This window comes from Callospermophilus lateralis, chromosome 19 (genome assembly GCF_048772815.1).
Source record: "Callospermophilus lateralis isolate mCalLat2 chromosome 19, mCalLat2.hap1, whole genome shotgun sequence".
NCBI lineage: Eukaryota > Metazoa > Chordata > Mammalia > Rodentia > Sciuridae > Callospermophilus > Callospermophilus lateralis.
The window spans coordinates 37,444,937-37,582,081 of NC_135323.1; the positions used below are offsets into that span (position 1 = coordinate 37,444,937).

Here is a 137,145-nt window from a genome sequence, read left to right on the forward strand (position 1 = left end):
AAGAGGCAGCAGCCTGGACAGAGGGAAGGGCCAGAGGAGGACAGACTGGTCACTGGAACCCTCGGTGAACCTGTGACACAGGCATCGCCACCCACCCTCGCCCTGAGCAGCGAGTTGCAGTGGACACATAACTCAATCCGTGGCCAAAACAAATGGGCACAGATGGCAGCAACGCTAAGGCCCAGGCCTGTGGGCAGGAGGGAGGAGCAGGTGGATGGGACAGGAGCAGATGGCTGGTCCCAGATTCTGGGCTGGGGGTGGCCCCGGGTGTGGCCCCAGCAGGGTGTGGCCCAGCAGAGGCTGCTCAGGCAGGTAGGGCCAGCCAGGCTGGGAGGAGCTTGGGCGCTGAGAGGCCAGTGATAGGGACCCGTGCTGTCCGGCTGCTGTGAGGAGGGTGTCAGACACTGGGGGACACCCCTTCAGCCACCCTGCAGGCCTGGGGCATTTCTTGTCTGGGAAACCAAAGCTGCAGACCTGCCCCACGGGCCCTGCCGGGCTAGGAGCCAGGGGAGGTGAGTGGGTGAGGGGTGTGGGGGGTGTGAGTGTGGGGATGGGGGTGAGTGGGTGTGGGGCCGCTCAGCGGGGCTGGGTTCAGGCCGGGGCCTCGGGGTGGGGGCACCTAGAGAAAACCCCCCTCCTGAGATTCTGAGGATAGGCCTCTGCTCCGGCTTCAGCTCTCCCCCAGAGTCTGGCTCCTCACTAGTCCCAGGAAGTCACCTGATAAAAAGAGGGTGTAGGGCCATGCCCCGCTCCAGATGCAAGGGCCCTTCAGTCACACCCAGGCTGGCAGCTCACCTTGAGGCAGTGGCGGGCCCAGGCAAGCCCTGGCAGGCACTCTCTGGGGACTGATGCTGAAGGCCAGGGGTGGAAGTGGGCACAGGTGTAGGGAGGGGCGGGCCAGCTGGCAGAATGAGGTCGGAGGCCCTTGTGGGGTCCCCAAGATGCTACCCCCTGAGATTTTGGGCCAATGGGCACAGACAGAGACAAGTCTGTGGCTTGGCTGGGAGCAAGAGGCCACCCCCACCTCACCTGGCTGTGAACACCGAGCCAGGGGGCCAACAGAGCCCTGGGTCCCTGCTGGCCTGGCAGGCACTCCTTCAAGAATCTGTGGTCACCACAAGGAGTCCACACTTTGAGCGCACTGGCCATTCAGGGGGGTTCAGATTGCCAGGGGAAACTGAGGCTCAGGTTGCCCCTGAGTTCACTCAATTTCTCAGACACCAAGAATAGCCAGGCCCTGGTCGAATAGCCAGTCCTGACTCCGGGGGCTGCTCTGTCTCAGGTGAGGAACAGCTTCTTAGCCACCAGGAGGCAGAGCTGCTTGCGTGTTGAGGACGAGGGGAAAGGTGTGCTGGGGTCGCAGGGTCCCAGGACGAGACTTGGGAGGAGACCCAGAGAGAGGGAAGAGGTGGCTCCAGAGTCCCCAGGTTGGAGGGCAGCCAGACTGAGCTCCTCCTCCAGTCCTTTCAATCAGAGGCCCCCTACCTCTGACCCCCAGGCCTGGCCACCTGGAGCCCTTGACTAACAAGGAGCCCTTGACTGCCACCATCCTGCCTCACCCTGGGTGGGCGTTAGGTTGGTCATTGCCCTGGCACTACTGAAACAAAAAGCCCAGGGCAAATGCTGGTGGCCACCTCCCTGGACATCCAGAACAGGATGGTGGCAGGCGGGAAGCCCGAGGACCTGTGGTCTAGCCTGGGAGAACTGATGTGTAGGGATGAGTCCCGCTGCCCCACCCCCAGGCCCCAGGGCGGTAGGGGTAGACACTAATTAGCAGGCCCAGGGCCCAGGACTTGGGGACTCCGGGACTCACTCCCTGGCTGCTGGAAGTGGCCTTGGAGCCTTAGGGCAACTTGGTGCAGAGAGAGGGAGGTAAGGCAGGATCTGAGCCTCCCCTGGAGGGAAACATGGGGAGGGGGTAGGTCGCAGACCAGCCTGCAACAGGAGCCGGGGCATCGGGCAAAGGGCAGGCAGCTCTGCCAGGGCCAAGACAGAAGGGACAAGAGCAAGGCACGGACAGGCCCAGCAGCTTCTCAGCCTCCCTGCAACCGCCCCGGGCACAGGGCTTGCCAGGTCAGCCAGGTCTCGTGATCACAGTAAACAGTGGTTAGAGGTCTGTCCTGCCACTGGCTTGGTCAGTGTCCAGCTCCCTGACAGGGAAATCAGGCCTGGCCTGCCCAGCGCCTCTCCTGAGTGGTGTGGGCTAACACTGGCCTCAGGGCAGAGCCTCACCCAGCCGGAGAGCGGGTGAGAGAGCAGGCAAGACAGTGGGCCTCTCACCACCTGCTCCTGCTCAGATACCTACCTGGGGACAGGCCACACCCTGCATGTCGTCTTCTGCTGGGGGTCTGGACCCAGGGAGAGCCTTGTGGTTAGGAGCCCTCCCCTGATCCCAGAGCCAGGCCAAGGAGGGTTGTCTCAGGCCCTGCCTAGCAGGGACACGCAGGCCAAAGCCCCCAGTCCCAGGCTCCTCTGCTGCTTCCCTTCATTACAGCCAGATGTCACCAGCCCAAGAGGCAGGGGCAGGTGAGCACCCAACAAGATCACCCTCCCCCGCAGCCTCAGTCCTCAGGGCAGTGAAGTGGGGTCAACCCACCTGTTTATGGGACAGAGTGGAGCCTCAGGGACATGAAGGTTCTGGCTATGGCCCTTCCCCTCCAGGCCCCAGGCAAACACCTACTACTGGACGTGGGGTGAAGTCCTGGCCAGGAGGGGCACAGGGTTGTGGGCTCTAGGCTGTCACCACCCCTGCCTTCTGGGGACTAAGGCAGTCCTTGCCCATGGGACAGCAAGCCTGCCGTTGTGCGAGACTATGCATGCCCACCATAGTCTAGTCCCGGTCAGCCCCCATGGAGATGAGCAGGGGTGAGGGAAAGGCCTAGGCCTTGGACTCAGAGGCAGGAGTAGGGGACAGGTCTGCACTCTGGAGACCCCTCCCCACTCATCCCCCTTCTAGGCTTATGACCTTTTCAAGGAAGCAACTCCCTTGAGCCTTGGTTTTCTCATCTGTGAAGTGGGGCTAACAGATTCATGTTCTCCATAGGGTCCCTGTGTGGTGCTGCCCACTGCTCAAAGGTGCCCAGCCACAGCCTGAGGGCTCCATCCCCTGGTCTGGCCACATCTCAGTATGAAGCAGTCACCAGTGTGTGCTGCCTGCCCGGAGGTTGCACAGGGCAAGGAGGGCCCCAGCTAGGCTCCGCACACTCCCTGGGGCCGTGAGACTAGCATCCTCCTAGGGGATATGGGGCCGGGCTGAACACCCCGATCCTTCCCACTCTGGGCATCTTTCGGTTTGCACAAGATGGGGCCAGCTCAGGGGGAGGAGGGGCTGCAGTCCAGGCTGTGGAGAGCTTGGAATCCTGCCGCCAGGAAGACCCTGTAGTCCCCCAGATGCCCAGCAGGGGACAGCACCAGCTCAGGGAGAGGAAGGGCAGCCGGCCTTCCCTGATGGAAGGTGCGTTGGAGCCGGGTACCTAAGGGTGCTTTGTATCCCGCTGTGTCCTCCTGGGGCAGAGCCGCCACGCACAACCTGGACCCCAGGTGTGGTCTGCTGGATGGTCAGGAGTCAGTTGGGCAAGAGTTGGGTGCCTGGGCCCTGCTTGGAGTTGGGGACCACAGAGGTGTGTCGATGGGAACTGCCTGGGCAGGTGAGGCAGCAGGTGTGGGTGCCGCCCGAGGAGCGGCAGGCAGGCTGGTATTCACCCAGTTCCCACCTTGACCGAGCCTTGGACGATACCCACTTCACAGAGAGGCAAAGGGCAGGACAAGGGCTGAGGGCTCAGGCTGTGTCTGGAAGTGCTTCTGTCAGGAGGCCAGAGAGGAAGGCTGGGTAGAGGACGAAGAAGGCCCAGGCCTGGGTGGAAGGGAGGCTATCTCACGAGCAAAGCCGCTTCCCAGAGTGTGCAAGAGGTTCTGGAGTGGACGGGCTCCAAAGCCAGGCCGGGGCTCTCTGGGCCTGCCCAGAGGAGTGGCCAAACCAGAGCACATCAGGTAGGGCAGCCGCGAGGACGACCTGAAAGGGTCACTGCACCTGGCCTCCACCATCAGAGAGGGGGCAGCCATGACTGAAGGGCTTCCCAAGGACGGTGACCCTCAGGGCCAGGAGCATCTCAGGCTGATGCCTTGCAGCCGGCAGAGCTGTGTCCTGGAGATCACCAGACCTCCCTTTCCCCAGAGTGGGATCTGCCTCTGAGGAAAGAGTAGAGGTTTGGAAGTTCCTGGCCTGGCTAGAGTCCAGGCCTTAAAACCAGGGCTCTTCGGAGTCCTGGCTGTCTGACTCCAGCCAGGAAAGTGCTTCTGCTATCTGACCACAGTGCTTCCTGCTGTATACTCAGTCTTTCCCACTGTTAGCCTAGAGAAGGAACTGAGGCCTCATCTCATGCTGGGCTCTGTAAACAAAACAGGAAGGGCCCAGAGCCTCAGTTTCCACCCACTGAAGCACGAGTGGGCCGGACAAGCCCTTACCGTATCCCGACATCAATCTTTATGCTTCAAAGCCCCTGGACCATTACCACTGACCGGAAGTGAGGGCCACCTCCATGGCAGGACCAGCTAGGGGCCGAGGCACCACCCTACGAGAGAAGGTCTGGGACAGAGGGACACTTTCCAGAGGTGATACCTGAGACGCAGGACACCGAGAAGGAGTCAGTGCAGAAGGTCCCAGGCAGGGGCAGGCGGGGCTCAGAGGAGCCCTGGGCAGGAGTGGGCCCTGGGCCAGCTCGGCAGGAGCAGGGGCTGTCGGGGCCGGGCCAACGTGGGGAGAGAGAGGGAAACTGAGTGGGGTTCTCAGGGCTTGGTGGGCCTCAGCCCCAAGCCCTGGACACTCGGATGAGCCCCTCGAGTCCCAGGTCCCACCTGCAAAGGGGTACAGTCTACAGTCCTATCTGCCAGGGTATCAGGGAAGGTCAGAAGCACCAAGCACAGGCAGAGTGGCCGCTTTATCACAGACCTGCCTGCATCTCCAAAGGAGTCCTAGAGATGGAATGAGGAACCGGCCCTCCGGCCCCACTGACAGACCCCAGCAAGGACCAGTGACCTGTGTACCGTTCCCTGCCCCTCCCCCAAAGCCAGAAGGTTAGCCATGTGTGGGGTGGGGGGAACCTTGATCCCAGCACATGGAGGCTGAGGCAGGAGGATGGCACGTTCCAGGCCAGCCTCAGCAATTTAGTGAGACCTTGAGTCAAAATAAACCATGAAAAGGGCTGGGGTGTGGCTCAGTGGTAAAGTGTCCCTGGGTTCTGTCCCCACCACCAAAAGGAGGGGACGGTGTCAGGATGTGGCTCAGTGGTAGAGCACCCCTAGGGTGAATCCCCAGTGCCACCCAACAACACAAAGCACCCACAACTCATGGAATATGATGATATGATTCACCCATTTTTTACATGAATAGTTCAGCGCTGTCTCTGTCTAGTTCCAGAACTTTATCACCCAAAAGGAAGCCTGTGACATGAGTCCCCCACTCCTTCCCTCCCCTGCCAGGGCCACTCACTGCACCTGGGCCCACTGCAGCGCCTCCCGCCTGCCTCTGGCACAGGCAGGTGAGGGCACCCGGTGGCCAGCGGGTGGGTTCCTGGAAGCCAGCTGCCCTGAGAAAACCAGGAAGGATAGAGTGTCCACAGGGGAGGGGACAGGCCTGGCTCCTCCCCCTCCTGGCCCCTCCCCTGGCTGGGAGACCAGGTGGGCCACTGGGCAGGTGAAGCCTCACCTGCCAGGCCAGGCCTGGTACACACTCCGGATAGCGGCCTTGCCCCGTCCCTGCAAGGCTGCCAGAGGGGCCCACATGGCACACAAATGACCAGCCAGGCTTCCCCAGAGGCCAGGCCTCCCGGGGCCGGGCCGAAGAGCTTCCTGCCCGCGGAGGTAAGCTCTGGGCCCTGTGACCGCCAGCCAGAGGGTGGGGAGGAGGCCACACGGGGCTGCCAGGTGGAAAGAGGGAGGTTCCAGGTGCCCTGAAGCCTGTTGGAGACTGAGGAACAGGGCATCAGGGCCAGAGAGCAGGCAGGGGGTGGCCAGGGGCACCTGGTCATGCTGGCACCTGGACATGTTCCAGCAGGTCGCAGGGACCTGGAGGGCAGGGGCAAGGGCTGGCATACTCCCCACTGCTGGACACAGGGCCCTCTGGGCCTCTCCCAGGACCACCCGGGGCAGGCAGGAGAGGGGGTCCCCCTTCCACACCTGAGTGGAGTAGTGTTTGGCCCCTCAAGTGTGGGCTCCCGGAAAGCCCAGGCCTCCGGGTGGAAAACTTTCCCACCAAGGGAAACTGAAGGGGGCTCAGGGCAGCGAAGCTGAGCCCTGCGCAGGAAGGAACTGCAAGCCCCATGCAGCGAGGTGCCAAGGGCGGCCAGGGTCCGGGTCATGGTTGGACGGTCAGACCCAAATTCCCAGAGAGCACAGGTGGCCATAGGTGGCCCTTCCACCCAGGAAGCCAGGAATGTACAGGGCACGGTGGCCAGGCAGAGACTGACACCCTGCTATGCCAGGGCTGAGGCTCGGTGGGGCACAGCCTGGCAGAGCCGCCCCGCCCCCTGCCCTCCTGGCCCGACTGCCACTGGAGGCTGCCCTTGGCCTTCTCCCCGCCTCCTCCCGCCTGTGCAGATGAGTGGCGCCTCAGGACTGCTGGGAACAGCCGGAGTCCCCCTGGCGTCCCTGACCTGGCCGCTGCCCAGCCCCGAGCTGGCTATGCCCGTGCTGCCAGCCGGGCCACAGATGGACCCCGTGGGGAATGGCTCCCAGGAGGCCCCCCGGCTCTTTCTCACCACGGCGCTGGCCCGAGGCATCTCCGGCATCTTCGTGTGGGCTGCCCTGTTCATCACCTGCCACCAGGTAAGCCTGCTCCACCTTCAAGCCTCCCCGGGGGACCTCAGTCTCCATGGGACATGGGCACAGCCCAGACTGGCCTCCTGGTTGACTCCAGGATCATGGGATCTCAAGGGTTGGCCCTCAGGACTAGAGATGGAGGCCCAGCTGGACCAGAGGGACAGTGCCCAGGGACCTTCAGGGAATGTCACACCCAGGCTCAGGAGAAGGGGTGGACAGGAGCCTTCGAGGACTGAAACCAGGGGCAGGGTACGGCCGGGCACCACCGGCCGTCTCCTTGGCCCCTGCCCTGCCCACGGAGGCACAGCCTGGCAGAGCCGCCCCGTGGAACAGTGTCACTTCCCATTCAGGAACATGGAGGCTCTGAGAGGAGCAAAGGCCTTCTCTCTCCAGAGTCTTGGCGCCCCCAGAAGGCTGCAGATGGTTTGGACTTTGCTCTATAGGGAGCCTCAGGAGGAAGCAAGGATCTGGGAGGGGACAGGGGACTGGGAAGCCAGACTGGGGGGTGGGAAGCAGGCCCCCACCTGACTGGGGGGTGCAGGCTTCCTGGAGGGGCCACTCCCGCTCAGTCTCGGCTGCGGGAACCTGGAAAGGCAACACTCCCACACTGTGTCCCACGCACCACCCCTAGCCTGTCACCAAGGGGGGAGACAGGACCGTCCCTGGGAGGGGGCACTGGGAGGGCCTATCAGCCAGGAAGGATCAGGGAGTCACTGGGCAGGAAGTGGTGCCCGAGCTGGGGCTGGGCATGGGGGGGTGGCAGTTGGGGACAGGGGTCCTGGGCACTCTCTGATACACAAGGAGGTGCAGAAATCAGAGCAGAGGCAACGTGGGTAGGAGGAGCCCCTGTGTGGCCTGGGGGGGCTGCCTGGGCTGGGGTGAGTGTGGAGGGCCTGACCGCCAGGTGAGGGCTGGGCTGGTCAGGGGAGGGGAGCTGGGGGTCCCCAGCACTGGGCGGGAGTGGATGGGCAGGGTTGCCCAGGAGCCTCCAAGGCAGGAGGGACACGCAGATGTGCTTTCTGTGACCCCCACCTGCTGGTGGGGAGTTTCTAGGTGTGGTCTCACTACCAACATACTAGGGGGCAGTGCAGAGTCTGGAGCCACAGAGGAGGGCCACCAGAGAGGGCTTCCAGGAGGGGACAGCGGCTGAGCTATCAGTGTGTGGCTATCACCAGTGTCCTGGGGCCACACAGCCTGTGCAGGACTCACGAGGGCATAAGCCTCAGCCAGGCCCACCTAACTCCCTTTAGACCTGACTGGACAGAGAAGGACTTGACCCCTCACTTTACAGACAGGGAAACCAAGGCCAAGGAGGACAGCAGCTTGCCAAGGTCACAGGCAGTGCCAGCGCGGAGAGGTCTCCTGGTAGCTGGTCATGCCGGGTCCTCCCACTGCACCAGCAGGGGACAGGGTGCCAGATAAGGAGCTGGGCCTGATACCAGCCAGGCCTCACTCCCCGCACCTGACCCTGTGGCCCCGCACACACTGCCCCCTCCACAAAGCACGCCCTGCACACGCTCCCGCAGGGCACCTCCCCAGGAAGTCCCTGTGCGCCCTGGAAGGGGGCCATGCACTGGGCACCCCACTTCCTCTTCAAGACCCAGTCCCTGTCTTGTCACGTCCTCAGAGAAGACATGGAAAATCCAGGAAGATTTAAAAGTAGAAACCACACTCACCACAGTTTCTACCGGGATAAGAAACTGGGTGAATTTCCTTCTACTTTTACCAGGCATTCGTGACGCCGTGAGGTCCCATGAGTCTTGTCATTTGGGTTCTTAGGTATCACATCCTGTCATAGTGCTCCACCTTGGGATGCCGTTCTGAGCATATTTTTTAAAATATGTTTTTAGTTGTAGATGGACACACAGTGTCTCTTTATTTTTGTGTGGTGCTGAGGATCGAACCCAGTGCCTCACACATGTGAGGCGAGTGCTTTGCCCCTGAGCATATTTATACTGCCTGTATAATATTCCTTCCCAGACTTGTTCCACTGTGTGGGAAGCCCAGCCCTCCTTTGTGGGTTCCCAGTAGTTGTTTCTTATGTGTTGCTATGGTGAATGTCCTTGTGCACAGATATTTTTATTTTTGAGTAGATTTGCTCCTAGGGACAGATTCCTAGAGGAGTCAAAAGGTATAAATCCTTCCAATGTCAGGGCCTAGGGCTTGTTCCCTCCCCTTCCCCAGGATCTGACACTTAGCCGGGCTCAAGAAATTCTTGCAGAATGAATGAATGGGTGTCTCCACTGCCAAAGTTTCACCAAGAACAGGCTTAGCTTGTGCCCAAGCTGATGGTTGTAAATGTGCTGCATGCTTAAGAACTGTAAAATATTTTAAACTTCCTCGCCACAAAAAATGATAGGTATGTGAGGTAAGGAATATGTCAATGGGCTTGATTTTTGCTTCTACAATGTATGTGTCTGTTAAAATAGGTTGAGCAACACAAGTATTATGTACTTTTTTTTTTTTTTTTTTTTGGTCCTGGGATTGAACCCAGGGCCTCTACCACTGGGCTATATTCCCAGTCCAAAATCTTTGTGAATTAAAAATAACATATTTAGCCAGGCACGGTGGCACATGCCTGTAATCCCAGCAGCTCGGGAAGCTGAGACAGGAGGATCACAAGTTCAAAGCCAGCCTCAGCAATTTAGCAAGGCCCTAAGCAACTCAGTGAGACCCCGTCTCAAAATAAAATATAAAAAGGGGCTGGGGATGCAGCTCAGTGGCTGGGTTCAATCCCCAGTACAAAAAAATAAATTAATAATATGTTTAAAAATCTGTATGGTTTTGTCTGGGCGCAGTGGTATACATGCCTGTAATCCCAGTGACTGAGGAGGCTGAGGAAGGAGGATCACAAGTTCAAGTTCAACCTTGGCAACTTAGTGAGACACTGTCTCAAAATAAAAAATAAAAGGGCTGGGATGTAGTTCAGTGGTAGAGTGACCCTGGATTCAGTAGCACTGTGTGTGTGGGTGTTGTGATTAGAAATTTAATGTACGCCTATGTATAAGGTGCATATTTGATTGGTAGAGTTGATAGATTTTGGATCTGATTACGACAGAGCAATATTGACCTTCTCCCGTCCTAAGAATGCTCCTGGTAGAAGTCCAGGGATCTGGGAAGGTACAGGGGCCGGTGGTGCCCAGGGGAGCTCTACCACTGCTCGCACCTCCTTCAGGGCACCTGGGTGGCAGGGGTGACGGGGGCAGCCCACCACCCAACCCTCCCGCTCCGGCCCAGATCTACCTGCACCTGCGCTCCTACACGGTGCCCCAGGAGCAGCGCTACATCATCCGCCTGCTGCTCATCGTGCCCATCTATGCCTTCGACTCCTGGCTCAGCCTGCTCCTCCTGGGAGGCCATGAGTACTACGTCTACTTCGACTCTGTGCGGGACTGCTACGAAGGTGACGCTCAGGACTCAAGTCTGGGCCGGGGCACCAGGGCTCTGTGGCCAGCCCCCAGGGCACCCTGGTCCTTCTGGCCCTGGCGAGGGAGCCCTGATGGAGGGTGGTGGGCTGGTGGGCCTGGAACAGCAAGGTGCAGGCCCCGGGGGCGAGGGGTTGAGCCACTGCTGCTCAGGGGACAGTCTGGACCAGGCCCGAGAGGGCCCATCACGGGCCCACGGACTATGGGGCTGGCCGGAGCCCATGTGGGCAGGGCTCCTGTGGGCTGGGCTCACACCGGCCCCTCCGTCTGCCCTGCAGCCTTTGCTATTTACAGCTTCCTGAGCCTCTGCTTCCAGTACCTGGGCGGCGAGAGTGCCATCATGGCCGAGATCCGGGGCAAGCCCATCAAGTAAGCCCACCTCCACCTGAGGCCCAGCACAGGGCAGCCCCAGCTGCTGCTGGGGACGTGTCCTCCCAGTGCTTCTGACCTCCTCTCCACAGGTCCAGCTGCGTCTACGGCACCTGCTGCCTGAGGGGCATGGCCTACTCCATCGGGTTCCTGCGCTTCTGCAAGCAGGTAGGTGGGATCCGACTCTGGGCTCCTCCTGCCCCTCAGCCCACTCCCTGGCCGTCCAGCCGGAGCGATGGCCAGGTTCAGGCCGCCCTGCCATTGATTTGGTATCGTTTATATATTTTGGATCTGATTATGACAGAGCGATATTGACCTTCCCTCTAGAGACTTCTGCTCCTGGTAGAAGTCAAGGGACCATGGGAAGGTACAGGTGGCTGGTGGAGCCCCAGGGGAACCCTGCCATTATGTTGGGGGCTAGCTCATGGCCAGCTGCTGTCCCCCACCAGTGCCCCTTGCCCACCCCAGGCCACGCTGCAGTTCTGCATGGTGAAGCCCATCATGGCCTTGGCCACCATCATCCTCCAAGCCTTCGGCAGATACCGTGATGGGGACTTCAGGTAGGGCAGGTGCAGGAGCCAGAGCCCAGGGGCCTTTGGGGGTGGGGCTCAGCACAGCTCAGGAAGGGCCCTGTCCTCGCCACCTGCCCCCTCCTCATGGAGACCGCCAGGGAGGAGCTGGCCTTGTCACACATGGGGACCCCAGGCGGCCCCCGACTCCCTCTCTGCAGTGGATCCAAGGAGGACAAGGGTTGGGTGTGAGGACTCACAGGCCAGGAGCCAAACGCACCTACTGCTGTTGAGCAGAGCACAGGCTGGCCACCACGGCGTGCTCGGGAAGGAGCCCCGGCCCGGCTCACACCAGCCACCCACCAACACACTCACCCTCACACGCACACATGGGTACTCAAGCACACACATGCACACTTCCGTGTCCACAGCAGAAGGACTCACTCCTAAGGCTGTGGCCAGATAGCTGACGGTCATGGAGGTGGCTTTCTGACAGGGAGTGGGGACATGGACTTGCAGGAGGGGCAGGAAGAAGGGGCCACTACTTTGCCCACCCTGCAGGAGGCCCCCCGGAGGCCTGTACCCCTCAGTGCTGTCTGCGAGCCCTGGAGGGAGGACCCAGGTGGGGGGCCAGGATCAGGGGTGGGCAGCACAGCTGAGCAGTGGCTCTCTGCGCAGTGTCCGCAGCGGCTACCTGTACGTGACCCTGGTCTATAACGCCTCCGTCAGCCTGGCCCTCTACGCCCTGTTCCTCTTCTACTTCGCCACCCGGGAGCTGCTGCGGCCCTTCGAGCCGGTCCTCAAGTTCCTCACCATCAAGGCTGTCATCTTCCTGTCCTTCTGGCAGGGTGTGTGGACCGCGGGTGGCAGTGCCCAGGCCAGGCTGCAGTCCCATGAACTGGGTTCCAACCGCACCTCTGTCCCAGGCCTCTGTGCCCTGTCCTCCCACTTGTAGCTCAGAGCAGTGACTGAGCTGCCCGTGCTGAGCTGGCAGAGCCCAGGCACGGGACGTGAGAGGTCCGCCTGCAGGTCTGTCCTGGGCACTGGTGGAGGGAAGCCCCAGGGGCTGCAGGTGGAGGCCACAGAGAGGCTTCCTGGGCCCTGTGGGGTGCCTGGGCAGGCCCCCTGTGGGTACTTGGTCCCTGTTTTGGAGGAGGATGGCCATGGGGTCTCCAGCAGCTGCACACCGTAGGAGCTGGGGGGACGCCAGGCCTGGGGCTGGACATGGTAGGGCATGCACTCAGGAACCCCGACCTTCAGGGTGCTCAGTCCCTCTCCACTCAGCCATTCCCAGTGGAAGGGATGCCTGACACCCCCAAAACCCTGTCAAACCCAAACTGGTCCCTCAGGACCCTTGGCCAGTCACCAGTGGGAACCTTGGCTAGTGTCAGCCGTGCCCAGTCTCCTGACCAGGGCTGGTGCCTGAGTGGCTACCTTCACCCCCAGGAATGCTGCTGGCCATCCTAGAGAGGTGTGGAGCTATCCCTGAGGTCCAGGCCATCGATGGCACCAGGGTGGGGGCTGGCACGCTGGCCGCTGGCTACCAGAACTTCCTCATCTGCATTGAGATGCTCTTCGCCTCCCTCGCACTGCGGTACGCCTTCACCTGCCAGGTGTACTCAGAGAAGAAGGACTCGCCAGGTAAGCCAGGCCCTGCCGGACGGGCCCGGGAACACCACAGCCACAGTCCACTGGCTAGACAGGGCGATGTCCCTTGCTGGCTGAGCCAGGCAGGCAACCGCTTCCAGTTCTCAGGGAAATGGGGCTGGACTAGGACCCTGGCCTGCGGATCCTTTGGTGTTGGGGGTGTGCCTCCTGAGGGGTGGGGCTGGCTCCCACTGGTCAGTGAAAAGCAGAGTGTGAGGGACTCCCACCAGGCCAGCCCAAAGCATCCCCCAGAGCCCCTCAGAAACTACAGGGACTGGGACCCTGGCAGGAGGGTCTCTACAGGGACAGGCCCCAGCACCAAGACTTGAGGAGGAGCTGGGCTGGCCTCAGGAGTCCTGGGGTCACCCTCTGCTGAACAAGGCCAGGCAGGATCCCAGGGCTGAGCATACAATGGGGGATCTGGCAGGGGCCCCTTGCCCCAGCCCACATGCTGTGTCCCCCCAGCTCCCCCAGCGCCCATGCAGAGCATCTCCAGTGGCCTCAAGGAGACCATCAGCCCTCAGGACATCGTCCAGGATGCTATCCACAACTTCTCCCCTGCCTACCAACAGTACATACAGCAGGCCACACAGGAGGCCCCGGGGCCTGGCCAAGGTGGACACCCCTCTCCTGGCACCCACCCCTGCTCTGCTAGTGGCTCTGACAGGGGTAGGAAGAGCCGAAACCTGGAGAAGCGCATGCTGATCCCTTCAGAAGACCTGTAGAGGCACTCGGGGTCTCCAGGGCCTGACTGGGGACCCAGGCTGCTCAGGCCTCAGGGAAAGGACAGAGGCCCCCCACCCATCGACCTTCTTGCCAAAGGTGCAGCCTCCACACTCAGCCCAAGGATCAACGTGAGGGGTGGGCTCTCTTCCCTGGGAGAAGACACCTGGACAAATTGGACAAGCCTGAGGACCCACTGGGATAACCTGGACATCACCTGCAGGGTGGCCAATGTGGGGCAGGATACTAATGTGACCACTGAGGCTTTGGCTACAGAGGTCCCAGGGGAGCTGCAAGTTGGCTGCTCCTTCCACGTGACAGGCAGATAGATGGATGGTCAGATGCCCCCAGGCAGCTATAGGAAGAGATGGCCAGGGGACAGCTGGGCAGCCTGGGACAGCAGAGGAGACAGAGCTGAGGGCCTGTGCCTGCTGTGGCTATCTTGAGCCCACGAGGAAGGCTCATGCTGCCCTCCACACTGCAGCCACGGGGAGCTCCTGCAAGGTCCCCATACGAGGGCACTCCAGCCATCGACGGAACCACCAGGACTTGCCAGTGACTCGCCTTTATTTATAGATAAATGCCGTGGATTTGTAATGGCCTGTTTGCCTTCTGTTCCTGCAGTCAGTACCCTGAGTGGTCCAACGAGGGGTGGGGTGGTCCAACGGGGCCCATTGTCCTGGGCTGGGTGTCAGGAAGGGTCTTGGTTTTTATTGCCCAGGGTGGCCACCCAAGGCGTCACTCAGAGCGGTGCAGGCCAGAGAGCTCGGCTTCTGAGATGGAACCCAGTTCTAGGGAGCCAGGGCGGTCCCCTCCCTCAGAGCCTTACTGTCCTCCATAAAATGGAGCTCCTGCTGGCCCCACCCTGTAACAGCCCAGAGCACTAGGCATGGGGACTCAGGCCTGGGACGTCCTCTCCCTTCCTCTTTCCCACCTGCCCAGGACCCACAGAGCCGAGCCTGACAGGCCTTGCCTCAGCTGGAGGGCTCCGAGGCCTTGGAAACATGGAGAAAGCAAAGTAGGGGACTAGGGGGAACCTTGTGGAGGGCCTGCACTGGGCCTTGGCAGGAGGGATGTCTTCCCATGAGGCATTGCAGGCAGAGGAGACCCACAGGGGCAAAAATCTGGATCCTGCAGTACTGGGGGGCAAAGCCAAGGAGGCTCAGGAATGGGTATGGGGATCCAGGGCCACTGGCCAGGCAGAGGCCACAGCTACCCAGAGGCCACAGCTCCTGCCACCTAATGTGACCACTGAGTGACCAGTCACCTGGCTGCCCACTCCCACAGTCATGGGAAGAAGAGGGCAATGTGCCCAGGATCTTGGAGACCAGCTGTGCAGAGCAGTGTCAGAGTCAAGGGCCACTCCCCTGCCTTCTTGATCCCTGGGCCTAGGGACAAGGGAACTCAAGGCCAGTGGCTTCTGGGCTCAGCAGGACTGCTGATAAGATAGGCCAGGCTCCTCCTTGCAGCCAGCTGGGAAGAACCACCCTCACCCGCCACCTTATCATGCCCTCTGCAGCTGGCACACCCACCAGGAGGCCCTCAGCACTCCACTCCATCTACGAGGTTGGGAGGGGGCTCAGCTCTCCCCAGAGGCCTGCCAACCAAAGAGACCCTGGCAAGCTTGATGCCAGGCCCGGCAGGTGCCTGGTCAGCAGGGGGCTGGCTCACGCCAACCCTGCCTCAGAGAGGCGTCCTCTGGTCTGAGGTACCTGGAGCCATGTGCAGAGGAAAAGTGGGCAATGGTTCCCTCCTGCAAGCCCAGAACCATGTGGCTCGGGGCACAATCTTTCTCTGGACAGTACCCACACGTGCCAGGAACCCACATAGACAACCCTCGTGACAGCCAGGGACGGTAAGCCCAGAGAGGTCCCTCAAGTTACCTGAGGTCACAGCTGGCGAGGGGTGACTACACGGAAGTCCACTCTCCCTGCTCCTCCACCTGCGAAGGGCCCGCCTTCCTTCCAACAAGACAGCAAATAAGGCCATGCGGTTGAACAGGCGCCCGACTCACGCCACAGGCAGGTAGAACACTGCTGTGAGTGACTTAAAAGGAGCCCTCAGGCTGAGCTCCACTCGTCTCCTGAGGGAAGGGAGGCGAGCAGCTGAGTGGCTTCAGTTTCATTAGGGCTGATGAAGAGGGAGCCCCAGTTATAGCTCCCATGGGGCAGAGGGAGCGGCTGCTTGGCAGGCAGGAACTGGCTTGCCTGCCCAGTGCTCTGCCAAGTTACCTAACTTGCCTTGGCCTCAGTACTCCCATCTGTGAAATGGCCCAGCTGAAAGTCCCCAGGGACCACAGGAGAGGGAAGGGAGGCCTGGTCTGGGCTGGGTGGCTTCCTTTCTGGCTCTGCGTGGCTGCCCTGCCTGGGGGGAGTCTCCTTTCTTGGAAAGGCTGGCCTGGTGTGGGCTGGGGACAGTGTCTACTTTTATAGCTTCCCTGTCCGCCTGCTGCCTCCAAGAGCCTGGGCCATAATTCTGGGCCCCCAGCTAGGGTCAGGGTCCCCAGAGCCACTGCAATGAAGTCCATTATTGCCATTCCTGGTATCGAAACCTCACTGTGGTCCCTCCCACAGACACAACCCCCACTGGATCAGACACGCTCTGAAGTTCTAACGTCCACTCCTGGTCAGCACAGGCCAGAGGAAGACATACTGGTGGTTGGAATCTCTGGGAAGCAGGACTTACTGCAAGCCCAACCCTCTGGAGCTGCGGATAAGCACCGCCCCGTTGGCCCCCCTGAGGATGGCCAGGTGGGGCTGCTCACCATTAATCGGGTCAGAGGGGCAGCGTCTGCTAAGGACAGCCTGGCTGCCCTTGGCTTTCGAAAGCCACCTGCTTGCTTTAGGCCAGTGCAGGGGCTTTACTCTCTGCCCTCAGCAGACCCAGACCCCCTCCCAACTTCCCACAGGCTTATCTCAGAGAAAACCCCAGCAAAGCTGGGCAGCAGCCTGGCTTGGAGGGTGCCCGCCCTGTGGGGAAGGAAGCTCAGACCTGTGACCCCCAGCTCTAAAGCAGAGGTTGCACTGACTGCCAGAGGCATGTGGCCAGAGTGGGACAGGGCACTCGGGAAGTCTCCCCCCAGCCAGCAAGTGAGCCTGGAGCAGAGGCAGAAGCTTCCATCCCAGGACTGCCCCTTGTCCAGAGGGTGGGCCCAGGTCCTGACTGGACTCCCCAGGGGGGAAAAACGAGGGTATGGGAGGGGGCACCCCAACAGCCCAGGATGCCAGGTCCTTGACCCAGAGAACCAGCTACACACGAGGATGTAAAACCAGGAGTTTCTTTATTGCAAAGGTACAAAAGCAGTCAGAGCAGCGATGTGTACAGCAATAAATTAGGTGGTGGCCGTGAGATGGGGCGGGGTGGGCACGGGGCACAGGTGCGGGTCCACAGCATGTGATCTCCTCTCAATAATTTATATCATGGGGAAAGCAGCAAAAAAATAAATATTGAAATGAACTGCGGCTGGGAGGCCAGGACGCGCTGTGCGTGGCGTGTCGAGGGAGCGCCTGGCCACCCAGGAAAGGCAGAGCCCACCCTCTTTGGGAGGTCTGAGCCACGGGACAGAAAACAAACCCACGACAAAGAGGTCCTTGTCTTTTTCTTAAATTAAAAAAAAAAAAATCATATATTAAATCGTGACAATAAAATTTCAGTGATCTCAAAGGAAAAGCAGAATGTGCCACTTCCTTCCCTGGCCCTGTGCCCGTGAGCATCCTGGACGGAGGCTCCCTGGGTGGTGATGGCAGTTCTGTCCACCCTGGAGGCCGAGTATGGGGAGCTCCTTCTCTAGCATAGCACCACAGGCCAAGAGCGGGAAGCCACTCAGAGCCAGAAGCCTGCCACATCCCAGAGATGTGACAGACCCCAGGGCTAGACAGAACTTGCAGCTGTGTGGCCTTCCCTGGGGGCCACCCACCAAGCATGGTGCCTGCTGGGGCTAGGCCTTGTCCCCAGGCCCAGCACACACCAGAGCGGGCAGCACACTCTCACCCCATCCAACACAACTCTGCACTAATGAAGATCTACAGTATCAAACTGGAAAAAACTTATGAAAAACCTGTACGATAAAATGTGTATATAATTATATATATATATATATTCTTTTTCTCTTTAAATATCTCCCATGGCCCTTACTGATATCCAATATGGATTACCTACCATGGCTATGGTATCGACAGCTTCAAGTGCCCAGCAGAGCCTCCTGCTCTGAGGCTCCAGTGTGACCCCGCGTAGCTGGGCTGCAGCTTGGCCAACCCTCAGCACTGCACTGGACCCAGAAGAGGACCAGCCGCATGGTGGTGCCACCAGAAAAGCCCTGACGCTTTCTATTCACTTCTGACAGCAGACTCAGAACCATGTTGCAGCCCTCGGACCGCCCGTCCTCGGCCCTCCCTGCACACAGTGCGGCAGCTTGCTGGGGTACAGGGCAGGCCAGGAGGGAACTGGGAGTGAGGGGCGCAACCCCCTCACTGCCTGTCACGCACAGTGGCTTCCAGTTGGCAGCAGGACACAGGGCTCATGCTCTACCGGCTCACCCCAGACAGGGGTGTCCAAGCCAACTCCTCTTGCCAAGACCCCAGTCAGAGGAGGGTGCCCTGCAGCAGTGCTCTGGGAAAGGAAGTCCCGGAAGGATCCCCAAGATCATGAGCAGTTCAGAGTTCCATGAAGAACGAGCAGGTGAAGGCTCTGGGTGACGGTCAAGCACCAGGACGCAGGGACCCACCTCTGCCCCAAGCCCCTCTAGGGGCACCTGGCTGACCTCAACACAGAGGTAGGCCCGGGAGGAGTTCCTTGCAGTGCCCTCACCCCCATGCTGTGCTCTCAGGCCTCCTTCATGTCCCGGGGTCCCATCTCAGAGCCTCTGCTCCATCCTCACCCCCCCACTGCTCCACCCCACCCAGCAGCAGGAAGCACAGTGGTCTGTGGGATACTCCACCCAGGACATCAACTGACACGTCCATGTCCACCGACATCCCTGAGGCCTCCACTCCTCTCCAAACCACACAACCCTTCCCTACAGGCCTCGAGATCTCCACCTTCCCCACCTCGTTGAGCACAGCCAGCCAGAGGCAGCTCTAGGGAAACCAAGATCTGCTTTCCAGCAGCTGATGGGACGCTCCTGCCCTCATCTTGTGAAATCCAGGGATGGCCAGCAGGCTGGCAGAAAGCCAGCTGGCTCTGCCGGCTGGGCCTTGCTGGGCAACCACCTTGGGTCACAGAGCACAAGGGAAACTTCACAACATACGCACAACTCTCTGCACACATACTGGACAGGCCTTCCTGACATGACCCCGGTGCTTCTGGTGTACAGGCCCTGTGACAGCAGGCCCGTGGGGCACAGACACTAGCACACAGCCTCTCCCGTCTCTGCTTCCCAGGGCACGGGCTGGGTGTAAGGGCTAAAGCTCATTGTAGCACGCTTCAGTGGGACAACGGAAGACCAGAGCTGCCTTCGAGCTCCCTCACTCCCCCCAGGGGCATCCAGAGCTCGGGGAGGTCAGCACAGGGTGCCTGGCCCAGTTGGGAGCCATGGCAGGACAGTGTTAAAGGCTGCTTGCAAGAGGAGTGGAAGATGAGCCCCACATCCAGCCACAGGGGCCCCTCCTGCTGGCAGATCCTGCAGGGGACTGTGGGGTCATCTCCCACTGACTTCTGAAACAGACCCATATGGAGAGGAGAGACAGGGCGTGAGGGTGGCGTGCACCTGTGTGTGCATGAGCGGTGTGCAGTGCCTGGCTCACAAGAGCCTACTCTTCATCTGGCACCTTGCTTGTCCCCACTCTCAGCCCCGAGGGGACTGCAACGACTGGTGTTTCGAGTCTGCGCCAGGACCCTGGGCAGGCACGAGGGAAGTGCTGCCTCACGGCCCAAGCAGGCACTAGGACGCGGCTGAGAAGGGTACAGAGGTGGAGGAGATCTCTGTGGACTTGACGATGGTGATGACGCTGGTGGTGGCCACCTTGGTGGGTGTGACGGGTCCGCGGGCCACAGTGCGGGCGAAGGTCTGCAGGGCCTCGTATTTGGAGCGCAGGGCGTCCAGCTCTAGACGCATGCTGCTGTTCTCGCGGGCCAGCTTCTCCACCTCCTGCTGTAGCTCCACCCGCTGCCGCTCCAGCTCTTCCTTCTGCGTCACCCGCTTGATGCGGCAGCTGGCTGCGTAGCCGCGGTTCTTGAGCGTGCGCCGGCGCTGCTTCAGGCGGGTGACCTCCTCCTTAGTGAGCCCCCGGAGGTGCTGGTTCAACTCCCGCACTGACATGGACACCAGCTCATCATCACTGAGCACGGGGGCGTTCTCGCCCGCCTCCTTCTTGACCTGCAAGGCCACAGTGGGTCAGCACCAAGCCCCTGCAGTATCCACACCTCAGCCTGCCCTGTAGCAGCCCGCAGCTGATTTGGGGCAGCAGAAAGACCAGCAGTAGCAGCCACCTGCCCTTTATCTGGGGCTAGTCCCCCTGCTACAACAGGGACATTGTGCACAGGACGCAGCACCACGAAGCCACATCAGACAGTCCTACGACAGCTGCTGCTGTCACTTAGATCCTTTTGAACAGGGAGGACCTGACAGCTGTTCCCTCAGGAAGGCCACAGGTGACATCACCCTTACCACTGTAAGCCTCCCAAGTTCCATAGGACATATGGATGTCCAACTCATGGGATGCTCCAACGCTGGGGACTGATTCAGGAAGGATCTCAACCAACCCTTCCAGGATGAGGCTGGGTGGCTCACTCTTCCCCTACCACCTGCACATCGGCCTCCCAGAGTGACACTGGGGTCTGGCCAGGCAGGACCACCTCAAGGGAACAGGAACCCCAGAAGTGGAATGGAGTGCAGGGTACACACAATCTCAGTTCTGCATATGGTTCCCAAGAGCCCCAAACATGAAAGCCGACCCAAGGGCAGCCTGTCACAGAAGCTGAGGGCCCAGGAGGCACAGCAAGCACCAGCAGAGATGGAGCCCGGTCACTGGAGCCGAAGCACCCCACCCACTGGAGGCCACTCTGCCCAAGCCTGGTACTGGGAATTCAATTCAGGTAGGAACAGAACCCGCGAACAAAGCCCCAGTTGGCAGGCATCTACCCCTACATCCCCAGTGTGTCACCCACCTCTGTTGAGAATGTTCTCCCACCCTGTGGTCCCCACCTATTCCCAGGGACAGGGACTCCCTCACACCCTAAGGGCAAATCTGAGAAAGGGGGAGCTTCCAGGTCAGGAGAATCTTTCTTGTGTAGTGCCCAGGACAGGGATGGCTGCCCAGGGCTGCCACCTGCCATACCTTTAACGCCTTGTTGGGCTTGGGATTAGTCGTCATAACCCGGGCACAATCACCAGGACGGAAGTGCTGGGAAACTGCAACTGCAGAAACACAGAAGAACACAGAGGGCGAGTGGGTTAGCTAGTGAGCTCAGGACTGCACACTGTCTCCCTGCAGGAGGCTCCCAGAAGACAGCCTGTCACAGTGCCCCAAGAACATCCCAAGGGGCTGCCCCAGCCCGTCTGCCCAGGAGGTTCCAGTAAGACCCAGCTCGGCTGACACTCTAGCCCAGCTCTCAGAACAGCCAGCACTCTCAGCCCCAGGCCCAAAAGCTGTGTGGCCCCCTTACTGCCCCCCAAACCTGGCAGGTGCTGGAGCCCCCAGGACTGGGGGTGAAGCCTGGCATTGGCAGTTGTTGCTTCCTACCCCCTCTCCCCTCCCACCTCACAAGATGTTGGCACCAGTGAAGTACAAGATGCTACAGCCAACAGAACACAGACCAGTCGCAAAGCTACCCCCAAGAATGGCCATGCCTGGACAGTGTCCCTGCCTGGCAAGAGCTCTGGCTGATTCAGACCCGCAGGGAGAGAAAGGGCCCTTTCAGAGAGCCCCTGCCAATACTGAACCCCATCCTCAAAAGTGGACAGAGTAGAGCACTTGCCACCTCTCCCCAGCCCCACCCAGCCCGCCTGTCCCCGGCACCTACCGCGGGGAAGGGAACTGTAGCTGTGACATCACCACCTCAGCCTGGCTGCCCCTAGTCTGCTCAGGTGACTCTGGGGCCCCAAGGATGGGTGGGGGCTCCTGGTGGGCATCAGTTTAGAGAGAAGGGCCAGAGATAGGAGGTGAGGAGTCATGGCTGCCTCGCAGAACTAATCAACTGTCTGGTGAGACTTGTCCCCGCCAACCGCCCTTCTCATTTTAGAGTCTGCATTGTGTCACACATTCTAATCATTCATGAAAAACCCAGCCAAAGCATCCCAAGCATGATTCCCCTCTGATAGTTGCCATGACGACCTTGGGAAGTAGCCAACCCCTGATGGTTGCCATAGAAACAGAGAAGCCCAAAAGCAATCATGACTTCAGGTCAGGCCTGTGCGAAGACATCATGAGGTTGTCAGACAGTAAACAAACTCATTCATTCTAACCCCAGAAGAAAGGGGAGAAACACAGGGTGGCCACTGGATGGGCCACACCCCCACATCCACATTCTAGGGATGAGTCGAAGAAAAAGCAGAGAAACACATGGAAAAGGGGTACAGAGGATAGACTAGGGCTGGATGGTGGGCGACCGCCACTGCCCCTCTCCCTGCAGACCTGGGTCTTGCCACCTTCTAAACGAGAATCCACGCTCTGCACTACAGACACCAGCAGCCTGGTGACTCCAGCTGCTCCCATGGAAACTGAAGTGGACAGCAGGGGCCAGCTGGGGAGCCTCAGGTAGGCTTGGGGCTCCTCTCGAGGGAGGGACGGAGGGAGCACCCTGACCCCTTATAGGCCCAGGCCTGAAATGGACAAGCAGCAGCTCAGGGTGAACATGGAGGTAAGAGCTGCTCTCCAACATGACTTGACCCATGATGTGAGGGGGCCCGAGGCATGCCACCCCCACCACCCTGAGCTGGGTGACAGAGACACCGGAGAAGCCCTGGGCTCTGGCCACCCTGTAGGGCCCTGCAGGACCCAGGCGCCTGGGAGCTCCATGACTCCATGAGAAACTTTTCCATGCGAGGGAGGAGGGACCAGGCACCTCTTCCAGCAACTACAAGTCAGTGACATAACTATGCGGTGAGTCACCAGCTGTTTACAGAGCTGCTCACATTCCCACACAAGGACGCCCCTCCCACCCGTATGGCACTAGCTGGGGCCCCTGAGGCCAGTGAAAAAGGAAGGTGCTAGGGAAGGGGCCTCTGGTCAGACCCACAGGTGACAGTGCTGTGCTCCGCGGGGAGCTGAGGGACAGACCTTAACCCTAAGGAACTGCCTCCCATGACCACAGAGGTGGGACACCGAGGGACTAGGATGTGCAAGACTCAGTCTCCAGGGGACCACACTCAGAGAAGTCAAGCCCTTCCATGATTTGAGGACCCTTGGGTGGCCAGATAGGTCGCTCCGACTCCATCTGCCAGCTCTGAGCCTACCACAACCACCTCGCTTGCCTCTGGGGACCCAAGACCACTGAGAGAAAGCAACCAACATGGGTCCCGGCTCAGGCCCTAGGGAGGGACGCAGGAAGGGGGCTCTGAATTCCAGAATCCCTTAGTCCTCAGACCTGCCATCTTAAACAGCACTGAGGACGGAGGAGATGCAGACAAACCCACCCTCTTCCCAAGAGGCCTCTTCCCCACAGAACAAACCTCGGCTCTTCATGGGTCACTTCCTCAGAAAAATGAAGGAAGGAAACAAAGGGCCCAGGCTGGGCCCAGCAGGGGACATTAGACCCCACCTGGGTTCTCCCCCACCACCACACCTGCACCCATTCCTGAGCACCAGGCCCCTCCCAGGAGGGCAGCCCAGCAGTCCAGGCCAGGGGATAGGCTGGGGGTGGGGTGAAGGCAGGAGAAGCCCCCCACCCTGCACCGGGCACCACACCCACACCTTTTCCCTCAGGCAGATGAGGTCTCTGCCTGAGAGGCTTCTGCCCCAGGAACTTGGTTCTGCTGGGGAAACCTGGATCCTCTGTTGGGATGGTTCGGCCAATGTCTGCCCACATGAAAGGTGAGGACAGATGGGCTGCAGGTCAAGGTTCTGCCCTTCAGTCCGGCGCCAGGCACAGGGGCAGCCCAGGCATGGTGCTTCTCATGAACCCAGTCCACGGGTAGGCTGGTGCCTCTGCCCAGCACTCACAAAGTACACCCGTGCAGTACTGACCTTGAGTTGCTTTAAACATCAAAGGCAAGAAAAATGACAACTGGCCTTTGGAATGAGGTTCAAGGGAGAGTTTTACTTTGTTTTGGTTTTTTGCAGTGCTGGGGATGGAACCCAAGGCCTTGTACAGATCAGGCAAGAGCTCCACCCCTGAGCTGCACCTCCAGTCCCAGGAGAGTGGTGTACATGTAAAAGAGTTTGCAAAACAAGTGACTTAAAAATGCTCTGAAGGGGCTCTGTAAGCCACCGACCTGAGAGCCACAGGGCACATCTCGTGAGAAGACTCCTTTCTGAGCCTGGGCTAAGACTGTAGGCAGAAGGGTGTGCGGAGCCCACAGGAAGCCCCAGAGAAGCAGTCTTCCTGGCACTGGGGCCCAAGGCAGGCCTCTCTTGGGCAACTTCTGGTGAGGGTGCTCTGGGCCTTCCATCAGCCAACAGCATACAAGACCCCATGCCCTGAGCTACTTGGAATTCTAGAAAAGTCACCTGAGAAGTTCAACAGTCAAATACTGGGCCTGGGGGTGGGGTTTCTCCATAAAGTCTCCATTCCCCCTGTATGCAACCACTTTCCAATCTAGGTGGGCGGGGAGTGCTCCCGGGCCACATCCCAGGACAGGCAGCTGGTCAAGAAGGCTCACGTGGTGGAGCGCTTACCTACCACACACAAAGTCCAGGGTGGATTCCAGCACCGCAAACAAATACAGGTGCACATGCAGCACCTTCCAGGTGACTACTAACATTTAAAGAGTTATCCAACTGTACCCATCTATATTCCCTGAGGGCATGCCAGCCACCCCTGATAGTGTCCAGGCCACAGAATTAGGGAGCCAGGGTGGGGAGCCCTCCTATTTCAGGATAGATCCAGGCAGGAGGCCGGAAGGAATGCTACAGAGGATCCAATCCCGGCCTGGGCGTCCTGGGGGGCAGGGTGGGGTGGCTTGGTTCAATAGCTCAGGAAGGGACCTTTCAGAAGCAGATCATCTCACATTCCAGGGATCATTCTTTACTGTTCAACTTCTAGCTGCTGTCCCTGGTGCCCCACTGCTCTGACTGTACCTGGGGACATTTACATCTTCAGACTTCTCAGCACACAGGGAGAAGGACTGGCCTGGGCCTGAGAGTGGGGTTTTCTCCATCAAGTCAGGTGGCTGATCAGCCCCAGGGAGGCTCCATACAGTTACCAAGGGTCCTGATGCTTAAGGAGATAAATGACTAGCCAGGACCCTCTATGTCACCCTCTGCTGGAGCTCAGATGTGAAGCTGGGTGGGCTCTAGGTAAGACACTTGTTCTTTAGGGGTGATGTGACTACAAGGCCAGGCCCCTCCACTTTCAGCTGACCCGAGAAGGAGGGGTAAGCCTTTCCTTTCCTACTCTCCAGAGTGGGAAGGAGGTGCAGTGGCCCGCTGTCTGAGGAGAGCAGATTCAAACTCTAGCTGGACACAGCAATAGCCCTCACTCTCCAACCCAGGCCCTGATGGGTACAAGTCCACAAAACCTGAAGCCACCAAGGCCAAAACTACCCCCTCGCAGGAGCTGGAAACACTTCTACAAGCACCCAAAGCACGTGCCCTTCCTAGGAGCCACAAGGGAGGCAGGGCCTACATTGCACCAGCACCCAGTGGGTGCTTGTCAATAGTGTCAACCAATGGTAACCCAGCTGGTGCCACAGAAGAGCTAGTAATGGCCCAGCCCACTGAAGACCAGGAAGCCTCCACTGGCCCCTCCTGCCCTAGACATAGCCCCCTCGGTGTGTAGTACTGTCCTGCAGCCTGGCCCTGGCTGGCCGCCCTCCGGCAAGCCACAACTGTCTGCCCAGCTCAGAGGACGTCTGGTCACCTTGTGCCTGCAGTCACAGGAAGCTGTGTCATCCTAGCTACATCCAGAGGTGACTAAAGCCAGGGCTGCAGAGGCTGCGGCTACATAACACGCCCCCTCAAGCAGCCCCCACCATTATGCCCCTCACCCCAGCTCACTGAGTAGTCCCTCTGCCACCAGCTCCCCTTAAGGGTTCTATTCTGTACCCAGTCATTCTAAGGCTTCAGCCAACTCCAGGCTGGGCCAGGGATGTCCCCTGGGAAAAACCAAGGGCAAAGACCTGCCTTTCCTCTCCCCAAACCCCTCCTCCTGGGTCTCTAGCTTAGGTGATGACAGTGCCCCCACATCATTAGGTGAAATCATCCCAAGTCCCTCTGCTCTGTCTGCTCTGTGACCAGGGCTTGAGGACTAGTCCTCAAGTTCTTCTGCCCATACCCTGCCTCAGCTCAGACCCTGGCTTCTACCTGAACACAGAGCTAGTTCAACAGAACCCCCGACTTTGATCCTGGTGCCTCAAACACAGTCTCCCAGGCAGGTGGAGACCTTGAAGTCCTTCTTGAGCAGCTAATCCCTATCTGTCACCATCTCAGCCCTCCTCTTCTGGCTCCCAATAGACCCTGGCTGTGCTGACCACAGCTCACTCCCCAACACACTTCTTCCAGAAAGTCCTCCTAGCTGTGTTCTTTGGGGCAAGCAATCACCTTGGAACAAGAGCTGGTTCTAGACCTTTCTGTTGACAGGCAGACCTCCTCAGTGCACGGAGAGCTCCTGGCAAGCAGGGAACAGGTCTTACCTATTTTAGCTCCCCAAAGGGCACCCAGCCATTAAGAAAGGTCTGCTGCATATGCAGCAGGTAGGCTCCAGCAGGGAGTCTGGGTAAGGTGTTCATCCGAACCACCCGCAGGGCACCAGAAAGCAGCACTGAAGAGCAGACAAGCACCTGACCGGGCTGATTCTGACCAGGACCAGAGAGCGATGCCTGGTAGTTGCAGTCCCCTCACCTACAGTGGGAGATGCGATGGACCATGTGCGACCACTCAGGTTCATTCCTACCTGCTCTGAAATTCTACAATTTTCAGATAACACTTTCAGTTTCCTTAAACCATAAGAAAGAGGAAACACGGGGTCTGTGACTTATGAAAAGCAAAAGTGAATACGGAGCAACACATCTCCCATTAGCTGGGACAGGGAGGGTGGGGAACACAGTGTGAGTCACTGTTTACTGCTCTCAGGAGCAGCCACACAGAATTCTCCCAGCTGGCCGGATTTCCATTTCCCGTGTGGACAGGACCTGAAATCCAGAAAGCCCAATGCAGAAGACTCCCGCCTCAGCAAAGTCCAGGGCAGAAACAGGCACAACTTCTTCTCTTCTAGACGGGGACTGTAAACAAACCCTGGAGCCATCCCACAGCCCCAAGAGTGAAAGCTGCTAGTTGTGGACAAAGAATGGTTGGTAAACAGTCTTCCTCCACAGCAGCATCTAGGGCGCTAGGGAAAAGGCGACCCCTGGAAAAGTTGGCTTCCCAGGGACCCTCTATACAACTCCCATTTCAGCAACCACCTGGAAAGTACGCAACACTGGACTTGGAACTAGTCCTTCTGACCTTGCTGGTCCAAATATAAAAGTAAATGTGCTCCATAGGAAAGCCGAGTTTGCTTTTTGCCTTATTAAATATTCTGCTTTGGAATAAAGAGAAGGCTAGTTTTAAGTCATAAAAGCAGGTCCCCCTCTGCCAAGGCCAGACTAATTGAGCTGTCTAAGGAGGGAGTTCTCATGAATGGTGCTGGCGACCCATAGTGCACAGCCCCCCTACCTCTCTGATCCCACTCACCTGATACGACTACTACCTTAAAAAACAACAACAACAACAACAACAAAAACGCCCTGCAACAGCTTAGGAGGCTGAAGCAGGAGGATCTCAAGTTCAAAGCCAGTCCCAACAACTTAGTGAAGCCCTAAGCAATTTAGCAAGACCCTATCTCAAAATACAAACCTTTAAAAAAGATTAGGGATGTGGCTCAGTGGTTAAGCACCCCTGGATTCAATACCTGGTACCAAAACAAAAATAAAAAACTCCCGGCCCTGAAAACACCAGGCTTGAAGAAGTCTAGCTCCAGGGTGCATCAGATCTTGCACATACATTTCACCAAGATGCCCTGTGCAATCCCAATGTCACTCATCAATGCTAATAAAGGGGTCCTAGAGCCCATCCTGGTGGGTAAAGGGGAAAGATCTAGCCACAGACTTCTACCAGGCCACGTGGAAGGATTAGGGTCTGCTGCTTCCTGGAGCTAGACACCTGTCAACTGAATGAATGGTTAGGTGCATCCAATTTCTGCCTATGCTACCAGCTTTATGAAAAGCAACCCAGGGCACAATCTCTAACACAAGATCCAAGAGCAGGGAGCTAGCTGCCAGCCTTCCTAGACACAGGCTGCTACCCCAATAGGGCAACTTGTACGGAGCCAAAGTGCCTGCACAGGGTGAGGATGCCAGGGAGTATGGGGCCGGACAACTGGCTCTTCCTAAGGCAGACCTAAGACAGGCCCCAGAGACCAGAAGGCTTTCTGTGACCTGTGGTTTGCTAGACTTGCCTCATTTCTTGCCCCTGCTCCCAGAAGTGCGCCCAGGTCAGCCACAGAGTAGACCATACCTATTGACTAACCCCACAGGAGCAGAGAAGAACGCCCACGAGGAGTTGGAGGAGACCTTGGCCCCTGACCACACCTGAGGAAAGTGACGGAAGCAACACGCGGGCCAAGACTGTCACCTGCCGCCCTCCCCACCCATAGCTTCCACATCGCGGCCTTCCTTCCGGCACCCCTGGCAGGTCAGCTGATTAGCAAGTGACACCAGCCACCAAGGCCGCCGGAGACCGGCTGGCCCCTACCCACTCAGGGGGCACGTGCACCCTGCCCTGGGCGCGAGTCGCGCCACTCAGGAAGTGTCTGAGCGCGGGCTTCCCCGCCGCGCGACAGCTGCAGGTGAGCGGCGGCCGCCGCCGCGCTCCTACACGTGCCGGTAGCGCCCGGGTGCGGGTCTCGGGTGCCTCGGTACTGCGGAGCCCGGGTCCCGCCGACGGTCGGGCGCCACGGTCGGGCGCCAAGGCCGGGCGCCACGGCCGGGCTCGGTCCGGCGGCACGTGCGCGGGGACGGAGGGCGGTCGTCGGGCAGGTGTGCCCGCGGGTCTCGGCCCGTCCCGGCGGCCCCGGTGCCCGGCGGCCGTGACTCAGCGCCAGGCCGCCCGCCGCCCCGCGGAGCCGCGCGTCCCGCCCGCCCCGTCGCGTCCCGTCCCGCGGCCCGGCCGCCACCCCTCACCTGGCCTCGCGGCCGGGGCGCGGCGGCTCCTCGCGGGCACGCGCTCTCCTCGCCGCTTCTCGCTCTCGTGCTCCCCGGGTCGCCGCCTCCGGTAGCGCTCGGGCTCGGACTTCGCGAAGAACAACAAGTACCCAACGCCCGCCGCCGCCGCCGCCGCCGCCCGCCGCCGGCTCCAGCTCTGACACCGCTTCCGGGATCGCGCGTCGGCGCGCGTCAGCGTCCGCCCCGCCCCCAGGCCCAGCCCCGCCCGCAGAGGCTCCGCCCCTCTCCGGCGCCCGGCCTCCGCCCATGCCCATCGGGCTCCGCCCATGCCCATCGGGCTCCGCCCATGCCCATCGGGCTCCGCCCATGCCCATCGGGCTCCGCCCATGCCCATCGGGCTCCGCCCATGCCCATCGGGCTCCGCCCATGCCCATCGGGCTCCGCCCCCGCCTGCTGCCGGGCGGCCCCTGTGCGCTGTAGTCACCCGCCAGGATTCGCCCTGGGACCGGCACCTGTGCCCACCTGTGTCTTCGTGGTGACCCCTCCCGTCTCCAGGCGCGCCCTGACTCTGCGCCCCTACCAGGCTGGAGGATGACAGGCGAGCTCCAGGGACCCCAGGGTGTCTACACCCCACAGTTCGCAGGTACACACAACCTGGGCATCATGTCGTGCCCCGTATCTAAGAGATACACACACCCCTGCCACCCACTATAGTTCTAAGGACAAACCACGCGGAGCTGCGGCTGCTGAGGGTTCCTAGGAGCCTCGCACAGGGAGTGGAGAAGAGTTTGCTTATGCCCAGGTCATAGGTCAAGGGGGAAGTGGTCTGGGCGCTAGGAATGGGTCCAGGATCCCAGTACCCACTCTGCAGGGCAGGTGAGTCCCACAGAGAAGGAAGAGATGCCTAGTGTCCCTCACTGACCAATACCCCCATCTGTCTTTTGATTTCTCACTTGACCAAACAATGCATAAAGGAAACTATTTCTTTTTGTGTGTGTGTGAAAGACAATACTGTAAAGATATGATTGTAAATGATTATTGACCAACCCCCACAGTTTTCAGGAGCAGGAGAAACCCAGGCCCACCTGAAACCCCAGCACAGGGAGACCCAAGGTGGGCAAGTGCCTCCAGCCCTAGGAATCCTGAGAGGGACGCTCAGATGGCATGAGCCCCCAGAGGGGAACTGCTCCTCTTCCTGCCCCAGATGGGCAGAGCTGGAGGATGGCCATTCTGAGTCATTGGGATGAGCATGCCAGCCCCTGCTTAAAAACTCAACTGTGTTTCTGGGTCCCTCCCTGAGAACCAGGAGCTGCCTAATGAGGCCTTCCTGGTCTGAGCTGAAGAAGAGGAAGCATGCCCAGACTCCCGCAGGCATAGGCTGCATCTGCCCAGGACCTTTAGAAGGCTGCTTTCCCAGGTATGAGGTGCTGCCCACACATCCTGGGGGTCAAAAAGAGCAGCTGCCAAGGAGCCTGTGAGTCTCCTCAAGTGATGAGCACCACCCAAGACCCTACTTTAGGAAGTGCCATGGCCTCATGCTACAGAGAATACCAGCCTCCTGCTTTTACTCCCAAAGACTCCTCTGGCCCTGGACGGTCGGGCAGTCCTTCACACTGGATGCACTCAGCCATCGAGACTTGCTTGTGAAGACTCTCAAATACTGGCTGCTATTACAGATCAACAGCAGCAGAGGTGACAATGGTTCCCCTCTGCAGAATGTGTTCAGAGTGGCTCGCCTGGGATCTAAAAGGTGTTTCCCAAGTGGGGACACAGGTCACATGTGGAAATGACCTTTTTAGGGCAAGGGTTGAATCTTTGAGTCAGTTTCCTGGACTTCAAAGTAGGCTTAAAGCCAAGCATGGTGGTGCATACCTGTCATCCCAGCAACTTGAGAGGCTGAGGCAGGAGGATTGCAAGTTTTAGGCCAGCCTCAGCAATTTAGCAAGACCCTCAGCAACTTAGTGAGACCCCTTCTCAAAATTAAAAAAAAATAAAAAAGTTGCTCAGTGGTAGAGCAATCCTGGGTTCAATCCCCAGAACCACTACCACCAAAAAAAAAAAAAAAAAGTGAGTTGGATGTGGGCTTTTTAAAAAAATTTTTGTAGTTGTAGTTGGACACAATACCCTTACTTTTATTTGTTTTTATTTTTATGTGGTGCTGAGGATGGAACCCAGTGCCTCAAACATGCTAGGCAAGCACTTTACTGCTGAGCCACAACTCAGCCCCTGGATGTGGACTCTTTAAACAAATGATGCGGTATTAGAAAACTTAGAAAAAGATAAAGTTGGGTCCCAGTTTGCCCACACCGTATATCACTATATATTTTAAATGGACCCAGAATTATAAATTTTTAAAAAGAAACCATTACATGGTGAAAAAGTTTTTGAGATGGGTGGAGGTGATGCTTTGTCCAGGAGTTCAAATTTTTTTTACATTTTTAAAAAATAAAAGAAAATCATTGTTAAAAATCCAGATGTCATAAAAAAAGATTTAAGGCAAAAATTGTTACAAGTGAACTCATAGCGCAAACTACATCCTAGGGAAAAACACTTGCAACTCTGAGCACTAAGGGTAGTCTCCCTACCATGAAAAAGACTCCATAGCTCTGGAGGCTGAAGAAGTGAGGCTCGTGAGTCCAAAGCCAAACTCGGCAACTTATCGAAGCAACTTAGTGAGACCCTGTCTCAAAATAAAATATAAAAAGGGCTGGGGATGTGGCTCAGTGGTTAAGTCCCCTGGATGCAATTTCTAGTACAAAAAATAAATAAATGAATAAAAGACTTCTAAAAATGTGTGTGTGCATGCGTGTGTGAATATAGTTATTTGTTTATTTAATTATTTTCTTGGTATCAGGAATTGAGCCCAGGGCCACATCTCCAGAATTTTTAATTCTTATTTTGCGAGAGGTTTTCACTAAGCTGCCCAGAGCCTCACTAAGTGGCGGAGGCTGGCCTTGAACTTGCCATCCTGCCTCAGCCTCCTGAGTTACTGGGATTACAGACACGCGTCACTGCAGCCAGTTTCTTTTAGATCATTCTTGTGACTGTCAGATTGGGTGACTTACCTATTAAAAACTTTAAAAGAAAGCTAAAATGCAGGGAACCATTGTTTCCAAGCCGCTGAGAAGCTCCAGCAGCGTCCCTGGCACCTGATGATCCTCGATAACACTGCCTTTGGCACTCTGGCTTTATGGCAGAGTTGGTGTTGGTTGTGGCTCGATGAACCGCCCCTCTTTGCCCTTGCCCCAGCTAAGCAGAGCTGGCACCCCCCGGAAGGGGCAGGATCCATCCCACCCTTCCTTCTCCTGGAGAGTTGGAGTGGACTCCATTGACCGTGGCTGAGGTTAGGGAAAGGGGACGACAGGGAGGCCACCCCCAATCACCCTGTGACAGGAAGACAGGCCGGACTGAGCCAGTGCTAGCCCTGAGGGGAGTGGGGATTCCAGCAGTCCACCCCTCAGGACCTCTGTAAATACTCCCCCAGGGACCCAGACCCCAGAATCGGGGTGTTGGGCTCTGGGAGAGGCTGGACTTCAGGAACCCTGCAGCGCCACCTTTGGTAGCCAAGCATGGCTCTCCGGGAGCTGAGATGGGGCCCAATATTTGCGCCTCATGCCTGCAAAGGAGCAGCTGTTGCGGGCGGATGTTTGCTGACCATACAATGCATGACTCATGCGTCAGCGCATGGTTACAGTGCACAGCGCGGCCCTGACAGAGTCCAGTGCGTGGACACTGGCCAGGCGGGACTGCTGGCTCACCCGGGTGGAGGGGCAATCTGCCTGAGGGAAGGACCTACAGCCGCAGGTTGCGCTGGTCAGCAGGATGGGCTGGTCAGCCGCAGGATGGGCTGGGAACCCTGCTACCTTGTCCCCTGGCTTGGTGGAAGGAGATGGCCAGGTTTTGTCTTGGGGAGGAGGGATCTTGAAGTGGTTTTGTAGCAGAGAGGGGAGCAAAGGATTCCCCGGAAAAGAAAGAGGCAGAGGTCATCATGCGCCTTGGCCAAGGGGCAGCTGCAGACTTGGGTGCATCCACCACCATCTCTGAGCCTGTTTCCTCATCCCTAAAATGGGAACAGCATTGATTGGAGGAGCAAGTGCACGGGGTTCCTTGTGAACAGTGTGGAAAGACCGCCATTGTCACCGTCGCTGTCATCATTATTGTTGTGAGCTTGTTTATCACCAGGGGATACAGTAGCTTTGTGCTCTCATCTCCAGCGCAATTCCTCAAACTTTCAGAGAAAAAATAAATTTGTCCCCAGTCCCTTGCATGCACAGCTCTCCTCTCCCCAGGCAGGTGAGGGGCAGGTATCTCAGTAGGGCGTGTTGGAGAGGGCAGTCCCTGTCCCAAGCTGCTGAGACAGGTACAGGGGCAAGGGGAAAGTCTGGGCTCAGTTTCAACTGCCATAATGACAAAGTCATTTGCTCAAGGCCACCTATGTCTCAGTGGCTGGGCTCGGAGTGCTCAGATTCATTCCTCAAAGACAGAGTGGCCAAACCCCATGAATCACAGAGACAGCGGCCAGCAGTGACCACAGCCCTGAAAACAGCGCCGCTGTCACCTGGACATCTCACCAGGCGCCTCTGGGGCAGGGCCTGAGAGCCACCTCCCTCCACCACCAGGAGCCACAGCAGCCACTGATGGACCTGGGTCTGCAAAGGGCTGAGGAACCTAGAGAGCGAAGGGACAGTGGTTCCCACCCAGGGGTGATACAGGCCTGGGGGCCCTGGGACAAACCCAGAGACATCTCTGCATCCTCAGTTGTCCTGAACTGAGTGAGTGTCCCCCTCCCTGAGGAGAGCCCAGGGCTGCTGTGTCCAACCAGACTTTAGGGCTTCCGAGTTCATGTCACCATTGCCTGCCACTCGGGTCTGACCAGAACCCCACACCTTGGATATCTGATGGGGTCGCCATCTATACTGCTCTGGCCTGAATGTGGATCCCCACGTCTCATTCACATGCTGAGTTATTGATGACAGTTATTGCTGTCATCGTTATTGGTCTCAGGGTGGCAGTAAGCTCTGGGGCCTTTGAAAGGTTGTTGGGGATTCAAGGCCTCATGATCCAAGCCTGGGAGGATCCCAGAGGAGAAGTCCCAAGGCCACCCTGCAGAAAGAGCGGGAGGGACGGGGGTTATGGCTTCAGTCATCTCTGGAAAAAGGCCTCGTGTTACGGTCCTGAGCTGGGGACACAGCTGCTGGCGGTGCTGTGGTCTGTAAGCGTCCACTAGTGAGCCGCACCTGCCCACAAGAGACACAGGGTTGTTTGGGTTGGGGATGACTTCCGGCAAGGTCACGGTCAGCACTCACAGGTCTCTCATCCAAACCTGGCTGTCCCTGCACCCACACGCGCAGGACAACGTCCTCACGGCATCCTCCTTACCTTCCTGGTGACAAGGCTGAGCTGCTGGGGTGCTTCGGAGGAGATCCCAGTCCCAGGCTGAAGGACTGAGACCTGGGGAAGGAAAGAGGCTGGCGTAGGTCCTGGAGGGCCAAGGGCTGGGACCCAGATGTCCTCTGATGTCCCAGGGCGGGAGACGACGGCCCAGCTCAGGGAGAGAGAGTTCACACTCCCTCCGTCTTCCTTCGGTTTGGCCTCCCGGACGGGACGGTGCTGCCCACGTGGGGACAGCACGTCTTCTCTACTCCACCCCCAATTCAAAGGCCGATCTGGGAGCCCTTTGCCAGTCACGCTGACACCAAATGGTCACAGCAACCGATCCTCCAAACCTCTGATACCAGCCGGCTGGCCTACAATTCAGTTAGCAGAGCCCACGGGGACTCGGTCCCACAACACAGTTCCTGTATCAGATGCCAGCCACAAATGGGGTCCCCGTGCTCCTCAGGAGGTGGCCCCCGACAGCTTCAGCATGGGGGCTGGCCCCTGTGGCCTGACTCTGCAGGCTCTGTCACTAGGAGAGAACAGGTCCCCACCCGCCGAGTCTGTGTCGCGGTCTCTTCCTCAGGCCTGATGGATCCAGCCATCGGCCCCTGGTGACTGAGCTCTGTCCACTCCCCGAGGTGAGCAGGGTGGTGGGTGGGGTGGTTCCTCAGGTGACCATCCTGGGCTAGGTGACCTAGGGCCCCTCCAGTCACCTGAGGAGCGCAGACTCCAATGAATACAGAGATGTGAATGCCACTTGGGGAGCTGCCATGGAGACCAGGCAGATTTGCTTTTGTACATTGTATTGCAGGGGGACACGGGGACCGCCTGGCTTTCTGTTTCTCAAGTCTCCTGCTCATGGTGGCCCCGGTGACACGTTGTAAGGAAGTGTGAGCTGTGTGAAGCCATGTCTCCATCACAGCCCAGCCTGTAGGAAGCCTGTGAGAGGCCACCAGTCCCACGGACAGGAGTCTGCAGCTGCACAACATAACTGTCGGGCGTGGTGGCGCACATCTCTAATCCCAGTGGATGGGGAGGCTGAGGCAGGAGGACCTCGAGTTCAAAGCCAGCCTCAGCCACAGCGAGATTCGCACTGCATGTCAATCGCCTGGAGACTAAGCTCTTTCTCCATAGGCCTCTCTCCAGCTCAGGTTGTCACCGAGGGACATCCCCACCAGCAAAATGTGACTCTGACTGTAACTTCTGAGCCCAGAGGTCAGGACTCATGACCTGGCGAGTTCGTGGTGGCACCCCAGGGAGGTGGAGGCGCTTGGTCAGCGGAAGGCAGATGGGACCCTTCCGGCCCAGCCCCCTTTCAGACCCATCTGATGATATCTGTGACCTCAGGCCCACCCAGCTCCCTGAGCCTGACCTCTGTCCTCCCTTTCTCCATCACAGCTGACCCTAGGGATTCCCACAGGCCACCAAAACAAAAACAAAAACAAAAACAAAAACAAAAATAAGGCTCTGTTGCCCCATGGCCTTAGCCTGTCCAGGGAGGGTGGGGATTTGGGTGAGGTGGGAATGGGCTCGGGATTCCCTACTCCTCAGCGCCTCCCTCACCCCCACCTGGTTCTCAAGCTGTGCCCCCCAGAACCCAGTGTTCTATGGAACAGAGACGAGTCCTCCAATCTAGGCACCTGTTTTTTGGGGGGCGGGGCAGGTACTGGGAATTGCACTCAGGGGCACTTGACCCCTGAGCTCCATCCCCAGCCCTATTTTGCATTTTATTTAGAGACAGGGTCTCCCCGAGTTGCTTAGCACCTCGCTTTTGCTGAGGCTGGCTTTAAACTCGCCATCCTCCTGCCTCAGCCTCCTGAGCGGCTGGGATACAGAACGCGCCACTGCACCCCGCTAGGCACCTGTTTTGACCTCCCCTGAGCTCTGTGGTTGACAAGAGCATTCTGTACCTTCGTGGTTTACCAAAGGTAAGGAAACCACAGCCATGTTAGAGTAGGGCTGAGCACATTCTCCTCCCCTGGGACCCCTGTCGGCCTCCACATACTGGATGGGCACAAAGGCTGCGTCTGGGGTCTGTAGAGAGGCAGCTGCTGGGTCCTGGGACATTGGACCTTCCTGTAGCGACTTGCCTGACCCTCACTGAACAGAAGGGGAAACTGAGGCTTGGGGAAGGGCGGGGACTCTGCCAAGAAGGGCATAGTTGGCAGGTAGGGCCTGATGGCTCCCTGCAACCCGGGGAGAAGGCCCTCTTCCCGAACCCCAGCTTTCCCTCCTGGGCACAAGCTGGGGGGTGGCAGCCTGGCCCCGCTCTCAGCTGCCTTTTCAGGTATTGGGGTGCAGAGGTTGAGAAACGGATGGGCCTGGGGTCTCTCAGTGTCAGAAAGCCTGGGATCCTCCCTCCCAACTAAGCAGCTTTCCTGTCACCGCAGTCTGTCCCCGTGACGGGGGACTCATTTCCTCGTGAGCCTGCCCAGGCTATTTTCGGACAATTGTTGGAAAGCACAGCCCAGCTCGGCCAGAGGCTGCTCCCTGGGCTTCCGCTCACCACCAGGTTTGCCCAGGGGAGGAGGCTCACTGCCCATCGGGTCTCAAATATCAGCCACAGAGGCTTCTGAGGATGGCGGCCCCTGGGGGAGCCGTGGTCTCCCCGATCCCCTGAGCTGCCAATAGGTTCACTGCAGACTTTTGTGAATCTCTGTGCAGGGAAGTTCTTCTCCTTCTCCTTCTTTTTTCAATACCAGAGATGGTACCCACTAAGAGACCTCTCCAGCCCTTTGGATTTGATTTTGAGACAGGGTCTCACTAGGTTGCCCAGGCTGGTCTTGAACTTGGGATCCTCCTGCCTCAGCCTCCCGAGGAGCTGGCATTTCGGGTGTGCACCTGCATGCCCGTGTAGGCTTAGGAATGTTCTCAAGCAGGGGACATTCTGCCCAGGCAGCTGCCTGCGGAGGCTTCTTAGCAACCTCAGGAGGGCAGGCCCCCTGTGTGTCCATCTGCCAGGTAGGTAAACCGAGGCTCAGCAGGGAGCCACATCGTATCACACAGCCAATTCATGGTGAGCCAGAACCCAGCCCTAGATATGCCAGGGCCTGGCGCTCCGTGTGGCCTGGCCCCCAAGTCCAGCCCTCTCCTGGTTGGGTCCTGGTGCTGGGAGCCACGGGGAGAGGCCCATGCTGCACCCTGGAAGTCCCCACCGTCTGTGGTGGCCGCTGTGCCCGACGGGGAGAATCCTCCTGGGGCTTCACACTCTGAACCTGGCTTGGCTTGCCTGGCGCCCGTGGGAGCATGAAGTGGAGGTTCACCCCGCAGGCTTTGGGGGTTGTTCGTTACCCAGCAGCCAGTGGGAGCAGCTGCCTCATGGGAACCGGAGACACCAGGCCCTGGAGCATCCTGTGGCTTTTGACAGTCGGTTCTTGAGGCAGAGCCCGTGGGGCGTCCACAGCCCCTGGCCTGGGGCTGGGTGGCGCCCATGCACTTGGGGGGGGGGTGCCCAGGAGTGTGCCAGGACAGTGAGAGGACAGGACTCGGGGGTTTGTGGTGGGGACCCTGCTGAGCCTGGAGGCCCAGAGCGGGGTGTGGACAGGGGGCGGATCTGCTTCAGCAGGAGCTACTCCAACTTAACTGGGGGAGTCAGGGGGGGGTCCCCGCAGAGGCCACTGGAGAGGGGAGACAGAAGTGTGAGGGCTGAGGAGGCAGCCCCAGGACAGGGCAGTGGCCCTGACACAGGAGCAGCAGCTGTCCAGGCCCTCCTGGCCTCCTTCCTCAATCACACCTACTGTCCCCTGACTCCCAGCAGCTGGGTCACCAGGTGGCAGGCAGGACTAGGTGGGCCTCTGCTCCTGCAGCTCAGGTGTCCCTGTGTGGTGGCCGGGGCCTCAGCTGGGGGTCTGCCTTAGGTCCTTGCCCACAGAGCCCCAGGAGGATGAGGCTTTCCCGCACGGGGGAGGGCGGGAGGCTTCCCCAGGAGCCCGGGCTCTCAGGGAGGACTCAGGAAGTGCCAGCCTGGTCTGAGCCGGGGCTCTGGGCTGGGTACGGAGCCAGGAGCCCCAGGTTCGCTGCCCCCCACCAAGCTGGGCGCTGAGACCCACAGTGCAGACGGTAGCAGCTGCTTCCTGGCACCAGGGCAGTTAGACCACACGCAGCTGCAGGCCAGCAGTGGCCGCCCCTTCCTGCCCATCCACCGGCTGCCCCTGCCCCTGGCCCTGGTGGATTCTGGGGGCTGCTTCAGTCTCCCCCAGAAGTGCCTCAGTGGGGCCCCGAGGCTGAGCTGTGCCACACAGGGGTTCCTGGGTGGGTGGGTGAGTGGGGTGTAGTGTCTCTTCACCGCAGCTCTGGGTCACAGCAAAGGGGACCCTTGACGGTGGGCAGTGCAGGCCTGCCTGACAGCGGAAGCCCAGCTCTCCAGCTGACCTCATTCTATGCCAGGCTGTTAAGCCAATCCTTCATGCAACCTGTGGCGCAGGTGTGCAGCCCCTGGTGGCTGGTGGCAGGGAGGCAGGACAGAAAGGAGACCAAAGAGATACAGCCTTTTTTTGTCCCTTGTCACTAATCCCTAAACGACACAGTATGGTAGCTCTCTAGTTAGTGTTGGCATCGTATCAGGCATTAAAAGTAATCCAGAGACGACTTAAAGAACAAGGGAAGCCGGGTGCTGTGGCGCACGCCTGTGATCCCAGCGGGTTAGGAGGCTGAGGCAGGAGGATCACGAGTTCAAAGCCAGCCTCAGCAACTTAGCGAGAACTTGTCTCAAAGCAAAAATAAGGAAGTAAATAAATAAGGGCTGGGGACATGGCTTAGAGGTTAAGTGTCCTTGGGTTCAATCCCTGGCACCAAAAAATAAATAAATAAAATAAAAAATAGAACAAGAGAGGAAGGGGGGGTACGTAAGTCCTCTGCAATATACTATGCCATTCTGCATGGGGGGACACAAGAGTGTCTCAGATTTTGGTGTCCTCAGGTCCTGGAATCAAACCCTGTGGATACCCAAAGGCACCTGTAAGGGGATTTCAGGAGCCAACGAGTGTCACAAAGAAAGACACAGAGGTGACACTCGGTTCAGTGGGGGTTGGGCATCGGTGGCAGGGGAGGGAAGGAGGACACGGTTTGCAGAGGTGAAGGGGAGACCATGGGAAAAGGCAGGTGCAAGGCCCCCCCCACCCTTAGCAGAGCCTGAAGCAGGAAGAGGGGGCTGGTTGGTCACCCAGACCTGGTCCTCGGCGTGGAGTGGCAGTGGGTAAATGGTGTCCCCCGAATACACACCCACCCAACCTCCAAACGGGAGCTTACTGGAAATTGGATCCTCACCGATGAAGGGAAGGATCTTGAGATGAGACCATCCTGGATTCAGGTGGCCCTGGAGCCCTTGGGCAGGTGTCCTTGTAAGAGACACAGAGGAGCGGCCAGCACCCAGAGACACAGAGAGGACAGCGGGTGTGCGGGCGGAGGATGAGAAGGTGAGGTGTTTCCCACCAAGGAGTCCCCAGAGCTGGAGGGGCAGGAGTCCCCTAGGGCCTGTCCACACGGCGATGTTGGACTTCTGGTCTCCAGAACTGCCAGAGAAGAAATCTCTGTGGCTTCAGGCCACCAGGTTTGTGGTGACTTGTCACAAAAGCCACAGGAAATGGGTGCAGAACACTGCTTTGACTTCAAGGAGCGGGGGGGGGGGGGGGGGGGGGCAGGGGACAATCTCCTGGACAGCTTTTTTGCGGGGTGAGCTGCTGAGGACCTGCAGGCCGCAGAGCTGGCGGTGAGAAGCGCTCGGGGACCCGGGGCATACTTTGACATTGCGTCCCTTAGGAAGCCGTTAGATTGACTAGATGCGGAAGAGGGGACAGGGAAGAACTCAAACATAAGGAGAAGCTCCAGTAAAACATGAACACGGGAATCGGACACGGTGGGCCACGCCTGTGATCCCAGTGGCTCAGGAGGCTCAGGCAGGAGGATCGAGAGTTCAAAGCCAGCCTCAGCCATTTAGTGAGGCCCTAAGCAACTTAGGGAAGCCCTGTCTCTAAATAAAATACAAAAAGGGCTGGGGAGGTGGCTCTGTGGTGACGTGCCCCTGGGTTCAATACAAAAAAAAAGCGCACAGGATTTGAAGGCCAAATTTGGAGACTGCTCACCAAAGACCTGCGGAAGGTGGAAGAGCATGTGATCCCGTGTCATGAGACACCCCTGCAGGCACAAGACATGCATTCCATCCCTTCCGCGGGTGGATGATGTGGCCATCACTGAGGTGGGGGGGGGGATCCCCGCACAGCAAAGAGAGGGAGAGAGCTGGGCGCAGTGGGGCACACCTGTAATCCCAGTAGCTCCGGAGGCTGAGGCAGGAGGATGGGAAGTTCGAGGCCAGCTTCAGCAACTTTGCAAGACCCTAAGCAACTCAGTGAGACCGTGACTCAAAATAAAAAATAAAAAGGAGGACTGGGGTGGTGGCTCAGTGGTAGAGCGCTTGCCTAGCATGCGTGAGGCACTGGGTTCGAGCCTCAGCAGCACATAAATGTAAAACAAAGACATTGTGTCCACCTAAAACTAAAAAAAAAAAAAAAATATTAAAAAAAATATAAAATAAAAAGGGCTGGAGCTGGGCGTGGTGGTGCACGCCTGCAATCTCAGCAGTTTGGGAGGCTGAAGCAGGAGGATCAAAAGTTTGAGGCTAGCTTCAGCAACTTATCAAGACCCTAAACAAAAAGACCTGAACAAAAAAGGGCTGAGGATGTGGCTCAGTGGTTAAGCGTCCCTGGGTTCCATCCCTGGTAGCACTGCCACCAGCCCCCGCCACAAAAAAAAATTCTATCTTCCAAATCCCTGCACACATACAGATTGAGACCGGTCGGACTCAGGGGCCATCTCCACTCCCAGGTTCTGTGGCACCTGTCGGGGTCGAGGTTGCCACCTTTCGGTCTCCATTCTCAGCAGAAGAGATTTGCTCTTGGTTTCGGGGTGAGCTCCCAGGGACAGCCAGAGCTGCGGGCCACCTTCTCCCTCAGCACTCAGAGGAGGGGGAGCGCACCTGTGGTTGCTGGTGTGTGTAGAATGTGCTGGAAGGGGGCGAGCTAAGGAGAGGCAGGAGCCAACTCTGGGCAGGACACTGGCTTGTGGTCACAGGTGCGAGGGGGACTATTTTTTTTTTTTTTTTTTTTGGTAGTTGTAGATGGACAGATGCCTTAATTTTATTTGTTTATTTTTCTGTGGTGCTGAGGATGGAACCCAGTGCCTCATGCATGCCAGGCCAGCGCTCAGCCACTGAGCCAGCCTCTGCCCCGCCCCTCTTTAATCTCTTGATCCCTTAGGGTTTTGCCACTATGGGGTTTTGCCTATTAAAAAAAATGGAGATCTTCAGTGAAAAACGGATCCTCCCTAGGGCTAGGGCTGGGGCTGGGGCTGGAGCTCCGTGGTGGAGCACTGGCCTGGCATGTGTGAGGCACTGGGTTCGAGTCTCAGTGTTACCGCTATTGACCCGTGACGAGTCCTTGCTTCCCCAATGTTGAAGTATAACCCCAGAGAAGCACACGGAGGCGAGGTCAGAGTGGAAAATTAGAAGTTTATGAAAGAACAGCAGAAAAGACTTCTTCCGGAGGAAGAAGGGGACCCAAGAGGTGGAATCCGTGGAAGTGCGGTTGTCTCTCCATTTTATAGTTTTCGGTGATGGAATGTAGGTGGGAAGGCCCGAGGGGTGGGACACAGGTGGGCCAAAGAAGTAATCAGCATCTTCAAGTTTGCTGTTCATTAACATTTCTTTGGGATGGGCTATCTTCAAATCTGTTGGGGCTGTTTCCTGGACTTCATTAACATTCCGAGAGTTGCTCAACTTTTCCTGGAATTCATTCTCCACAGGGCCTCCATATTAGACCCGGTTTACCTAATTACACTGACTACCTAACTTTAAATCTGGCTTCACCAGCACTGCATATAAATAAAGGTCCATTGACAACTAAAAAAAATATTTTAAAAGAAGTGGGGCTGGGGATACAGCTCAGTTGGTAGAGTGCCTGCCTCACATGCACAAGGCCCTGGGTTCCATCCCCAGCACCACACATACACACTCACACACACACACACTCACACACACACACACTCACACACACACTCACACATTGAATCCTCCCTCCTCTGCCGGGTACCCAGCTGCCTGCTTGGAGTGGGTGGGGCGTGGTAGGTGGGGCTGGTGGCATTATCTATCACAGGGCACTCAGGACTGGGACATTGACCCCATGGATCGACCTGGAGCTTCACACTGCCCAGTGGCTGGGTTCCTTTGCCTGGGTTCCACACATTCCCCACCAGGTGGACAATCTGGTTCTGTCCTGCGGGCAGCCTGCCGGCGGAAGGCCAGTGTAGGCAGCACCTAGGCAGAGGGAGACCAGGTGGCCGGCTGGTTACAGAGAAACGCAGTTGGTGCCCAGTCAGTGGAAAAGCAGTGATCTGACTCCTGCTGCCACCCTTCCTAGCAGTGTCCCTGAGCGTGTCACTTAACATATCAGCTTCTTTGGCAAGAATAAAGCGTCAGCCCGCAAGGTTCGGCATCAGCCATCCCTGCCTCCAGAGGGCGCTACAGATTTTGCGCACTCGCCGTGGGCACTGGCTCCCTCTCCTTCCCTTCCGGTCGCCGTGCTATTTTGTTTCCGGTTTTCCCGGAAGGTTGGTTTCTGGTTCCGGAGCGGCAGTGGCGGCGGGGAGCCCGAGTGGTGGGCTGTAAGCCACAGGTCGCGACTCTGGGCGGCCTTGCGGGCCGGCGGCGCCTGCGGCGTGAGGGGCGACGACGAGCGATCCAGCGACTTCCAGCCGAAAGGAGCGAGGGCGGCGTGATGAACCGGGCCAAGCCCACCACCGTGCGGCGGCCCAGCGCCGCGGCCAAGCCCTCAGGTGCGTCCCCTCCGCGGCCAGGGGGCGGAGGTCCGGGTCTCCGCGGGCCTCGGTGGGCGACTTCCCGGGGACGCGTTGGGTCGGCGAGCCCGCGGCGTGCAGAGGCACAGGCCCTGGGACCTGACGGCCACCGTGGCCGGGTTGCCGCGCCTCAGTTCCTGTTGCAGGGATGGGATTTGGATCGGGCAGTCACAGGGGGAAGCCGGATGTGTGGATGGCCCTGGGACTGACACCGTGGCCGCCCACCCCTGCCAGTCTCGGCTCTGCTGCGCCAGCGGAGGCTCTGGGCCGGCCTCTTGCTGCCCCGTCCTCCGCCGGCCTCCCCGCGCACCCTGGCTGACCGTCGCGCCTTTCCCTCCCCTCCCCGCAGGCCACCCGCCGCCCGGAGACTTCATCGCTCTGGGCTCCAAGGGTCAGGCCAGCGAGGCCAAAGCCGCGTCCACCCTGCTGAAGCCCGCACCGTCCGGCCTGCCCTCGGAGCGCAAGCGGGACGCGGCAGCGGCTCTGTCGGGCGCCTCGGCGCTGACCGGCCTCACCAAGCGCCCCAAGCTGTCCTCCACGCCCCCGCTGAGCGCCCTGGGGCGCCTGGCCGAGGCCGCGGTGGCGGAGAAGCGCGCCATCTCTCCTTCCATTAAAGAGCCATCGGTGGTACCAATTGAAGGTAAGGCCAGGCGACAGGTTTCTGCAGAGTGATCCTCCAGGTGTCCAGGGAAGGCCACCTCCATCGTCCATAACGCGCGGGGTCCTCTGGAGACGCACCAGACAGCCACCCCGGAGGACCTGGCTCACTGTGGGGACCCTTGGCTCATTGGGGACCCCTGGATCACTGTAGGGACCCCTGGCTCACTGTGGGCACCCCTGGCTCCCTTTGGACTTGTTCTTCAGAGCAGCTCCTGCGGGGGCAGTCAGTCTGCACCTGTGGGACCTGGGTGTTTCCTTGTCCTTCTGACATCTGTTGAACATTCTTTGTGACAGGCCCTGTCCTGAGCTCTGGTAGGGGGAGATGGACCTTAGGTAGTGACACTCCAGGCAACCTTCTGGCTCCTCTGACCCGGGAGCCCTTGATCTGCCCTCTGCTGGCCTTTCCTCCAGCTGCAGACGGGGGGAGAGCCTGTCCCTCCCTTTGTCCAGCAGAAAGGCAGCAGATGGCCTCCCTGAAGACAGAAGTCAGTGAGGACTTCACCCAGGCCTTTGCCCTCACAGGCACTTCTAACCTGGTTCACATCTAACGTCACCCCGCTTTTCTGCGTCACTTTCCCAGTGATCATTTTTTTGGGGGGCTGTTACTAGGGATTGAACTCAGGGGCACTGACCACTGAGCCACATCCCCAGCCCTGTTTTGTATTCTATTTAGAGACAGGGTCTCACTGAGTCGCTTAGTACCTCAGCATTGCTGAGGCTGGCTTTGAACTTGGGATCCTCCTGCCTCAGCCTCCCAAGCAGCTGGGATGACAGGCATGTACCACATGTACCACAGCACCGGCTCCCCCAGGGATAATTTTTATTGGCTCTATAGAGAAGAGCTGCGAACACCAGACCAATCCACGTCACTGAGCATGTAGCAGCCCATGGCCGACCTTGCTCTCTGTGTGTTTTTGTTCCTGTTGGGGATCTTTTTATCTTTCTTTCCTATGTTTTTTTTTTTTTTTTATGTTGGTATAGAATATTGAACCTGGGTGTGCTCTACTGCTGAACTACATTCCCAGCCCTTTTTTAAAATTTTACTTTGAGACAGAGTCTCATTAAGTTGCTTAGGTTGACCTTGAACTTGTGATCCTCCTGCCTCAGCCTCCTGAATTGCTGGGATCATAGGTGTGCACCACTATGCCTGGCTAGAGCATTTCTTTAGTATGTTTTTGTAGATTTTAAAAAGAACAAGTGTCCTATTAGCTGTAGTGGTGACATTTTTTTTGCAGCTCAGCCACCATTTACTATTGGTGTTGTGTGTAAGGTCCTGAGAGTTAGTGGTCTGTGGCCTTTGCCCTTAGAGGGCTTAGAGGCTCCAAGGGAGTTCTGAGGGGGAGCCAGCTTACAACAGTGTGGGGGAGCCCCGAGCAGGTCCTGGGGGAGGGTCGATTGAAGTGGAGGGTGTGAGCTTGGCAGAGCAGAGAGTGGAGCTGCACCAGGGAGCAGGGCTGGGCTGGTGTGGCTGTCACACAATGGTGAGAGCCCAGATGACATTGTGGGTGGTGTCTGTGCCGGACAGGTGGGGCCTAAAGTGGGTGGGCAGGATGACACTGGAGCTGTGGTGGGACAGGAGTGAGGGGCAGTTGCTTCAGACTCCAGCATGGTGGGTGTGGTGAAGATGAGGTGGTAGCAGGTGGAGGCCCTGACTTGGCTGCAGGTCACTCTTGCCAGCTGCGCTTTGTCATTAGTGTTGCCTGTGTGATTCTGGGGATTAAGTAAGATAACTGTGAAAAGCGTGTTCCACAGGATAAAGCTCTCTGTGGTATCAGATGGCGTCAGCAGGCCACAGACAGCTATTTCTGGGTCTGTATTGGAGCCCCTCCAAGGCCAGACCCTGTAGGATCTGCAGACCATCTGTCTGTCCTGCCACGTGCTGATCAGGTGTCAGTAAATGTTGCTGCACCTGGATGTAGACAAGTGCTAAACCTGCAGCAGTACCTGCCTCTGGGGGGTTAAAAACATGATCCTAAAAACCCTTGGGCTGAAATCACAGTGAAAACCAGGGGACACCCAGAACTGACTGATAATGAGCGTCAGAGAAGAGAACACGGGCCAGGCGCTCCTGAGAGGAACAGCCCAGGGACCCACGTGAGAGCATGCATGAGCCACAGGAGATGGGGAGGAGCCCCAGGAGCAGTGGCCAGGGACACAGGAGGTCAGCTGAGTGAGGATCAACACAGGCATCCTGCGGGGAGGTGGGGTGGGGTGCAGCAAGGACTGTGGGAAGGAACCGGAGGTGGAACCACTATCAAGGGAAGAGCTAGGCCAGGCACAGCGGATGCCAGTAAGCTCGGGGTTCTGGAGGCTGAGACGGGGAGATCAAAAGTTCGAGGCTGGCCTCAGCAAGTTAGAGCCTAAGCAACTTAGCAAGAACCTGTCTTTGGGGGCTGGGGATGTGGCTCAAGCGGTAGCGTGCTCGCCTGGCATGCGTGCGGCCCGGGTTCGATCCTCAGCACCACATACAAACAAAGATGTTGTAACCACCAAAAACTTAAAAAATAAATAAATATTTTAAAAAAAAAGAACCTGTCTTTGTTCAATTTTATTTATTTTTTTGGTAACAGGGATTGAAGCCAGGGATGCTTAGCCACCGAGCCGCATCCCCAGCTATTTCTATATTTTACGTAGAGACAGAGTCTTGCTAAGTTGCTCAGGGCCTTGTTGAGGTGCTGAGGCTGGCTTTGAATTGGTGATCCTTCTTATCAGCCTATCGAGCTACTGGGATTACAGGTGTGCACCACCAAAAAGGAGAGAGCAGAGCCAGGCTGCAAAGCCATTAATTTGTAGAAAAACTACCATGTCTGGTGAGCAGAGACTTTGTAGTCGTGTGGGGCACTGTGGATGGAGGCCTGCAGCAACTTTGGGTCCCAACCTGAGCCTTGCTGTGTGGCCTTGGTTGGCTGACAGGACCTCCGCCCCGCGCCCTCAGGATGGCTGTTGTACCAAGGTGGGGAGCTGCTCAGAAGGGATAGGGCTCTGGGCTGACTGTCTACTGGACTTTGATGCTTTGCCGGGTCCCCGTGGCTCTGAGGGTGACTTCTGCCCCTGGCCACCTGCTCTAACCAGACCCTCCGACTGTCCAGTGCTGCCCACAGTGCTGCTGGATGAGATCGAAGCTGCCGAGCTGGAGGGCAACGATGACCGGATCGAGGGGGTGCTGTGTGGGGCAGTAAAGCAGCTGAAGGTGACGCGTGCCAAGCCTGATAGCACCCTGTACCTGAGCCTCATGTACCTGGCCAAGATCAAGCCCAACATCTTTGCCACTGAGGGCGTCATCGAGGTGAGGACTGGCCGGCATCTCCTCCCTGGACCCCCATTGCCTCCACCTGGGCACTGAGGACTCAATGTGGGCACCAGGACCTGTGCCTCCTCTGAGGCCCAGGTGGGCACCCTGACCTGAGCCTCCCTATAGGCCCTGTGCAGCCTTCTGCGGCGAGATGCCTCCATCAACTTCAAGGCCAAGGGGAACAGCCTGGTATCTGTGCTGGCCTGTAACCTCCTCATGGCCGCCTATGAGGAGGATGAGAACTGGCCTGAAATCTTTGTCAAGGTCAGTCACCTTCACTGGGGTCTCAGAGAAGCTACTTTGGTGGTAGGGAGGCCTGGGAGGGAGCAGGGGAGGCCCAGCAGAGACATGAGCAGGAGAGAAGCAAACGGAGGGAATTCCCTGGAAGAGGCGTGTCGGATGGCCCCGGGAGTCTCGCCTTGTCCCTCCTGCACTGAGAAGCCTTGTGAGGGCACCCACTGGCCAGCCGTGGGGCCTTCAGGGAAGTGCATGTTAGCAGTGGGGGCAGGTGGGGCCCCGTGGTGGGCTGGGCCTGAGAGTGGTTCTCTGCAGGTGTACATCGAAGATTCCCTGGGAGAGCGGATCTGGGTGGACAGCCCTCACTGCAGGACATTCGTGGACAACATCCAGACGGCATTTAACACCAGGATGCCCCCCAAGAGCATGCTGCTGCAGGGGGAGGTGGGGCGCAGCGGGGGAGACCTTGGGGCTGGTAAGAAACTCTGGGACCTGTCAGGGACAAGCACAGGGTGTCCCGCCCTGGGAGAGGGCTGAGGTCACCTTCCTCCATCTTCAGGCTTAACTTGGGTATTGGTGGGGGATGAATAGAAAGTGGGCTTCATGGGTCTGTCCATGGTCCATGCAGGGAGCAGCCCACACCCCTCCCTCACGGAGGAGGAGGACAGCCAGACAGAGCTGCTGATAGCCGAGGAGAAGCTGAGCCCTGAGCAAGAGGGACAGCTCATGCCCAGGTAGGTGGCTGCATGGCCGGGCCTTCCAAGTGAGGTGGGAGGCATGTGGGGTAGGTGTCCAGAGGATGGCTTCCTCCCGGCTTTCTTCCCCCCTCTGGCCTAGGTACGATGACCTCGCAGAGAGCGTGGAGGAGTATGTCCTCGACATGCTGCGGGACCAGCTCAATCGGCGCCAGCCCATCGACAACGTCTCCAGGAACCTCCTGCGGCTGCTCACCTCCACCTGCGGCTACAAGGAGGTGCGGCTGCTGACCGTGCAGCGGCTGGAGATGTGGCTGCAGAACCCGAAGGTGGGCACCGTGTGAGGCATGTTCCAGGGCAGACCCATGTGGCGTTGCCTTCCCGGGGACTCCCTTCAGCTGTTGCTGTGCACCTGACGGTTCTTTCTCGGCCTCCTTGCAGCTAACCAGGCCAGCCCAGGACCTGCTGATGTCCGTCTGCATGAACTGCAACACGCATGGCCCAGAGGACATGGATGTCATTTCTCACCTGATCAAGATCCGCCTCAAACCCAAAGTTCTCTTGAACCACTACATGCTCTGCCTCAGGTGTGTGCGGTGGGCTGGTGGAAGGTGATGGGGCTGATGGAAGGTGATGGGGCAGGTGAGTGATCTGGCCTGTGCCCCTTCCCACGGACTTGGTGCTCGTGTCCAGGGAGTTGCTGAATGCCCACAAGGACAACCTGGGCACCACCATCAAGTTTGTGATCTTCAACGAGCTGTCTAACGCCCGCAATCCCAACAACATGCAGATCCTCTACACGGTGCTGCAGCACAGCGCCGAGCTGGCACCCAAGGTAGGAGGCTGGCTGCCTCTGCTCCATCCGGCCTTGAGCTGGACTCTGCTCCTGTCCACGCGCTGTGGGGCTCCAGCCTGGAGGGGACCCCTCCACAGCCTGTCTTCTCGTGTGCTTGGATGAGGGTGGGTGGTTTGGTGGTGCCGTGTGGGAACAGGCTCCCGGGTCTGGGAGTGGGCAGGAGCTGTTCTGATTTGTTTGGTTCCATGGTCCTCAGGGCCCACTTACATCATGCAGGTGCCCCCCCCACTGGGCTACACCTTCAGCCATTTTTTTTTTTTAATTTGAGACGGCGTCTGGCTGAGTTACCCATGCCGGCTTCCAATTCGCTGTCCTCCTCCTTTAGCCTTCTGAATTGCTGGGATTACAGTCACGTGCCACATGCCTGGCTTGAGTTTTTAGATCTCATTGAGTTTGACTTCCAATCTTTCCTTGTAAACTGAGGTGTGATTTCTTTCCTTTTTTGGACGGGGTGGGTACCAGTGATTGAACTCAGGGGCTCTTGCTTAACCACGGAGCCCCATTCCCAGCCCTATTTTGTGTTTTATTTAGAGACAGGGTCTCACTGAGTTGCTTAGCACCTCACTGTTGCTGAGGCTAGCTTTGAACTCACGGTCCTTCTGCTTCAGCCTCCGAACTGCTGGGATGACAGGTGTGCACCACTGTGCCCAGGAAAATGTGATTTCTTGAAGGAGCAGCGCTGAGTTCTTAAAAAGCCACCAAAGTTTCTAGACCAAGATCCAGGCCAAACTTCCTCAGCATAGGTTTTCCCCAGTTCAGCGGGAGTCTGAGTAGCCCTGCGGTGCTGCCTGGAGTCCTGGCTGTGGGCTTCCTGGTACAGTGTCTCCTGGGCAGGGAAACCCAGAAGAGTGCTCTTGTGGTTTGCTCAGAGTCAGGCTTTTAAGCAGCTTGGTTGTGTGTTGGCCTCCTGTCATTTCTGATGACCAGCTCTTGGTCGTCTTCGCAGCCCCGCATGAGGAGAAAAGCAAGGTGGCTCATTCAGACCTGCCCTGGGGTCTTGGTTTTTTTGTTGAGGTGGGAGGGGGCTCGGGGAGCTTCACTCCTGTGGCTTTGCTGTCATCTGTTAACTAGTCCACCCCTCAGTTGACAAGCTTTGGCTTCCAAGAGCCAGGTGCCAGGGATGCAGTCCCTGCACTCAGAGCTCAGCCATGGAGGGGAGACCCCCACGTCCCGGGGACAGGCCTGTGGGGTCTGCTGTAGGCCCTTCACATGTTGACCAGCCTGGTGGTGCCTCGGGGAGACTGGACGTGTGTTCTCCTAGCTTTTTGCTGGGCTGAGAGGTGCTGATGGCAGGCTTGATAGAGGAGATAGGCTGGTGGCAAGGGTACCTGTCCTGGACGGCCACTGTTCACAGCACCTCATATGGCCTGTCTCTGGCCAGTTCCTGGCCATGGTATTCCAGGATCTGCTGACCAACAAAGATGACTACCTCCGGGCCTCACGGGCCCTGCTCCGGGAAATCATCAAGCAGACAAAGCACGAGATCAACTTCCAGGCTTTTTGTCTTGGGCTCATGCAGGAGCGCAAGGAGCCCCAGTACCTGGACATGGAGTTCAAGGTGCCTCCCTTTCCTAATGGGTTTGCATGCTTCTCTTTCGCTCTGGGTCACATTCAGCCATCTCTCCTCGTGGGTGTACCAGCAACCAGGCCAGTCTAGCACGCTGGCTGTGGCCAGTACACCAACGGCACCAAGTCCCAGAGGGACGTTTGGCTCCGTCTCACATGGGGACTGAGAACGCGCTGACCATGTGCTGGAAGTCACCCGCCTTGGGCTAGGTGTGCCAGAGTTGTAGCTGGTGCCACCAGGGAAGCTGTGCGGCAGCATGAGCAGGGACAGGGCATTGCAGCCATTGGGGTGGGCAGTCTGAGGATGTGGGGGGCTCATGCTGGATAGGAGGAAGTAAGGCATAGGTCAGGGAGGATTCCATGGCCCAGCTGCTGTGACTGACCTTCCAGGGTCTGACCAGGCCTTGTTTAGTGGCTCTTAAGTCCCAAGACTTGCTCTTGCCAGGCCCTTTCCTAGCACAGCAGTCCCGGCTTACTCTGGATCCACTGTCCTCAGCTACCTGTGTACGTCGTCTGTCTGCTTGTGGGTGGTGTGGGGCTCTCGGGTGCAGGTCCTCCCAGGATGCGAGCCCTGTGGTCCTGTGCTTGCAGGAGCGGTTTGTGGTTCACATCACGGATGTGCTGGCTGTGTCCATGATGCTGGGCATCACGGCTCAGGTGAAGGAAGCTGGCATTGCCTGGGACAAAGGAGAGAAGAGGAGTAAGGCTGTGGGCAGGCTTGGCCCTGCTCAGTCAGAGGTCTCGGGCCAGGCACTGAGGCTGTCCCTTGAAAGGCCCAGCAGAGGGTGGGGAGGGAGGGTTGTTGTCATGGCCCTTGGAGGAGGCTGAGGGAGCTTGTGGAAGTGGCTGTCCCTCTGTCCTGCCTGTCTGGACTGGGATGACCTGCCCCTGCACTGCTGTGCCACATCGTCTGCACACCCCAGTTCTGGGACCACAGCTGGAACTTCCAGCCAAAGACAGGAAGGGAAGGAGGGTGAGGGCCAGTGAGCTGGTTTGCTGGAGGGCCTGGCCATAGGGGCCTGAAGCAGCTGACTGAATGAGGCTGAGTGAGGCTACAGTCCCGGGGTCTCTGGGCCCCTGGGTGGGTTGCTGGACTCCCTGGAGCATTATCTCGGCAGACAGCCGCCGCCTCTGTGCTCTCCAGGATCCCTCCAGCCCTTAACTCCAGCCTCCCTCCTGGGACAGGCCTTGGGCTATACCCTGGGCGTGCTCGCTGCCCCCTGGGCCACTGCACACACACCACACCACTAAACCTGTCCCTCTTAGACCTTGAAGTGCTGCGGGCATTCCAGAACCAGATTGCTGCAATCCAGCGTGACGCCGTCTGGTGGCTTCACACGGTCGTTCCTTCCATCAGTAAACTTGCCCCCAAGGACTACGTGCATTGGTACGGGCCAGTGTTGTTGAGCAGCCGCCTTCCCAGCTCAGGGGCTTGCAGGAAAGGACCCTGTCCCCTCTGGATGTGACCACCAGCTGGCCCCAGCCTTTTCAAGAGCCAGACATGGTGGTGAACAGCAGCACCCCCTCAGCCAAGGAGGCAGGGTCCTGAGTGTGTTAGAACTGGGCACGTCCCTGGCTGGGGGCGGTGGGGGCCCATAAGCACTAGCGGGTGGGGCCCACGTAGCCGGGAGCCACCTATCTGCTGGGATCTTGTAAACTGCTCCTGCGTACAAGGAGAACCACGTGAGATGACTTCTGCTTCAACCAGTGGATATGATTTAGAAAGCTTGAGGAGAGAGGAAGGGTCCCCACTCAGTGGTTGTCATGTGGCTGAGTCCTCTGGGCATCTCCAGGGGACAGCTTAGGAGCAGTCCCTGCACACTTTCCAGTCCATACCTTTTGATTGAGTTGAGCCTGCAGGGGACCCGCTAGGTGGGGTGAGCACCCTGGGTAGCTGCTTCCTGACTGACAGCCTTTCTCTGCCTCCGAAGCCTCCACAAGGTGCTGTTCACAGAACAACCGGAGACCTACTACAAGTGGGACAACTGGCCACCTGAAAGTGACCGCAAGTGAGCAAGCCTGCAGGGCGGGGCTCTTGTGTGCTTCAGGCCTGAGGAGCTTCTGGGAGTCTGGCCGTCTGGGGCCCACTGTATGGAGCTGCTGTTTGTCCTTAGTGGCCCTATCCCATCCACCCTGCAAACCACTGGTGTCTGCAGAGCCCCCTCCCCCCACCACCCCCGAATAATGCTTTGTGTATCTAGACGGCTGTGTGCCCAGTTAAGAATCAGGACAGTTTTTACTGAGGAACAGAGAGAATGAATGTCAGGAGTGACTTAAAGTTTTCTTTCACACTCTTGATAAGTATATTATACTGTAAATGGCTTAATTTTGTCCCCTCTAGAGTTTAAAATTTGGTTTTAGCATTGCCTCTAAGAGGAATAATAATAGTAAATGTGATTCAAAGTAAAATGTGTAATACACACCCACACACATACACATATAATACTTTGATAGTCATTGTATCTATTAGAAGGTGCCTGTCACGCTGATGGAGTGATCCTTATAATGTCTGAACAACTCTGCGTTCATTCCTATGGCTTTGTCTTCTTGGGGCTCCACCAGGGTCTGCACCCATGGTACCCCCAAACTCCTGCCTCTTGGATATTCTCTGGGATGTCCATAGACACCTTTCTCTGCACACACACACCCGTTCCCCACACTCACTCTTTGCCCTTGGGTGCTCCCAAACAGCCACAGCCATTGCCCTTCTTCACTCAGCTGTTCTGACTGTCCCCCTCCATGCTGCTGGTCACCCTGCATGCTCTGGACCATGCAGTGTGGGTGGCGGCCAAGGCCTTGGAGGAGGGTGGGTAGCTTCCTGTTCTCTCCTGTCCAGACAAGCCCGCCAGCAGCAGCTCCTGCCCTGCCAGGGCTGGGGAGGGTGGGCTGTTGCCCACTGGCCTGAGGCCTTGACGCCTGGCCTCTGCAGGTTTGGGCTGGGCCCCACCAAGCCCAGCGTCTCCCTCTGCTGCCCACAGCTTCTTCCTGCGCCTCTGCTCAGAGGTGCCCATCCTGGAGGACACGCTGATGCGCATCCTGGTCGTTGGGCTATCCCGGGAGCTCCCACTGGGCCCTGCAGACGCCATGGAGCTTGCTGACCACCTGGTGAAGCGGGCTGCAGCTGTGCAGGCGGATGGTAATGCCCCTTGGACTTTTCTGTGGTCTTTGTCCTGGGCCCCCATAGGCGACAGCCCCCACACTCTACTCCTCCCCCACCCTGCAGAAGCCTGTGAGAGGATGCCAGTGCACATCCTTGCACCCTGCAGCAGCAAAGCTGCTCTGCCTGGGTTGCACACCCTCTGGGCAGGCTGCACTGCTGTCCAGGATAGTCCTGGCTCCCCAGGTCCAGCTGTGATGCCCTGACCCTCCCTTCCCCTCCTTGAGCCAGGCATTTTGTGTCTTGTCATGTGGTACCTGGGTCACCTCCCATTCTGCCCTCAACCCAGAGTAAGACCTGTCTTCTCACTCTGATGCCCCAAGGCTGAGTCCTTTGCCTGATGCCCAGAGCGTGAACCTGAGTGGGCTTCTGGGTGTGGCTTGGGGTTTCAGATGTGGAAGTGCTGAAGGTGGAACGGATTCAGCTCATCGACGCCGTCCTGAACCTGTGCACCTACCACCACCCCGAGAACATCCAGCTCCCTCCTGGGTAAGAGCCAGAGCCCCCACAGCCCAGCCCACCCAGGAAGCCTGTCCTCAAGACCTGCGGGGTGGGGTGACCTCGGTTTTCCCATTATTGCTGGGTATGGGTGGTAAATTCTATTATTCTCTTTAATGTCTCTTATGCTTGCTTTTTTTGTGTTAATGTGTGAATGCTTTATTTCTTAGATAGCAATGAGTTTGTGCTTTTTTAGTTTATTTTTTTTCCTTTTTTTTGGGGGGGGGACTGGGTATTGAACTCAGGGGCCTTGACCTCTGAGCCACATCCCCAGCCCTATTTTTTATTTTATTTAGAGATAGGGTTTCTCTCAGTCGCTTAGCACCTCGCATGCTGATGCTGGCTTTGAACTGTGATCCTTTTGTCTCAGCCTCCTGAGCCGCTGGGATTACAAGTGTGCACCACCATGTGTGGCTTAAATGTATTTTTTGACTGATTCATAAAAACTTGTCACTGTTTCTTCATGGTGAACATGCTTCACTTACTAGCAGCTTCGCAGAGACTCAGTTCACATGCACTTAAAGAATTGATAAGTATTTAGCATGTCCACAGGTTGTGCATCCTTTGCTGCAATCTAACTAGAATATTTTTGTCCCTCGGAGAAGCTGTCCCCCAGATTTCCTCCCACTCCCAGCAACCAGCCATCTGCTCTCCTATCAGTTTCCTTTTTGGGCACTTCATGTAAATGGAATTGTATAATGTGTGGTTTTTTTCTTTTTTGTACTGGGGATTGAACCCCAGGGGTGCTTAACCACATAGCCACATTCATAGCCCTTTTTATATTTTATTTAGAGACAGGGCCTTGCTGAGTTGCGTAGGGCCTCATTAAGTTGCTGAGGCTGATCTTGATCTTGAGATCCTCCTGCCTTAGACTCCGAGTGGCTGGGATTACAGGTGTGCACCACTGTACCCAGACACTGTATGCTTTCTGTGACTGATTTCCTTCACCCTTCAGCATAATGTTTTCAAGGTTCATGTATGTTGTAGCGTGCAGTGGTACTTGGTACTTTCTATATATGACATACTATTGCATGGAGAATACCACGTTGTCCAGTCATGGGCTGGTGGACACTTGGGTTGTATTCACTGTTTGGCTGCTGTGAGGATGCTAGGAGAACGTTAGTGAGCAGGTTTTTGTGTGACTGCATACCTGGCAGTGCACTTGCTGGTCACACGTTTGACTTGGTGGGGGAGCTACCAGGCTTTTCCACGGCACCTACATCATGTGACATTCCTGCCAGCTCTGTGTGAGCACTCCAATTTTCTACTCTGGCCAACATGGCTGCCTGTCATTCTTTGCCATCCTGGTGGGTTTGAGTTGGCGTCTTACTGTTTTCATCTGTATTTTTCTGATCAGTGATGACACTAAACATCTTCTCATGTGTTTACGGGTTGTTTGTAGATCTTTGGAGGAAGGTCTATTCAAATCCTTTTCTGATTTTTTAATTGGCTGTTGAGTTTTAAGAGTTCTTTATCTGTTCTAGATTCTGGACCTTCATCAGGTCTGTGCTTTGCAAATATTTTCTCTGATTCTGTGGCTTGTCCTTTCGTTGTCCTCCAGCTTTGTTGTTTTTCTAGGTGGTTTTGGCTGTTCTGAGTCGTGACATTTCCATTTGATTTTTAAGATCAGCTCATCAGTTTCTGCCTAAAAAATAACAGTACTCAGTCTTACCCTGCATGAACGTGGGATTCCTGTTATCTAGGTCTTTAATTTCTGTCGATCATGTTCTGTAGCCCTCTTTAGATAAACCTTAAGTGTTTTTCTTGGAAGTTTGTGCTTAGGGGTTTTCTTTTTTTTCAGCCTATGACTGTGGAGTTTTTCTCTCACTCTCTTTCTTGGACTGTGGTGTGTGTGCTCCATCATCATTGTTCCCATTACATGGGCGGGAAACTGAGGCTTAGAAAAGTCACAAGGCCCAGGGGCTCAGAGCTGCTGAGAGACAGTGGGCTTGGTCCTAGTGTGCCCTGCAGTGGGCTCTGAGCAGTGACGTGTGCTTGGTCACAGGCCTGTGGTGTAGACAGGTCTGCTGGAGTATGAATTCCTGGAGGGGAGTTTTTGATGCTCCACCATCAATGTCATCTAAAGCAGGCCCAGCTGGTTGGTCACAGCCTGCCGTGCCAGGGCTGCCCTGATGTGGCCAGTTCTCTTCTCTGGGCTCAGACAGCTAAGCCGCTCTGACGCCATCCTCCTTCCAGGTATCAGCCCCCGAACCTGGCCATCTCCACGCTCTACTGGAAGGCATGGCCCCTGCTGCTGGTTGTGGCTGCATTCAACCCGGAGAATATCGGTGAGCTGTCCTGGCTGTGGGCAGACCTGGCTGCGGATGGGCAGCTCTTCCTTTGGGGCATCTGTGTTGGGATTTGGGCTAGAGCCCCGTGAGGGACTAGAGGAGGAGCAGAGATGGCCATACCTGTGTCCTTGCCCGTAGGCCTGGCTGCCTGGGAGGAGTACCCCACCCTGAAGATGCTCATGGAGATGGTGATGACCAAGTAAGTGGGCTTGTCTTGCTCAGGGGAGGGCAAGCAGAGGAGCAGGGCCTGGACTCCAGAGCTGTACTGCCTTGCCCCAGCTTGCTGCACATGCTGGTGATTCTCTGAAATCCAAGTCCAAGTCCAAGTCTGTTGCACGTTAGTCTCTTCCTTACTGGGGGTGGGGAGGGATGGGGTGGCAGTGTGGCTCAGGAGCCAGGCAGCTTTGGGGAAGCCTTCATGGAGGGTGGCAGGGCCCTGCCTGGCACATTCTGGGCAGCATATGTTCTGCCAGTGGGAGCAGAGAGCGGTCAGACCAGTGGACAGTGACTGGGAGGGACGCAGATTGGAGGCAGGGACTGGGCATACAGGTAGGTTTTGGCAGCTGTAGCGTGGCTGTGCTTGGCATCAGCACAGGCATCCTCCTCCCTGGACAGTCAATACAGTGTCAGCAGGAGAGGCCGGCCACTGCACGGACTGTAGCTCGGTGTGAGTTGTGCCCTTATAGCCGTGGTGCCCAGACAGGCCAGGGTGAGGTGTTTCTCGTGCCAGGTGTCCAGTGTAGCCGGGTGAGGTGCGTGTTGCAAGGGCAGTTGTCCAGGCTGGGATGGAGCCTGACACTGTGGCATTGTGGGGACCTGGCGTGTGTGTGTGTGTGTGTGTGTGTGTGTGTATATCTGTATGTCTGTGGCACTGGAGGCACTATGGTGTGTGACTGGTGTTGTGGGAACCAGGCATTGTGGGAGTTAGCTTTGCGTGTCACTGCTGTATGGAGGTAGGTAGGGTGTGTGTGCGTGTGTTGCTGTGGCATGGGCACTGGGTGTGTGGAGCTGTGGCAGCTTAGGAACCTGGGTGTATGTGGGGGGGGGGGGACTCAGGTGTATGGTGGGGGCTGGGTGTGCGTGGGTATGATTTTGTAGGGGCTGGTTGTCTGTGGCCTGTAGGGCTAGAGCCTGGCTCTAGTGTCATGTGGACTGAATATTTGTGGCTATGGCCTTGGGCAGCTGGGTGTCTGTGGCCTTGCTGTGGCAGGGGTTGGGGTGTGTGTGTGTGATTGGAGTGGTGGGGACTGGGGGTGTGGTCTTAAGCTGGAAGGCGAGCTTCTCGTCTTCTGCTGAAACTGAGTGGTAGACAGAAGGTGGGGAGTGGTGAGGGGTGGTGAAGTGAGGAGTAGACCGAGCTCAGGAGGAGACGCCATGGGAAGATGGACTTTGAAACATGAAAGGAGATGAACAGTTAGTGCTTCCCCAAAAGCTGTGCTTACCTCTGGAAGCAGGAAGTGCTCCCCCAACCTGAGATTCCCAGGGTCTTAGAATACCAGTCTGTTTGGTTCCTGGTATTGAACAAGGATCCTGGCATGGCAGGGCGTGGCAGAGTAGGTCCTGGAAGAGACCATGGAATTCTGACATGGGCTGGACTTGGAGCTGAGATGGCTCTTGGGCTGCAGTGAAGTGGTGGGTGGGCTGCTGGGGCCTGTGGTTTCTCAGGTGTAGGTCTCGTGAGGGTCCACCCTGTGTGCACGTGTGGTCTGGCAGAAGCGAGCCTGGCAGGGCAGGGCAGCAAGACCTCTCTTGATCCCCAGTAACTACTCCTACCCGCCGTGCACCCTGACGGATGAGGAAACCCGGACAGAGATGATTAACCGGGAGCTGCAGATCTCCCAGCGGGAGAAACAGGAGATCCTGGCATTTGAGGGGCACCTGGCCGCTGCGTCCACCAAGCAGACCATCACTGAGAGCAGCAGCCTCCTCCTGTCACAGCTCACAAGCCTGGATCCCCAGTATGGCCCGCTCCCCACCCCTGTGTCCCAGGCCTGGCGTGGTCTGTTCTGCTGGGCAGGCGGGCAGCTTGGGTGGGAAGAGGCTGGAGAGCTGGTGGAGCTGATCGCACCACTGAAGTGCCCCCTGCATCCATTCCTACGTCATAGGCTCCAGAGGGAGCCTGACCAGGGACAGCTGGGTTGAGGTGTCACAGCAGTCCCAGGGTCTCAGCTGCCCCTAGCAGTGGGACTGGGAGGCTGGGCGCTCCTTGTCTTACCTATCAGTGTTGCTGGGTCGTTGTACATGTAGCGTTCTGACACTCGTGTCCCTGTCACTTCAGAGGGCCCCCTCGGAGGCCTCCCCCTCACATCCTGGACCAGGTGAAGGGTCTTAACCAGTCCCTGCGCCTCGGGCACCTCCTTTGTCGCAGCCGCAACCCAGACTTCCTCCTCAACATCATCCAGAGGCAGGTGAGTCTTACCCTGAGGAACAGGAGGCCCTGGGGTAGGCTTGGAAGATCGGCCTCAGTGGTACCTGGCAGTGACTGTCATGGCCGGAAGAGGGGAAGCAGGTGCCTGTGGGATTCAGAGGCATGTGAATTCCAGGTGTGCAGATGGCACTGATTTCAGGTTGGAGCCGGCTGTGCCTCCTGGCAGGTCTGCCTGTGGCCCCAGGGGGCTGCTCTAAGAATTGGGCTGTTGGTGAGGTAAGTGAGGGGGTCGCCCAAGCTTGGTCACGAAGGTGTTGAGTGGGCTGCTCTTGTCTACCCAGGCCTCCTCGCAGTCCATGCCCTGGCTGGCTGACCTGGTGCAGTCCAGCGAGGGCTCCCTGGACGTGCTGCCTGTGCAGTGCCTGTGTGAGTTCCTGCTTCACGACGCTGCTGACGACCCCGCCTCTGGGGAGGAGGAGGACGAGGGCGAGAGCAGGGAGCAGAAGGCCAAGAAGCGGCAGGTAGGTCCCTACCCACTGTGCCCCACTGCGGCTCTTCAGTCAGCCGGGTCCTCTGAGACGCCCTCTCGTCCCTCAGAGGCAGCAGAAGCAGCGACAGCTGTTGGGCCGCCTACAGGACCTGCTGCTGGGCCCAAAGGCTGATGAGCAGACCACATGTGAGGTGCTGGACTACTTCCTGCGGCGTCTTGGCTCCTCGCAGGTGGCTTCCAGGGTTCTGGCCATGAAGGTGAGAGCCAGGCCAGGGCCTCTGGTCTCCGCACAGGCTCTGTCACTGTCCCACTCTGGTCTTAATTCTTGTTACCCAGCCTTCCTAGACCCTTTCCTGGTTGCATGTAGAAGGGACAGATGTCACCAGCACAGTTTGGAAGAACCAAGAGGCCTCGGTTGCCTTCTGGTGTTCCTTCTCTGGGTGGTGGCATGGAGAACTCAGAGTGACTTAACAAACCACAGCTTCTTGTCTTTAAAAGGTATTGAGCCGGGGCTGGGGTGGAGCTCAGAGGCAGCGTGTGCCTAGCGTGTGCAGGGCCCTGGATTCCGTCCCCAGCATCAGTATTTTTTAAAAGGTATTGAACAAAAGTGTTTTGAGCTGGTGTAATGGTGCCCACCTGTAATCCCAGCTACTCAAGATGTTGAAGCAGCAGGATTGCAAGTTCAAGGTCAACATGGGTGACTTATTGAGACCCTGTTTCAAAATTTAAAAAAAAAAAAAAAAAAGGCTTTGAAGGAACCAGCTGGAGTTATTTTTCTCTCCTTAATCCTGACTCAGCCTGAAGTTCTGTGTTCTCTGCGCAGGGCTCTGAGGGACATGTGTGCTGCCTGAGAGTATCTGGGCCCACCAAGTGCTGGCACATGGTTTGACCCAGCTCTGTGTGTCCACAGGGCCTGTCTCTGGTACTCTCAGAGGGTGGTCTGCGGGACAAGGAGGAGAAGGATCCCCCCATGGAGGAGGACTCAGGGGAGGTGGATGCACTGCAGGGCTACCAGTGGCTGCTGCGGGACTTGCCCAGGTTGCCCCTGTTTGACAGTGTCAGGACCACCACAGCCCTGGCACTGCAGCAGGTGAGGGCTGTGCCTTGGCTGTGGGTGGGCGGGGTCGGCAGCACTGCCCCAGGAGCTGGCTCACACACCTCCCTCCCCAGGCCATCCACATGGAGACTGACCCCCAAACCATCAGCGCCTACCTGATCTACCTGTCCCAGCACACGCCGGTGGAGGAGCAGGGTCCACATAGCGACCTGGCCCTGGTGAGAGGACGGGGCCAGAGGTGCCACACTCTGGGTCTGAAGTGTCCACACCCAGCCTGTTCCCCATGGCCTGGTGCCACATGGAGGCATTAAATGGTCTTTGTGGTTACCACAGCTATCTCTCAGTCCCCTGTAGTCCCTGCTGCCTTCATGGAGCATTTTTTTTCCAGACTGAGCAGGGCCTTGGTTGTGGGGGTGGGGCTGGAGCCAGGAGTTGCCTCCTGCTGTGCCAGGCTCTGGGGGTGGCTTGGTGGTTGGAGGACGACCTCACATACCACCCACTGAGGACCATCAGAGCCCTTGGTGCCACCTGTGCCCTCCTTAAACCATCACCTCTTCTTGACTTTGCTTGTCCTAGTTAAGCGACCTAAGCACAGGGTCACAGGCCCAAGGCTTCGTGAGATGAGTGAATGAGCAGTGAGTAGGTGGCAGGGTCACTGGGACAGTGGGTCTTCTGCTGCCAGGGTTCTTTGCAGGGGGCTAAAAACCCAGACCTGGCCAGCCCAGTAGCCTCTGAGGCCTTTGTCCTCTGAGTCCGGTCCAGTGTCTGGCTGTGTGGCCCACAGCCAGGCTTCTTGACATTGTTGACGAGTACAAAGAGCGTCTAGATGGGTTGTGACGGCCTTTTCCTTTTGGCCATGGAAAATACGTGTCTCTGCTTCCATGGGTGGTGTCCTTGACCCATTCCTCCCTGCCCCTTCCTCTCCATGCTGTGGCAGACTGAGGGCCATAATGTTATTTTCAGGGCCAAAGCATCCTCTTTGAGTGCCATGCTCTTGTGGCTCTCCCTCCCCATTGCTGCGCCCTGTGTGCTGTGTCCCACTGTGGTGGAGTGAGGGCCTGTGGCACTGAGGGCTGCAGTTCTTGCCATTGCCAGGTGGTGCATCACTGAATATGGCTGCAGTGCTCCTGGTGGGGCTTATGATGTGACTAGTGTCACTCAGTGATGTGGCCAGTCTATAAAAGCCTGCCCTTCCCCTGGCTGTTGGGTGGTGTGCAGGGAGGAAGGGAAAGGAGGTGGGACCTCTGATGGCTGTTGTCTTGCCAGGATGTGGCCCGGCTTGTTGTGGAGCGCTCCACCATCATGGCACACCTCTTCTCGAAGCTGTCCTGCAGCGCTGCCTCTGACGCCGTGCTGGGTGCCCTGCTGTCTGTGTTCTCCCGCTACGTGCGGCGCATGCGCAAGAGCAAGGAGGGCGAGGAGGTCTACAGCTGGGTAAGGTGGTGCTCAGCCTTGGTCCCCCCCACCCTCTGAGCCACCAGTCCCCCGCCCCACCCTCTGAGCCAGCAGTCCCCATTCCTTGTCCTTTCCCCACAGTCAGAGTCTCAGGACCAGGTTTTCCTGCGCTGGACCAGCGGGGAGACTGCTACTATGCACATCCTTGTGGTCCATGCCATGGTCATCCTGCTGACACTGGGCCCGCCCCGAGGTGAGTGAGGTAGTACGGGTCTGTCCAGGCAGCTCACAGCCTTACCCAGTGGCTATTTGTCTAAGGTTTTCTGCTTCTGGTCAGAATTCATGGGGAGTGGGAAGAACTGCTGTGCCACCCGTGACTGTGAGCAAATCCCCTTCACCACTTTGCCACAATATTTTTTGTAAATTGGAGATGTTGCTGCCATTCCCACTTGTGTTAGAGCATGCTATGGAAGCAGGCAGGGTCCTCAGGCAGTACTTGGAAACTCTGAGCCCCTGAGAATGAGTGCCTGTGCTGAGTGTTGTTGTCAGAGTTTCCACTCCCCCACCCTGGACATAGGCCTTGTCCCTAGGGGTAGGAGGCTGAGCCAGTGAAACCGGGTTTCTCTACATAAAGATGCAAGCATTAGTCTGTCCAAATGAGCCCGGGTCCTAATGAGGCCATGTTTGTGGCCTGAGGACTTGCTGGCCGTGGGCAGAGCCTGTGACTAGAGCCCATGTCCAACCCCTCTGGCTGGCTGCCGCAACTGCACCATTACATACCTAATGATGCCTGAAGAGCACAGGACCCCCTTGCATGTGTGTAGGGGTGGGCTCTGCCAGAATGGTTACCCACTGGGAGTGGGGTGAGGTAATCACCCTAGGTGTATGGCCACTGTGTCACCTTAGGAAAGGCCAGCCTGTATGGTTCCCATGGGCTCTGTGGAGGCTGAGGTCAGATGGCACTGGCTCAGCCAAGCAGCTTGAGCCCAGAGGGCATGGGCTGTGAGGACATGGTTGTGGTGGGGCTGTCTCTTGGCATGTGTCTCCTCACCTGTGAGTGGGATAAAGCCAGGATGCTGGCCCTGCCGCAGGCAGGAGGGTTGAGTCAGCTAATTCACACCAGTGTCTGGCACTGTGCTCATCTGCATTGGAGTGTCCTCTGTTCCTCCAGAGCCTCAGTTTCCCCATAAGGAAAGCTACCCTGGGTGGTCGGGCGTTCGTCCCAGCCTTGGCCTTTGGTCCTTTTTGAGGGCAGGGCTCTTTGGTTGAGGAGGCTGCTTACCCGTGTCTTTCCTGAAGCTGGTGATGGCGAATTCTACGAGCTGTTGGACATCTGGTTTCCAGAGAAGAAGCCACTGCCCACTGCCTTCCTGGTGGACACATCAGAGGAGGCACTGCTGCTGCCTGACTGGCTCAAACTGCGGATGATCCGCTCAGAAGTCCCTCGGCTGGTGGACGCTGGTATGGGTGCAGGCTGGGCTTGGAGAGGGAAGGCCTAGCAAATTAGGGTCCAGCCTCGCACCTGCTGCCTGTGAGCCTGGCATACTCCAGGGGCCTCTCAGACCTCAGAAGGGCTCCCATGAGTCCTTGTGGCCAGCAGGTGCTTACTGAGCTCTGGCGCAGCTCTGGGCTGCCCCTGCTCATAAGGTCAGAAATCAGTCCTGAGAAAGAAATGAAAGCAAGCAGTTGGGGATTGGGAGGGGAGAAGGGAAGGTGGTGCAGGGTTTGTGGGCATCAGGCAAACTGCAGGGGAGAGTGGAGGGCCCCAAGAGGGACTGACGAGGGTCCGGCCAACACAGGTCTATTGACTGGGCCCTGGGCAGGGCAAAGGGACTTTGGTGAATTCGCTCAGGAAGCCCATTGAAAGACACATGCTGAGGAGCCTTGGACTCCTGTCAGCGTGGGGAATATTGGTGACAGCATCGCCGTGGCATGAAGAATGAGCCAGTGGCCTGCCTGTAGTTGTGGGGGGCACCCGGCTCTGATGCTGCGAGCCTTTCCCGCATCTGCCAGTCACACCTCCAAGCTGCCCTCCAGGGTGGGGGGCCTGGGCTCGGGAGGACTCCACCCTTACAGAGGGGGTGCTGAGTGAGCATCCCACAGCCCTGCAGGACCTGGAGCCTCAACAGCTGCTGCTCTTCGTTCAGTCCTTTGGCATCCCCGTGTCCAGCATGAGCAAACTGCTCCAGTATCTGGACCAGGCAGTGGCCCATGACCCCCAGACCCTGGAGCAGAACATCATGGACAAGAGTAAGCATCAGGATCCTGTTTGTCAGCAGATCCTCATTGAGTTCCCTGGGGCTGTGGGCAACTAAGGGACTGGGGGGCTGCGGGAGGTGGGATGTGGACAGTAGGTGCTAGATCAGGAGCCCAGTGAGGCTGGAGTGGCAGGAGAGCTCTGGCCTCGGCACCAGGTACCGCTTGGAAATTGTTCTGAGGCTAGAGAGAGCTGCCAGGGACACTGACTGGCCTTTTGGTGGGAAATCTCATAGCTCACTTTTACAGTCCTCAGGTTGCTTGCTGGACCCTGCTGGGCCTTCACATGAGGACTCCAGCCAGCGTCCTGTGGAAAGGGCAGTGTTTGCTCCTGTCCATGCCTGGATTTTACCCATTTCTGTTCTGCAGATTACATGGCTCACTTGGTGGAAGTGCAGCACGAGAGAGGCGCCTCAGGAGGGCAGACCTTCCATTCCCTGCTCACGGCTTCCCTCCCTCCCAGGCGAGGTACTGGTCCCTCCTGGCCACAGACTCCCACGCTGCTTCCTTGGTCGGCACTGGCTTCTGGCCAGCATAGGGCCCCTGTTTTGGGTCTTTGTGGGGCCTGGGTGCCAGCTCTTCTTTCTGGTGATGTCCTCTGGGTGGGACTGGCCTTGGTGTGCAGGGATCCCTGGCTGCAGCTGGTCATAAAGTTTTCAGCCATGATGTTCCCTTCCCTGTAGACAGCACAGAGACACCAAAGCCAAAGAGCAGCCCCGAGCACCCTCCAGGCCAGGGCTGCACTCGTGCTGGGATGCAGGTCCGGGCACTTGGCCCTGAGGACGACTTGGCTGGCATGTTCCTACAGGTACTGGCCCCACTGTGCGAGGGTCCCTCACTACCTCACTCAGTGATGTGTGTATGTGCCCACCCAACACGTGCTTCTCACATGCACATGCCCTCTACTTTCACTCTCAGGTAGATTTCTGGGGCTCAGATGTGCGGGAGGAGAGGGAAGAGGAGCCCTGTTCTCACTCTGCTTCTGCCATCCTTGCAGCTTCCCCCGTGCCTAGCACTCTGGTTTCTCCTTGAAGCCAGGTTTGCAGGACTCACCTGAGGTCTCACTGCTGGTGCTGTGTCCCAGTGTGGTTCCCACCTGTCTCACTCCTCCCTTTTTTTGGGAGGAAGGTGCTCTGGGGGTGGGACACAGGGGCTTGTGCATGCTAGGCAAGCACTCTGAGCCACACCCCAGCCCTGGAGAGCCTTGGGCACTTGGCAGGCTCTGGATACCATTGTCCTCCAAGGGAAGCTCCTGGGGATGTCGTGTTCCTCTGCACAGGCCTGAAGAGCTTGGGCCCCTCACTGCACACAGTTAGAGCCACACATGAACAGGGATCCAACTAAGGGCATGGCTCTGACACAGGAGCCTGTGAGAGTCCTCAGTCCCACCTGCCCTCCTCCTGACTCCCACCCCTGCTATTCCAGATCTTCCCGCTGAGCCCAGACCCCCGGTGGCAGAGCTCTAGCCCCCGCCCTCTTGCCCTGGCGCTTCAGCAGGCTCTGGGTCAGGAGCTGGCCCGAGTCCGCCAGGGGGACCCTGAGGTGCCAGGCATCACAGTGCGCCTCCTGCAGGCCATGGCTACCTTGCTGGGCTCCCCGCATGGTGGGGCCCTGGCCATGGCCATGCACCGCAGCCACTTCATGTCCTGTCCACTGATGCGCCAGCTCTACCAGTATCAGGTACCCGGGTGCGGATGCTTCTGGCAATGGAGTGAGGGGAGGGATGAATCAAGTGTCGCAGGACAAACAGGTAGAAGCTCCAGGCCCCACTCAGGTCTGCTAGAGGCCCAATGCCCTCCCAGCACATCTGGAGGCTGCCTGTGTGGGCTTTGTTCCTGGTTCCTGTGTGCACAAAGCAGGCGCTCCAAGTCATGAGGCAGAGGCCCCTGTCCTTACTGAAGGTGAGGGAACAGTGATGGCCCCCTGTACACACTTCCAGCCCCAGTCCCCCCGGGCCCAGTGGTCTCGCTGGCCTGCCTCTGTGCGCACGTTTATGTCTGAATGTTTACTCCCATTCCTTTCCCCTGAATCCCACGAAAACAAGTTGCCAGCAGAAGTAAGGCCCCACGAGGTCATCTTGGCACGGGACAAGATGCACTATTCTTTTTTTTTTTTTTTTTCAAGAGCGAGAGAGAGAATTTTAATATTTATTTGTTAGTTTTTGGCGGACACAACATCTTTGTTTGTATGTGGTGCTGAGGATCGAAGAACCCGGGTCGCATGCATGCCAGGCGAGCGCGCTACCGCTTGAGCCACATCCCCAGCCCCAGGATGCGCTATTCTGAGTGGCAAATGGGTTGATGTTAGGCCAGCTGCAAGGGACCAACTCCTGTGGGCCCCACCCTGGCCCCAGCCTCATGGCCCTTTTTCTGGGCTTTGGGTTCCTTTGGGTTCCTGGCCCTGTGCAGGATTACTGTTGTCCCTGGGCCAGTGTAACCCACAAGTTGCCGGTTGTTCCCCTAGCGCTGTGTGCCCCAGGACACTGGCTTCTCCTCCCTCTTCCTCAAAGTGCTGATGCAGATCCTGCAGTGGCTAGACAGCCCTGCTGTGGAGGAAGGGCCCCTCCAGGCTCAGCTCAAACTGTTCGCCACCCAGTACTCAGCAAGACGCAGGATCAGCGATGGTAAGAGTGGGAGGGAGTGGCAGGCGCCCAGGGTCCCTGGCGGTGGCTTGGCGTGAACACATGTGGCCAGGCTACTGGGGAGCAATGTGGGTTCCCTGAGGGAAGGTAGAGGCTGCACGGCTTGGGGGGCCTCCTGGATGGGATCCTGGGAGGAGCCAGGACAGAAGTCAAACGTCCCCAGTAGTCACATGGGCTCTCCTATAGTGCGAAGCGGGCTCCTGCACCTGGCTGAGGCCCTGAGCTTCCGTCGTGACTTAGAGGTGATCAACTCCACTGTGCGGGCTGTCATTGCCACCCTGAAATCTGGGGAGAAGTGCAGTGTGGAGCCAGAGCTCGTCAGCAAAGGTACATGCTCACCCAAGCCTCCAGCTGCCAGCCCCGGGCAGACCCTGTCTGGACGGCTCCCCTTGCTGCAGGTGGAGACCAGTAGTGATCACTCGGTGCCCATAGAAGTCCTCTTCCAGTGCCCAAGTGGGGCCTCTGGAGAATGACAACATGGCATGGTGTCCCCAGGAACCCCTGTCCCCCCAGGCCTGCTTGTGCTTTGCCATGGGCACATCCTGCATATGCTCACTCACACCCCGCCTGGGCTTGCCACTCAGTGGTCTGCCTACCAGGGTGAGACAGGACATTGCTGTCCCTCATGCAGTCCTTCAGGGTCTCATCGAGGTAAGATCCCCCTATCTGGAGGAGCTGTTGACAGCACTCTTCTCAGCTACCATGGGTGCCACTGGTCCGAGTCCAGCCTCCAAGGCCATCGTGGTGGTGAGCTCCTTGCTGCAGGAGGAGGAGCCCCCGGTTTCTGGGAAGCAGGACACAGATGACAGGTGAGCCAGGAACCATGGCCAGTGGGTGAGGAAGCCCTGGTGGTCCTTTTCTGAGTCTCTTCCTTCCTGTAGCCTGGAGACTGTGTGCCTGGGACCCTCATCAGGGCTGCTGGTAGACTGGCTGGAGATGCTAGACCCTGAGGTGGTCAGCAGCTGTCCCGACCTACAGCGGAAACTGCTCTTTTCACGGAAGAAGGTGACAGGGCAGTCCAAGGGCAGAGGGTACTCTGGACTCGCTGATTGCATGGGGGAAAGATTCTGGTCTGGAACGGTGAGGTGGCCACCAGCAGCCCCTCCACTCCAAGTACTTGCATCTACTTAGCCCCACAGGAGGGATGTGGTCAGAGTCTAGTCCTGACCCTCTAGTCCCACACCAGGTCACATGTCCCCTCAAGGCCAACACTGGTGACCAGATCTGGTTCCAAGGACAGGTGGGAGGGGCTTGCCAGACTTTGTGGACCAGTGGGCCCAGGTCTCTCCAGGGGAGCACAGAGAATCTGTGGTCAGCAGAAGGGGAGCAGCGTGGGACTCCTTGGTATAACTGGAGCCCGGCACAACCCAGGGAGACCAGGGCCCTCTGTGAGGAGTGACAGGGCCTGAGTGCTCTCCTGTGCGAAGTAAGGAAATGGTGCAACTGATCTGTTTGTGGGCAATGACCACTGAAGTCAGCCACCTGAAGTGCTGTGGCCAGTGGTCTTTTTCGCAGGAACAGCCAATGCTGTTGGGTCGCTTGGCCTGTTTCCTTACCAGGCCTGTGCAGTGGACAGAGCCTCACACCTGCTGGGTCTGCTGAGCTCCCTGGGCTGGTGCTCAGGGCTGCTTCCTGGGAATGCTTCAGGTCTTATTGGAAATGTCCTTGTGCCTGTTCCTGGGTGGCTTCTTAGGACTTTCTCAGCTGATCTGACCCAACAGCTGGTCTCAGCTCAGTTGGGACCATCTTATCCTTCTTCCCTAGGGCAAGGGTCCTGCAGGTCCCCAGGTGCCGTCCTTCCGCCCCTACCTCCTGGCCCTCTTCACACACCAGTCCAGCTGGTCCACGCTGCACCAGTGCATCCGCGTCCTGTTGGGTAAAAGCCGGGAACAGAGGTGAGGCCCTTCTGCATCTTGGCCTTGTACTCCCTGGGCAGCCCCTTGGCCCTTCCACGGGCAGCATGTGATGGCTGGGGGGCTTGTGCTGATGTCCCTGTGCTGAGAGCTGTCAGCTCAGCTACACCAGGTACAGCACTCTGCTGCTGCCTCAAGTGGATCCTCATAACCGGGCTCTGCATTGAGGGCCCCATAGGTGTCTAGCCATCACCCCACACCCAGAGCTGGAATTCCTGCTCCTTGCCTGGGCAGCACCACTGTAGTTGCCCTTGCTCCATGGGGCACAAACGTGCTGTCATGGCTACCTTGCCCTCACCAAGGATGCAGACAGGCTAGTCTCCTCAAGTGTTGTCCTTGGGCCATGTTCTTCATCTGTGAAAAATCCAAGTTACTTGTCCAGGCTGGGCTGCCAAAGTGGGGTATGAAAAGTCTGTGAGGTGTAGCACCCCACAGTGCCAGAGCCCAGCCTGCCTGGTGGTCCCTTGGCAAGGCTGTGGGGTGGGCTGGGTGAGCTCACGTTCCCTCTGTGGGATGTGCTCTTGGATGCCTGGGCTCATGGCCATGGGAGGGAGAGGGTTGGGATGCCATCTCCTCTGACCAACTGGCCCCTGACCAGCAGTCTCTTCAGAAGGGCCATGGGGGCTCTACTTGGAAGCTCTTACCCTATGTTCCCTGGTTGGTTTCAGAATTTTCTCATGCTCAGCTGGATTTCGGTTTCCTCTCAGGTTTGACCCCTCTGCCTCCCTGGATTTCCTCTGGGCCTGCATCCATGTTCCCAGGATCTGGCAGGGAAGGGACCAGCGCACCCCACAGGTAGGCCATAGGGGGCAGCCAGCCTGTGGAGTAGGGTGGGATGGTGTATCCTGGGGCTGACTGGCTTGCACTTGGTTGTAGAAGCGGCGGGAAGAGCTAGCACTCCGTGTCCAGGCTCCAGAACTCATAAGCCTGGTGGAGCTGATTCTGGCTGAGGCGGAGACCAGAAGCCAGGATGGGGATGCCACCGCCTGGACTCTTATCCAGGCCAGACTGCCCCTGCTGCTCAGCTGCTGTCGTGGTGATGACGAAAGCATCAGAAAAGTGACAGAGTACCTAACAAGCTGCATCCAGCAGTGGGGGGACAGGTGCCTGAAGCCCTGTGTGCCCTGGGGGTGTGATGGAGCGAGTCCAGGCCCAGGCCCAGGCTTAGCCCTCACACGCCCTAGCAAACCCTGCCTGATCTCTTCCAGTTTGCTGGGCAAGCGCTGTCAAGACCTGCTCCTGCAGCTCTACCTGCAGCGGCCAGAGCTCCGGGTACCGGTTCCTGAGGTCCTGCTACAGAGTGAAGGGGCCACTGGCAGCAGCATCTGCAAGGTGAGCTGGTGCTTCCTCTCCCTGCCTTTCCTGAGCAGCCCTGACCAGAAAGGGAAGACAGAGGCTGTCAGTCTAGCAGGCTGGCTTTCCCAAGAAGTCTGATCCCCATGAGGAATTCTGTGACTGACTTTGAAGTAGAATCCCAAGTTAGGGAGTGGTATGTGGTGTGTGGGCACCCTGACCCCACCTTGCTGAGGGCAGAGCCCTCCCTGCTGCCTTCCTGGTCTCACCTCTCCTTTGGATGGTGGCATGGGAGAGCCATCTGCCTGTCCTTTTCCTGCCTTGCAGAGGTGTGACTGTCAGAAAGTTGCACGTGTGTGTGGCGTGTGATACCTGCAAGGCAAGATTGGGAGCACCCGTCACCCCACAGTGTCCCTGGAGCCCTCCTCCTGCCCTTCCCCACAGTGCCTCTCCACCCTGGCGGGATACATTAGCTTGCATCTTCCAGAGTGTCCTGTCAGTAGGGTCATAGCGTGAGCTCTTGTTTGGTGTCCTCCAGCATAATTTCAAGGTGGTCTGTGTGGGGTGTGCATAGATAGTCTGTTCCTTGCTGCTGCTGAGTGGTGTCTGCTGTAGATAGACCTGTTATCCATTCTTCTGTTGAGGGCCCTTTGGGATGTGTCCCCTTTGGGCCTGTGGGAGCCATCACGAAGAGTCTGTTAGGCTGTGTTCATACCTCCTGAACCTCAGGCCTCCCTTTCTCACCCCCCTTAGCTGGATGGGCTTGTTCACCGCTTCATCACGCTCCTCGCAGACACCAGTGACTCCAGGTCATCTGAGAGCCGAGTGGCCGATGCCAACATGGCCTGTCGGAAGCTGGCTGTGGCCCACCCCATCCTACTGCTAAGGTATTGCCCAGGCTCTTCACCAACAGCCTGAGAGGAAGGTGCCTGGGGTCTGACTGTGTTCTGGAAGGTACCACAGGGCAGAGCATGGCCCTTTCCTTCCCTACTCCTGAACCAGAGCAGGTCCTTCGGTGGGTGTTACAAACCCTGCCCTCTGAAACTGTGAGTTTAAGAAGGGTATGCAGCTGGAAGCCGGCATACAACAGCCCCTGCCCCCGTCTCAGTGTCTGGCACAAGAACCTCTGGCCTGTGGCTGAGGGTTGGGAGGAGCTGGGTAGACCTCAGACAGATAGTTGAAGTGCTCCTCTCAGACTTGCACTGATCCACCTGGTGCAGCCTGGTGCACTGATCCAAGCCACTCCCTGATAGCATCACCTGGACCTTGTCAGGGCCGCAAATACAGTCACCTTCTGTTCAGTGAGCATGGAGTGTGCCTCGCTGGTGGGCGAGCACTAGGAGAGCCAGAAGCCAGGCTGGTTTGCCATCATTGGTGCAGAGTTGGGTCACAAGGGAGTGTGAAGTTGGGATGTTGGATGTCTGGTTGGGGCTTTTGGAGTGAGAACATCTGGTTCCAGGCAGAGAGACCACAGAGGTCCCTTCTGCCCACACTAGGCACCTGCCCATGATCGCTGCTCTCCTGCATGGCCGGACGCACCTCAACTTCCAGGAATTCCGGCAGCAGAACCACCTGACCTTCTTCATGCATGTACTGGGCATCCTGGAGCTGCTGCAGCCACGGGTCTTCCAGAGCGAGCACCAGGGGGCGCTGTGGGACTGCCTGCTCTCCTTCATCCGGCTGCTCCTGGTGGGTCCCAGCTGGAGTCTCCCTTGGATCCCTGGGCTACACATTCCATGCGGACCCTTCCCCACCCAGAAGTGCTCAGATTCCCCCGTCCCAGTTATCTCCCTTCTGCTTCCAAGCCAGGCCTGGTCTTTCCTAACCAGGAGCAGTGGGAGAGCCCAACCCCTTAGCGTGGCACCAACCAAGGCCAGGCTACCTGTGCCATAGCTTCTGCCTCCTCTCCTGCCCCAGGAACTAGTTCTTGCCCTGAGAGGCCCCTGCCCTTCCCCAGCTTCTCAAGTCCTGGGAATCCCATGTTCTTCAGAAGCCCAGGTCAAACTTCTCAGACCCTCTGCTGAGCTTGCCATGTGTCATTTATGCTGAGCTTATGAAGGACAAAAGCCAATCTGCCCACCCCAGATCCTTAACACACCCACATGGCAATAGGGTCAGGGAGGGTGGTTGGGGCCAGGACCAGGACTGCAGAACCCTGAGTGACTGTACCCATCTTCAGAACTACAGGAAGTCCTCCCGCCACCTGGCCCCCTTCATCAGCAAGTTCGTGCAGTTCATCCACAAGTACATAACCTGCAGTGCCCCGGCTGCGGTGTCCTTTCTTCAGAAGCACGCAGAGCCCCTCCAGTGAGCACCTGCAGGGACCCGGGAGGGCCATACCAGGGCAGGTCTGTGACTCCAGAGCCAAGGGAGTTGGTGACTGAGAACAGATCCTGTCTGGGTGCCTGGGCCTGCACAAAGGCTGGTTCCGGCCATCACCCCTACTCTATAGGGAGCCTTTGGGTCGGCTCCCTAGCAGTGGGCTTCACTCCATGTGTGTGACAGACTCCTTTTGCCTGCCCCTCCCTAGCATCCTGGCTCCTGTGCCACTCAGGTTCCCCACCTTCCCCTCCCGTCAATATGCCTTTTACCTGCCAGGTTTCTGCCAAGGTGAAACCATGTTTTTTTTCTCCAGTGACCTATCCTTTGACAACAGTGATCTGATGATGCTGAAGTCCCTTCTTGCAGGACTCAGCCTTCCCAGCCGGGAAGGCAGGGCTGACCAGGGCCTGGACGAGGAGGGAGAGGGTGAGTGTGGACAGCTGGGATCTTGGATGGGCTGCAGGGAGGTCCTGTTGAGGTCCACGGTGTCCAGTGGGACTTAGTGAGCTGTGGGATCTTGCCTATTTTATACATTTGAGGTGTGGTTAATGCCACAGCTGGTCTGAGGAGCAGCACCCCACTCTTTGGAGAATGTCATCTGGTCTCAGATGTCATTTTCTTGGAAGACTTCCCCAGCCTTGCTGGGCAGGGCTGTCCTCGGTTGTCACTGTTCTTGTCCCGTCTCTAACTGTGGCTTTGCTGGCCAATGGTAGTATTTACCGGGTGGGTGGCAAATGAGAGTCCTTCCAAGGAGCCCCTGAAGCCAGGCTGGCGATGCTGGTAACAGCCACTCTCCAGGCCCTGTTGTGCCAGCTTGTTTTCAGTAGCTCTCAGGCAGTTCTTGGGCACATAAGCACATTAATTGAGCATATGTGGCATACAGGCCTCAGACCTTGGGCTGCAGAGGGGACAACTCTGCTCCTGCAGTACCTCCAGGGGAGAGGAGAAAGTGAGCATGCTCTAGTCAGGCTGGGTTATAGGCAGTGTGAAGAAACAGGAAGTCCCACCAAGTGCACCTGTAATCCCAGTGACTCAGGAGGCTGAGGCAGGAGGATCACAAGTTTGAGACTAGTCTTAACAACTTAGTAAGGCCATAATCAGAAGCTCCCATGGCACAATCAGTGTGCAGTACTTATATGTAAGGTGATAAGCAACTTAGTGAGACCCTATCTCAAAAAGAAAAAAAAAAAAAAAAGAAGGGTAGGGGATGTAGCTTGATGGTAAAGTGCCTCTGGGCTTGATCTCCAGTACCAAAAAAAAAAAAAGAGAGAGAAAGAAAATGGATTCTTCTCTCTCTCTCTCTCTCTCTCTCTCTCGTGTGCGCACACGCACTTTGCTCTCTTTCTTCTCTTTCCTTGTTCTCTCTCTCTCTTTTTCTCTTCCTTCCTGTTAATCAGACACTGCTCCAATAAAGATCTCTTGGTCTCTCTGAAAAGAAAAGAAAGAAAATGGAGGGCTGGGGCTGGGGCTCAGCGGTAGAGCGCTCACCTAGCACGTGTGGGGCCCTGGGTTCAATCCTCAGCATCGCATTAAAAAAAATATTAAAGAAAGATACTGTGTCCATCTACAACTAAAAAACAAATATTAAAAAGAAAAGGAAAATGGAAAAAAAAAAGGGAAGTCCTGAATCCCCCAAATCAGCCCCTCAACATCACGGTGCCCCCACACTTATTGAGCACTGCTCAGTGGTCTGGGCAGTGGCTGGTATGCTCTTGGGAAGACACCTCATTTTCACTGCCTCAGTGTCCTCAGCCTGCCCTGATCACTGACTGGGGCCTTTTCCAGATGAGCGCTCGGCTGGCTCCCTGCCTCTGGTCAGCGTCTCCCTCTCCACCCCGCTGACGGCGGCCGAGATGGCCCCACACATGAAGAGGCTTTCCCGGGGCCAGACTGTTGAGGGTGAGTGGGGCTTGCTTCTCCCAAATCAGCTTGGTGTCCTGTGCCCATGAGGGTGCCGCTCTACTCTAGGTTCTGCTGGGGCATGAGTCTCCAGGGAAAGCAGAATGTTGGGGGCTCCTGAGGTGTAGGGGATGTTCTAGGGAGAAAGGCCTGGTGGGTACGGCTGGCAGGGTGGATGGAGTCTTAGAAAGGAACCAAGGCTGGGGTAGAAGGGGTTGGTGGTGCGTAGAGCACCCTGGACGTAGGTGTTGGGCTGAACTGAGGTCAGTTCCCACCAGTTGAATGAGGCTGAATGTCCACCAGCTTGGGGGATTGTCCTGTGGAGGACAGCTATGCAGCATGGCATGGATGCAGATCCCTGGGCCCCATCAGATTTCAGGGTGTGCACTTCGGGAGCTCAGTTCCCAGGGAACCGAGACACTTGGGGACTTGTCCCCTCCTGCCTGTAGATTGCTTGAAGGAGTGCAGGAGTGGGGAAGGAGTTCCTCCTGGCCCTCACAGGCTCTTCTACATGCCTGGCCTGGCCCTCTGTGCCCTCTTAGATCTGCTGGAGGTTCTGAGTGACATAGACGAGATGTCCCGGAGGAGACCTGAGATCCTGGGCTTTTTCTCGGTGAGTAGGGCCAGGACTGCAGCAGGGCCAGGAAGAGGGTGAGGGGTGAGGGGCCTCTGGAGGAACACCACCCTGAACTCTGCTGCTTGAGCTCCACAGAGCCCTGTGGTCTCAGGGATGGGTCCCTGTCCTGAGCAATTACAGACAGGTGGCCACAGTGGGCCCACCCTCTACTCCAGGCTGGACCTGCTGACCATGTGTACCTCTTGCCATCCAGTGTTGGGAGCCTGGGAAGAAGTCCCTGGCTGCTGTGCCACTGTTCCAAGGCTGAGGGCTGAGGGTGGAAGCCCTGGACAAGGGTCTCCCAGGTCATTGTGTCCTTTCCCCACCCTGGCCTTTGTGCAGACCAATCTGCAGCGACTGATGAGCTCAGCTGAGGAGTCCTGTCGCAGCCTGGCCTTCAGTCTGGCTCTGCGCTCCATCCAGAACAACCCCAGGTGAGCCCAACAGTTTCAGAATTAAGCTGCTGCCAAGGTCAGTTGGCCCACCTGGTGGTTGGACCAGGCTTTCAGATGGGTCAGTTTGCCTTGTCTAGCCAGGGCCTGCCCACGGAGCTCCAGGCAGAGTCTAGGCTCCTTGGCACAGTGAAGGTGCCCAGCCAAGTGCATCTCTTGCAGCATTGCAGCTGACTTCCTGCCCACCTTTATGTACTGTCTGGGCAGCCGGGACTTTGAGGTAGTACAGACGGCCCTCAGGAACCTGCCAGAGTACACCCTACTCTGCCAAGGTGAGTGCCCCCGTCCAGATGCTAGGTCCTTGGGCAAGTCCTCACTTTTCCACAGCTGCCTGACCGTGTCTCTCTTACAGAGCATGCAGCTGTGTTGTTGCACCGAGCCTTTTTGGTGGGCATGTATGGCCAAATGGACACCAGTGCCCAGATCTCCGAGGCCCTGAAGATCTTGCACATGGAGGCTGTGATGTGAACCTGCGGCAGCCTGACCCGTCCATCAGCCTTAGTGCTCTTGGCACCTGGGCTACTGAGGCCAAGCTCAGGAAGCCCACTCCACTGGTGGTCTTATCTGGGAGCTGGCCAAGGCTGGGCAGGGGCTGGACCAGCACTGTTGGGCTAGCAGCTGACTTTTGGGGAGAGTCCACTGAGGCTACACCACCTCCCAGGTCATAGCTCTGCTGCACAGCCACAGGGGACATGGGCCAGCACAAGGAGAGACTAGTGTCCAGGCGAGGCACTCCAAGGGCTGGTTGTAAATGAAGCTTTCTGAATTTGTGTGCTGACTGGTGTCCTGTGTTGCCCCTGGTCAGCATGGGCCTGTGCCCTGCCCTTGTTTCTCCACCACTGAGGTGTCAGGCAGTTGAGCAGGGTCCTGGGAGGTGAAGAGCAAGGTTGGGCCCCAGAACTCTCCCCATGGTCCAGCCTGTTCCGCGGGGATATGTCTACATCAGTCACTGCCTTTGGCCTCCTGTGATGTGACTGCTGGAGTTTTGTGCTCAGGATCAGCCTTTTCAGGTCACAGGGCTGCATAAGGTCTAGGAAGCCGAGCAGTCTCCCCTCTTGCCCCAGAGGGGTGCCCATCAGTGAGCCTGAGGAGCTGGGGTTCAGCAAGTGTCCACAGGGGGAGGCTGTGGGGCTGATATGGGGACAGGACAGTGTTGTGTTTCAGAGCTGTACCCCTGGCATTTCTCCCACGTGGTCTCCTTGCCTTCGGGGTTAGGATTGAAGCCATCCATGCCCTCCACCCTTCAGCAGCCAGAAGCTCACCAGTGCCAGAGGGGTGTGCCCAGTCCAAGGCTCCCCTTGGCACCAGCACCTGCAGGGCAGGCCGGCACTCAGGCAGATCCAACCTGGCTGTGTGGTTCCCACTTAGGTTTACTGTCTGAGGCCACCAGGGGGCACTATGGCTAGAATGCAGCCCAGGCCCTCTCCAAAGCCTGGCTGGCAGAGGCCAGAGGTTCTTGAGGTGCCCTGTATGGAGACCTTCCCAACCCAGGTGCACAGAGATGTCCCAAGACAGTCACATGGGCTTAGGATCACAGCTCATGCTGTCTTGGCCATCAGGCCTAGCCTTCCCTCCCATGTCCACTTCCTGAGGGCCTCTAGCCTGCCTCCATTGCACCTGCCTGCCCACCCCTCCTCTGGAGTCTCCTCAGGCAATGTGGGTCTGAGGTCTGGGGTGCCCAAACATGCTCACCTGAGGTGGGCTGGGGCGCTGGAGGAGGGAAGTTGCTCTGGGAAACCCAGGTTGGCCAGGAAGTGAGGATAAGAACTACCAAGTGGCCAGAGGCTGAGTGGTCCCCACTGCCAGCCTCAGGGCTTCCCTCCTCCCAGCCTTGCCCTCTGTGCTGCAGGGTCCCCTACACAGCCCGGTGTGGGAGCTAGTCTCTGGCACCACAGTTGGGGGTGATGGTGACGCCCCTCCCACAAGATGGGGGCTCACTTGTTATGGGGCTGGTGCAGAGAGATCACTTCCTGCTCCAAACTACTTAGTCTTCGCCTCATTCAGAGTCTGCCCAGGTGACACTTGGGGGCCAGGCTTCCCCTGGTACTGCTGGTGTCCACCCTCCAGTCCTGCATGCTGCCCTTGGAAGCCATGGGCGTGCTGGGGGCAAGCAGGCTCTTCTGGTGTGTGCTTGCTCTTGGCTTTCCTGCCTGGTACCTCTATTCTTGTGAGGCTCTGGCCAGGGTGCCTGGGGCTGGCACGGCTGCCCTGGATTGGAGTGCCAGCCCCACCCTCACTGTACGAGGAGACCAGAGAAGGGCGGGGTTTCCTGTGCTGCATGGCAGGGAGGCCACCCGTTCCCCTCCCCGGACCACCCATGTCCTGTGCCCTCCTGCCCTGCCAAGGAGGGCCCGAGCCTAGTGGCTGGGCATTGCCTTTGCATCACGTCATTTTGCCCTGGACTTGGATAATGGCCGTGTCCTCTTACCCCCAGGACCAAGCCACCTGGCAGGGTGGGTGACATGTTTTCATCTCATGGCTGAGAAGAGGTCCCCAGAAGCTTGAGAAGGCAGCGAGGACATGGTGGTGGGGAAGTTGAGGCTGGAGCCCACGTCTGTGTCCCTGTCAGTCTGTCTTCAGCATTTACCCCTCCTGATGCCATGGGCGGGCAGGGGGGAAACAGGCTGTAGTGGCAGCAGCGGAGACAGGAAGCTGGGGCCTCCCGCTGGGCAGGCCAGCATCCCACCTAGGCCTGAAGACATCCCAAGGCTGGAGCAGCCTGGCCTCGTCCTGGTCCACCTTGGACCTGGCCTCCCCTGGCCCCTGGCTTATTGCACGTGTTCCGTGTGTGACAGAAGGGGAGGGCCGGGGGCTGTGGACGCAGGCATTGTGCAGGCCTGACACAAAGCAGGTGCTCATGAAGCACTTACTTCAGACTGCTGCAGACCTGGCCAGGCCATGCTGGTGTCTGTCGCACAGGGAGGTGGGCTCCAGGAGTTGGGGAGGCGGGGGTGGGGCCAGGTCACCAACTGATGAAGGGCAGGGCTGCCTCTGGCATTGGGAGAAAGAGCCCAGAGGCCCCAGCTCAGGGCCTGGTGGCTTATGCTGAGGGGAGGGGCCATCTGTGCCTCATGCTGGGCAGTGATGCGGACACCTCCCAGTCCTAGGGTGTGTGCAGGGTCACACACAAGCAGTGGGCAGCATGTTAAGTGAGTGCCCCTCAGTGTCCCTGTATTTACCCAGTCTCAGGACGGAAGTATCCAGTCCTGACTGGGGGGGTGTGGTCCATTCCCATCTGATGGTGTGAACTTGGAGCCCACTGTGTCCCCTGTGCCCAGATTCCAGTCCTGGTGGCCAGGCTGCCTCCCCCAGACCTAAGTCATGTTCCCAGAACATGACTCTGGGAAGGTCAGTGTGTACCAAGAGTGCCACCAGCAGAGCCTTTTCTCCCTGTTTAGCACCCCAGTCCTGTTGCTGCTGAAACCTAAACTAGACCTTCCCTCCCCCAGGGGGATGTCCTGCACCTCTGGGGTGTCCTTCAGAGCCTGACATAGCTCCTCTTGTGTGCTGCCTTAGGAGGTGGAGCAAGGCCGGTTCCAGGGCCGCCGCCTCGGGCTGGTGGGTGAAGGGGCAGCCTTGGCAAGCCACGGGCCACTGCTGAGCCTGGCTCAGAGCAGCTCATGGCACCCAAGCACCAGGAGGGAGCAGGGGCTAGAGGCTCAGGACCGAGGGCTTGTCTCAGTTCCCTTTCTGGAGTCCATTTCCCGCTCACGAATAAGCTGCCTGCGCACCAGCCTGACAAGGCAGAGGGGGCAGCTAAGCCAAGACATCCCTCTGAAAGGCCCAGGTGCAGGTTGGCAGGCCATGGGCACTCAGGTGAGGAGCACATGTGCTGAGCAAGTGTGCCTGCCAGAGGTGCCCTTCCTCCCAGGGTGCTGATGCTCCCATTTATGGTACCCAGGGGCAGACAGGGCACCTGGCACTCACACCAGGTGGACAGCTTTGATAGCCCCTGGAGGATGGCCCAGCATGGCCACAGCATAGAGGAGGCCTCTTCAGGGGTTGTTTCAGGCGGGGAGGGCTCTGCAGGGCTGGGCAGGACTGGAAGGAGCTCTGAGCCTGTGTGGGCAAGTCTATGGTGGATTCAAACCTGTGAGCAGAAGATTTGGTTGGGGGTGGGGTGGCGGAGGCTTCAAGGGCAAGGTGTGGAGGTGGTAAGAGGGTGCCAGCCCTGGATGGTCATGCAGAATGTGGGAAGGCCCAGGGCCGCCAAGGCTGGTGTCGTCCATACCCCCTGCCTGTCCAACTCCCCCCCATGCCATCCTCACAGAACCCCCAGCACAAGCCATGGGGGCCCCCGACAGGACCCCGGTGCATTAGGTGGCCATCTCTTCCAGGATGGCATATTCCAGTGGTGCTGCTCTGGCGAGGTTCCCCTCACATGGGTCAGCAGAGCCCAGGGTCCCCTGCGTTCTGAGGAGGCCAGTGGGTGCTGAACTGCGCACAGGCAGGGCCCAAGGGCAGCACTGCAGCCTGCCCCTCCCTGTGGCCTGGCCAGCTCTGGGCTTCCTCCTCAGGTCGGGGCGGGGTGGGGACAGGTGAGGTGTTGCCACCTGACAGCTCACGTGGTTCCCTCATAGTCTCAGAATAGGCCTTTGGGTTTCATTTTCAGTCCTGGGTGGACTTCAAACGCTCCAGGCAGATGGCCCTGAGCTTCACCCATGAGATTTCCCTGGCACGTGCCCTGGGAGGCTGGCGTTGGTCCCACATTGCAGATGGGGGCAGGGAGGCCCCCACTTTGGTCCAGGGTCACAGGAGGGGTGGGGAGCAGGTGGGAGGCTGCGGGTCCCAGGTCCCATGCTGCCCCTCCCCTTTCTTCCCATAAGCAGCTCAAAAGTACTGACCCTAGCAGGAGCTGGCTGGGGGCATAGGGTCATTCTGGGTGTCTGGGGTGGGGTGTGCTGGAGGCCACCAGGGACCTCCGCCCTGCCCTCCTGGGAGGTGATCTGTGAGGAAGCTCTGGGGAGGACGGGCAGGGCAGCCAGAAGCCCTGGTTTTCTTCCCAAGCCCCTCAAAGGTCCAGACCCAAAAGGGCGCCTTCCCACTGCCAGGGCCAGCTGGGACCACGGAGAGAGGTTGGATGCCACAGGCCTCTGTCTGGGCACTGGAAGTGCCAGTGCTGCCTGGGCAGTCAGGAAAGGCTGTTCAAGGAAGTGGCGTGGACCTTGAGGGGTGAGTAGGGAGCGGATGGTTGGGTTCCAGCTGCTCCAGATGGGGAGACCAGGGCCTAGAGGGGCAGGAGTCGGGGAGGAGCCACGCACTCCTAAAATGGGCGAGGTTGAGGCCACACACGGGACAGTCAGGGCAGAACTTCTGGTTGCAGAGCCCAGGCCAGCTGGCCAGCAGCAGCTCTTAGCCCTGGGCTCCTACTGATGCCACGAGTCCTGAAGACACAGGTCCTAGGAGGCTGAGCTGGAGTGGAGGTGCTACAGAGGGGGTGCTAGGTCCCTGGTTGACTTACCGTAGGTGCCCCTGGGGCTCACAGTCCACAGAGTTCAACCAAAGCCTATGGCTGCAGGAGCTGAGGGGCAGCCAGGCTGAAGTCAGAGTGGTGTGGGCAACCCCGAGACAGTCCAGGCCACCAGGGTGCTTGCCAGTTCACCTATGCAGCTGTAAAATGGGCATAAAAATAATACCTGAGCCTTAGCATAGTGGCTGTGAGGACTGCTCAACCCTGGCCTCCATCATTACATGAACAGAGAGACGCTGTGACCTGGCCAAGGACACACAGCAATCAGAGCAGGCTGAGCTTCTTCCATCCGCTGGGTCCTGTTGCCTGGTGACCCCTTCATCAGCCCTGTGCGCTCTGTTTACTGGGAATGTGGCAGGCCAGGCCCCATTACAAGGGGTTCCTATAAATGGCGTGAGGAGGATTAATAATGTATTTATAACACATCGTCGTGGTAGCCGAAAATGATCTATAAATGTGCGGTAAATGTTTTATAATGTTTTTGTAACCCGTTATAAATGATAAATGGCGGACTATAGATGCCGGATCAAATATTTATAACGCATTGTGCGCGATGCTGGGCTGCTACAGTTCAGGAAAGCCATTAATAATAAAGTGGATGGAAATGTAAAAGTTGCCGACAGGCCCAGCAAAACCATTTATAATGAAATGTAAAATTTGGCTGTTGGAAGCAACCCGCAGCCCCAGCCCGAGCACTGGCCAGCTTCTCCTGGCGGCCGGGAGGAGCAGGGTCATGAATTATTTGTGAAGCATCGGACAAGAAAGTATACTACCCTCAGCACGCCACCGAAATATGCTATTAATATACCCAGGGTGGCCTGCATTATGCATCGGGCCTAATTAATTAATGGGGGGCCCTTTAACATGGGTGTCATGGCTTCCCACGCTCTCTCCTGTCCAGGGCCAGAGCCAGCTTTGTTGTTCAGGATGCCTGAGTGGCCTTGGAGATGGGGAAGCCTCCTGTAGGTGCTCCAGGGTGAACTTGGTGGGACCCCCAGCCATCCACAGGGAGCTGTGGGCCAGGCAGTTGGGGAACCACTGTGCAGCAGAACTGCCTCCTGGGGCTCATTGGGAAATGGGGGCTCTGAGAGGTCCCACAGGAAGTGCTGCCCACGGGGGACTTCCTCTCACACCCCTCTGTCCACCCTCTTCCGTGAACCCTGCCAGCCCCACTGCACTTGCAAGTGTGTGGTCACTGCCCCACTGGGCTCATTGGGGTCACTCTGCAGGCCCTGCCCCACCGCGCTCCACCCCACTGGAGCCCCCCCTGGGTGCCATTGCTAACGCAGCCTCCAGGAGCAGAGCGGTGGGTGGGTGGGCCAGGGCTGCTGCGGAGATGAGCGATGCTTCTAGTCCTGTCCTGCCAGTGACGAGTTGCGATTCCCTCCTTCCCGGGAGGCCCCTGCGTCACCTCTGAGAGGGGCGTGTGGAGGCTGAAGCTGTCTGGCCTGGAAGTCCTGCCCAACAGTAGGGCTCCCCAGCCCTCCTCCACGCTGACCAGCTCCTGCCTGGCTGGACAGGAGGCCTCTCCCCCTCTAGGAACCTCTGTTTCTCCAGCCACAATGAGGAAGGTGAAGAGGGTAGAGGCTGGGGACTGTCCTGTCCCTCCCCTGTTTATCTTGTGGGTCCCAGTCCTCATGTCTCCCGCCCTGGAAAGACATCCCATGCCCTCTGGCCTGCACAGGGTCCACCATCTAGGTGCCACTTTGAGTCCTTCACATCGGCTAGGAGGTGGGGCTTTCCCCGCTTACAGGGTTGCCTGGAGAAGGAGAAAACCCCAAATCAGGTCATTCGCTCCCATCTCCCCTACCAGACTGTGAGCCTCTGCATGGGGGCTTGGCCGTCCACGCTTTCGCTGATCACCTGCTCTGTGCATGGTGCTTTGCCGGCTGTTGGGGACACAGCAGGGACCGGCAGACAGTCCTGACCTCACAGGGCTTTCCTGAGTGTCAGATGATGCAGAGCAGGTGGGGTAGTGAGGACCAGGGGCTGGGGAAAGGCCTTAGGAGGGGACACTTGAGTGAAAGCTGAAGGGGGTGAGGCAAGCAGGCAGCTACTTAGGAGAAGGGGTCTCCTGGGCAGTGGCCAGGAGGAAGGCTCAAGGTGGGAGTGCAGAAGGAGGTGCCAGGGAGCCCAGGACTAGTGGCAGTGCCAGGACTGTGCTCTTGCAATCTGAGCAAGGGACCCGGCCTCACTGCCTGGTTGAGTTGTGTTGAGGCTGGACCGTGGGCCAGGCAGAAGCTAGGCCATTCAAGAAGCCTCCTGGAGAAATCCAGGCAGAGAACATGGGGTAGGGACAAGGCTGGCAAGGAGGTGGCGTGCAGTGCGCAGGCCCAGGAGGTGTCCTGAAGGTCGAGTTCCCGACCTCACGGGATTGGACATAGGCAGGACAGGGCCAGGAGGTGAGCGGCCAGTGGGCAGTGCGTGGGGCAGTGCGTGGGGCAGTGCGTCGGGCTGTGGTGGGCAGTTTGGGGCCCAGAGTTAAAAGTTCAGTTTGGGAGAAGTTGAGCTGGAGGCACGCAGGAGCCGTGAGGTTGGTGCTGGGCACAAGAGCCACTCGGAAAGGCCAGGAGTGGACACTTGGGATCTGTCACAAGGGTGTGAATTTAGTGCCATGTGGTTGCCAAGGGAGGGAGAGTAACAGAGGGTGGAAGTCCAGGATGCTGAGGGGACCCAGGATGCTGGGCTATCCCCCAGCCCCAGGGTGGGGTCCCACAGGAGGAGACACTGTTCAGATCTGGCCCAGAACCACAGGTTGATGGCAGCATGAAGCAGGGCACCCTTGGCTAGAGTGGGTTGGTGGACGTGGTGGGGGCAGGGACCTGTCTGAACAAGGTCCAGGACATGGGGAGGAGGAATGCAGCAATGAGTGTGGAGGGGGAGCAGGTCTGGGAGGTGACAAGTTTTCTGCTTTGGTCAGATGGGAGGCTGGTGGGAGTGGTCTGTGTGGGGGTCCAGGCTGAGTGACAGGAGGGCCTGGCACCCCGTGTTCAGGAGTTCAGGAGTGCTGCAGCAGGGAGGGGAGGCAGAGCCACAAGCCCATGCAAGGATAAGGGGTGTGTGTGGACATCTCTGGGGTCCCCAAGGAGGCTGCTGATTTGAGTGGGATGAATGGAGGGTGGCAGCAGCCAGAGAGGAAGAGAGGGTGGCCTGGTGGGCACATGGCATCCCCTGGGGTCCTGGCTCTGGACTGAGTGAGGCGGGTGGCTGACAGGACACTTTCATGTGCTGGAATGAGCCTGGGAAAGGGTGGGGTCTGCAGAGCACTGAGACCCAGCCAAAGGAGTGATGGGGCCAGGGAGGACCGATCTGGGAGAGGACACCTGAGGAGGCACCTCCAATGAGGCTGGGTGAGAGGCGAGGCTCAGCCTCCCCCAGTGTATTCTTTTTCAGGTGGCCAGGGATGAGGGGACGGTGGTGCCTGTTGTGCACTGCACAGCTCCAGGGGCAGCAGAACGAGGCCTCCAGGGTGCTCAGGGCGCGACTGGCCTCTGTGCTCCTCCCTCCCACGCCTGCAGTCCTCCAACTGCTTCCCCAGCCTGGCCACAGAGACCTGCCACTGCACGCCTGCCTGCTCCTCCTCCAGCCCTTAAGTCACAGGCTGGCGAAAGAGCAGGTCACCCAGCCTGGTGGCCACATTTTGCAAAAACTGCCACGTGCAGGTGCTGGAAAGCCTTCGGGGTATGTGACACTCAACAGAGGACTTTGGACTTGCTGCCACAGGCCATGGGCGGGTGACCTTATTTCATCTTGATGTCAAACACTTCAGTGAGTGTCACAAGCACACCAACTGGACTTGTCCTCCTCTTAGCTTGGCGTGTTTTCTGAATCTTCTACAACAGATAAGGATTGCTTTGCTCAGGAGACAATTCTTATAACTTCTCCCAGCACTGCCCCTGTCTCTTGCTCGCTCTGTCTATGTCACCTTGTTCTCTCTGGCATGGGGTCTGTGTATCTATCTATCCCCCAGCCCCGGCTGCAGGCTGGAAGCAACAACTTTCTTGAGGCTTTGGTGTCTGCAGCCTGCACCCCAGCGCCTGTCTTGCTCACATAGCTGATACCTGTTTCTCATCCCCAGGCTCAAGTGTGAGCACATGATCTGCATTCATTGAGTGCCTATTGTATGCCTGGTTCTGAGATCCTTTGGGAGGAGGGCCTCTGATCTTTGCAGACAGACAAGGAGACCCAGCAGGGAGGTGGCACAGAGCATAGGACACAGTGGGAATGCAGAACTCAGATCAGCCTTGGGGGTGCACCAGGCCACATGAGGACCTGGGACCAAGGAGGAGCACAGTGGTACCTGAAAGCCTTCAGGGGCTGGGGTCTTGGAGGAGTGTGGAGCCCAGCACAGTAAAGGCAGAGGCTCAGAGTCAGAGTGGAGCACCCAAGGTGTGGCCAGGGTGGGGCCCTGATAAGCAGGGCCTGGCAGGACCTAGTGAGGCCGGAGGCCTGATAAAGTATGGACTTTATTCAGAGGGCCACCAGGTAGGAAAGCAGCTGCTAGAAAGAGTGCTTGGGCTGCTGGGCCCCAGGGAACTGGCCCAGTCGAGGGGCAGGATGTGGTGGTCTTCACTGTAGGTGTGGCAGTGCTGGGCAAGGGCCAGGGGGACCAGATTGGGAGTGTCCTGGCTCCTGGCTTGGGGACCCTGGAAAGATATGCTGTGTGAGGTGCTGGTAGGGACATCTTTGGTGGCCCCAGGGAACTGCCACTAAAGCTGCCTCCCAACTCAGTCATCAGAGGAAGCCCTGGAGGCTGAGTATCGTGGGGACCTGTGAGACAGTTCTCCAGAGAGCGCTGGCCACCACCTTCTCGGCCCTTCACCCTACCCACGCCCTATCTGCACACACTTCGTGGTTGCTCCTTCCTTACCAGCTTTTCAGGTTCTCCTGACCGCTGCCCTCAGTGTAGAGAAAACCCAGTTCCAGGAACAGCCCTGGGTGGCACAATGTTTCCCTTGTCTTCTCCTGGGAAATCCCTGGTGGGTCAGCAACTTTGGAGGGCAGGGGTCAGGATGACTATCTGGGGTGACAGTGGGGGACCCCTGTTCTGCACCTGCTTGCATGCCCCTGGGACGGGAAACTCACCATCCACATGGGCTTCACACAGCTGGGCAGGAGGCGGTCCCCACCTAGGTGCCTGCTCAGAGCCCTTGTGTGGCTTGGGTTGGAAGATCTGTTTCTGCTCCTTCCAGTGGACCCAGAGAAGCTGCCCTGGCTCCTTGCCAGGGGTCAGTTTCGGGAAAACACCTTCCTGCCTCAGGCTTGAACAAGCCCTGGGGCAGCCAAGCGGGTGGGTCATCTCGCATTTCTTGGGTTAGTCCGGTTCACAGGGTCTGAAGAACGTGGAGAGCAGCAGGTGGGGTAAGCCTTAAGCCCAAGAGGCACTTTCCTTAATTACTGGTGTCAAAGAGGCTCAAAATGGGAAAACTGGCATCTCTAGCCCTAGAAACAGGAGAGGTGGGCCCTGGGGATGTCCCCACCCCGCCAGCCTGTCTTCTGAAACCCTCGCCTGGCATCTCGGCGGGCATGCACGGGGAGTGGAGAAACCAGGCGGGAAGTACTTCGAACACCCTGGAACAAGGCGTGTCCTGCTCCCCAGGAAGCTGGGTCGGCTCCAGCCGCAGTTTCTCCATTGGCCCACTGTCCTTCCTTCTGGAGGGTGGCAGAGGGACGGTGGGAAGTGGGGCCTTGAAAGGAAAACCCGAAGCCTCTGCCGGGAGCCGCCGCGGGATCCTAAACCTGGAGCTGCCCCTTGCCTCCCCCTCCAGCGTCCAGGGTTTGGGGCGGCGGGGCGGGGCCTCAGTGGGCGTGGTCTGGCTAGGGGCGGAGCGGGAGGCCCGGCTGGAGCCAGTACGGGAGTGGGGGTTGACCTAAAGGGGGTGTGGCTTGCCGGGACGGGACCGACAGGAGGCGTGGCCTGCCGGGGGCGAGCCTATCAGGGCGGGCCCTCGGGGTACTTGGCCCTTGGGGGCGGGGCCTCCGGGGGCGGGACAGGCGGCGGCGCGCGGGCTCAGGGTCCGGCGGCGGCGGTGGCCACGGCTCCTTATCCCTGCGGCTGCTTGCGTGCGGGCCAGCCGGTCCGCGCGTCCCTCAGTGTGTTTCCGCCGGCGGGCCGAGCGGGCTAATCCCGCGTGGGGAGCACCCGCCGGCCGCATGGCCGCCATCAAAGCGCTGCAGCAGTGGTGCCGGCAGCAATGCGAGGGGTACCGCGACGTGAACATCACCAACATGACCACGTCGTTCCGCGACGGCCTGGCCTTCTGCGCCATCCTGCACCGCCACAGACCTGACCTCATGTGAGTGAGGCTTGCCCTGGGCTGGGGCAAGGCGGGGGGAGTCAGAACTCAAGGGCATGCCCCGGGGATGGGCCACCTGGGACTGGGAAGGGCAGGCATCCACAGTACAGCCCACCCCCGCCGAGGCTGCACCCAGCGGCCTCAGTGCGCCGTCCATCAAGGGCAGCTGGGCCACGGCCAGAACAGCCGCCGGCTTAGTCAGTGGTGACTCAGGGCAGTGTCCTGGGCCCCATTAGCCACCCCCCTCCCTGGGAAAGACCCAGCAGAGCTACCCCTTTGGGCCCTCTGGGACTGGATACTCCCCTGGGGTCTGCAACAAGTCCCTGGCCCTTCCAGGCATCTAGTGCAGGTGCTGTCCCTGTCCCCAGCCTGCTCAGGCTCCTGGGAATACAGTCCAGCATCACTGCCCGAAGGGCAATCAGAGCAGAAAGCCCTGAGACCCCACATCCTGTTGGCAGGCCTCTGCACCCTGGGTTGATGGGGACATGAGGAGACTGGGTCCCTGCTCCTGGGAACTACAGGAGGTGGGCAGGCCTTCTCCCCCAGGAGGGTCTTGGCATGGGTGGCTGGGAGTCTGGCCCTGCCCTGCTGTTGGATCTTGGCCCTCGCTGAATCTGTTCCATCAGTTATTCACTCAGCAAATGCTCTTTGGCTGAATGGCTGGGACCAGGGCTGGGGTGCGGGTGTGTTTGCCAGGGAGGTCTTGGGGGCTGGCTGAGGCCAGAGGCAGCACCTTCTGGACCTGACCTCAGGCTCCCTGCTGTGCACACAGGGAAACTGAGGCGGAGGGAGGCGGGCCCTTGCCAGGTCACACAGCACACAGGCTGAGCCAGGGCTGGCACCTTGCTCTTCCCCTGTACCAAGCTTTGCTCTCCCCAGGAAGCTGGGAGTCTTGAGCAAGAGGCTGTGGCTCCTGCCCAAGGTTGTGATGTACTTTTGTGGAGCTGCCCAGGGGATCTCTGTGGGCACGTTGCAGCCTCTGCTCCCTGCCCAGGCATAAGCCTCAGTTGCCCTTGGAGGTGGAGATGTTTCCATGGTGTGGAGAGCCTGAGGCTGAACTTTGATGGACAGTGGGCCAGGGGCATGGTGGCTGGGAGAGGGACCTGGAGTGGGGCTGAGCCCCACTGGGTCCAGGGTAAAGCTGGCTGGTGACTCACCCAGGCAGCCCGGATGGGCTAGGGGGCAAGTCCTGAAGCCTTCAAATGGAGGAAAGATGGGCCATTGTTTGCTGGCCCTGCAGCCTTGGACGGGTGTCACTGGGTATCTGGGGCTTTTCTGACCCTGGAGAGCTTCTTCTCCCCGCTCTCTGGGGTCAGAGGCTGGATGTGCTTGTGCCCCTGGCCCAGCACACACTGCCCACATGGAACAGAGGTGTGCATTTGAGTATGGACACGCATGTGCACAAGCAGACACCACGTACCTATTCATTTAACTGATGGCTGCTGAGCACCTGTGGTGTACCCAGCATTGTGTAAAGTCCCCAAATACAGTGAGCCCCGCCGTCCTAGTCCCAGTGTCGAGCAGTGAGCAGACCAATGACTCAAGGCTCAAAGTGACTTCAGAGAGTGGAGGCCACCACAGGCAGAGGAGGCTGGGTACAGAGACTTATGGGAGGGAATCACCTTGTGCACTGCTGGCTTGCTGGCTGTCTGTCCCCACTGGTCTGTCACTTGCAGCGGTGGGGGTATTCTTATTTACCGCGGTAGCCCCTATGCTTGGTGCCCTGTGAGGTGGATGTCTGGCTGTAGCTGGAGCCTCACGGGCGAGAGCGCGCACCCGGGGTGCTGTGGATGTAGGGGGGGCCCAGCAGCTGTCTGTGGGCAGGAGCAGGAGCAGGAGGAGGAGAGGAAGCCACTCAGCCGAAGAGACAGATAAGGCGTGGTGGGGCTACGAGCCCAGGGGTGCTGGAGCCAGCAGGCCTGGCCTGGCCTTGAGGTTGGGCTTCTGGCCCCCTGGACTGAGGAAGCGCACTCCTCAGCTTGTGGCTCTTTGTTACACAGACGTGGGTTACAACAGGGTTGGTGGCTATTGGCTAATGGGACACCAGAGGGGGGAGCACATGCATGTCCCTATCTCTGAGTTCTAATCATCCTGGCCTGTGCCTCCTGCCTTGCCTGGCCATGCCTCTGGGCCAGAGATGCCTGGGGCGAAGTACAGTGAAACCCTGAGCTGATCTTTCTGTCCCTAGTAGCTACCAGGAAAGGAGGCAACTTGTGAAGGACAGGTTCTTGGGGGAGCCCTGAAGTCAGAGTTCAGGTGAGACCTTGGTCTGGTGGGACCCAGCCCCCAGTACTCCTGTCTTCTTCTCCTTACATGAAGACCCTCTGGCAGCAGGAAGGTGGACATCCTGTCTTCATATCCCTAGCTTTGCCACCAGGAAGGCCTTCCTTTTGTCTGACCTCAGTCCTTCCTGCTGCATGCTGAGCATGTTTCCTCTGGCCCTCAGGGGAGAACAGCTGTGAGGGAGCAAGTATAGGGCACTGAGCCAGCCCAGGTGGGGCACCCGGCTCCTGGTTATGCCTGGCAGGTTGGGGGAGTTCACCTGAACTGTATCCCTGCTCCTCCCACCGGAAGGTGTGTGTGAATCTCCACTTGCGGATCCGGAAACAGGCAAGTGGGGCGGCTCCCTGCTCAGTCAGCTGCCCCGGGTGCCCCAGAGCTGTAGAGTCTCTGCAGGCAGCTCTCTAGGGTGCATGCAGACAGGGTCTGTTTCTACCATGAGCCACAGCTGCCAGCTGCCAGGTGACTCCAGAGCCACCCAGAGCAAACAGCCCCACCCTCCCCAAGCCTGAGAAGTGAACCTGTCAGGGCTGGCAGTGCTGCAGGGTGACTCCGGACCCCTTCCCCTTCTGGGCCTGACCAGGAACCACCCTTGGACTCTCTGAGGCAGGCGGGAGCTGGGTGGAGGGAGTGGGCAGCCACCCCGCACCTGCCCAGGGGCCCTTCCGGTGGTCAGGAAACTCTACAGCCCTCCTCTGGGATCAAGGATGCAGGGTCCATTTTCAGAACTTGGGGGGGGGGCCCTGGGGTTGTGCAGATACCCCCTCCCCAGCCTCAGTCATGTGGCAGGGTGTCCTGAACACTCTCTAAGCCTCTTCAGCTCTGGAGGCCAGTGGCTGAGGCCAGAAGCAGCCGGTGACCGACCAGACCTTGCAGAGCCCTTGGGTGGTGGCACCCAAGGGGACTCCCCCAGGGTCCCCAAGGCTCTAACTCGCCTGTGGCAGGGTCCCCAGGGCTCTCATTCACATGGAGGCCCTGCCTGGAAGCTTGAGAGGCTGCCCTCTCTCCCTCCCGGGCCCGGGAGTGGGGTGGCTGCTGTGGCTGGGTGACCTCCTCCCCCTCCCACTCAGGCCCTGTGGTCACAGGAAGCTGCCTGGGGACAGAGGCCTTCTGTTCCAGGCCTGAGGGCCTGCTGCCCAAGCCCCTGCTGCTGCCTTCCTGCCCGGGCTCTTCAGAATGGCTCCCGCCCCTGGGGGCAGCCCTGGCCAGCGCTGGTCCTGAGACCCAGCCCCGCTGCTGCCCAGTGCTGTTTGTCTCGGTGTCTCTCTGGGTTTTTGTCCCTGGATCCCGCTCTGCTTTGGAGGTGGGGGCCTCTCCGTCTGTCTGTCTGTCTGTCTGTCTCCCTCTGCCCCCATCCTGGTAGGATTAACTCCAGATGTGCTGGAGGTTCCTGGAAGACACACGGCCGGGATCTTTCCCTCCCTGTCCACCCTGAATGGCTGCATTTGTCCTGGGAAACATGGGACCCGCCATCTGGGAGCGGGAAAGGGGGTTGACATTCCCAGAAGCCCTCCCCCCGGGTGCCGGAGTGGGAGCCATTGCCTTCCCTGGCTGAAGTTAACACTCTGTGGGGCCTTGGTGGCCTGCGGGAGGCAGGGTTGTGCCTTGGTCTGGCCAGGCTGGGCACACACTGGGCATAGTTGGCAGACACGCGTGACTGGCCACTGTAGGCCCCGCGGACTCATCTGTCCTGCCAGTGTTCAAAGAACCAACGATGGCCGTGGAACCCCTACTCTGCAGACATGAGTGGACTCCTTCATCAGCAAGCATGAATAGAGCACCAACTGTGTACCTGGCCCTGGGGTCCAGGTACCAGAAAAACCTGACTTTAAATGATGAGGGGTTGATGCAACCACCTTTGTCAAGACGCTGTCCCCAAGCGAGGTTGTGTTTGGATGTCCCCAGGGTTTGCACGCCCACATAACATTTTTGGAGGAAACAATTCAGCTCGTGACGTCAGGTGTCCTCCCCGTGGGTCCTGGCCATGTGAACTTCCTGGAGGGATGGGTGGGGTTCCCACTCCGTTTTTTCCGCCAGTGCACTGGCCTCTCAGTTCAGCCCCTTAGGGACTAAGGTGACGCCACCTGCACTTGGGCTGAGAGGGCGAGCTCCGGCCTCAGTGAGACACAGGCAGGAAGCAGCCTGGACGTGGGCCCGAGGGTCAGCAGTTCTCGTGGGCCCGACCTGTGCCTTGTGCCCTGCTCAGAGTGCCAGTCCCATCGAAGGGACCCTGGGGTGCCTGACCTGCCTGGAGCTGTGGACGCTCACTCTGGGTCGGGGAGACAAGATGGCCCTGCAGGAGGGAGCCTGGGCCCTGGTAGATGAAGCCACATGCAGAAGGCTGGTGGCCTCCTGCTTTGTTTGGAGACTAAACAAATAGTTCTCCGCCTGCCCCACGGTGAGTGGCCCCTGTGCTGGACTCCAGGCTGCCCTTTGCAGTGACCTGGGGATCTGGAGAAGACTTGACTTCCCAGGGAATGTGGGGGGAGGGGGGACCGGGCTTCTGTCCCCAGGTGCTGAGCAGAAGCGGGCAGGGTGGACCTGGGGGCTGGGCCTCCACCCACATGCTCCTAGACACACTTGGGGCCCACTGGGTGGGGATGGACCCTGTGCACAGTGCCCAGGCAGTTGGACAGAGGCCACCCAGCCTTGCAGGTGCTGAAACCCACCCTCCTGCTGTCATCTGTCCAGCCGTCTCCTCACCGAAAGCCCCTGGGCTCGTGGGTGGTCTTGACATCTGGGACGCATCACCTGGGGGGTGGTCCTTGCCACAAGGGCTGGAGGCCTTCCCAGCGCTGGGCAGATCGATGGCTGGCTGGGACCCTGTGGTGTGGGTGGCCCCCGGCCTGCTCATCTGAACAATGGGCACAGCCTGGCTCTCTGAGGGTTAGCAGGGCCTGACCTCTACTGCCGACTGGGCTGGGAGACAGGCTGTCCCAGCCAGGTGGCCCCGGGTGACCAGTGCCTCCTCTCCTCCACCTGATCTGCCAGCCTTGCTGTTACGCGGCTCTTGTCTTCTTGGGGCCAGGGGAGCTGAGGGCCCCAGCGAGGAGACCTTGCAGGTCAGGTGTGGGGCCTGAGCCTCTCTCATGTGCCAGGAGGCTTCTGGAACAATCCAGCTCCTTACAGTGGTCACTGACAGCCACTGGACGGGTCACAGTTAAACCAGATCACCCCGGCTCAGAGTGTCCCCCAGGTGTGGGGTGGGCCGTGGTGTGTGGTCCTAGGCATGTTGGGGAGGGCGCGTGCAGTCCTGGAGTTGGCCAGAGGTGTGCCTGTGTCCAGGCTGGCCGGGGCCTTGCCTCCAGGAGGCAGGAAGGGCTCTGATGGCCTCATTCCTGAGGGTCTGCCCTCCCTGTAGGAGATGGAGCGCCTGGTGGGCACTTGGTCACGCCACTCCATCCTGGAAGAGGGAGCACCTAAACTCTGGAGCCGTGGCCTGGTCCACCTCCCACCTCCTGCTGTGTGATCTGAGCATGTCCTGCAGCCTCTCTGCCCAGTTTCCTCATCTGTGAGATGCAGACATGCCCAGGGTCCACTCTGTAGGACAAGCAAGGGTGGGGAGAGCAGGTGTTGGTGGAGAACAGAATGGCACCTCTCTCGTGAAAACAGGAGCAAATGATGGGACTGACGGGCGGGCAGTGTGGCGGCCTGGCCTCCTGACTTTCCATCCCTCTCTTGTCTCGGTCCCTTGCCCTGGGACCTCTCATGTCCACCCCATCTTTCTGTCTTTGAGTACATTGTCTTCTCTGGCCCACCATGTCACCATGTCACTGAGCTTGGTATTGGAAACGGCCTTATTCTGAGCTGTGTTTTTGGCTGGGCTGCCCTGGGCTGGTGGCTTTGCCTCTCTGGTCCTGTCTTCTGCCACCTCTGATTGGGGCAGGAGTGGTGGCAAAGGGCTCAGCCTCGCCAGGGACTGGAGGTGAAGGCCGAGCTGTAAAGACCACCCTGGGCTGTCTGTGCCCAGGTGAGGGGCGGCAGCAGTATCGTAGGTGCTGGGTAGCTTCACTGGCCAGAGCAGGCCGGTAGCCCAGCTTGGGGCCCCCTGCAGCCTGAGTTCTCTCCGCTCTGGAGCCTGTCTGTTCCTGCCGTCTCCTGGCCTTGGCTTCTGCATCTGGGGAGGCCCCACTGGACCCTGAGCTGCTTTGGATACGAGTTTTTTTTTTTTTTTTTTTTCAATCTTCCAGAAACTTCAGTGCCCTCCGGAAGGAGAACATATATGAGAACAACAAACTGGTGAGTCCCCCACCTTGTCCTGCCCTCCCAGCCCAGCCTCTTCCCCTGGCTGCACGGGTCCCCTGAGGGCCCGACATAGCTGTCCAGCTCAGTGGCCAGCCCTCCGCTGGGTGACCCGGCATTCCAGGAGTGGCCTCTGATCCTGGAGCCCAGCCTCTCTGGTCCTCTCTCTTCCTCAGTAGGGTGGTCAGGGGGCAGGGAGTGGCCAGGGAGCATCCTTCCCTGAGGGGGACCTGGTCCAGCCACCCAAGATGGAGAGGGGTCCCAGGAGGCTGTGGGAGGGCCAGGCCTGGCGGTCCTGGGTAGGCCTCGTGGAGGTCAGCAGGAAGGGCGTCCCAAGGCGAGGGACCACAGGGATAAAGGCCCTGACTGGAGGGCGCCTTGCTGGGCGGGCAGGCCGAGCAGGGTGTGGGGAAGACCTGGGCCTCCACTCCCAGCCAGATGGGGCCCCGGGAGAGAGCTGGGAGCTGCTCCTGTGGGCTGCTGAGGAGGGGCAGGGATGGCCCATGGTGGTGGCCGTGGATGGGACTGGATCCTGGCCTGTTTGGAGGAGGGGGTCAGAGGAGATGGGAGCCTCGGGTTTGAGGGCAGCAGGACTCCCTCACTGGGCATCAGGTCCGCGAGGGGCAGGCGCCCTGTTTGGGTTTCGCCCGGGGGTCGTGTAGGCAGTGGCAATGGAGCCTGCCACACAGGGCGGCCGGGGACAGGGTCTGGGGCCTGTGGGTGGATCATCAGGGTAGACAGAGCCCTCCTGGCTAGGATACCCCTAGGGCCCTGGCCTGGACCAAGTGAGGCCTGTGAGCCCAGAGAAGCTTTTGTGCGGCCACCTTTGCTGGATTGGTGCTGGCCCTGGGGGTGGGAGCCACCTGCGGCCATGGCTGGGGGATTTGATTTCCAAGTGAGCCCAGGAGTCGGGGGTGGCGGGCAGCGGGTGCTTGGAGACAGCCCCTGGGGGGTTGTCTGCTGGAGGGAGGCAGTGGACACTGCGGAGCCGGCCAGGGTGGCACTGAAGCTAAGATCGGCCATGTTCAGTATGCTGCAGGTGCTCTACAATGCACATTTCCTGGCCCTCCCCAGCCCAGTGTCTTGTGGCCCATCTTAGCCTCAAATGTCTCCTCCCCATGGTTCAGGCTGCTAGGACACAGGCTGCTCTTGTGTCCCTTGTTGGCCCTGGAGGCCCCGGATGGGTGTTGGCCGGGCCCAAAGAGAGGCTCCTCCCTGACTGGACAGGGTCTGGCATCACAGGGCTGAGGGGCCACAAGGCGCTCAGGGGAGGCTCCGGGAGGATGTGAGGTCCTCTAGCAGAGCCCACCAGGTCTGGTTCCTCTGAGCAGCTTCAGGAAGTTAGAATCCTGGTCCCCTACCCAGGTGGGCGGGCAGAGCCCCCAGTCTCCCAGGCGGGCAGGGCTTTCTGGGCTCAAAGCCTGTGTCCTGCCTTGCTTGGGCCTTGGCTCCTGGGTGGACTGGGGCCAAGGACAGGGGCTCTCTTGGCCTGCTTCCTGCTGACCCCTGCCCACCTTCCAGGCCTTCCGTGTGGCTGAGGAGCAGCTGGGTATCCCAGCCTTGCTGGACGCTGAGGACATGGTGGCCCTGAAAGTGCCTGACCGGCTGAGCATCCTGACCTACGTGTCCCAGTACTACAACTATTTCCACGGCCGCTCCCCCAGTGAGTCCCTGCCCCCTGGCCTGGGCCTGGCCGCAGGAAGGAGACCAAGGCCTGGTCGGGCCTGGGCTCTCCCCGGTCTCCTTGGGACACCCTTCTTGGGGCCACCAGATCCATTTATGCTGTAGCCATGTGGCTCTCCCCCTCTTGGGGCCCTGGCCAGCCCCCCAGTGTCCTGACATCCCACATTGTCCCACATTGGGTGGGGGGCTGTGTTATTGCCCTGACGCAGGGAGGAGGCCTTTCTGGGGGTCACATTGTGTGTGGGGCCCCCGAGGCTGTGATTTCCTCTAAAGAGACTGTGGGCTGGTCCCAGTGGAGCGCCCTGGGTCCCCCAGTCCCCAACTGCTGTGCTGGGGGGTGGCGTGGCTCCTGCTCACCCCTGTTCCCAGTTTGTCCTCCACCCCGGGCCACTCTGCCCATTCAGTCCTCTGTGCTTCAATGCCCATGGCCCAGGGGCCCATCAGACCCGCCAGTGTCGTCCCAACTCCGGGGCCTGGGGAGGCTGGGCTGGCCCAGACAGGGTGGCAGGCCGGGCCTTTCCCCGGCCCTTCACATGTGGCGCTGCTCCGTCCTTCGCCCCCACATTCCTCCTCTAGGCTCCAGAAATCCCCGGAATTGCTCTGGGCCCAGGGCCAGCCCTGCCTGGTGGAGAAAAGAAAAGTCCCTTTTGCCTGACCCCAAATCGGGCTCTCAGTGGGGACGGGGTGTGGGCCGGGCTGTCCTGGGAAGAATGTGCCCTAGGCCACCCCACCCAGCAAGGGCCCCAGGAGGTCCACCCACTCCTCCCTGGCACCCGGCCCTGTGCTGGACACCAGAGCCTCTGGGGAGACCCAGGACCTTTCAGAGCAAAGGTGGCAGCTACCGGGAACCCCTGACCCCTGTGTGTCTCGTGTCAGTTGGGGGCATGGCTGGTGTGAAGAGGCCCTCGTCAGACTCCGAAGAGGAACCTTCTGGGAAGGCCCCATGCCAGCCGGCCAAGCTGCCCACGCATGCCCCAGCCCGGGGACCACCACTCTCTCCAGCTAGGACAAACCCCGTGGTCCAGAGGAAGGACAGGGGCTCCGAGACTCCGTCCCCGAAGACTGTAAGCACCCAACCAGGCCTCCCTCTGGTTTCCCGCCAGCGCTAGTGGGGCTGTGTGTGGCCCAAAACCACAAGGTCCTTGGGGGGCGGCTCCCCGGGGTCCAGAGCATGGACAGCTGCTGCTGTATATGTGGCACCTCCTGGGCCTGGCTTCCTGTCCCCCGCCCCCACCCCACTCCTTTAAGTCTGCACAGCTGAGATGATCACCCCCATTATACAGACAGGTAAACTGAGGCCCAGAGAGGCCATACAGGTGGAGCAGAGTCCAAATCCAGACCTTTCTGGGCTCACGCAGGCTTCTCGCTTCCCTGCGGGGATGGGAGGGGCCCCGGCTGGCCCTTCATTCCCAGGCCAGCTGGGCTGTGTGAATGGGCTCCACTCCCAAAGGTGGAGCCGAGGGATGGGTTTGGGCGCCCCCTGCTGTCCCTGGGTGATCCCTCGGGCTCTAAAGAGCTGGAGCTTCACATACTGGAAATGGGCTTGGACCCCTGTGCCCCAGCTGGGAAAAGGAGGGACTGGTCTGGCCCCTGGCCCCTGGCCCTTCCCCAGGACCACTGAAGCCAGGCGTCTGCTCCCTCCCAGGGCTGGCCTGGAGGCCTTGAACTTGGATCCTTGACCGGCTCCTTGCTAGCCGCTCTTCAGGGGGCTTCCGCTTTCCGCTCTGTAAAATGGCATCTCCAGATGCCAGGGGCAGCTGGCGCGGGGACAGGAGGGTAAACGTGCCCTGGCTGAGATGGGAGCCTGGAGAGATTCGGCCGAGGCTCAGCAGCTCCTGCACCTTCCCAGGGCCCTGCGGTGGCAGGAAGCTCGGTCAGCAGCACCTGTGGGGTCTGTGGCAAGCACGTGCACCTGGTGCAGCGGCACCTGGCTGACGGGCGGCTGTACCACCGGAGCTGCTTCAGGTAGGCCCTGCCCCGTGCCCAGGTGTGCACCGCCCAGCTCCCACACCTCCCTGGCTCCTGTCCCTCCCACCCGGCCACATCCTCCTGCTCAGTCTCACCAGTGCCTGGTGGCCAGAGTGCCCAACTGCTCCCGGGCACCCAGGGTCTGATGTAGTCCCCCGGTGTCCCCTGAGAGATACCCTTTGACTGCCCTTGCAGACAGGCTGACTCCACCTCCCTAGACCCTCGCAGACCTTCACACTGGGGCTTTTTGCCATGTGGCCGTTGACAGCACCCTCTGCAGCCACCCTGTGGCTCTCAGGCTAGGGGCTCCCAGCAGGCAAGCCCCAGGGGCCTCCATCTGCAAGATTGGGGATGGGTCAGCCCCCAAAGTGGGGCATAGGGTGGCTTGTGTGTGTGCTGACAGGAACACTCTCTGGGGCTCCCACACGCCCCCAGGGAGATTCTCAGTGGAGCCTATGACTCACGGTGGTTACGGACATGAGAAGAGGGTTTGTTGAATGACTCAGTGACCTCACGTGTAGACATGTGGAGTACATCTGTGTGTGCTCTTGGGAAAGCATGAACAGTGAGCAGCTGAAGGAGTGACCAGAGCCCCTGTGACCTTCTCCTGCAGGTGCCAGCAGTGTTCCAACACACTGCACTCAGGGGCCTACCGAGCCACAGGGGAGCCGGGCGTCTTCGTCTGTACCAGCCACCTCCCCAGAGCTGCCTCTGCACAGCCCACGTTGCCAGGCCCAACCTCCAGACAAACGGGGGCCGTTCCTGGGCACGCCTGGGCCCCCAGTGCCCCACAGAAGGCCCAGGAGACAAATGGGCTGAGAGAGGCAGCCCCAAAGGCCAGGCCAGTGGCCCAGGGGCCTATTACAATAGGCAATGCGACCGCCAAGGGTTTTGTTCCTGCTGCACGGGACCCTCCAGCCACCTCCTCTCCCATCCATGGGAGGAGCCCAGCAGGGTCCAGGCTGTCCACGAGCCGAGTGACCTCCTCTGTGGACGGCAAAGTCAGCACATGTGTGACCAACAGCTCCCCAGTGGGGTGGTCGTCTCCTGCTCAGGGTGCAGTGGCAGCCAGCTCGCGTCCTACTGTGTCTCCGAGTGCCCCGGACCTTCGTCCTGCCACACCGCAAGGCCGGGGAGCCCCCCGAGTGGCAACGGCCCAGACCAAGCTGCTTTCGAGCTCAGGGTCCCCAGGCTCAGCGGACCCTCCAGCCTGGACCCCCTCGGCCTCCAGGACCCAGCAGGCCCGGGAGAAGTTCCTCCAGACGCCAGTGTCCCCCAGCAGTGGCCCAGCAAGCAAGGGCCCTGCTGCAGCAGATGCCGCTCCCTGGGACAGCTGCAGAGAGCAGGCCCTGAGCTTCCTCAGGAAGGCCCTCCCGGGGCTGGAGCAGGCTGGCCCCCCGGCACCCAGCAGGTAGGTGGAGGAGGGGACCTAGGGCGCAGTCGCTGCCTGTCCATGGCCACTGAGCCCCCCCAGGAGGCCAGAGGGGTTGGAGGGCTGCTGGGGGTTCTGGGCCCTGCCCTTCCTGGCCTTGGGATCACAACAGCTGCATTTCCCCAGCCTCAGTTTTCTCTCCTGGGAAATGGGGGGGAGAATTCCAGGAGCGGCTGGGCTTGGTGATGGGCTGTCATTGGCACATGCTCAGGGTCTTCCATGCGATGACATTGCCACCAGGGTCTGCTGTGGGGCATACACAGGTTGGTTCAGAGGACCCTGCACTTTTGCAGATGAGAAAATAGGTTGGGTCCAGGGTGCTGCACTGGCCGGGTCTGAACTGGCCGTCTGACTGGCGCATGTGCAGTGCCTTCCCCGGGACCTTGAGCAGATGGCAGAATGTGGATGGTCACTGTTAGTGTCTGGAGTTGCTCACTGGGCGGCTTTAATGGCACAAGTGTCCTCTCAGTCCTGGAGGCCAGCAGTCTGGCTTTGGGCTGTCGGCAGGCTGCGGTCCCCTGGAGGCCCCAGGGCAGGAGCCTCCGGTGTTTGGGTGCAGGAGGCTCTTGGTGTGCCTTGGCCTGCGGCCACTTCTCTCCATCCTGCCCGCGTGTCTCCTCTGTCTCTCAAAGGACCCCACTCCTGCCAGACCATATCGTAATGTGACCACATCCCCAAGGCCCTTTGTCCACATAAGGTCCCACTCTGAGCGTCCCTTTTGGACGTGAACTCCACCCAGCACAGTCTCCCAGCGAGTAAGGAGACCCCTCCCAGCTGGTGACATGCTGTGCCTGCCGCCTGTGTGACCCCTTTATGCATTTTTTGGCCTAGACCTGCTTGGTTGCAGCCCACACTGGTGCCCAGACTCCCAGGGTGGTCATGGGGATGGGAGGAGGGTGGGTCCTGCCTTTCCTGGGGACACCCCAGCGGAATGGAGCTCCAGGCTCGGGGAGGTGCCTGTGTCCCCACCCTGGGCTCTGCATGCCAGCAGCCTGGGCTTCCTGCATGTGTCTGGCATCTGAGGCAGGGCACGGTGGCCCCAGCCCATGCAGCCCGTGTGAAGGCCTTGTGCGCCTCTGGCCCACGCAGCTCTGAGTGGCCGAGGGTGCAGCTGGGCAGCCCAGGCCAGCCGTGGCTCTGGGCAGGGCCTCCACAGTGCAGTCCCTGGTGCTCCTGGGTCCTGGCCTCCATGTGGGGTGTGTCTGGGAACATTTTTAATCTCAGCCAATGCTGGCTTTAGTGGCAGATCAGCCACCAATGTATACGAGTGCCAGAAATCGATGCCTGTGGCCCATCCTTTGCCGGGTGGACTGTGCTCTCGGGGGTGGACGCTGGGAATCAGCTTTGGGAGAGGCTGTGCAGCTTCTGCCTGCGACACTGAGAAGGGATCCTGGATCCTCCCCTGCCTGATGCCTAATCTCTTACCCACAGGCCCTCCCCAGTCACCACTCCTGCCTGCAATCCCCATCCCCAAACTGAAGGGCCACAAGCGATTCCCGCAGCCCAACCCTCACGTTCCGCAGCTCCCCAGGCTCATAGCCCCCCTTCAAGGACGGAGCTGCCTCCCCCACTGAGTGTGGGCAGCACGTCAAGGCCATCGCCCCAGGCTGGCAGAAGGAACTTGACCGTGTCTTCCGAGGTCAGCTGGACAAGTGCTGTCTCTAGGCCGAAGCCGGGGGCCCCGCCTGCAAAGGGTAAGAGCCTTTTTAATGTGGGGTGCAGAGTCGAGGGGTGAGGGCTACTGGACTCCCTGCCCTTCTCCCTGGGCTGCGTCCTGTGTTTCTGCTGTTGCACAGCCTGGCCCTTGCTCTTGCTCCTGGACCCTGTGATTCTCTTTGTGACACCAGCCTCATAGCTCCCCTGGATCCTTGCTTGCTCCCATGTGGCTGTGACACGTGTCTGCAGGGCCTCACTGTCTGTCACCATGTGCCACCCAGTGTCTGCTTCTCCTTGCTGGTGCCCAGCCCAGTCCCTATGCTTCTGTCCTCAGTCGTGATTCTGGGTGGTGCCCAGTGCCAGCTCTGTCCTTAGTGTGAGGCTCGCACCTGTCATGATGTCCCCCATGAAGATCTGCTGCCCCAGGCCCAGCCCTTCCTGGAGGCTTGGGGGCACGCGTGCTTCCTGTCTCAGGGCCGTGAGACTCTGGTCCTGGAGCTTTTTCCAGACATCTGGGTGGATCTCAGAGGTTCCTGTGCCACCATTAGGCAGGCTCAGAGCTTTCGGTTTGCACTGTGCAAATTCTTTTTCTGGATCTTTCCGTCCCTTTGGCTGAGCCCCCCGATAAAGCCACCATCAGGTCTGAGCCAGGAAAGCCAGTAGACGGACAGCTCAGCTCAGCTGTTCCCTTCCATGGCACACGAGTGACCAGGGCTCCCCCCCCACACCCCGCCCCGATGACAGAAGAGGAGGCGAGGCTTGGGGTGGCCAGGCTGGAGCCCCCCCCCACATTCCAGCCCGGGGCTCTTCCTGAATGCCGGGTGCCTCTGGGGGCCTCGGAGGGTGGGTGGCTGGAGGAAGACAGGAGGGGGAGGCCCTGTGTTCCCAGGACAGGGCAGACCCCTCTTATGAATTGTCTCCTTGGCCCTTGACCCCCTTCGTCTGCCCAGGCCCAGGTGCCAGCCCCCAGGAAGGCCAGGAGGACAGGCCAGAAGAATGGAGGGCTCGCCTGAAGCCTGTGGACAAGAAGACCCCCGCTAGCAGGTGAGGGGCTGGTGGGCGGGGCTCAGCCTGCCTGGACCCGCTCCTGTGTCAGGTGTCTGCAGCGTGGGACCGAGTGGGCACAGGGTCTGGGCCAAGGTGCTTGAGGGCACACGCCAGCAGATGCACGCACCACGGGCTCCAACAAACACACGTCACTTGTGCCCCTCAGATGTACGTAGCAAAAGCCGACTCACACCAGACAAATGACAGGGGCCATTTCACACCACCTGAGTGACAGGGGAATACTCACACCAGCTGAGCTACAGAGACTACTCACACCAGTTGAGTGGCAGGGAGCAACTCACACCAGCTGAGTGACAGGGGTCTATTCACGCCAACTGGCTTACACCCGCTGAGTGACAGGGGACAACTCATGCCAGCTTGAGTGTCATAGAACGACTCACACCAGCAGAATGACATGGGGACACATCCCAGATATCAGGCAGCGGGGCAGATGTCCACTCCTGGACATGGCAGCTCACGGGGTCCTGGGCTCGTGTCTGGTCACCTGTGACTACCTGAGCCTGTGCTCACGTCTGGGGGGGTTCACAGGTGAGTGTACCCCGAGGGGTCTTGAGCTGGGAGGCAGGTGACCACCCAGAACATTCCAGGCGCCCTCCTCTCTCCTGTCCGCCTGTCCTTTGGGAGACTCTCCAGGGGCCCGGGCCCGCGCTGCTGGGGCGGTGGCTGACCCTGAGCCTTCTGCCCAGGTCTTTGGGCCCCAGGGAGCCGCGGGTCCCGGCAGAGCTGAGCGTGGGAGAGGCCCTCAGGAAGGTCCCAGGCGACTCCACTGAGGGTGTCCGCATCACCCTGACCCCTGTGCCGCCTGAGGGGACACCAGGACCAGTCAGCCCCAGGCCTGGCACCTCAGGTAATGCCAGAGGGACCCCGGGGCTCCAGGCGCTCTGGGGGTGGGGTCCGCGGACTGTGGCAGGAAGGGCAATGGTGTCCTCAGCTGGAGGAGGGCGGGCACGTGCGCGTGTGTGTTCTGGATGGGCCTCGGGTGCGCGGCTCAGGTGTGGGGAGTGCGTGCGTGTTAGCCAGGATGCTGCCCTCTGTGGGTGGACATGGCCAGTCTGGGCAGCATGCGGGGGTCCTGAAGGGCTGGTCTCTGTGTCTGCCGGAGGGGCCCAGGGTGTTGTGATGTCAGCGCTCCTGGTGGCTCAGGAGTGGCGGCCTTCTGGCCTGACATGTGGCTCTGTCCCCTGCCTGCGGGCAGCCCCTCCCCCCTCCCCCACCCTCGTCCACCGCAGGAGACTGGCCATCCCTGCCAATCTCGATGTTTCTGCTGACTGGCTGCAGTCGGAGCCCTCTGGGCAGGAAGCCCTGGCCGGGAGCTGGAAGGAGGAGAAGCCCCATCCTGGGGGCAAACCAGGTCAGCCCCAGAGCCGTGCTCCTATTTGGGGTGTAGACCAAGGAGGCTTCCTGGGGAGGACACGCTTCTTGGGGCTTTGGAGGATGTGTAGGAGCTCACTGGGCCGAGGCGGCCTGGAGGACCAAGTCTTTTTTGTGAAAAGCGTGGCAGCACTTTCCTGGCAGCCTGAGAGTCTGGGGTGGCCAGGGGTGCTAGAGGGGTGTGTCTGTCACTGCTGATCCAGAGGAAGGTGGGGACATGGCGGGATGGGTTCTGGGTTGGCCTGTGCAAGCTCTTGACCTTTGGGCACCAGCAGGGACTGCCCAGGTACCTGTGGCTGGGGCAGACAGCTGGGTAGCAAGTGTTGCAGGGGACATCCAGGAGGTGGGCCTAGCAGCCCTGGGTCAGACCAGTCCAGGCCACGTCCAGGTCTCCCTGGGCCTGGTGCCCTATGGCCCAGGAGTTCAGCCTGCCCCTTCTCTAGGGAGGCCCCTGGGCCAGACCGGTGTGCCCACTCAGCCCGGCAAGAAGGTGACCTCCCCCGTCAGGGTGAGTAGACTGTCAGTGGTGGCCCTGGAGCCTGGACCCCACGTCCCCCACTACACTTGGTCCTTAGCTGCACCCAACTGTCTCCCTCCCTCCCTCGGTCCCTAGCTGCACCCTGACTACATCCCCCAAGAGGAGATCCAGAGGCAGGTGCAGGACATCGAGAGGCAGCTGGACACCCTGGAGCTCAGGGGCGTGGAGCTGGAGCAGCGTCTACGGGCAGCAGAGGGAGGTGAGCAGGCCCCGTCCCTCCTGAGTGCCCGCCTGGCGGCCAGCTCTCCCCTGGGGAATGTCCTGGCCCTGGGACCTGGACCAGACGGAGAGCCCTTGTGCTGGGCGGGGGCTGGGAGCCGGCAGTCCCTCCGTGTGCAGCCAGCTTCTGTCCCCAGATGACACGGAGGACGGCCTCATGGTGGACTGGTTCCAGCTCATCCACGAGAAGCAGCTGCTGCTGAGGCTGGAGTCGGAGCTGATGTACAAGTGAGTGTCCTGCAGCCCGGGGCCAGGGGCCTGTCCCAGAAGGCGCCGGTGGGGCAGCCAGGTCAGGCCAGGCCTCAGACCTCTGTGTCCGGCAGGTCCAAGGACCAGCGCCTGGAGGAGCAGCAGCTGGACCTCGAGGGTGAACTGCGACGGCTGATGGCCAAGCCCGGTGCGTCCTGTGCCCCTCCTGCCGGGAAGGCCAGCCTGGGGGCCCCAGGGCGCGGGCCAGCAGGGGTGGGAGGCCTCAGCCCCAGGCCGGCAGGAGGGGTGTGGGCTCCCCAAGCCGCCCTGCTGCCCCCGTGGGAGGCCGGTGGTGTTGCGAAGGGGCCCGAGCGGGCAGGGCTGGCTTTGAGTCCCCGATCCTTCCCTTCCTGGCCGTGTGTCCTTGGCCACGTCGCTTGGCCTCTGCGCCTGGCTTCCATCCTCCCCAAACGCGGCCACATGGCTCCCTTCACAGCTGGTGTGGACAAAAAGAGGGCAGTGGTCAGGCGCGTCCCCCAGCGGCCATGACTGCCCTCCCTGTCCTTGGCGTGTCTGTGGCCTGCGCCTGCCTCTGTGTCCCACTGTGGCCAGCACTGGGGGAGGAGGCTCAAGGGACAGGGTCCAGCATGCAGACGGGTCAGTCCCTTCTCCCACCCGCTGGCCTGGAGCCTGCTTGGGGGCTCAGCACCCACCTTCCCTCGAGGGAAGAAGCCCACCCCTGGGCAGGTGACACCGTCCCCCAGAGGGTGGGGATGCCCCTGACCGGCTGTCCTTGCAGAGGCTCTGAAGTCACCCCAGGACCAGCAGCGGGAGCAGGAGCTGCTGAGCCAGTATGTGAACACGGTGAATGACCGCAGTGACATCGTGGACTTCCTGGACGAGGACCGGCTCCGGTGAGGGCAGGATGTGCCCAGGGGAGGGCAGGGCTGAGGGGCCGGGGAGCGTCGCCCCCCGAGTGCCAGGCCCCTCCCAGCCAGGCTGCCCTCACTGCGCACCTCTGCCCCGCAGGGAGGAGGGAGGCCTGTGCACTCAGGCGCGTCCCTCAGGCGCGTCCCTCACGCGGGCCCCTCACGCCACCGTCTCAGTTCCTGGCCACAGAGCTCCTTCCTGCCCCAGGTCCCTGGCCTTCAGGGTCAGCGTTGTCCAGAGGAACTTTCTGCTGTGAGGGAAATGTCCCCTTATCAGAACGGTCCCCCACGAGCCCCTGGCCACGTGGTTATTGGTCGCTTGTCCTGTGGCCTGCGCAGTTGGGAGCTGGATCTGAAGTTTTGTTTTTGATGTGAATTTTCACAGCCGTGTGTCTTCTGGCAACAGCGCTGGGTCTTGTGGCCTCGGGGCTGTCCCCAAGGACCTTTCCTGTCTTATGTCCCAGATGAGGGCCTTGTCCGGTCCACACAGGGTCAGCAGCCAAGGCTGAGCCCATGTGGGACCCTGAAGGCACCTTCCCAGGGCCCCCTGCTGTCCCTGTGTCAAAGTTGGGGTCAGCCTAGGGCCCCTGATGTCCCAAGTCACTGGTGTGGTTAGTCCAAGGCATCCTGCCATCCCAGGTCACTGGTTTGGTCAGCCCAAAACCCCCTGCTGTCTCCAGGTCACTGATGTGGTCAGCCCAGGGCCCTTCTGCCCTAGATCACTGATGTGGTCAGCTCAAGTCCCCTGCTGCCCCAGGTCACTATTAAGGGGCTAGGCCTGGAGAGGGCAGGGGTCCACCTGGTGGAGAAAGTGGTATCAAGCTCCGGCCTCTTGGTCTGGAGAAGGCAGATGGCCCCAATCAGGTGGGGCCAGGGCTCTGGTGGGAGGGGACCAGAGACATTGTGCCTCCCCTGCCCTGTCCAGGGCCTGTCCCCTCATGGCCACTCCATCTGTGTTCCAGGGAGCAAGAGGAAGACCAGATGCTACAGAACATGATACAGAAGCTGGGTACCTCAGGTCAGCAGTGTGGGCGCAGGGGCTGCCGGGACTGGGGGCTAGGTCCAGTCGGCAGCCTGGGCAGGCCGACTCTCCAGGGAGCTGGGCGGCCGATGGCTGGGGATCTGTGTGGGGCACTGGCCGGGGCACTTCACGGTGCTCAGTGGGGTGGGCACGCTGAGGATGGGGTGCAGATCTCCTCTGGGCCCTGGGGGAACCTGGTGGGTGGGAGGGAAGGACTTCCCACAGGGACTCGTTTGGGCAGCGGCCAGCATGGAGCACAACCTCACTCTCCTTCCTCTCCTCAGGTCTCCAGAGGAAAAAGTCCAAGTTCCGCTTTCCTAAGATCTGGTCCGCGAAGAGCAAGACTGGTCATCCTGAGTGAGCTGCCCGGCAGGGGCTGCAAGAGTCTCCCTGGACCTTGGCCCAGGCCCTGCATCTAGGCTGGAGGAGGGACTGGACTGGAGGGGCAATCTGGCCACAGGGCCTGTGCCTCCCTTTCCTCGTGGCTTCAAAAAAGAAACTAGCTGGGCGCAGTGGCGCACGCCTGTCATCCCAGAGACACAGGAGGCTGAGGCAGGAGGATCGCGAGTTCAAAACCAGCCTTAGCAAAAAGCGAGGCTCTAAGTAACTCAGTGAGGCCCTGTCTCTAATTAAAATACAAAACAGGGCTGGGGAGGTGGCTCAGTGGTCGAGTGCCCCTGAGTTTAATCCCTGGTACCAAAAAAGAATCTGACGGATGTCCCTGATGTGCTCCTCCACATTCCTTAGGTGAGCTGGGGGCCCAGCACCAGGCCCAGGGGCCCTACCTCAGTCCAGCTCTACCCAGAGGGGACGAGCTCTGTGGCCTTGAGTGGCAGCTGACCCTCTCTGGGCCTTGCCTGCGCCCACTGAGAAGGGTGCTCTGCCTCCTGGCTGCGTGGAGAGGCTGGACATGAGCTTCGTGGGGGCGGGGGCTGTGGAACTGAACTCAGACGTGGCCCCCGGGAGACGTGCCTCTCAGTGGCCTGACATCTGAGACTTGGCTGTTCCAAACACTGGTGGCCGGGCCCAGGGATGGAAGACCCCTGCGTAGGGAAGGGTGTGACTGGCCAAAGGAACCGCAGGACCACGGTCTGGGAGCTTAAAGAGGCCCAGTGCGGGCAGAGAGGCCAGAGGGAAGAGTTGGGAGGCAGACTGCCCAAGTGGTCCCAGGCCTGGGCCAGGTGCTCCAGTGCGGCCTGGTGCCCTGGGCCCTGGGAGCAGTTCTGAGCAGAGGCCCCGGAGCCTCTGTGTATTAGGGGGAAGTAGGAGGGGCTTGGGTGGTGGGCTGACGGCGCAGCTGAGCCTCTGGGGCTCCCCAGACCCATGTCCTTAGATCTGAGCCAATGGGGGACCTGTGGCAGTGTGGCATCTTGGCCACCAGGGGGAGGCAGAGTGCCACGCAGCAGGGATGGGGCAGCCTGGCGCACCCCCAAAGCAGCTCCATTTTTCAGATAAGGAAATCGAGGCTCAGAGAGGTGATACAATGTCCTGAAGCTGCACAGCACATTGTATGCAAGGCCGGGGACTAGAACCTGTGGGTCAACCTCTGGGCTTCTAGACTGTGCCCTTGAGGGGCCGTGAGTGCTCCTGGGGGGTGAGTCAGGAGGGGAGCCATGGGGCTTTTGGATAGGGAAGGCAAGGGTGTCCAGCTACTTGGGCACCTGGGCTGGGCCTGCTGGGGCCACACAGCTCCAAGGTACCCCACAGGCAATACTCCGGATCCAGCCATCAGGGGACCCCAGGAACAGCTGTGGGGTACCTGGTGGCACTGGCTGGACACCCCAATGTTCAGTAAACGGGGCCCTGAAAGTCAAGTCCCCCAAGCACTGACCAGCACTGACCAGCGGGGCTGGCACCGCAGCCCCATGTGACATTGGCCACTGGGATGCAGAGTTAAGGTGCCCGACCTGGCCAGATGCTGGGCTCCAGCAGCCAGTGTTGGAGCAGTGAGGCCTGTGGGGCCCTGGGGTGGCCCCTTGGGGACGGGGTGGCGCTGGTTCACCCTGCTTGCCCCCAACTTGGAAGTGAACCGGCCCCCCCACAGCTGACCAGACAACTTGCCCTGCACCCCAGACTGGACTTGGGGCTCGGGCAATCTCCAGAGGTGCCCCAGGGCCACCCTCTCCTGCCTGTGTACACAGGAGGCACTTAATGCGTGCTGAGTCCTCTCTATTCCCAGAGTGGCCTGGAACAGCAGTGTTCATGCGTGAATATAGGGTGGGGATAATTAGGGAGGGGCTGCCTCTGTCCCAACCCAGCCCTGTGTCCATGGGTCCCCAGGCCTGCAGCCCCCGGGGGTCTGAAACAGAGGCTGGGTTGAAGGACAGTCCAGGCCTGGGCTCAGCCAGGTGGCCCATCTTCCCAGGGCCCTGTGGGGACTCCAGCCTCACCCTTCTCCACTGCTCCCAGCTCCCTGGCCTCTGTGTCACAGTCCCCTCTGCCTGGACCCCCGAGTCCCCCGTCCAGGTCTCTGCCTTCCTGGGAGAGGGGCCCTGGTCCCTCAGCCCCTGGAGCTCACCTGGCTTTGGCTGTTGTCCGGTCCCCTCTCTCAGGTGGAGGTTCTTGAGGTCAGAGGTCGCCTGTCCCCGCACTGTGTGTGTGTCCCCTGCTCGAGTGTGGTGCCAGGCCCTGAGCAGAGCTTGGCCAACATCCCCTGGGGTATGGGTGAAGGAGCGAGGAAACCGGGTTCCACCTGTGACGCAGGTTGCCCGCGCCCTGTGGCCTCCAGTTTGTCACCTGTGCACCAGCAATGGAGACCGACACTGCCTGAACCCGACTTAGCGCACTGGTGAGGGCTTGAGGTCCCTTGGGGGGCCTTCTGGGGTGTCCCAGAGCTGAGGGCCACACCTCTACTTGGGCCAGACCCCGGCCCAGTCCCTGCAGTGTGTGTAGGGCCCAGGGTGGGAGTTGAACCCACAGCCCAGCCCTGTTCCTGAGGGCCGGGTCCGGCCTGGTCACCTCCGTGTGGGCCTGGGTGTGCTCAGGGGAGTCGGGAAGACCCCAGGCGAGTCGGGGGCGGGGGAATGTGGAGCAAGGTGTGGGAGTGGACACAGCTCTGGGTGGCCCCCTCCCTCTTCCCTGGAGATTCCTAACCCCGCAGGAGGGGTGCAGCCAGAGGACAGGGGCAGGGCGGGGCCCTCCCACCTCGCCCCGGTCACCTCTGCTAGCAGAAGCCTTTGACCAGGTGCGGTGGCAGGTTCTGGAAGCGCATCTGTCTGCTGGTCCACCTAGGGGTCTCCCCCGGGGCTGGCCTTTCCCGAGGAAGCCCAGCCTGGAGTTTGGGGTTCTGCACTAACGAGGCCTCCCAGGCGGCCAGGAAGCCCTTGATGAAGACGGATAGAGCGAACGCGGCCCATTAAATTGTTAATAAAGAATATCCCACACACACCTTCATCCGCAGCCGTCCTGACTCTTTATAAAGCACATTAGGATGTAATCCAATTGAAACCGCAATATCGAGAACATCTTATCTTATCACAAATTGAAATTATATCATATTCCTCTTTCCTTAAATTAAAAAGCTAAAACCTTCTCGTTTGCTCTCACGCGGTTGTGTAAAACTTAATCAGTGGTTTTAACAACATTACGTATCCATATGGGCCATTTCTAGTCTCATTTATTTACGAGGGAGAACTTTCCAGAAAGTGGCGATTGGATTTGTGAGGGGAGGCGCCGGGCAATGGGGCTGCTTCCCTGGGGAGATGTCCTTGGTCTTGTCGGCAGGCGGCTGGGGTCAGGGTCCAAGGGACACTGGGACGATTTTGGTGTATGCGTGTTGGCCTTTGAAGAATCTCTGCTGGGCAGACCGAAGCCAGAAGGGGCTGGTGGCTGGTCCAGTGGCGTGGGAGGTAGCATGGGCCTGGGTCTAGGGTGCCCCCAGGGCTGGAGGCCCAGGAGTGGGCCCAGGGGCAAAGCTCAAATGGCCACGTGAGACCTTGGGGACAGGGACCAGAGCCCACCGGGCTGACTCGGAACTAAATTTCCTGCTTCAGCTCAGGTTACCATGAGGCCCTGGTGGCCAGGGCAGCTGGCCGGGCTTTCAAGGGACGATAGACGAAGAGGGACATTCAGGTGAACAGCTGCTGGTGGGGAATGGGATCCTGTGATGTGGGGACATGCTACAGTAGCCACTGGCCACAGGTGGCTGTCCAGCACCTGAAACATAAAACACACCAGGTTTCCAAAGGACCTGCGGCATCTCCCTACCAACACTTCGTACTGATTTCTTATTGAGGTGGCAACATTTTAGGAATCCTGGGTTCAATAAAATGTCCCTAAATAGGGGCTGGGGTTGTGGCTCAGCGGTAGAGCGCTCGCCTAGGACAGCGGGGCCCTGGGTTTGATCCTCGGCACCACATAAAAATAAAGATGTCGTGTCCACCGAAAACTAAAAAATGAATATAATAAATAAATAAATAAGTTGTCCAACGACAACTAAAACAAAATATATATTTTTTAATGTCATGAAATGAACTTCACCTTCACCTCTTTTTCTCTTTTTCCTACTGGGATCGAACCTGGGGCTGCTTAACTGCTGAGCTACATCCACAGCCTTGTTTGGATTTTGATGAGAGTCAGGATTTCGCTTAGTTGCTGAAGGCCTCGCAAGTTGTTGAGGCTGGCTTTCAACTCGCAGTCCTCCTGCCTCGGCCTCCCGAGCTGCTGGGATCGCGGGTGTGCGTCACCGCACCCGGCAAAGCCTCTTTCCTTTTGCTGATTTTTAAAAACATGTCAACTAGAAAGCTCTGAAGGAGGCACGTGGCCCCTGCATTCACAGATGGCCTTGGGTTCTGTGGTCGGGTGGCTCATTGGGATCCCACTGGTGTCCTCTTGGTGTCTCCTGAGGGCGTGGGCACCACTCCCCTGCCCTGTCCACTTTCTGTCCACTCTCTCTCTCTCCTGGGGCCGTGCTTTCCTGTTCTGCATCCTCCTTCCCCTTCCTGGCCACCGTGTGTCTGGGCTGGTGTCCCCCGCCCTGCTGGAAACCCTCAGGGTTCTCCTCTGTTACGTGCAAGGCTAAGTCCTGTGTCACCCCGGACACCCCCACCCCCACCACGTGCCCAGCCGTGGGAGAAAGCTGTCAGGTGCTTGTTGGAGGGGACATTTGTCCTAGGACGCTGTTTCCAGTGACATCATCGGGGGAAGCACCCGGTGACGTCGACAGTCTCCCTAGACTGCTTGTTCCTTCCGTCCCCTCTGTCCACTCATCAAGCGCCTACTGACAGCTCCTGTGGGCGGGGCTGCTTGCTGGGTGCTGAGGGTCCCACAGTGGACAAGACGCCCACAGGTCCCGTCCTCAGGGACTCAGGGGCAGGGGACAAACAAGCAGGCAGAGAACTGCAGCTGGGGAGGGGCTCTGTGGGGAGAGTACGGGGCGGGGGGGGGTCTCTGAGGAGAGTTAGCCGGACTGAGGCAGTGGGGGTGCAGCACCTGCAAAGGCCCTGTGGCAGGGGCAGGCATGGGATCTGGCTGGAACTAGACTCTGATGGCACGTGGGGTGGCCAGGTGGATAATCGGGACAGGGGCCACAGTCAGCCTCCAGGGGAGGACCACCTTCACAGCCTGCTCTGGCTGTGGTGTGGAGGGTCACAGGGGGCAGAGGCGTGGGGCAGCAGGAACTTGGATACACAGCCCAGGGCCAGGTGGGCCTGCTCTCCCCTCCTTGGCCAGAATTTAGTCACATGGCCCCACAGAGCTCCAAAGGACACTGGTGTGGGTGGCCTCTCTCTGGTCCTCCCAGCAGGCCTTGCCCTAGAGGAGGATGAGGGGTGGACACTGGGGATATGAGTGTCCTGTGCCTGCCGTAACCAAGTGCCCCAAACTGGGGCTTAAACTAGCAAATCTCGGTCCCCCCAGACCAGAGGTCCGAGACCGAGGTTCAGGGACAGGCTCTCCGTGACAGCGCAGGGGACAATCCTTCTGGCCCCTTTTAGCTTCCCTCTAGTCTCTCCCCCCATGTCCCCGTGGCCGCCTCCCCTGGGCCTGTGTGTCCAGATTTCCCTCTTGCTGTAAGGTCACCAGCCGCGGAATCAGGGCCACTCCCTGCTGGACGAGCTGGCCTCGCGATCTCCAACCAATGACGTCTGCAGAGGCCCGGTTTCCACCCCAGGTGACGCTCTGAGGTTCTGGGTTTGGGGCACTGTTGGCCCTATCTCTTGGGGTCTTGGTCTCCTGCTGGACTTTCTATTTGCAGATGGCAGAGTCCTACCTGAGTGGAGCTTGGGGCCAGGAGGGGACACAGGGCCACCAATAGGTCACCAATGCTGAAATCAGGACCCCACATTCTTTGAGTAGACTCAGCTGCATGCGTGACCTTACGTCCCAGAGGCGCGTTTGTCCAGGCTGGGGACACGGGGACTGGTAAAAGGCTGGCAGAGGTCTGCTCTTTATTGTGGCTTTGGTAAGGACTCAGGGAGTGATGAGACTCTGTGCAAGGCAGCCACTCTGAGAGCGAGAGGGGGGATCAAGGATCTGCCAGGACAGTGCTCTGTCTGAAGCCGTCACCTGCACTGACCAAGGGCTCTGTGCTGGGTTGAGAAAGCCAGTTGTCATGGCCCAACCGGAACTGGTACCAAAGGAAGTAAGCAGTTGAAGGCCCAAGAGGAGAATGTCCTGAGACTCTAAGTCTCCCCTTAAGGAAATAGTCTGATTATTACCTTTGCTGGCTGTGGGGTGGGGCACAGGGTGGCATGTGGAATGTGAGACTTATGGAACTTAACCACTGAGCCACACCCCCAGCCCTTTTTCATATTTTATTTAGAGACAGGGCCTTGCTGAACGCTTAGGGCCTTGCAAGTTGCTGAGGCTGCTTTGAACTTGCGATCCTCCTGCCTCAGCCTCCCCAGACCCTGGGATCACAGGGGCATGCCCCACTGTGCCCTTTATTATTTATCTATTTATTTTTTAGTTGTAGTTGGACACATACCTTTATTTATTTATTTTTATGTGGTGCTGAGGATTGAACCCAAGGCCTCGCTCCTGCTGGATGAGCGCTGTACCGCGGAGCCACAACCCCAGCTCATCCTCTGCCCTTTTTTAAAGAGGTTTATTTTGGATCATGGTTTTGGAGGTCCAAGGTTGAGGGACTGTGACTTCTCAGCCAGAGGCGGTTCGGGGCATCACCTGGGAAGAGTCAGGGAGGACACATGTGTGTGTACGTCTCTCTGGTCTCTCTCCCATTATTTTTTTTCCTATGTGGGATCATTGGTTCTGGCTTCCGACAGGCCCAAGAAGTTCCACTTCTTACCTGACCACTTGCAAAAGGCTTGGGTGCTGTCCCTTGACCCCTTGGGCTTGCATGCTGGATCTGCCAGGGGTTCCCTCCTCCTTTGCATGACCCCAGGCTACAGCTCTCAGGTAAGGCTGGGAGGGTCCCCAGAAGCCAGAGGGACTGTCACTGCTCCAAGAAGTAGGAACGGAAGGGCCCCATCAGCCAGCGGCGCTTGGCGAGACTCCAAGGCTGCAGCCAGGTAGCCGGCTGCGCTGTCTCCCTCCCCTGGAAGTGGGGGGCCCTCGGGGGACCCTGTGTCACATGACCCATCAGCTGACAAAACAGGATGACTCAGCCGGCAGCTGTCGGCCCCTGAAATAATGACAAAAACAATTAGCAATCCAAGCAGTAGCCTTTCCTTAATTATCTCCTCCGAGTTTAATTAACTAGCTAAATTATCAGCAGTAATGTAGGCATTAATTATGTCAAATTACAGTGTAAAACTCACAAAGTGTGGAAATGTCAATTCAGCTCGGCTCACCTGCCAAGCGGGGCGGGGAGCGGTGCGCGTTACCTGGGCGCGCTCCCGGGTGCCTACCTGTCTGTGCGGAGGGCTGAGGGGGCCCCGGGGGCCAGGGAGGAACCCAGACAGGGGCCGGCGTCCTCGGGGCCACAGTGGGAAGGCGCAGGGGACAGGCAGGCTGGGGCCCGGGGAGGCTGATGGGGGTGGTGGGGTTGCTTTGGCTTGGGCTAAGGGAGGCAAAGAGCTGACTGCCCGACCAGATGGCCAGGCTGCTGAATTATTAAATTATGAATATTAATACGAATCAGACACAAAAGAGGTAATAATTTTGCTGCCCTACAGAAATAATTAACATAATTTTGATAAATTACATGATAAGAGAATCTCAAAATTGAGGTAGATTTATCTTAATTAATATCTTGGACCAGCTCTGAAAGGTAAATTGTTCCTTGGGGGTTTTGGGGCAGGGTGAGGCCAGGGTGGGATGTGGCCCGGACCCAGGACCTGGGTTTCTTGCTGTCATAGACCTGGGGGGCAAAATGTGAGGTCCCCGTTGGATCTGGAGGTGCCACTGGGTCAGGGGACAGAGCTCGCCGTGCCTCGGTCTCCCTTTCTCAAAACCTGGTTGGTGTCCCAATGCCTTTAGCTCCTACCAAAGCACTCAGCCCTGTCACCTGCCCAGCAGGTGAGCCACACCTGCCTACTACCTACCTGGATACCCCTGGCCGGGGAGGCGGGACCCAAGAGCTATTCCAGACACTTGTCCCGAGATTCTCAGGGTCTGAGCCAGGCTTCGCCCTCCCTGGGCCTCAGTCTCCCTGAGGTGTGATGGCCCCGGGCCGACCACACAGACTTCCAAGACTCTTGGCCCCTCCTGCCCTGCTCCTGGCCCTCCTGGCCCTCCCATCTCCCTAGTGTCAACCAGTCTGTGGGGGACATTTGCCAAACCTCTCTGAAGTTGGTGGGTCAGCGTTGTGTGGTTGGCACCAGGACCCCAGGGCTCCCCCCAGCCCTGGCCAGTTACCTGACTTCCAAAGCCTGGCCCTCTGTGGCCTGGGACTGTGGGTGTCCCATGAGGGAGCTGGTCACATAGAGGCCCAGGACTGAGTAGGGTCACACGGAGCCCAGGTAGGCCCTCGAGACCCCTTTTTGCTCCCTTATTCTTCTGTAGTGACTCTTCTGTGGCATCAGGCAGGTCCCCAGGGGCAGGCAGGTCCTCCCGAGCCCCGTGGGCTTGCCTGGCTGTCCCCATGGTGTCCCCTCTGCTCTGTCCATGATGTGATCCGCGCTGGCCGTCACATCAGATGCCTGCTCACTGTCAACTCCCTCCTAGAGCATGAGCCCCACATGGTCAGGGACTCTACCTGTTCTGTCCACTGCTGAATTCCCAGGTCCCGGCACATAATAGGTGCTCAGTAAAGCCTGGCTGAATTCATCAACTAACACATCCTTCACGGGACGGATCCGTCACCTCCGATGCCTTGGGCACAGTGCATGGTGCACCCGGCACAACCTTGGCACGCTTCAGGTTCTGCAGTGAAGACTGGCCACACCCTCATGTCCAGCGCCATGCCCTGGCCACCAGGCATTTTATAGCATGGATGCAGCAGGAGATGGCCCACTGTGCCACACAGAGGTGTCACACAGCATGTCGCCTTCCTGCATGAGGGCACACATCGCTGTGACTCCTGGCTCAGGACACTGTGGGACACACCTCACACATGTGCGTGATAAGCCAAGGAGGCCTGGCTCTGGCCTGGCTCCCCCGCCCTGGTGTGTGCCTGCCTCCATGTGTTCACACGTGTGGGCTTTTATGGGTGTGAATGCATGTGCCCTCACCAGACAGAGTGACAGATGAGCTCTCCCAGAACCACCCAGGGTCCCTGTGAGACACCTCCTGCTCCCTGGGCCTCGGTTTCCCTGCCTGGGCTGGAGTGCAGGGCCCCCCAGGAGGGCCTGGGTGGCGGTCACCCTGGTCTGCAAAGCAGGGGGTTATGACGTCTCTGGATCTGTCCTCCAGCTCAGCGAGCTCTCTGCAGGCCTGTGCTGGAAGTCAAGGCTCTAGGAAAATGTGGGGACCCTCCAAGGCCACAGGGAGCCAGGAGCCAGGCTGTGGGCAGGTGACATCCGTGTGTCCCCTGGGGCCTGGCCAGCTCTGGCACTGCAGCTGGGATTGGGCCACAAAAGCGGAGGCAGCAGCCTGGCCAGAGAGAGAGACCTGCCCAGCCCTCGGCCACCACGGGACGTCTTGGACTTGGTTTCTCCCAAGAATGGGGTGCTCCAGGAATGGGGTGCTCCGGGCAGCTGCAGCAGTGGACAACAGGCCTCAGTTCACTCAAGGGCAAGGCCAGCTTCTGTCCCAGCACTGGGGACGGCTGATGACAGACACTCAAGTATACAGGACGCCAGGTACTGCCCAGGGCTCCAAGCCAAGGTGGCCCATCAGGGACAGCGCCATGCACGGGTCAGGGATGCTTTGAGGATAGAGCATGTGGTGCCAAGACCCGGGGACAAGAGTCCGCAAGGCCACCAGGGCTGCAGGGGGCAAGGGGGGGGGTCCAGACGGGAACACAAGGGGGCTTGAGGGTGCATCCCATCCGGGTTGGGTGCGCAGTGGGACGGGAGGGCAGCCGAGGACAGAGCTAAGCTCAGGGCTCGGGTCCAGATGCTTCCCAACTCCAGTTGGCTCTCTCTGAGAAGCCTCGGTTTCCTCATCTGTGAAATGGACGAGCAAAGCCCTGCTCACAGGTGGGCCCAGGCCCTGCGTGGGGGTGGAGGCGGCCTCCTGAACCTCAGGGCAGATGTCTGGTGGGACAAGCAATGGCGACTCCCTCCCTGTGGGGGACCTTCAGGAGTGGCAGACAGAGAAGGCCCCAGGCTCAGGATGATGGCAGAAGTGGTAGAGCGCCAGGTGCTAGGGATTGGCCAGGCTGGGTGACGTCAGAGGGCACAGGCAGTGGGCAAGGTCAGCTTGGAACGTGGCACTCAGGGCCGTGCCTCTGGGAGGTGCCAGGCCACTCCTCCCTCCTCCCTCTCTCCCTACCCCCTCCCTCCCCCCTCCCTCTCTCCCTCCCCCCTCCCTCCCCCCCTCCCCCCTCCCTCCTCCCCAGTCCCCCTTTTGTTTCACGTCTTATTTTGAGACAGGGTCTCCCCGAGTTGCCAGGCTGGCCTTGAACTTGCCGTGCTCCTGGGACCGCAGAGTGCGCCACCACACTGGCTAAGGGTTTTCTGAAGTGCCTCCCTCGGGGACACTGCAAGCCTTCTGCTGGGGTCTAATGGGACGGCTAGGGAACCCTCCATGTCCAAAGTGACCTCTGATTATAGAACTTTTAGCTTCACAGAAAAGTTGCAAAGAGAGTCCCTGTCCCCCGCAGTGTCCCCCGCCCCGCCCCGCCCCGCCCCGTGTTCCTGTCTTCTGGGATTTGGAGAGGGTCTGGCGTCTGCACACTGTATTCGGTTTCCTGGGTCCCCTGGTGTGTTTTTTCTGTTCCAGGATCTCACCTGACTGTCATCGACTTGCCACTCTGTCTTGGCCGCTCTGAGGGGTAGCAGTCGGGGAGTGTTTGCAGATTGGGGTTGGTCTGAGGTTTTTTTCAGGTTATGCGGAGGCTCTGGGTCAGGGAGCCGAGGCCGGGGTGAAGCGCCCTCTGTGCTGGGCTTTGGGGTCAATGTGGCTGCCTGGGGAGGGTGGTCACATCTGGGAGGGGCAGGATGTGGGCACGGGAGAGGCCAGCGGAGGGAAGGGGTGCCACCAGGTGGGTGGGGGACGGTGCTGGGTGCGGCTGAGATGGTTGACCTGGACCGTGTGGAGTTGGAGCCTGCAGGTCCTGGGGAGTGGGGATGTGGGCAGGAGGCTGGGTGCTGGGGCGGGGGGCCCGGGGGAGGGCCAGGGGAGGGCTGTGGGCAGGAGGTGGCAGGGGCCGGGTCTGCTCCCTCCTCCCCACACGGAGGAGGCTGGGGCCACCCCTGCACGCTCAGTGAGGACGCAGACCTGAGGGTCTGGCATCCTCGTAATTAATTCATCAGGCGTCACGCTGGGATGTCTGATGATGCTCAAGTGTTTAATTACAAACTTCTCCATAACCATGCACTTTAATTACCTCGGGCTGGGAGAGCTCCTGGGCATCAACCCGCCGTCCCCCCGCACGCCCTGCCTCGGCACCGTGTCCAGCCCAAGACTTGAGGGAGGTCTGGACCCCAAGTGGAGCAGGTGGGGACTGAGAGGTGGGCCTGGGGCAGGGTCAGCAGCAGCAGCAGCCACAGGGTGACCTGAATGGGACAGCAGGAGGGGCCGGGCAGATGCCTCAACACCAAAACTGGGGTAGCACCTGCGTATGAGCGGTCTGAGCCCAGAGCCCCATCTGAGGTCCTTGAGGTGTGTTGACAACCCTGTGCCTCCTGAAGACGGGTCCTGGCTTCAGGAATGAGATCTGTCACTGCTCACCCCCTGCCTCAGTCTCGTCATCTGTAAAACGGGGCCCACAGCAGGCCTTAGCCTGACCCATCTCCATACCGAACATCAGAGGGTGCACTTCATCACTTGTCTGTCTGTCCCTCCGTACAGCTGTCATTCATCCCTCCACCTGCCCATCTGCCCACTCCTCCACTCACTCATCTATCTGTCTGTCCATCCACCCTTCCAGCAGGGAATTCTTGGAGTGTTAAATGGCCCGCCGGGCATCTGGGTCAACGGGTTAGCTCAGCCTGGCACACACCTGCCCGAGGCCAGAACACCTGTGCATGTGTGTGGAGGGCGATCAGGCAAAACCAAAGGGACACTGCGGTCGGATCGGAGCTCCCTGGTCTCAGGCCTCCTCACCCTGGTCACAGTTGACACCCTCTTGATTCAGGCTCTTGACTCCTGTGTCTGCTGTGACCTCAGAGGGGCACGTGTGTGCGTCAGTGCAGGGAGAGAGAGGGGTAGCGGGTAGGGCTGCCCACCCTGGCATGTCTGCCCTGGAATGTCTTTGGAGGTGGACATTCTAGCCACCCAGCTCTCCCTCACCCTCAGGCTGTGTCGGTCCCTGGGGGCATGGGACAGTCTGTAGGTCAGTGAAGTCACTGCACTTTCTTCCCACAGCTACATGACTGGGGTCCTGGGCCTGAGGATGGGATGAAATTGACCACTTCCGTCCCGGTCCCTGCCGACTCATCAGCTGGAAGTCTGTTTCTACCGAAGTCAGGTGTGGTGGCAGACACCTGTAATCCCAGCAGCTCAGGAGGCTGAGGCAGGAGGATCGCGAGTTCAAAGTCAGCCTCAGCAATGGCGAGGTGCTAAGCAACTCAGTGACACCCTGTCTCTAAATGAAATACAGGGGCCGGGGTTGCGGCTCAGTGGCAGAGCACTTGCCTAGCATGTGTGAGGCACTGGGTTCGATCCCCGGCACCACATAAAATTAAAAATAAAAACAAAATAAAGGTATTGTGTCCATCTACAACTAAAAAGAAAAGACTTTAAAAAAAATAAATAAAATACAAAATGACCTGCTACCTGGTACCAGCACACCACTAGTCTCTAAGGTCCTGTTGGGGGGCGAGCCCCAGGCTGCAGATTCCCTCTCTTCTGCCCTGGGCTCTGTTCTAGCTCCACACCCGGGCCAGAGACAGCACACGGTGTCAGCCCATTTTCCAGATGAGGCTAAGGAGGCTCAGAGAGGTAAAGGAATTTGCTGGAGGCCACACAGCCCATTGGTGGTGGTGAGAATGGAGCTGTGTATCACTGGGTTCTGGTGTCACGTGGTAGAAGATGAATGGAAATCATGACAGCAAGAGACCTGGGAGCCAGGAGAGGAAGAGGCCAGACCGAGACGGGGAGGGACTTGTCCAAGGTCACGCTTGTCAAAGATATTGCTGTGCCAGGCTGCTTCTTCCACCAGGTCCCCCCAGCACAACCTCCTGCCTACCAGGTGCAGCCCGAGTTCAGGGCCTGCCACTGTGCTTGGCAGAGGCCCTGGACAGCAGCAGGTTCTGCCCGGCTCTTGCTGGGTTGGCACCCGGGCCAGTGCCATCTGTCCCTGGCAGCCCCTTACCCTCCGCCCAAGATGCCTCGGACTCGGAGGGAGACCCTGGAGGAGGTAGAGTGGGTCGTGGCTGGAGGTGCTGGAAGTGGCCAGCGGAAGCACTCGGCTTTCCATTGGGGAGGGCCACAGGCATGGGAGGGGCCCGACACAGGGTTGGGACACCCAAACCCCCACCCTGCGCCAGAGCAGTTCAGGAATTCCTGCACCCTGTACTGTCTGGGGAGGGGGGAGAACTGAAGAAAATACGGGTTCTAGCTTCCCCCCAGCACACACGGGAAACCAAGGCCCAGAGGGGTCAAGAACATGCTGAAGGCTGCTCAGTGGGGTGGCAGGGGCCGCCCAGAGCCCTGGGAGGGCAGACCCTACTCACTTGCCCTCCCCCCACCCCCCTCCCTACTCACTTGGCCCTGAAGTCCTGAGCATCCTCATCCTCTCCTTCTACTCCAGATTCCTGTCCTTGGAAGGGGCTGGTGACCGCTCAGAACCCCGGGGGTGGAGTCCTGCCCGGACACCTACTCAACGCTGCAAGGGTTGGATGGGTTTAGACTCATAAATAACTATTAATTAATCGTTGACTAAATATGAGGGTACTGGCCACTGGAAGGTGTTGAGTGGGCCCGGGGTGCGGTGCCACTTCCTTCTCTCGTGACCTTGAGCAGGTTACTTGCATTTTTCTCCCCTCAGTTTTCTCCTCTGTAAAATGGAGCCACACAATGGCAGGCTTAAGTGACCCAGGGAAAGCTCTTGGGGGCCCTCCTGGAATGTGGTTAATTGGGCCTGTGGGCTCTGGCTTCGGGTACCTGCATCATTGGCCACGCCCCATGGAGGGCGGGCCCCAGAACGGGGCGGGGCCACGGCGGGTGGGGCCTCAGGCCCGCCCTCTCCAACTGCCCGCGGTGAACTCGCAGCGCACGGCCGGCAGGTGGCGCTCCGGCGTTTCTGAGCGCGCTGGGAGGGCGCGAGCCCGGGGTGCTGGGGGCAGATGCGGACACCGGTGCGCACGGATTCCAAGGGGACACGACTCCACGTGCGCCCGGCTGCACAAATGCTGGCGCATCCAAGGCACACGTGCACATGCGCGCAGACCCTTCCCGCCCGGGGGTCACTCCTCGCCCAAACCTCGGCCCTTCAGCCTGTGCCCGCGGATCTTTCTCTCACCGTTTCCTGCTGCCAAGCCCCACCCCCGCCGCCCTGCCCCGACCCTGCACCCGGGGCCCGGAGCTCTCCCCAGTGGGGTTCAGCACCTCACCCCTGGTGCTCAGCCCAGGGACATTAGGGGCAGGATCACCCCGCAAGGCCAAGTGGGAGCGCTCTAATGATGGCATGGTCTGGTGCTAGCACAGTGCAGACCCTTCCCAGCTACTGGTGTCACTGACCTTGGAGCTGAGGGCACAGCGTCCTGTTATTTCCCAGGGAGGTCACTGAAGTTGGAGAGGGACACTTGTCAAGGTTCCCCTTGGGTGAGGTCAGGACCTAGGTCTAAGGGTTCCTGTGGCTGCCTGGACAACTGGACCTTAAGAAGGAAGGATGCTTATCCTTGGCTTCTTGGTCCCTCGTGGCCTGAGTGATCCCCTCTGGAGGCTCCAGGGTCAGGAAGGGCCCAGCTCTGCCCACCAGCCTCCACCCGTGCTGGGCAAGTGCCTACCTACTCCTGTCCTCAATTTTCTGTCTTCCCAGGGGATGACAGTTATCCTGGCCTACTCGTGAGGACAGACTGCAGGCTCTGTCCCTGTCATTATCTGGGGTGAGCCCAGCACCTCCCAGGTGTGGTTTTGTCTATTGCCCAATGACTGCTCAGAGACCCCTCCCCACAGCACGGGTCCTCCGCAGGCACCAGAGGCCTCAGTCCCCAATCTGTGCAGTTGGGCATCTCTGCTGGCTTCTCAGGGTGTGGAGAGGGAAGATAGACACCAGAGCAAGGGCAGCGGGGACAGGAGCCGCTGCCCAGGGAGGCCTGGTGCATGCGTGCATGTGTATATACAGAGGTGCCCCAAAAGAATCGCTGCTATCACCCCCTCACCCCAGCCAAGATGCCCATACTGCCAGGTATGGACCACACTCAAGCGGGTAATGCCTGGTACCCCAGCAGAAAAGAGCAGTTGGGGCACCCCCACCCGTCGCCACCCCCGAATCCATAAGCACAGTTTATCTGTGCAGGTCAACAGCGCGCGCGGTCTGCTCGGCGGAATTGTTGGAACACCCTGGATACGCCGAGAACACTCCTTAATTAGATTCCGCAGAACCCTGACACACAAACAAAAGATATTAATATCAAGCGGTGCAGCTTCAATTGCAGTTTACACAGATCAGAGAACATTTTGGGTGCAAAGAGGTTGTGTGTGTGACAGGTTGTTACTTTACAAGTTGGGGATGCGGGGCACGTGACAGGCCTGAGTGCCACCGATTCCAAGCAGGATGGGGGCGGTGGGGTGGCCAAAAGACATTCGAAGTCAGAGCTGAGGGTTGGAACTAGGCTGGCCTAGATAGGGGCCTGGGTCATTCAGGGCGGGAGGGATAAAGGCTCAGCCCTGGGAGGTCACCGGGGTTTTTGCTGCCTCAAACATTATTCCAGTACTGGTTATAGGAGCAGAGGGGGTGACAAAGAATTGGGTCTTCTCCAAGGTCACTGAGCTCCTGACTGTGGGGTCTGTTTCCTGCATCTCTCTCTTTTTTTTTTTATTATATCTATTTTTATTGCTCAAAAATTGAAAAGCGTCTTTAATGAGATAATGTGATGGACTGAGGGGTGTCCCTTAAAAGATGGTCCTAATCCCATGGGCCAGTGTGACCTTATTTGGACCAAGATCTTCCCAGATATCATCATGTGGAACTCATTCAGGTGGGTGACCCAACACCTCTCGTCCCCCGCCAGCTCCTCCACGGCAGACTGCTGGCCTCTGCAACTGTAAAATGATACATTTTTGTTGCTGAAAGCCACCCCCATCCCCAGCCCCAGTCCTGCCACCAACCCTACCCCGTTTGTGGCACTTGGTTAGAGGCCATCCTCATCCCTTCCCGGGCACGGTTCGGTATCTTCCCAGACTATGTGACTTACCACTCATATTAGCTGTTTCTAGAAGGTTCTCATCACCTCCCAACAAGGAAATCACAACCATCACCACTCACCTCCTGGTTTCTCCTCCCAAGCTTCAGCCCTCTCTGTCGCTATGATCGATTTGCCTTTTTCGGACACTCCACAGAAGTGGGGTTCTCAAGGTCCACAGGGCCTCCCTTCCTTCACGGGGCCGTGAGGTGTTCTGTTGAACCCATGGACCACATTTGGTGGATCTGTTCATCCACTGATGGACATTTCTGTGGCTTTCAGTCTTTCTTTGACTGTTGTGAATAACGCTGCTGTCACTGGGCACGGTGGTGCACGCCTGGAATCCCAGCGGCTGGGGAGGCTGAGTCAGGAGGATCGTAAGTTCAAGGCCAGCCTCAGCAACTTAGCAAGACCCTGTCTCAAAATTAAAAAAAAAAAAAAAAAAAGTCCTGGGGATGTAGCTCAGTGGTTGAGTGTCCCTGGGTTCAAAAAACAAAAAGAGTAATGCGACTATCAATATTTGTATGTAGGTTTTTGTGTGCACGGTTTAGTTTTTCCTTGGGTATGTATGCCCACAAGTGCTTAAAACCTTTTTCTAAAGCAGGGGCTAGGGGTGTAGCTTAGTGGCAGAGCATATGCTTAAGACGTGCAAGGCCCTGGGTTCCACCCCCAGCATCACAACAAACAAACAAACAAATAGCTAAATAGATGAATGAATGAATAAATCAAAAGTTACATAGATGAGTAAATACAAGTACACAGTTTAAAAAATGTCTCTCCCTCACACGGTACAAAAGGGATGAGCACACACCAGTCGTCCCAGCAACTCAGGAGGCCGAGTCAGGAGGATAGCAGGTTCCAGGCCAGCCTGGGTGACTTATCCAGACCTGTTGTCAAAATCAAAAAGGACTCGGGGTTGGCTAAGTGCCTGCCAGTAGGGGTGAGGGCCTGGGTTCAATCCCCAGCCCTGAAGGAAAGGCTGAGCCGTGTACCCAGAGCTTCCTGTGACTGCACCAGGACCAGGCTGCCGCTCAGCCTTCCCCATGGTGATGTCAGGCCACGGCTGCTCCTGCCCCTCCTTCCATGTGACGTGTGGCTTTGCCAGCTGTGCGGTGGCCCCAGCAGCCCCCTGTGCGCATGTGTCCCCCCTGGTGGACACGGGGATGTCTCTGGGTGTTTACTGTCCTGCTTTGTCACACCCTGTCTCTGGGGCATTCGAGCATCAGTTGGGTGAGTTCCCCCAAGTGCAGTGGCCAGAGCTCTCCTTGCTGTGCAAATGGGGACCCTGGGGCCTGGGGGGGGCAGGGGCCCCTCCGGCTCACCCAAGAGTGCTGCTTACTGAGCACCTACTAAGTGCTGATGCTCCCTAGTTACAACCTCATTAGACTCTGACACAGCCCAGGAGCCACCCTATGTCCAATCCACTGGTCGCCCCCTCTTCTGGTCTTCAGGAGCCCACAGTTCCTAACCTTGCCCCAAGCGGACCTCAGCCTGGGCCCTGCGTGTCACTCCAGGCTGGTCTTCACCCTGGCCCTGTCCCTGTGTGGCCTCGGGAAGGTGGTTTCCTTTCTGGGCCTCAGTTTCCTTGTCCACACCGCAGGGCGGGCACACCCAGGCCAGCCCCAGTGGGCAACTGTGGTCATCAAGCAAGGTCACGAAAATGCCCAGTGCCTACCAGCAGGACTACAGCCTGGGCCAGCAGCTGGTGTCCATCGGATTCCTGTTTCATCCGCCGCTCTGACATCTGGGGGTAGGATGCCTACTTCCCTTTCCCAGGTCGGTGACAATGATAAAAACGTGTCCCTTCGTGACAGTCACTGCCATGTCTGTGTGTCTTACCATACCTGGTTACAACGCATCTCAGCCCCCTTCAATCACCAGGTCCTCTGTCCCTGCTCTGGGCTGAGCGGATCCACCTGGCGGATGAAGACGCTCCAGGGCACTACCTGGATGGCATCAGCCTGTGACGCAAAACAGAGACTCAGAGAGGTCAGGCAGCTTCTCAGAGGGCACACAGTACCCCCATGGCACCCCAAACCAACTGCTTTCCCAGTCTCTTGTCCCCTCTTGGGTGGAGAGGTCAGTGTGACCCAGAGGCCTCTTCCTCTCAGGGTCAGGACATTTTCCCATGGCAACACTGAGCAGAATTATTAGGGGACAGTGGCCCCGTCGTCGGGGAAGGGAAAACATGATTGTTTAGAAAAAAAACTGCCTCCAATGTATTCAATTAGATGTAATTTATATAATGGCTGCTGGAGTTTCCAAAAAAATAATAATAATAATAATCGCATGACTTTCCTTCCAAGGCTCCAGAGACAAATTAAAATAATGTAAAGTGAGTTCCTAATTGGTGTGGGCCGTGGGCGTCTGGGCAGCCTCCAGGTGTGTGCCTGACACGGTGGCGGCCGGCTCCCCAGGGCCCGGCCTGCCCACCCCTCCCCGCTGGGCCCTCGTGCCTGTGCACCTGTCCACGTGCATTCTGTGTGCGATGGCCTGCCATGGCCATGGGCTGGGCTGTCCCCGCCTGTCCCCCTCCTGAGTTGGGGGCCAGAGGCTGAGGGCCTGGTGGTGGCTGCCAGGTGCCAGGTGGCTGGAGAAGGGGACCATTCTTCCAGTCTCCCCCCAGCCCCTCCCACCTGCTGTGGGCCCCTGGGACCCTGGGCTCCTCGCTCAGGGACCACAGCGCTCCCTGGGGCATCTGCCAGAGCAAAACAATCCTTTCTTCCTGCGGGGAAATAAGAGCCTGTGACAACATCCAGGGTGGCCGCCCTGGCATTCGGGAAGTGAGCGGAGAGGCCTGTGCTGACCGGTGGGATCCTGAGCCCCAGCCCCAGCCTTGGCCCTGGCCTCCCTCTCCCCATCTCTACAAGGCAGAGCCTGAGTGTGTCCCCGAAAGGTCAGCTCCTGGTGGCCTGGGGTGGCTGCAAGACTCTCCTGGGCATGAACACCTTGGGCCTTTTCCTTCTCTAGAAGCTCAGTTTATGATGTCCCCATTTCTCAGATTTAACCCTGGAGGTCCCACAGAATTTACAGCTGATTCTGGCACGTGGGGTTGGGATAGACCCCAAAGCCCCAGGCAGGGGTCTGATTGGCGCCCTGGCACCTCCCTTAGGATTCTGCAGCCCCCAGTGCTAAGGGAACATGGGGTGGCAGTCCTGGGGTGCGGTGGTGTGGCTCAGGGTACGTCAGCCCCAGGGCTCCTGCACCTCAGCTGTCCCACCTCAGAACGTCCCTGCACCCCAGCTCCCACCTGAGCGCCCATCTGCAACCTCCCCCACCAGAGCCACCTCTGGGACTCTCCTCTGATCCTCTGGTGTTGCTTGGCGGTGTCCCCTGCAGCGCCCACCTCATTGGTCAGGTGTCACAGGCTGTCACGGTGCACGGTAGCTCTCTCTCTGCAAGGCAGGGACAGTGACCCATCATCTCGGTGTCCCTGGGAGTGGTGCCCAGCTTGAGGGACCCAACTTGTGGCCAGTGGATTGGCGAGGTGGCGACACGTTGCTTCCTGTCAGCAACCAGGATGGGAACAGACATATTTCAACTGAATCACAAGTTAAAAAGCCAAATGCAGGAAGTCATCTGCACCTTGGGGAAGAAATGCACCCCGAGACTGAGGAAGGGAGGAGAGGGGAGGGGTGGGGGTTGCTGGAGGAGGACAAGAGGGTGGCCTGGCCTCCTTCTCCCCTCTGGGAGAGGCATCTGCCACAGAGCTGGGGCTCCTGGGTGGCTGGGCTGGGAGGGACAGAGTCAATAGCCCGGATCTGAAATGAACAAAACCACCCTTCACTTGGGGGACTGGCCTGATCGTGGGGTGCGGGCAGGCTCCCTGTCCCAGGGCATCCTGGACCTCTCCACTTGTCCAGACTCCTGTCCACGGGAGCGGCTGCTCCAGCCCCTGTGTTGGTGCTGACTGACCAGCTCTGGCCTGCTCCTGCCCCCTGGGCTCTGGGTCAGAGTTAGTGATGGGAACTGTCCCCACTTACAGACAGGAGGGGCAGACTCCCTGGAAGTGGTACTGCCTGGATGTAGAGGCCACTCTGGTGGGGGTCCGCAGGGAGGACAGTCCATGGCTGGCCAGCCGGATAGCCTCTGATTTGCCCCCTTCCTGCCCCTGCCTGGTGCCCTGCGCCTCCCTCGGCCTCAGCTCACCTGGTCTCCCTCTGACTCCATGCCAGGCCCCCAGCCTCCGTCCTCCCCCATCCTCCTCCTCCGCTGTCCTCACCCCCTGCTCATCTCGAGCTGCAATTACAGCTAATCAGATACCTGAGCCGCCTGCGAAGCTATTAGCAGTTCTCCCTGCCCGGTGGGAAATCAGCCGGGCTGGACAATTAGCTTTTTAGTTCCAACTCGGATTCTGATGCAAGCAATAAACAACTGGCTGTTCCCTGCCCCCTCCCGGCCCCCCTCCTCCTCCTGCTCCTCCTCCGCGGGGTCTCCCCACCCAGATGCCCAGTGGTCCCGGGGATCCCGCAGCCTCCCTGCAGCCTGCGGGCTTGTTCCAGCGCCCTGGCCATCACCCACTTAGATGGACCCTCCCAAGCCAAGCGCCCTCGATCGCTTTCTATCATGAGGTTTTGCAAAAAAAAAAAAAAAAAAAAAAAAAAAACGGAGAGGAGGGGCAGTGACCTGGACTATTTTCAGGGGGTCTGCAGCCCCTGCACCCCCAGGCTAACTCCTCCTGCCTGCTGAATTCCTCGCCCTGTGTGTGCGTGCGTGCAAGCCTGCGCGCGCGCGCGCGTGTGTGTGTGTGTGTGCGCGTGGGTGTGCGCCCGCGCGCGCGCCTGTTTGTAATTAAGCAGTTAATTGCGCCGGGTTCTTGATTAGCTTTGGGGGATGGTAATGTTCTAGCGAGAGGAGGTGTTGTGTACAGTTCAGAATCATTTAGAGAAATTGGAGCTAATTTTGCTGTCTGCGCTTATTACTGCATTAATTTAATTTGGGTTGCTTTTAGCTCATTAACACATCTAATTAATTCGTTGACATCACTATTAAGATGTCTCTTTGAAATTGGCGTCTCCAGATAATCAGGATGGAAAGGCTGACACGCCAGCGCGGAGCTGCCTGGGAACATGGAGAAGGGGCGGGAAGGAGACCAGACCACTAATGAATTTTCCATCAGCAGCGCGCGCGGCTCGTCGGAGGGGGTGTGAGGCGGGCGGCGGCGGCGGGAGCTGTAAGACAAAGGAAGGGGGAGCCCGCGAGCTCGCGGCCGGCCGGGTCTTAAATATTGAATTGCTTAGGAAAACAAACAGACCGGCCGCGAGCTGCAGAGTGGGGGCGAGGCTGCCCGCTGCCCGCCCCGGCTGCGCTGCTCTGGGCACTTCCTGGATGACCCTGGAGGGGCTGCCCACCTGGAAGGGACATGGCAGAGGCCCCGGGGATGGGGGGCAAACCTGCCACCGGGAGATCACATGAACTGGGAGGGCATCTGTGGACCCTCTTGTTGGACAGATGGGGAAACTGAGGCTCAGAGATGGGAGCTGTGTGGTTCAAGGTCACAGAGAAGTTTGAGGGCTGTCGGTGTAGACAGGCACAGCCCGATGCATGCTGCGCATCATCCCCGTCTCCCTGGGGCTCCTGTGGGGCACTGGGAGAGGTGACTCTCGCGCCCTCAGGGTGGCGAGGCTGGGGCTGCGGGGCCAGCTGCAGCTTCTCAGCATGCATCTGCCAGGATCGGGGTCCCCGGGATCCCGTTAGGTCCTGGGCCTCACAGGCTCACTTCCTCTGGAAGGTCCCCTGTCCTTCTCTTGGGCAGAGTCACCTATCTGTGTGTCCAAGGGAGTCCTCAGGCGGCCCCTCCTCCAGAGGAGCCCCTGGATTCCTACCTGGAGGCAAAGCTGGCCAGCAGGTGCCCGCAGCTGGACCAGAAACGTGAGGACCCCCTTGTCTCCTGAAATGCAAGTTCAGTTCCCCGGGACTGAACCCACAAGGCCAAACTCTGCCTCCGTTCAGCAGATTCTGCTCCAGCACCTGCCGTAGTTAAGGTCCACGGCACAAAGAGGAGCAAGGCTCCCAGGGTCTCATGCTTCCCGGGAGGGGCTCATGCTTCCTGGGAGGACCTCCTGTTACTCTGTCACTGTGTTTGGTGGCAAATGAGAGGATGCCCAAGGGCTTAGGTCATGCAGGGTGATGGTCCCACACTCTTTCTGGGACTGGAGGCAAGGAAGCCTTCAAGGAGGGGGTGACCTCAAGTTGGGTCTTGAAGGATGAGTAGGAGTTTGTCACCCGTCATGTTGGAGAGCAGGGGGTCCAGGTCCAGGGAGCCCTGGGGGCTGCTCTAACAAAGCTCTGCCCACCCGACCCCTGCCCTGTTCTAACCTTGAACATGCGATCGGGGCAGGGCTCCAGGGGAGGCTCTGGAGGGAGCCAGAGAGTCCACTGCAGTCAGCTTGCCCGTGCGGCGGTCCCCAGCCCTGGACCCTCTCCACCCGGCTTCTCCACTGGATGCCTGGGCTTCCTGCAGCCAAGAGCAAACTTCCCAGGAGAATGAGCAGAAGTGCCTGGCCTTTTTATGACCCAACCTTAGAAGTTTCTTAGGCTCTGAGTGGAGGCAGTCACTGAGGTCTGTCCAGTTTCCAGGGAAGGGGGGACCTGGTCTCATTTCTTGATGGGAAATGTCTTGGAAGAACATAGGGGATGGCAGGTGCAGCTGCAGCTCTCCTTGGACAATGCAGTCGGCCACCTTGGCTCTCCTCTTTGTCCACTCTGCCGTGTTCCCTAAGATTCATATGCTGAATAACCCCCCAGGAGCCTCAGCATGTAGCTGGATTTGGAGACAGGTTTTGTGCAAAGGAAATTACTAAGCCTTCCCCCTCATCTGTGGAGGATGCCTCCCAAGACCCCCAGTGGAGGACTAGAACCACAGACAGTACCGAAAAACCATATAGACTGTTTTGTTTTGGGTAATGGGGATTGAACCCAGGTGTGGTGGTTTACCACCAAGCTGCATCCCCAGCCCTTTTAATTTTTAAATTTTGAGACAGGGTCTCACTAGCTTAATCAGAGCCTCACTAATTTGCTGAGGCTGGCCTCCAACTTGTCATCCTCCTGCCTCAGCCTCCTAATTTGCTGGGATTACAGGCATGCACCACCTCTCCTGGCTATATACTGCTTTTTTCCCCTTCCTATACACATATGCCTGAGACTGAGTTTAATTTTAGGCACAGTAAGATACGACCAATGATAATTGAAAATAAAATAGAACAATTATAACAGTATACTGTAACAAAAGTTATATGAATGTGGTTTTGCTCTCTCAAAATATCTTATGTCCTGTAGATCTTAGCAAGCTCGCCATACGATTCGTTTCCTCATTAAGTTGGATGCTTCCCCTCTTCATTTTATTTTTGTGCTGGGGACTTAATCCAGGGGTGTCCTACCACTGAGCTACATCTCCAGCCCCCCCCCCTTTGAAATCAGAGCTCCCAGCCCTTTTAATACTTTGAACTTGGGATCCTCCTGCCTCAGCTTCTCGAGTGGCTAGGACGATAGTCATGGGCCCCCATGACTAGCTTCTTTTTCACTTTTAAAGGAAGCACTCCGTGGCTTCTCTTTGGCATATCTGAATTGCCAGCATTGTGACTCCCGTGCTTTGGCCATGATTAAGATCAGGGAGGGTCACCTGACACCCACCGCAGTCATGAGCCTGATAACCAGGACAGCTGCTGAGTGCCTCGTGGGAGGGTAGCACATACAGCACAGACACGCTGCACAAAGGGATGCCTCCCAGCCTGGGCAGAGCAGGAGGGTGAGCGATTTCACCGCACTACTCAGAGTGGCGTGCATTGAAAACAGGAATCGCTTGTTCTGGAATTTTCCATTTAATGTTCTCAGACGTGGTTGACCATGGGTGACAGAAAGGGGTGGTTGTAAGGTGGATGAGGTCACGGGTGGCCCTGTACCATCTGAGCCGTAGAAGTAGAAGGGATCCGTGCACAGATGTGGAGGGACGGTCCTGTGGGGACTTGGGGACAGGGCAGTCTGCAAGCGGCCTCAGGAGGAGCCAGCCTGCTGCAGTTGACCTTGGACTCCAGTCTCCTGAAGGGTGAGGAACCGGTGTCTGAGCTGAGCTGCCAGCAGGCTGCGCCTGGTCACGCGGCTGGAGCAGATGAAGGCAGAGGCTTTGCTGTCCTGTGACTTGGAGCACCGTTCTGGCTCCTGGGCCCGTCCTTGTCAGCCCCTGAGTTAGGCTGACATGGGGTTGGTGAGCTCCCTTGCCCTCTGTCTCCCCAGGAGGTGAGTCCTGAGGGGACTGATCCTTGTCTTTGGTCCACAGCTGTCTCTGTGGCTGGGGCCTCAACCAGTTGGAACTGGGAGCAGGGCCCGGGAGGCCCTTTGGGGGGCTGGAGCATGGGGGGAAGGCTGGGGGTCCTAGGAAAGGAGTCGAGGCAGCTGGGGTGGGGTGTGGCACTCAGTGGCCACAGGCCTGCATGGCATCACCTCTCCGTTTTAATAACCAGTGCTGCTGCCTGGATGCAGCCTGTGCATGGTGCATAATAGGTGCTCATTAAAAACCCAGTGAATGAAGGAAGATTTTGCTGTAACGCCAAGGCAGGTCTTCACCCGGACCAGGTGTCCAGGCCCATCCCTTTCTGGCACAGGACCTGGGGTCCACCCTTGCCTAAGACTCAGCCCTCCTGTTTTGCAGCTTGGTCCAACCATTCCTCACCCCTCACCTCTACCAGCCAGCGGGCACTTATGGAGCACCTACTGTGTACCTCACTGTGAAGGGCTCCTGGTCTCCCTAACACCCCTCTCCCAGGCCACCAGGATCTGTCCGTGTGAGCCCCCAGGACGTTCCCACTTACCTCCTGGCACCAGTGAACAAGGGCTTGTGGAGGGAGTGGCTCAGCCCTGGCCGTGGGGAGCAGGCCTCTCGGTCACGGCCCTTAACCCAGGGCCAGGACGCGGAGCTCTGCCCAGGCCTCTCTCCATGGCCAGGCTCATCTTCTCAGGAGGTCCTGGGCCTGGCCTGCTGTCTCATCTCAAGCCCTCTGGGTTGTCCCCTTTCCTGGGGGTGTCCTTCTGTGCCTGCCTCAGTCAGAAAGGCAGAGAGACCCAAGTCCCTGGCAGAGCTGGTGATCCTGAGCCTCCCGTTGGTCTGGGCTGTGTCCCCCGGGAGCAGGCCAGGTGGGCGGCTGGGCAGCCTCCCCAGCCAAGAAAGCTCTGCAGAAGGGCCGGCGGTGGTGGGCGGGGCCGGGCAGAGGTTGTCCCTGGATGTCTCCCGTGGTGCACCTGGCCACAGGGGCCGGTGGGGAGGAGGGACAGGCAGGGCCAGTCTCACAGGCAGGGGCCACGCAGGCACCCTGCACCCTGAGCTCAGAAGGGCCCTGAGCCTGGCTTAATGCTCAGCCCTCGGGGCCTTGAGCTTTCTGATAATGGTGGCTCGAAGCTCATGTTTTGGAAGCAAAATCTGAAGGTGAGGATCAGCAGGTGAGCAGAGGTGTGAGCCTGTCTCCTGTATCTGCATTCAAAATGGACACCGTCATCCGGGAGGGGTGGCCACGCCTGCCATCCCAGCTACTTGGAAGACCAAGTCAGGGGCATCCCAAGTTCAAGACCAAACCGGCAGCATGGTGAGATCCCCCCCCCATCTCAAAAAATAAAAATAAAATTAATATTGCATGACATCCTTCCTGGCCATAATTTAAATTAAATTTCTTTTCTTCACTTAAAATTACATTAAGTAGAACATAGAAAACTATGGTGCTGGGCGTAGTGGCACACACCTGTAATCCCAGCAGCTTGGGAGGCTGAGGCAGGAGGAGCTCAAGTTCAAAGCCAGCCTCAGCAAAAGCGAGGCGCTAAGCAACCCAGTGAGACCCTGTCTCTCAATAAAATACAAAATAGGGCTGGGGATGGGGCTCAGTGTTCGAGTGCCCCTGAGTTCGATCCCTGGTACCCAAATAAAACAAAACTCTATGGTGCCAAGACCACTCCATGGGAAAAGGATAGTCTTCTGAACAAATAGTTCTGGGGAAGTGGAGACCCACATGCAAGAGAACCAGGTTGGGCTGGGGATGTGGCTCAAGCAGTAGCACGCTCGCCTGGCATGTGTGTGGCCCGGGTTCAATCCTCAGCACCACATACAAACAAAGATGTTGTGTCCGCCGAAAACTAAAGAATAAATATTAAAATTCTCTCTCCCTCTTCTTTAAAAAAAAAAAAAAACCAGGTTGGACCCCTACCTCACACCACATACAAACAGCAGCTTAAAATGGCCCAAAGACCCAAACATAAGAGCAAATCCATAGTTCCCTTAGAAGAAAGCTTGGGGGGAAGCTCTGTGACCTTGGATGTGGTGGTGACTTCTTGGCCATGACTCTGGGTAAAAGACGAATTGACAAATCGGACTTCTCCAAAATTTAAGACAGCAAAAAAGATACTATCAAAAGACTGGAAAGGTCACCCACAGAATGGAAGAAGATATTTGCAAATCACATATCCGGTAAGGAGTTAATATCCGGAATATATAAAGTCCCTTACGACTCTTGACAACAGCAGAACTCAATTAACAAGGGGGCAAAGGACTTGAGAGAGAGTTCTCCAAAGAAGATATGGCAGTGGACAACCGCCACTGGATCCTCCGGGAAATGCAAATCAGCACCACCGTGAGAGCACAGCCATTCAAATGGCTATTGTCACAACAAAAAACCCCAGAAAAGAGCCCAGTGAGTGACACAAGCCTGTAATCCCATTGGCTCCGGAGGCTGGGGCAGGAGGATCGAGTTCAGAGCCAGCCGCTGAGCAACTTAGAGAGACCCTGTGTCTAAATAAAATACAAACTAGGGCTGGGGATGGGGCTCAGTGGTCAAGTGCCCCTGAGTTCAATTCCTGGTACCCCCCCCAAAAAAAAAAAAACCCAAACAAACAAACAAGAAACAGAAGTGTCTGCAAGGTGTGGAGAAATTGGAACCCTGTGCACCGTTGGTGGGATAAGGTGGTGAAGCCACTGTAGGTATCAGTGTGCAGGTTCCTCAAAGGTCAAACATACCATTACCCTAAACTATAGCAGAATTGGAAGCAGGCACTCAAGAGATATTTGCACACCCCTATTCACAGTGGCGTCATTCACAGCACCCAGAAAATGGAAGCGAGCCACGTGGCCATGGATGAGTGAATGAGTAAGAAAAAAAAAAAGAAAAAAAAGGGGTCTGGACACACAGTGGAATATTATGCAGCTGTCAAGAAGGATGTTGTGACATGTGCTGCAACGTGGATGAGCCCTGAGGACAAGGTGCCGAGTGGAATAAGCCAGACATAAAAGGAGAGACACTGTGATTTCACTGGCAGGACGTCCCTGGAGACAGAACATGGGATGGCAGGGGGTCGTGGCTGTGGAGGGGGCTGGGGAGGGTGTTCAGTTTGGGAAGATGAAAGCGTCCTGTGGATGGTGGATGACCTGGTGGTACAGCAATGTGCGTGTGCTGAATGTCATGAGTGGTCAACTTAAGATTTTTAGTTAAAACGGTAAAGTTTTTTGTATGTCTATTTTACCACGACAAACATTTAAAAGAAAAAAAAATTTTAGTTGAAAAACTATGAATAACTGACAGTACTTCTAGGGAGGCTGAGGTGGGAGGATCACAAATTTGAGGCCAGCCTCAGCAACTTAGCGAGGTCCTAAGCAACTTAGTGAGACCCTGTCTCTAAATAAGAAAATAATAAAATAAAAAGGGCTGGGGATGTGGCCCATTGGTAAAGCACCCCTGGGCTCAATCCCCAGGACCACAAAGAAAAGAAATGTATTGTTCTGAGACCCCTTGACTTTCTTCCCTACTTTCCTGCCCTTCTTAGAAATCCTATTTTTCCCTCTGTTCCCTGAGTCCGTTCACCAACGGCTGCACACATGGGGACACAAGGTGTTTTGTGTGTCAGGACATCTCTGGAAGGACTCCCAGCAAACTTGTGACGTGACCTTGTCTCTCAGAGGGAAGCTGGGGGCTGGGGACAGTGGGAGAGGAACTTTGCCTCATTAACCCTTTAGAAATTCAGGCGCCTGGAGAAGGGCGCGCAACCCCGGGAAGTGCAGCTCAGTGACTAGGAAGTCAGCACAGCCTGGTGGCCTGTCAGAGCAGGGGCCCAGCCAGCCCCGCAGGACCCATCCGCAGCCCACACGCTCTGGGAGACCCCGCCCTGGGGACCCCTCCTGCAGCCCTGGGTGCTGTCCTCCTAAGCAGGGCATGCAGCGCGTGCGCCTCTGCTTCTGAATCCCTGTCCCCTGCTGTGCCCCAGGGGTCCCTGGTGGAGGGGGGCCTCTGGTGCTCTCCGCCCCATCCTGCAGACCACCAGACATCTGCCCTCTCCTGTGACCAGGGGGACTGATGTCCAGTTCCTGTGGACACCTGAGCGCAGGCATTTGCTCTTTGGGGCGCAAGGCTAGGCCCTCCCCACTTTACAAACCCTAAATATCGAGGGCATGTTGCTGTTTAACAAATAAATTGAAAAATGTGACTGTCGAGGCCCAAGCCTCTGGACTTGGAGGTTCTGGGCCCAGGCGGTCAGGGTCTGGGCAGCCATCCTGGGGGAGGGTCCAGGGCGGAACTGGCCGGTGGTGGGTCCTCTGGGGTCCTCAGGCAGCCCCGCCCTCCAGCAGAGGCCCACCCAAGACCCAACCCAAAAGCAGCCCTGGAGGGATCCTGAGGGTGCCAGATGGGGACCTGGGTGGGCTCAGCATCAAGGGGCACCGGGCAGGCCTGTGGGCAGCACTGACCTGCACGGTCTCCGCATGGGTCCCGGGGCTCCAGGGGGCATCCTGCAGCTCTGGGCCCACTCTTGTCCCGTGATTTGGATCCTTGGGGCGCTCCTTGGAAACGGTGTCTTTAGCACTTCATTGAACACTTCAGTTTAGTGACACCTTAGGGGGATTCCCAGCCGGGGTCCCGTGGGCGGGGGACAAACAGCGGCATCCATTAACCCAGCTCCCTCTCCGGGGTGCAGTTGGATGGCAGAGCCCCTCAGAGAGCGCATGTGCTACAATTAGACGCCAGGCTCTCGCTGCCATTGGTACCCGCCATTCCTCCCGGTGGCAGAGCTGTGCTCCGTGAGGTGGATCAAGGATGGCACAGACCCCACCTCCCGACCTGTGATCTGGCTCCCTGGAGCTCACGTCCTCGTGGGCCCTCCCCAGGTGTGGGCAGGACCCTGATGCTCCTGACAATCGGAGGTGGAACAGGCGGGGTGTGGCACTCCAGTGATCTTGGGAGTCCCACGGGGACCTGGCCTTTGGCTCCCCTGTCCCCAGAGGCCAGTGTGGTGGAGTCACCAGCTCCAGCAGAGCAGCCAGCCCCACCCTGCTGCAGGGGCATGTTGCCACAGCCTGAAGGAACAGCTGGGGCAGAGGCTCCCCGGGGAGCTGCAGGTGAGAACCGGGCCCAGCCCAGGACTGCAGCCTGAGAGAGCCTGCAGGGGACCCTCAGCCCTGACCCTCAGAGACTGGGACCACAGGTGTGAGTCACACTGGGCAGCGTTAGAAAACCAATGTGAGCCCATGGGGTGGCACACACCTGCAATCCCAGCAGCTTGGGAGGCTGAGGCAGGAGGATCCTGAGCTCAAAGCCAGCCTCAGCAAAAGCGACGCACTGATTAACTCAGTGAGACCCTGTCTCTAAATAAAGTACACAGTAGGGCTGGGGTGTGGCTCAGTGGTCCAGTGCCCCTGAGTTCAATCCCCAGTACCCTCCGTCCAAGCCCCCTCACCCCCTGCATCTGTAAAACAGCTGCTTGGAGGAATGAGCACAGGACCCCCGTGCCTGTCATTAGTCTCTCTTCTCAGATGCAGCCAAAACGTCACCTCCTGGAGGAAGTCTTCCCAGATGGCCCTCACCTCACAAGGCAGAATGACCAGGCCTCTTGAAGGCAGGGCCAGGCCTGCACCGCCCCGTGGCTCAGCCCCAGCAGGGGGCCTACAGACATGAGCTGGAGGATGGTCGTGGAGGTGGCAGCTGGGTGCCCACGGTGGCGTCTGCAGAGCTTCCCTAGGGCAGAGTCTTGGCTGGCAAAGAGCAGGGCTGGAGGAGGACTGTCCCCAGCTTGAGCTCAGGTGGCTCCCTGCAGGTCTGCCCAGCTTCAGGGACACCCTCCCCTTTTGCAGGAGCCCCAGCCCACTCCCAGCAGCAACTGCGTGAGCCAGGGCCGCCTAACCGAGTCTGCCCGGGACCCAGTGGCATTTCCTGAGGACCCGTATGACTCCATTTCTTCCCCCGCAATATGGCAAGCAGCTGAACAGCCCTCATCAGAGCACTCAAACTCCAAGATGCCCCCAAATCTGAAGGTTTGGCAGTGTTATGTCAGGGCTAAGACATTTTGGATTTCAGAGCATTTTTGGATTTCCAGATAAGGGATGCCTAATTGGTCTATGCAAAAATCTAAAAAAAAAAAACCCTCTGAAATCTGAAACACTTCTGGTTCCAAGCATTTTGAATAAAGGATAATCAACCTGTACTAGGATTTTTTTTTTTTTTAATAGTTGAGAAAAACATAGGCTCAGAGGAGTTAGGCAGCTTTACTGGAGACACACAGCAGGGCCAGGATCTAAACTCTGATCTGCCTGACCCCTTGCCTCTCTCACGCTATGGCCCCTGGGGCCTCAGGACCATTGACTGGGGCCCCATTTCCCACTAATAGGCTGGAGTGGAGGGAGATTTCAATCCAATAATGCAAAACTGCAATAACCATTATAATTAATTTATACAAAAGACATTATAAAATTACACTCTGTGCATTCCCATCCCATCCATGAGGTGCACGGGCTTCCCAGTTAAGCTACCGGGCCTCATGAAGACAGACGGGAAAGAGGTATTTCAATATTTCTTATAATTTTATATTCTCTCTAATATCTCTCATGCTAATTTCATTATGCCACGCAGTCGGCACGGTGATGTAATTATTGAAAAGTAATTTTGCAATAAATGGATTTAAATGTGTTGGAGTCCGTTGTAAATTCAATCTCGCAGTGAGGGTGACGGGTGCAGGCAGGAGGTGGTGAGGGGGTCGGGCCGGGGGTGGAATCGGAGATGTCCCGTGGGACCCTGGCCAGCTTGGAGTCTCCTTACACCTGCGAAGACCAGGACTGACACGGGGCATCG

At 58.7% G+C, this 137,145-nt stretch overlaps 4 protein-coding genes across 5 annotated transcripts; 3 read left to right on the forward strand and 1 right to left on the reverse strand.

Moving 5' to 3' along the window:
• Positions 1–5,790: 5,790 nt before the first annotated feature.
• On the forward strand, positions 5,791–14,043 carry Tmem184a (transmembrane protein 184A). The gene is made up of 9 exons (XM_076840460.1): positions 5,791–5,859; positions 6,595–6,822; positions 10,054–10,219; positions 10,520–10,610; positions 10,703–10,778; positions 11,079–11,170; positions 11,798–11,967; positions 12,566–12,760; positions 13,232–14,043. Exons 1-9 carry the CDS (start codon positions 5,791–5,793, stop codon positions 13,489–13,491), a joined length of 1,347 nt encoding a protein of 448 aa, XP_076696575.1. The 3' UTR covers positions 13,492–14,043.
• A 2,707-nt stretch (positions 14,044–16,750) lies between these two features.
• Positions 16,751–28,905, reverse strand: Mafk (MAF bZIP transcription factor K). The gene is made up of 3 exons (XM_076840007.1): positions 28,743–28,905; positions 20,764–20,843; positions 16,751–19,802 (listed from the first exon to the last, which is right to left on the reverse strand). Exons 2-3 carry the CDS (start codon positions 20,797–20,799, stop codon positions 19,368–19,370), a joined length of 471 nt encoding a protein of 156 aa, XP_076696122.1. The 5' UTR covers positions 20,800–20,843; positions 28,743–28,905; the 3' UTR covers positions 16,751–19,367.
• Positions 28,906–42,711: 13,806 nt separating this feature from the next.
• Ints1 (integrator complex subunit 1) lies at positions 42,712–75,671 on the forward strand. 2 transcript variants are annotated; one of them, XM_076839817.1, is made up of 47 exons: positions 42,712–42,926; positions 43,297–43,587; positions 46,697–46,893; positions 47,026–47,163; positions 47,452–47,611; positions 47,765–47,870; positions 47,974–48,160; positions 48,273–48,418; positions 48,525–48,666; positions 50,069–50,245; positions 50,845–50,953; positions 51,520–51,640; positions 52,185–52,262; positions 53,232–53,389; positions 53,803–53,899; positions 56,105–56,196; positions 56,338–56,398; positions 57,960–58,157; positions 58,478–58,607; positions 58,909–59,088; positions 59,165–59,314; positions 59,968–60,147; positions 60,228–60,332; positions 61,381–61,548; positions 61,651–61,762; positions 62,809–62,970; positions 63,613–63,759; positions 64,135–64,233; positions 64,449–64,573; positions 65,191–65,445; positions 66,229–66,388; positions 66,593–66,733; positions 67,038–67,215; positions 67,288–67,411; positions 68,171–68,301; positions 69,027–69,114; positions 69,196–69,422; positions 69,528–69,651; positions 70,366–70,499; positions 71,109–71,301; positions 71,792–71,919; positions 72,248–72,360; positions 73,720–73,833; positions 74,376–74,446; positions 74,792–74,883; positions 75,064–75,173; positions 75,254–75,671. In XM_076839817.1, the coding sequence occupies exons 1-47, from the start codon at positions 42,869–42,871 to the stop codon at positions 75,367–75,369; spliced, it is 6,573 nt and encodes a 2,190-aa protein (XP_076695932.1). In that variant the 5' UTR covers positions 42,712–42,868; the 3' UTR covers positions 75,370–75,671. The 2 variants fall into 2 exon arrangements, with proteins under 2 accessions (XP_076695932.1, XP_076695931.1); XM_076839816.1 differs by having other exon boundaries at positions 47,765–47,869; positions 47,967–48,160.
• Positions 75,672–86,405: 10,734 nt separating this feature from the next.
• On the forward strand, positions 86,406–105,915 carry Micall2 (MICAL like 2). The gene is made up of 17 exons (XM_076840320.1): positions 86,406–86,667; positions 93,138–93,186; positions 94,711–94,852; positions 95,749–95,936; positions 96,722–96,837; positions 97,454–98,251; positions 99,704–99,966; positions 100,879–100,972; positions 101,683–101,843; positions 102,192–102,347; positions 102,811–102,875; positions 102,981–103,104; positions 103,262–103,352; positions 103,448–103,521; positions 104,113–104,227; positions 105,205–105,260; positions 105,548–105,915. The coding sequence occupies exons 1-17, from the start codon at positions 86,525–86,527 to the stop codon at positions 105,622–105,624; spliced, it is 2,712 nt and encodes a 903-aa protein (XP_076696435.1). The 5' UTR covers positions 86,406–86,524; the 3' UTR covers positions 105,625–105,915.
• The last annotated feature ends 31,230 nt before the right edge of the window (positions 105,916–137,145 follow it).

Bases quoted from the DNA above. Each gene is read 5' to 3' on its own strand.
- Tmem184a (XM_076840460.1), top strand. From the start codon at position 5,791: ATGACCAGCCAGGCTTCCCCAGAGGCCAGGCCTCCCGGGGCCGGGCCG. The intron at 10,611-10,702 runs GTAAGCCCACCT...TCCTCTCCACAG, and splicing joins ATCCGGGGCAAGCCCATCAA to GTCCAGCTGCGTCTACGGCA. The intron at 11,171-11,797 runs GTAGGGCAGGTG...CTCTCTGCGCAG, and splicing joins TACCGTGATGGGGACTTCAG to TGTCCGCAGCGGCTACCTGT.
- Mafk (XM_076840007.1), bottom strand. From the start codon at position 20,799: ATGACGACTAATCCCAAGCCCAACAAGGCGTTAAAG. The intron at 19,803-20,763 runs GTATGGCAGGTG...GTGGCCTTGCAG, and splicing joins AGCCCAACAAGGCGTTAAAG to GTCAAGAAGGAGGCGGGCGA.
- Ints1 (XM_076839816.1), top strand. From the start codon at position 42,869: ATGAACCGGGCCAAGCCCACCACCGTGCGGCGGCCCAGCGCCGCGGCC. The intron at 59,315-59,967 runs GTGAGAGCCAGG...GTGTGTCCACAG, and splicing joins CCAGGGTTCTGGCCATGAAG to GGCCTGTCTCTGGTACTCTC. The intron at 67,216-67,287 runs GTGAGCCAGGAA...TCCTTCCTGTAG, and splicing joins AAGCAGGACACAGATGACAG to CCTGGAGACTGTGTGCCTGG.
- Micall2 (XM_076840320.1), top strand. From the start codon at position 86,525: ATGGCCGCCATCAAAGCGCTGCAGCAGTGGTGCCGGCAGCAATGCGAG. The intron at 86,668-93,137 runs GTGAGTGAGGCT...TCAATCTTCCAG, and splicing joins CGCCACAGACCTGACCTCAT to AAACTTCAGTGCCCTCCGGA. The intron at 105,261-105,547 runs GTCAGCAGTGTG...TCCTCTCCTCAG, and splicing joins ACAGAAGCTGGGTACCTCAG to GTCTCCAGAGGAAAAAGTCC.